The sequence below is a fragment of the Chenopodium quinoa genome, unplaced genomic scaffold (genome assembly GCF_001683475.1).
Source record: "Chenopodium quinoa cultivar QQ74 unplaced genomic scaffold, ASM168347v1, whole genome shotgun sequence".
Lineage (NCBI taxonomy): Eukaryota > Viridiplantae > Streptophyta > Magnoliopsida > Caryophyllales > Amaranthaceae > Chenopodium > Chenopodium quinoa.
This window is the reverse complement of record NW_018745080.1, coordinates 979,482-1,122,147: the sequence shown is the minus strand read 5'-3', so window position 1 is coordinate 1,122,147 and position 142,666 is coordinate 979,482. Positions and strand designations below refer to the sequence as shown.

General features: G+C 35.6%; 15 protein-coding genes across 17 annotated transcripts; 5 read left to right on the top strand and 10 right to left on the bottom strand.

Moving 5' to 3' along the window:
• Positions 1–21,913: 21,913 nt before the first annotated feature.
• On the bottom strand, positions 21,914–23,130 carry LOC110709569. The gene is made up of 2 exons (XM_021887785.1): positions 22,615–23,130; positions 21,914–22,564 (listed from the first exon to the last, which is right to left on the bottom strand). The coding sequence occupies exons 1-2, from the start codon at positions 23,128–23,130 to the stop codon at positions 21,914–21,916; spliced, it is 1,167 nt and encodes a 388-aa protein (XP_021743477.1).
• Positions 23,131–28,895: 5,765 nt separating this feature from the next.
• Positions 28,896–34,747, top strand: LOC110709677 (uncharacterized protein At1g04910-like). The gene is made up of 12 exons (XM_021887895.1): positions 28,896–29,762; positions 30,209–30,307; positions 30,610–30,709; positions 30,802–30,869; positions 31,681–31,769; positions 31,878–32,058; positions 32,167–32,295; positions 32,385–32,518; positions 32,642–32,855; positions 33,461–33,645; positions 33,726–33,821; positions 34,052–34,747. The coding sequence occupies exons 1-12, from the start codon at positions 29,619–29,621 to the stop codon at positions 34,206–34,208; spliced, it is 1,596 nt and encodes a 531-aa protein (XP_021743587.1). The 5' UTR covers positions 28,896–29,618; the 3' UTR covers positions 34,209–34,747.
• Positions 34,748–38,840: 4,093 nt separating this feature from the next.
• On the top strand, positions 38,841–45,137 carry LOC110709676 (thylakoid lumenal 29 kDa protein, chloroplastic-like). Of its 2 annotated transcripts, XR_002509003.1 has the most exons (12): positions 38,841–39,062; positions 39,142–39,237; positions 40,546–40,630; positions 40,710–40,744; positions 40,880–40,945; positions 41,059–41,099; positions 41,329–41,459; positions 42,028–42,134; positions 42,277–42,414; positions 43,023–43,157; positions 43,348–43,564; positions 45,049–45,137. XR_002509003.1 is itself a non-coding variant. In XM_021887894.1 (11 exons), exons 1-11 carry the CDS (start codon positions 38,961–38,963, stop codon positions 43,456–43,458), a joined length of 1,047 nt encoding a protein of 348 aa, XP_021743586.1. In that variant the 5' UTR covers positions 38,841–38,960; the 3' UTR covers positions 43,459–43,875. The 2 variants fall into 2 exon arrangements, 1 of the variants encoding a protein (XP_021743586.1); XM_021887894.1 differs by lacking the exon at positions 45,049–45,137 and having other exon boundaries at positions 43,348–43,875.
• Positions 43,960–47,297, bottom strand: LOC110709568 (exopolygalacturonase-like). The gene is made up of 6 exons (XM_021887784.1): positions 47,204–47,297; positions 46,158–46,243; positions 45,711–46,035; positions 45,632–45,639; positions 45,036–45,503; positions 43,960–44,804 (listed from the first exon to the last, which is right to left on the bottom strand). Exons 1-6 carry the CDS (start codon positions 47,295–47,297, stop codon positions 44,550–44,552), a joined length of 1,236 nt encoding a protein of 411 aa, XP_021743476.1. The 3' UTR covers positions 43,960–44,549.
• LOC110709675 (exopolygalacturonase-like) lies at positions 45,581–50,116 on the bottom strand. The gene is made up of 4 exons (XM_021887893.1): positions 49,921–50,116; positions 49,475–49,798; positions 48,591–49,106; positions 45,581–48,363 (listed from the first exon to the last, which is right to left on the bottom strand). Exons 1-4 carry the CDS (start codon positions 50,065–50,067, stop codon positions 48,109–48,111), a joined length of 1,242 nt encoding a protein of 413 aa, XP_021743585.1. The 5' UTR covers positions 50,068–50,116; the 3' UTR covers positions 45,581–48,108.
• A 16,044-nt stretch (positions 50,117–66,160) lies between these two features.
• LOC110709816 (exopolygalacturonase-like) lies at positions 66,161–68,342 on the bottom strand. Its single transcript, XM_021888072.1, has 4 exons — positions 68,147–68,342; positions 67,701–68,024; positions 66,817–67,332; positions 66,161–66,589 (listed from the first exon to the last, which is right to left on the bottom strand). Exons 1-4 carry the CDS (start codon positions 68,291–68,293, stop codon positions 66,335–66,337), a joined length of 1,242 nt encoding a protein of 413 aa, XP_021743764.1. The 5' UTR covers positions 68,294–68,342; the 3' UTR covers positions 66,161–66,334.
• A 5,979-nt stretch (positions 68,343–74,321) lies between these two features.
• Positions 74,322–76,662, bottom strand: LOC110709842 (exopolygalacturonase-like). Its single transcript, XM_021888103.1, has 4 exons — positions 76,471–76,662; positions 75,861–76,184; positions 74,978–75,493; positions 74,322–74,750 (listed from the first exon to the last, which is right to left on the bottom strand). Exons 1-4 carry the CDS (start codon positions 76,615–76,617, stop codon positions 74,496–74,498), a joined length of 1,242 nt encoding a protein of 413 aa, XP_021743795.1. The 5' UTR covers positions 76,618–76,662; the 3' UTR covers positions 74,322–74,495.
• Positions 76,663–79,565: 2,903 nt separating this feature from the next.
• On the bottom strand, positions 79,566–82,710 carry LOC110709615 (exopolygalacturonase-like). Its single transcript, XM_021887824.1, has 4 exons — positions 82,388–82,710; positions 81,101–81,424; positions 80,204–80,719; positions 79,566–79,883 (listed from the first exon to the last, which is right to left on the bottom strand). Exons 1-4 carry the CDS (start codon positions 82,532–82,534, stop codon positions 79,629–79,631), a joined length of 1,242 nt encoding a protein of 413 aa, XP_021743516.1. The 5' UTR covers positions 82,535–82,710; the 3' UTR covers positions 79,566–79,628.
• Positions 82,711–90,012: 7,302 nt separating this feature from the next.
• Positions 90,013–91,898, bottom strand: LOC110709611 (exopolygalacturonase-like). The gene is made up of 4 exons (XM_021887822.1): positions 91,723–91,898; positions 91,252–91,572; positions 90,537–91,052; positions 90,013–90,468 (listed from the first exon to the last, which is right to left on the bottom strand). The coding sequence occupies exons 1-4, from the start codon at positions 91,843–91,845 to the stop codon at positions 90,205–90,207; spliced, it is 1,224 nt and encodes a 407-aa protein (XP_021743514.1). The 5' UTR covers positions 91,846–91,898; the 3' UTR covers positions 90,013–90,204.
• Positions 91,899–93,367: 1,469 nt separating this feature from the next.
• On the bottom strand, positions 93,368–99,523 carry LOC110709672 (serine--tRNA ligase, chloroplastic/mitochondrial-like). Of its 2 annotated transcripts, XM_021887889.1 has the most exons (10): positions 98,878–99,523; positions 98,630–98,778; positions 96,853–96,946; positions 96,628–96,776; positions 96,406–96,498; positions 95,757–95,936; positions 95,319–95,485; positions 94,837–94,971; positions 94,653–94,746; positions 93,368–93,836 (listed from the first exon to the last, which is right to left on the bottom strand). In XM_021887889.1, the coding sequence occupies exons 1-10, from the start codon at positions 99,119–99,121 to the stop codon at positions 93,570–93,572; spliced, it is 1,572 nt and encodes a 523-aa protein (XP_021743581.1). In that variant the 5' UTR covers positions 99,122–99,523; the 3' UTR covers positions 93,368–93,569. The 2 variants fall into 2 exon arrangements, with proteins under 2 accessions (XP_021743581.1, XP_021743582.1); XM_021887890.1 differs by lacking the exon at positions 98,878–99,523 and having other exon boundaries at positions 96,853–96,953; positions 98,630–98,758.
• Positions 99,524–100,535: 1,012 nt separating this feature from the next.
• LOC110709567 (glutathione S-transferase T3-like) lies at positions 100,536–101,213 on the top strand. Its single transcript, XM_021887782.1, has one exon. The coding sequence runs from the start codon at positions 100,536–100,538 to the stop codon at positions 101,211–101,213; it is 678 nt and encodes a 225-aa protein (XP_021743474.1).
• A 550-nt stretch (positions 101,214–101,763) lies between these two features.
• Positions 101,764–103,321, top strand: LOC110709566 (putative nuclease HARBI1). The gene has a single exon (XM_021887781.1). It carries the CDS (start codon positions 101,764–101,766, stop codon positions 103,126–103,128), a length of 1,365 nt encoding a protein of 454 aa, XP_021743473.1. The 3' UTR covers positions 103,129–103,321.
• Positions 103,322–105,370: 2,049 nt separating this feature from the next.
• Positions 105,371–108,927, bottom strand: LOC110709670 (cytochrome c oxidase subunit 6b-1-like). Its single transcript, XM_021887888.1, has 5 exons — positions 108,769–108,927; positions 106,890–107,192; positions 106,686–106,768; positions 106,521–106,602; positions 105,371–105,762 (listed from the first exon to the last, which is right to left on the bottom strand). Exons 1-5 carry the CDS (start codon positions 108,793–108,795, stop codon positions 105,709–105,711), a joined length of 549 nt encoding a protein of 182 aa, XP_021743580.1. The 5' UTR covers positions 108,796–108,927; the 3' UTR covers positions 105,371–105,708.
• An 8,366-nt stretch (positions 108,928–117,293) lies between these two features.
• Positions 117,294–120,699, bottom strand: LOC110709669 (alcohol dehydrogenase-like 2). The gene is made up of 9 exons (XM_021887887.1): positions 120,258–120,699; positions 120,014–120,153; positions 119,858–119,904; positions 119,039–119,361; positions 118,819–118,901; positions 118,352–118,427; positions 117,970–118,130; positions 117,724–117,885; positions 117,294–117,548 (listed from the first exon to the last, which is right to left on the bottom strand). The coding sequence occupies exons 1-9, from the start codon at positions 120,316–120,318 to the stop codon at positions 117,417–117,419; spliced, it is 1,185 nt and encodes a 394-aa protein (XP_021743579.1). The 5' UTR covers positions 120,319–120,699; the 3' UTR covers positions 117,294–117,416.
• Positions 120,700–136,707: 16,008 nt separating this feature from the next.
• On the top strand, positions 136,708–138,055 carry LOC110709668 (VQ motif-containing protein 9-like). The gene has a single exon (XM_021887886.1). It carries the CDS (start codon positions 136,940–136,942, stop codon positions 137,780–137,782), a length of 843 nt encoding a protein of 280 aa, XP_021743578.1. The 5' UTR covers positions 136,708–136,939; the 3' UTR covers positions 137,783–138,055.
• The last annotated feature ends 4,611 nt before the right edge of the window (positions 138,056–142,666 follow it).

Genomic DNA, 142,666 nt, shown 5'->3' with positions numbered 1-142,666 from the left:
AATGTGAAATGATAAATTTTTAATAATTTAAATCCTAAATCATTATTCATTGTTTTACCATATCTTTTATATCATCAACCTCGTCCACAACCAACCTACTACATCAATGGATAAAAATGTTAGCCAAACTGAAATTGATATAAATTAAATCTTTACATTTATATAAAATAAATCAATATATTTACCAATAAATGAAAAATTGTTGCGATATAAAATCAAATCTATGCATTGGAAATTTTTTATCATCTCTAAAAATAACCAAAGCCATCCATATATTAAGTATATTACATCTAGTCGTATGTCATTACATAAACAAATAATTGTTAAGTATCCTAAATAAATACAATGTAACTAATAATAACAAATATAAATTTAAACATAAGATTTTAAAAATTACCCAGACATTGATGACCTAAAATTCGCTTGATGGGGTATTGTATTGATATGAAATTTTATTTGTGTCGTATGATATGTTAGATCTGCATGTAAAAAAACATTTAGTAAATAAAACATAAACATATAATCGTTGAGTATCCCAAATTAGTACAATGTAAGTAATAATTAGAAATACTAATTTAAACATAGGATTTTAAAAATTAAGCTAAAAATTACATGACCATTGATGACCAAAAATTAACACAAGATTACTAACACAAAATTTGCTTGATGGGGTTTTTTATTGATACGAAATTTTGTTCAGATTATGAATAATTGTTGTGAAATTAATCTTAAAATTGTAATTATACAAAATTAAATCTACGCATTGGAATTTTTTCATCGTCCCAAATCGCCCAAACAATAGTATTTTGGAAAATTGAATCATTATTTTGTTGTCGCTGACAATGCGTGCGATATTGCTTCTTATTTTGTAACGACTGAAAAATATCTAACGGAGTAAACTTTTCCTTTAATCAATTTGGAACAAAATTGTAGAATAAAGTTGAGCGCCACGTAAGAAATATACTTATTTCGACCAATAAGAAAAAAGATTTGTATTTTATTTTTGAATTAAAAAATTATGTTGTCACCTAGATAAAGGTAACGAATTAGATTTGATATATCTAAAATTTCAATGCCACGTAGATTATAATCCAAGAATTAAATTATTTCAATGAAAAAAAATAAAGTAAAAATATAGAAAAAGTTAAATTTATTAATTCAATACTATGAGTATAAGAAATCCAAAAAAAAAATATACTAAGAAATATTTAAATGATAAACGCTTATAATATAGTTTGATACCTATCATTATAAGATAAATTTTGATAGTATTTATGATAAGAAATACAAATTGTTCGTTAATTATAATTAAATTAAAATTTGTGATACCTACCATTATAAATTGACACATCATACGACACAAACAAAATTTCGTATCAATAAAAAACCCCATCAAGCGAATTTTGTATAAAATTAATTAAGTATTTTTTTCTTAGTTTAATTACAAATTTTTAAATTTGTGATCTTTACCATTATAAATTGACGCATCATATGACACCAACAAAATTTTGTATCAATACAAAACCCCATCAAGCGAATTTTGTATAAAATTAATTAAGTATTTTTTTCTTAGTTTAATTACAAATTTTTAAATTTGTGATCTTTACCATTATAAATTGACGCATCATATGACACCAACAAAATTTTGTATCAATACAAAACCAAACCAAGAAAATTTTGTGTCAGTTTTATTAGGTCATCAATGGCTGAGTAATTCTTAGCCTAATTTTTAATACCCATGTTTAAATGTATATTTGTGATTATTTCTTAAATTGTGTTTATTTGGGATACTTAATGATTATATGTTTATGTTTTGTTTACTGAATTTTGTTTTTACATGCAGATCTAATTTAATAAATATTAATTTTATACAAAGTTACTGACATTATCTTGGTTAACATTATCTATTAACTATTATTTATTTTGATTTAAAAATAAATATTAATAGTATAAAAATGCGATGCACGATTTTTCATACATATATCTCAAGAAAAAATATTTTTCTATATACTCTAAGTTTTTTTTTATAGTTATTTGATTTATTTTACAATTTAATAATTTCAGACAAAAAACAATAAAAAATAATAATTTAATTAAAATGATATTGCCAATTACAAAAGTATAATTTTTTTAATGTAATTTATAATGCGACTTAATTTATTGTTGTTTTGTATTTTATTCGTTGTTGTTAGTTATATGACAATAATATGATATCTTTCAAAAAAATAAAATTGTAAATATGATATTACATTGATTACATATTAGGATAAAATCTTTAATGTGAAAAGATAATAATTTTTTGATTTTTAAAAAAATTTAAATCCTAAATCAATATTCGTTGCTATTTACACTTGAAATTAAACTCTCATATCTATATATCATTTTGTATATTTCTTGTGATCTCTACCAAATTATCTGTTTTTTCAAATTTTTATACATAAAATGTTTAAAGAAGGTAAAGTTTTGTATTGTGTTATAAGTTTTAAATTTTTTTCATGAAAAAAACATCTTATTAATCGGGTATGTTGATAAAACCATTAATTTCATAAGATAACTTTTATTTTTTTAATAATTTAAATCCTAATATCCCACGATTTTTTATACATAGAATCTCATAAAAATAATTTTTGTAATTAGATCATACTCATAATATTTTTGATTACTTTGCTATTGATAATTTTTTTATTAATTTTATGTAATTCATTCCCCTAATATATATTTTGATAAGAACATTAAAAATAATAGTTATTAGATGTATTATTTCAATGTAAACAAATTTGTATTAAAAAAAAATTTCGATACGATCACCAACTTTGTTCACATATCTCTTCCATCTAATAAAAGTGGATAAATAGAACATGTTAGCAAAAATAAAATTTATATAAAATTAATCTTTATAGTCTTATAAAATAAATTAAAATATTTACCAGAAAGTGAATAATTGTTGTGAAATTAATCTAAAATATTGTAATTATACAAAATTAAATCTATGCATTGGAATTATTTCATCGTCCCCAATCGCCCAAAGAATAGTATTTTGGGAAATTGAATCATTATTTTGTTGTAGCTGACAATGCGTGCGATATTGCTTCTTATTTGTAACGACTGAAAAGTATCTAATGGAGTAAACTTTTCCTTCAATCAATTTTGAACAAAATTGTAGAACAAAGTTGACTTTAATTGAGCAATAAACGTAATCACCCTGTAATTAAAAATAAAAAATTAAGTTAATTTTATGACTTAATTAAGCTAACTAAATCACAAAAAATTTGTTTTAATCATAAAATTAATTGATAAAAACTAAAAGGTTCATTAAAAGGTTTAATAAATGTAAACGATTTATAAAGATATATTACCTCCTCATCCAATAGGATCATTAGGCGAGAAACTCGTACTTTGATATTCCAAAGATTTTTGCTCGAATATAATTATCTGATTAAATTAGATCTGCAAGTAAAAACAAAATTCAGTAAACAAAACATAAACATATAATCATTAAGTATCCCAAATAAACACAATTTAAGCAAAAATCACAAATATACATTTAAACATGGGTTTTAAAAATTAGGCTAAGAATTACCCAGCCATTGATGACCTAATAAAACTAACACAAAACAATGACACAAAATTTTCTTGGTTTAGTTTTGTATTGATACAAAATTTTGTTCTTGTCATATGATACGTCAATTTATATTGGTAAAGATCACAAATTTTAATTTAATTATAATTAAGGAATAATTTTTATTTCTTATCACAAACACTATCAAAATTTATCTTATAATAGTAGGTGATTAGGGGATTTTGCTCCCACCAATCGGAATGCGCCACGTGGGCCAATCAGGTCCTGCCAAGTGTCCCCCAATTGGACCCCTCAGGGCTTGCCACGTGGCACACGCTTGTTCGTCCACCCTGGACTTATTATGTCATGACACGTGGCATACTCCATGCCTAATGGAGAAGCCGGTCACCTAGGCCCAACTTCCGAGGGAAGCCCAATCATCCCAAGATTAACCTAAACCTAGATTGGCACGTTTCCCGAGGTTATAAGTACCTCCCTTAATCCTCATTAAGGGAGAGGACGCAGATTACACACATTAAACACTCTCACCTAGAGAGACCCAATCACTTTAATTTTCGCATTAATTACTCCTTAATCAAGTACTAACTTGACCGTCGGAGGCGGATCTCCAATCATCCGGAGCATCCGTTTGTTTTGCAGGTACAGGCGTCCGGTTCCAGTCTCGGAATTGTAACTCTCCCGCAGGACATCAGAAAACCCCGAAACATTTTGGCGCCGTCTGTGGGGAGAGTACTTCTGAGATGGCACCCACATTTGTATCGGCTCCTGAAGAGAGACGTCCCCTGGACGATCCTCTAGTTCAGTCAGACCACGATACTGAGAATGAATTTGAAGTTGAAGCTCACACAGCTTCAGACGGGACCCTAAGGGCCCGACGTACCCGTCATACCGAAAGGAGGGAACGGGAACATCTTCAAACTAGAAGCGAGCCAGCAGGCGCACCGCCTGTTCGGCAGCAGCCGACTGATGGGTCTGCTCCCATCACAAGGAACGAACTCATGACCTTCATGAGGGACTTCAAGGGAGAAATTCAAGAGTTGATCAACAAGAAGCCGCCTGCTCTGGACAAGGAGCAGTCGGCTAAGAAACCCTCCACTTCACGGAACAGGAAGCCAGTTCAAGGGCGAGAGGCAACCCCTCATCCTAAATCTAGGAAGTGGGAGCCACCTGCCCTTGATTTCACAAAATACCATTTTCCTACTCCAGGAAATAGGAAACCTGTTCGTCATATTCAGGCGGACGGGTCGAGGAAAACATACACAGACGCTTGGCTACTGCTAGAGCAGAAGAAGAGTGACCGATTGTCAGAGTCAGCCTCTACTTCAAACTTCCAAGACAGTCTGCGAAAAACCTCGATGAGGCATACTCAGACGTATCATGAGAGTCAGTCAGGCGGCACCTCCCGTCAGTCCGACTTTCATAGCGACCAGGCGGTACCAAACTTACCGTTTGTACCGCAACACCAGTATTTTTTACAGCCACCTCCGTTTGGTGGACATGCAGCAAAAATGTCCAACCTATGGACTGGCAGCTACGGTTGCTTAGACTTGGGGAACAGCCGTCGGCCTTCTCCAAGGAAATTACTGAAGCCGCTCAGCCGGCCAAAGTGAAAAATGTATTAGTAGGCGCATATGACGGCACTACTAACCCAGAAGACCATCTGATGGCATTCACCAACCTGATGTACCTTCAAGGGTTGGATGATCCCACTTGGTGCAAGTGTTTCCCAGCGACTCTCAAAGGAATCGCACAACAATGGTTCGGCAACCTGCCGACTGGTTGTGTAAATAACTTCAAGACGCTTGCTTACTTATTCACCTCCAACTTCGCCATGAACATCCCTGCGAAGAAGACGACCCTTGATTTAGGAACAATTCAGCAGGGCGAGAAAGAGGGTCTTCGTTCTTACATCAGGCGATTTAACCTGATGAGAATACAGATTCAAGGGTTACCGGATGAAGTAGCCTATACTGACTTTTTCAGAGGTCTCAAAGACGGGTCGACCTTCAAATTTGATTTGGTCCGAAAGAGGGTGGCGACTCTTCAAGAGGCCTTGATTGAAGCGGAAGCCTATATACAGACGACTGACCTTTGTAGTACGGTAAAACAGTCAGACGGGAAAAGGTCCGACAAAAGAGAAGGACGACAGAAGCAGTCGTCAAACAAAGACGAGAAGAGAAAAGAGGTTTGGGCAACTGATTCCTCTAAACAGCCGTCCCAGAAGAAGAAAAAAGAATTCAAACCATACTCCCAAAAGTATGTGTTTAACAAGGATAGCCAATTTATCCTAAAGGAAATCAAGGGACGGATCTCAATTGAGAAGCCGGTCCCCATGAAGGGTTCTGCAAACAATCGGAACCAAGAAAAATTATGTGATTATCATGAAGATGTTGGTCATCACACCAATGAATGCATTAGTCTCATGCGGTATCTGGACCGCCTGGCTGAGCAAGGTGACCTTGACACTTATGTCAAGAAATCTACGGGGAACACTTCCTCGAAAAAGCAGTCGACCAAAAAGAATCAACAGGCCGACAGCTCCGATACAGATGGTGCAGTCGTCTTCACCATTGCAAGCGGCTTCTCAGGAGGCGGCCCCACTATTAGGGGCAACAAAGACAATATCAGACGATTAGATGTAAATTCCGTTCACCAAGAACGGCCCTCCAAATATTCATTTCCTGAGATTGTCATCACTGAAGAAGATCTAGGAGGGGTAAGAGGGCCGCATGACGACCCTATCGTTATTGAATGTAAAGTGGCCAACCAGAGAGTTGGCCGAATCCTCATAGATACCGGAAGCTCCTCAGATCTCATCAGTAGCAAATGTCTGTCGAAACTAAAATATCAAAGTGATTGCATACATCCGGCATCCCACCCTTTAGTAGGGTTTGGAGGAGGAGGAGTCCACCTAGTGGGACGAGTGGATTTACCCATCCGCCTGGGCGAAAAAGGGGAAGGACGACACATGGTAGTCCGGTTCCTGGTAGTAGAAGAACTCTCGGCCTACAACATGATTCTGGGACGACCAACCCTGAATAATTCCAAGGCTGTTATAATCCCATCTCTTATGTTGCTCAAGTTTGAGAGGGATAATGGAACAGTCGGGTCCCTAAGGGGAGATCAGAGGATGGCCCGAGAGTGCTATCTCTCGGATGTCAAGCCCACTGTTATGGCCACTGGGTCGAGCGGTGGAAAAATAGACCTTGACAATGTCAAGGAGAGTGCGCCTGTTCAAGAAGCAGGCGGCAAGAAGAGAAAGGCATCCCAGACAGGGGCCGCAAGAAAAGACAGAAAATAGCAATCATTGGCAGAGGAGCGGTCGGATGAATTCCGCCTCAGCCGGCTGGTGAGCATACGGACCTGATCTTAGATAACTCGCGTCCTGACAGAGAAATCAAGGTTGGGACGACTGCTCTAAGGGACCTGGGTGACGACTTTCACCAACTATTGAAAGAATACAAGGACATCTTTGCATTCGAAGTCCATGAAATGCCAGGCATTAGTCCTGATCTGGCGGTACATAAACTGGCCGTGGATCCGAAAAAGAAGCCGGTACGACAGAAGAAGCGGAACCATGGCGAAGAAAGAAGTCAGGCGGCAGCCGCCGAAGTTAAAAAATTACTTGATGCAGGGTTCATTCGGCAATGTTACTTCCCAGACTGGGTTGCAAATGTGGTGCTTGTTAAAAAGCCGAATGGCACCTGACGAATGTGTGTAGACTACACAGACTTAAACAAGGCGTGCCCCAAAGACAGTTACCCTCTGCCTAAAATTGATAACCCGGTCGACTCAACAGCCGGCCATGCTTTGATGAGCTTTATGGACGCCTACTCTGGTTTCCATCAAATTCATTTATGGAAGAAAGATCAGGAGAAGACGACCTTCGTCACTGATCAGGGGTTATACTGTTACACGGTCATGCCGTTTGGTCTTAAGAATGCCCCGGCCACTTTCTAGCGAATGATAAACACTGTGTTCTTTGATCAGATTGGGAGAAATGTCGAGGCATATATTGATGATATGATTGTCAAGTCTAAACTTCAGAAAGATCATCTGTCGGACCTCCGAGAAACTTTCGCCACACTCAGGCGGCATCATGTCATGCTCAATCCCAGGAAATGTTTCTTTGGAGTTGAGTCTGGGAAATTTCTCGGATTCCTTATCAATCAGAGAGGAATAAAGGCGAACCCTGAGAAGGTGCAGGCGGTCATCGACATGCAGTCGCCTCGTACCATCCGAGAGGTTCAGAAGTTAACAGGTTGTCTGGCGGCCTTGGGAAGATTTCTAAGCCGATCAGGGGACAAATGCCTATACTTTTTCCAGGCAATTAAGAAGAAGGCAAGGTTTGAATGGGGGCCGGATGCTGAGGCGGCCTTCAAGAAATTGAAGGTTCACTTGCATTCCTTGCCGAGGCTGGTCAGCCCTTTACCCAAAGAAGTTCTTTACATGTACGTGGCCGTCTCTAATCATGCGTTAAGCGTTGTTCTTCTTGCTGAAAGAGACGGCTGTCAGCTCCCGGTCTAATTTGTCAGTCATGTACTGAAAAATGCCGAGTTGAGGTATCCCTTAGTGGAGAAATTTGGTCTTGCACTCTTCATGGCTGTTAAAAAATTGAAGCCCTACTTTTTGGCACATGCAGTCGTCGTGTATATAGACCAACCTATCAAGCGGCCACTGACCATCATGGAGTCGTCAGGCCGAATGATCAAATGGGCCATAGAAATACAGAGCCTCGAAGTTACCTTCGAGCCTAGAAAAGCAGTGAAGGGGCAAGCCTTTGCTGACTTTATTGTTGAGATGACTCGTCCTCCTGACTCTCAAGTTCCAGACCAAGTCTGGAAGGTATATGTGGATGGAAGCTCTACTTCAAATGGTTGTGGAGCAGGCGTCATATGTCATTCGCCAGAGGGCAACAGGTACGAGTATGCTCTACGCTTCAGTTTTCAGGCCTCAAACAATGAGGCAGAATATGAAGCTTTACTAGCCGGAATCCGCGTGTGCAAGGCGGCAGAGGCAAGAAAAATAGACGCCTGTTCCGATTCACAATTGATAGTGAGTCAGTACAATGGCGAATACGAAGCAACCCATCCGACCATGATCAAGTATTTACAGGCGGTCCGACAAGCAGTCGGCTCCCTTGAGGATTTCCATCTTACCCAAGTGCCGAGATCAGAAAACAACCAGGCGGATGCACTTTCAAAATTAGCATCATCCGCCTCCTGTGATACTCCTCGAACTGTTTTTTGGGAAGTAATGGAGAGGAGAAGCATTGATGAAGACCCTATTGGAATCTTAGACAGAAGCTCAATCTGGATGGATCCAATCAGGGCATATCTGACAAATGGTACCCTGCCGGATGATCATCAACAGGCGGCAGCACTGAAAAAACAAGCAACCAGTTTTGAAATAATAAAGGGAGAACTTCACAAAAGGGGGTACCTTCAACCCTTCTTAAAGTGTGTTACTCCAGAAAAGGGGCGAGAGATACTAGATGATCTTCACTCTGGTTACTGTGCTTCCCATATAGGCGGTAGGACGCTTGCTCAACGGGCAAGGCGGCAGGGCTACTTTTGGCCTACTTTAGAAGAAGATGCGATGGAGATGGTGAAAAAATGTGACAAGTGCCAAAGGTTTGGCAAACTAATTCACCGTCCGGCTACTGACCTCACTACCATTCATAGCCCACTACCGTTTGCTAAGTGGGGCATGGATATTCTGGGTCCCTATACGCCTGCTACAGGCGGAAGGAGGTACATACTTGTTGTCGTCAACTACTTCACTAAATGGGTAGAGGCGGAGGCTGTAAAGGGAATCAAGACAAAGGATGTAATTTCATTCATTTGGAAAAATTTCATCACTCGGTTCGGGGTTCCCATGTCTATGGTTTTTGATAATGGTCCCCAATTTGAGACGCCTGTTCTCAAAAGCTGGTTGGGTGACCAAGGAATTGCACACTACTTTGCATCTGTCGGCCGTCCACAAGCAAACGGCCAGGTAGAAGCCTTTAATAAAATCATCTCAGACGGTCTCAAGAAAAAGATTGAACGAGCAGGCGGCCTATGGGCGGATGAATTGCCACATGTTCTCTAGGCCATTAGGACGACTGAAAAAGGGGCGACTGGAGAAACTCCATTCCTCCTAACTTATGGTGCGGAAGCTGTTCTTCCAATAAAACACTACGAGCCGACTCTTCGAGTAATGCTATATGACGAAGAGGCAAACTGGGAAGCCATGCGCCTGGCATTAGACTCACTTCCTGAAAGGAGGGGCAATGTTGTCTTGCGCCATGAAATTTACCGCCTGAGAATGACTAGATCATACAACAAAAAAGTACACTGGCGTCCACTCAAAGTGGGGGACTTTGTACTTAGAAAAATGGAAGCAGTTGGAAGGGCTAATGAGTCTGGCAAACTAACTCCCAACTGGGAAGGACCCTACCGAATCTGTGAAGAGGTCAGGGACGGTACCTACCGTCTGGAAACACCAGACGGCCAACCGTTGCCTCGAACTTGGAATGTAGATAATCTTAAGAAATATTTCTTTTGAATGATATAAATAGTCAAGGGCTACTTAATAAAAGTTTGCATACTTAATATTCAATTTTGTACTAAGAGGGGCACGCCTACTAACAAACCGTCGGCTACTCTCCATACTCAGTTTTCATTTTTACTTAAGAGGGACATGCCTACTGACAAACAATCGGCTACTCTCCATGTTTAATTTTTATTCTTACTTAAGAGGGGCACGTCGCTTGTTTCACTCAACCGGCTACACTCCCATGATACAGTTCACCAAGAACTATCAAAGGCTCATAGCTAAAATGATCAGACCAGGCGCCAAGCCAACTGATCAAAATATAAAAATTCAATTCGACCTGTCCCAACGTTATAGCAGGCGTCCGACGGCATCCATCCGGATGAAATTCGTCGCAGAGAGCAGCTCCCTTTTTGGGTGGAACATTGTTCTATAAAATCATTACACGGAACCTATACGACTGTCTAACCAAGACAACCACGTGGCCGTTTCCCGGACAAGGATATCTCTCACTTAACTGACTAATCACGTCAAGCAAGTGTTCGCAGTAACCATCCGGGTCAACCGACCGACTGAACTACTTGGGATAAGAACAGTTGGTATTTTACGAGTTAAAAGCCAACAAACATTGGCGAATAAAGGGGAACAACCGGTACCCACCGCTTGATACCTCTACTACTCAGTTACTTGGCGACTAGGTAACAATCATGTTTACTTGGTCACTCCTTAAAAATTTAGTATGAAACTAAAAAGGTGTTCATACAACACCTGTTCACACTAGATTAAATATGGCAAGGAACAGTCGGCCTAGACGGCCTAAAGTCTCTAGCCTAAAAACATGACAAGTAAGAAACCACTTTCCTACTTGGTTAATTTTACAAATGACAGGACCGCCTGCCTTTAAAATGGTTCGAATACCGATTGGATAAATGGCCGACTGATCGTCTAGCCTGGAAACAGACAACCAGTCGTCCAGGGGCATAGGCGGCGTGACTAACTATCCGTACCTGTCTGCAACTATCGGCCATGTAAAACAGTCGGTATAGTATACAATTGGATATCAGAATATTCGATACTTGAACAAATTTGAAGCAAAACAAAAATATTCATTAAAAGGAAGCCGGTCATTAAAGACCGGCAAAATATTCAGAGCCCCGGCCCCCTGGCCGGGTAAATACAAACAAACGGCACGCAGGCCGGGGAAAGAAGACATAAAGCTTATGAAGGGGGCAGATCTTCAATATTAGCAGCTGCCGCCTGGTCAGCACTCTTTTTGCTGGACTCGGCTTCAGCTGCATCCTTCTTCGATGCATTACCCCCAAGCGGCACAAGCGCCACTACCGGCTGCTCCTCCTCCTCCAACGCCTCTTCCTCAGCAGCCGCCAGGATCTCTTGATTATATCTATCAGAACACTGGCGGTACGTTTTTTCCCAGGAGGCAAAGTCGGCATTGGGGAAGAGGCGGCCCCAAGTCATGCGCTGGATTTGAGCAGAGTCTTCCATCATCTCCCGGACCAGCTCTTTCTTTTCTTGCTCGGCCTTTTCCGAGAGCTCCTGAGTAAGACTCTACTCCTGGGTCACCAGGCGTTCCTTTACGCTCGCCAAGGATTTCTCAAGGTTTCGTATGAGGACATCTTTTGGCGAAGAGGTCTCAGCTCGGTCTTGAGGTTGTTGATGGTCGCCTCCAGCTCGCTATTCCTCTTCAGGGCCGCCTCTAACAGAGCCCGGATAGCGGCGGTAGCCTGCGCCTGATAATAAAGAATATCAATTGTCAGAACTTCATTTTGGGCAATTTGAAACATTGCCTTATCACAGTCAAAGGCGGCCATAGCTTTTGCGGCCTTTACCTCTTTGTTCTTCCGGTCAAGCGGCTTGCGAAGGCCGTTCACTCGGAGCAGGGCCTAAGTAAAAAGGGGAACAAGCGTCAGTTTCCAAACAAAAAAGAAAACAGGCGTCCTGGAATTCAAATACTAAAAAATATGCTAAGTATACCTCAGCAAGGACCCCTGCAATCCCGTCTAAGTCAAGGGTGCCGACACCCCTAACCGCCTCCCTTTCAGCTGGAGGTAAGGCCTTGATCATAGACTTGGCCACTTCGACCAAGTCAGGCTCCTGAAGGCCGGCTGCATCAAGCATAAACAAACGGATTAGACCTAGTAAAGGAGGGAGCAAGTCTAAAATTTACAAGGACAATTTCATACTTCTAGGTGGCCCAGCTGAAGTTTTAGAAGAAGTGGTCGGCTGTTTCTCAGCCGCCGCATGTTTCCTGGCAGAACCAGGAGAGCTCGCAACAGTCGTCCTCCGAGCCTTAGGGTCCGGCTGTTGGGAAGAAGAAGCTCTTGGAGCGCCCGAATAAAAAAGAAGAAAAGAGTCAGTATATGCATAAACACAACTCCAAAAAGAGGGTGAAAGGTTTGAAGCCCACCAAGGGTGCCCCCTTGTTGGGGGAGTCGGTTGAAGACTGTTGCATGATGGAGGCCCGCAACATGGCCGCCGCAGTCTTGGAGGCGGTAATTTTGCTCATGGCGTCCGTTGCAAAAACAAATAGCAAAGTTAATAAAAGTCATAACAAGAAATGCACGGAACAACAGAGTATTCGACAGGCCGGCTACCTCTTGAGCACCGACTGCTGAGGCCACAGGCGGCCAAAAAGTACTCGTCGTAGAGCCATTTGAAGCTCGGGACGCAGTGCAGGGGTACTTGCTCTCGTACCCCTGAAGAAGAGTTCACCTTCGACTCTACTTTGAAGAGTCCTTTATCTAGGATCTTTTTCTTAGCCTTGGGGGGAACAGGCGGCATGCTGCGGCCGCCTGCAAGAAGGGGCGGATTCCTGTTCCACCTGTTGAAGCGCTTGTTCAGCTCTGTGTCTGAACTCTCAATGATAAGGAAGGTGCTCCGCCAGTCCTTCCATTTGTTTGCTTTACCTCTCGTCATGAGGTAGCCCCTGTGGCTCGTCAATTGATACCAACCGGTACCGCCTGCCTTAGGGGTCCGGCTGAGGTAGTTCATGTGGGCGAAAGCCTCGAAGTTTGGCTCTACCCCGTGCAGTTCGCACCCGGCCGCATAGCCGAGCACGTTGACCCAGGAGTTCGGGGCTAACTGCCATAACCCCAACTCATACCCATCCAAGATCCGTTGAACAGCCGGATGTAGTGGGAAGCGCAACCCAGCCTTGATGGTCGCCTCGTAGCAGCCAAAGCAGGCGCCATCATAACTGGTACCAGCCGGCCAGACGACTGTGTCTTCTGGATCCGGCACGAACACTAAAAAGTCGGGGCCCATTGTGTGGTTTGCGATAAAGCTCTCCACTTTCTCTTGCATGGCCGTGATCCGGCCCCGAGGTACCGTGCAGTAGTAGGGGGTATTTTGCTCTCGGTGAGAGGCGGATGGCTCCGCCCAATCGTCCCCCTTCTCAACTGCGTGAGAAAGCCTCGCCTCTTGTAGGCGACTGTTTTTCTCTTCTGTGTCCAGAGAAGCATGGCCAGAAGAGCTAGACTCGGATTCGTCCTCTGACGAGTCCGAAGAGGACGACTCCTCCCCTCTCCCGGAGGGGCCCGCCTCCTCCCCTTTAAAAGGAGCAGGAGAGAATGTAGAATTGTCAACTGTAAAATGGGAAGGGGTCACTTTGACTCCTCCCTCAGAACTGCCGGCTTTCAAGCCGCTTTGTTTCACTTCCACATCTGGCGCCTGGTCAGATGTTTCACTAATCGGCACCCTGTGGGAGGAGCCGTCTGAGTTTGAGATCCTGGCATTCTTTTTTGTTCTGGCCATCATGCTCTGCATAGACACAGATACAGTCGGACTTTGTATAAAGGGCAAAGATGGGTCCAGAAAAGGGCAGGCGGCACTCCTAGTCCTAGATTCAGCCGTCCCCGGTGACCGGCTGATCACTAACCTAGGTCGTGTCGTGTGCTTCCGTGGTGCCATTTCAAAAAAGAATAAAGTAAAGAGAAAATTAAGAGTAAGAGAACCGACGGTTACCTGAACGAGTGACGATTGATGAAGTTCTGAAAATCCTTTGCAGTCGGCTTGTCAGAGCAGGCGGTAGGCAGAAAGGGTCCAAAATGTCAGAGCAAGTTCAGGGGTCCGAATGTTCTCTCACAAAGTTTTCAAGTGTGAAAATGACCGAAGTTAACACTCCTTTATATAGGCGAAGTGAGAAGGCGAAGGGTCACTTCCAGAATTCAAAATTTTGGCGGGAGAATCTCTCGGCATCTCGCCGAGTGACACCTGTAGGAGGCCGTCGCCTGTTACAAGGCGACACCTGTCACAGGTAACACGTGACCAGTCACGTGCCACCTGTGAAGGGCAAATGATTAGGGGATTTTGCTCCCACCAATCGGAATGCGCCACGTGGGCCAATCAGGTCCTGCCAAGTTTCCCCAGTTAGACCCCTCAGGGCTTGCCACGTGGCACACGCTTGTTCGTCCACCCTGGACTTATTATGTCATGACACGTGGAATACTCCATGCCTAATGGAGAAGCCGGTCACCTAGGCCCAACTTCCGAGGGAAGCCCAATCAGCCCAAGGTTAACCTAAACCTAGATTGGCACGTTTCCCGAGGTTATAAATACCTCCCTTAATCCTCATTAAGGGAGAGAACGCAGATTACACACATTAAACACTCTCACCTAGAGAGACCCAATCACTTTAATTTCCGCATTAATTACTCCTTAATCAAGTACTAACTTGACCGTCGGAGGCGATCTTCAATCATCCGGAGCATCCGTTTGTTTTGCAGGTACAGGCGTCCGGTTCCAGTCTCGAAATTGTAACTCTCCCGCAGGACATCAGAAAACCCCGAAACAGTAGGTATATAAATCCTATATCTAAAGATGATTATTTTAAGAGATAATTTTTAGTTTTTTTTAAAAATTTAAATCCTAATAAATCAATATTCGTTATTTTTACTTACGTGGCAAAATTCTTAAATCTCATTCGTCACTTTTGTTTAGGTGGCAAAGGATTTTTTTAATTCCAAAATAAAATAGAAATCTAATTTTTAATTGGTCGAAAATATACCTTTGCTTATGTGGCGCAGTGCATGCTCTCGAAAAATGCCTACTTTATTTATATGTAATAGAAATCTAATTTTTAATTGGTCGAAAATATACCTTTGTTTATGTGGCGCGCCGCATGCTCTCGAAAAATGCCTACTTTATTTATATATATTAGATTGTTTGGATATATCTTGAAAGCCTTTTTTTCACTAATTAGATCGTCTACTAAAAATAATTATAATTTCCTTTAATTTCAACTAAAATTATATAACTATATATTACTTCATTGGATCGGAGTATTGAGTATTACAATGATGTATCTCTTGAATAACTGAATAAGTGTACGTAAACCTTGTGGATTTTGTTAGGTTGCAGTCTTGCAGATGACTTGCAGCCTCGTTGGTAGAGCAGCCATTGACAATATAGAGCAGAAGCAACATGCATTGGAGATAAGGCAAAATATATATTCTAAATTGGAAATTTTGTCAAGAACTACCAATTAAAGCACGTGTTTTAGAAACAATTACCTATAAATTATTTTTTAAAAAAGAACTATTACAAAATTCTAAAAAGGTTAACTAGCACTACCACTCTAACAATTCCGGTTAGAATATTCGGTAAGTAGGTTCCACTTTTTACCTTTACCTCATAAAATCACCATCTAAATTGACTAAATTACCCTTCATAAAGGTAAAAAGTGGCAAAATGTGAGACCCAAATGCTGGAGATTCCAACCGAAATTGTTAGAGTGGTAGTGCTTGTTAAAAATTTTACAACTTTGTGGTAATTCTTTTTTAAAAAAAATTAATAGGTATTTGTTTTCAAAACACGTGCTTTAATTGATAGTTGTTGACAAAATTTTCTTTCAAATTCGAGTTTTTAATTTTTATTAACGCAATTAAATGTAATATGGAGTAATACTGTAATATGTACTATAGCAATAATTATGTTTCAGTACTCCGTATTTTTTTTTGAAAACCAGTACTCCGTATTTATTTACTCTTTTTAATACTTGTATGTGATATACTCCGTATCATATGCAAAATATTTCCTCAATTCTCGAAAGGTTGAACTCAAAATATATGCTGTAAACTTTTGTTTATTGGAAAACTAGATTAAGTCCCGTGCCATGCACGGTTTTTACAAAATTTTATAACGAATTATAATGTTAATTCAAAATCTACCAAAAAATAATCCTCATATTTTTAAATGAAATTGAAAAAGTTTAAATCTTAATTACACCCAGAATTGAGCCCCGAATTCGAATTAGACCAAACGGTGTAGATTTTCAAAAAAAAATAAAAAAAATAGAATAATACTAGATGGAAGCCCGTGCGATGCACGGTTTTTTCATCTATTTTTAATTATTTGATTTATTGTATTTAATAATTTCAGACAACAAAAGTTTAATATTTTTTTTATTATAATTTATAATGAATTTATTAAAATATAATAAATTGTAAATATGATATTTTTTCCATTATATAAAATCTTTAATGTGAAATGATAAATTTTTAATAATTTAAATCCTAAACCATTATTCATTGTTTTACCATATCTTTTATTTCGATAGAATCACCAACCTCGTCCACAACCAACCTACTACATCAATGGATAAATTGAATCTTGAAATGTTAGCCAAACTGAAATTGATATAAATTAAATCTTTACATTTATATAAAATAAAACAATATATTTACCAATAATTACATGAAAAATTGTTGTGATATAAAATCAAATCTATGCATTGGAATTTTTTCATCATCTCTAAAAATAACCAAAGCCATCCATATATTAAGTATACAACATCTAATCGTATGTCATTACATAAACAAATAATTGTTAAGTATCCTAAATAAATACAATGTAACTAATAATAACAAATATAAATTTAAACACAAGATTTTAAAAATTACCCGAACATTGGTGACCTAAATCTAACACAAAATTCACTTGATGGGGTATTGTATTAATATGAAATTTTATTTGTGTCGTATGATGTGTTAAGACATTAATTCATTGTTCAAAATTTTGATAAATAAAACATGTTAGAAAAAAAAAAAATTATATAAAATTAACCGTGATAGTCTTTAAAATAAATCAATATATTTATCGAGAAGTGAAAAATTGTTGTAAACTTGATCTAAAAATTGTAATTGTACAAAATCAAATCTATGAATTGGAATTTTTTCATTGTTCCTAATCGCCCGAACAATAGTATTTTGGAAAATTGAATCATTATTTTGTCGTCATTGACAATGCGTGCAATATTGCTTCTTATTTATAACGAATGAAAAGTGTTTAATTGAGTAAACTTTTCTTTCAATTAATTTTGGACGAATTGTACAAAGTTGGCTAATTGAGGTATGAACGTAATCAAAATTAGTTAATTTGATGACTTGATTAAGCTACCTAAATCACAAAAAATTTGTTCTAATCATAAAATTAATTAATATAAACTACAAAGGTTTATACAAAAATTTAATAAATGTAAACAATTTATAAAGATATAATACCTTCTCATCCAATAGGACCATCAGGCGAGAAACTTGTACTGTGATTTTCCAATCATTTTTGCTCGAATCTAATTCTCTGATTAAATCAGATCTGTGTGTAAAAACAAAATTTAGTAAACAAAACATAAACATATATCGTTAAGTATTCCAATTAAACACAATGTAAGCAATAATCACAAATATACATGTAAACATGGATTTTAAAAATTAAACTAAGAGTTACTCAGCCATTGATGACTAAAACTGACACAAAATTCGCTTGATTTGGTTTGTATTGATACGAAATTTTGTTGGTGTTGTAAGATGCGTCAATTTATAATGCTATGCATCACAAATTTCAATTTATTTTTTATTAAGGAATAATTTTTATTTCTTATCATAAACACTATCAAGAGTTATCTTAGATATATAAATCCTATATCTAAAGATGATTTTTTAAAAATAATTTTTAATTTTTAAAATAAATTAAATCCTAATAAATCACTATTCGTTGTTTTAATTACGTGGCAAAATTCTTAAATCTCCTTCGTCACTTTTTCTTAGGTGGCGAGTGAATTTATTAATTCTAAAATAAAATACAAATCTAACTTTTGATTGGTCAAAATAATACCTTTGCTTATGTGGCGCGCCGAATGCTCTCGAAAAATGCCTACTTTATTTATATATATTAGATTTTATGCAATAAAAATATGAAAAATAGGTGAATATTTTTATAGGAAGTGAATCACAATTATATGATTTGGTGAATATTTATTTTAAGAAAGTGAATTACAACTAGGTAAAGAAGTGAAATTTTTTCTTAGGAAGTGAATAAAAAAATAAAGAAAAAAAGTTTTGGATGGGAAAAAAACAGCACCAAGAAGTGACACGTGTCATTCTTGGTGTCTGTATTATGTTATTGATTGATTGATTTATAACAAGTGAGTGAATATAATACAGAGTAAAAAGGTAACAATTATTTCGATATGCATAATTACGCTGAGAAAATATGGGTGGGTTCCATTCACCTAGTTTTTAGGTATCTAAACTTATTTTATACTGCCTTTCAAAAAAAAAAGACTTATTTTATACTACTCTGTATTATCCGAATTTACCATAATCTATCTGAACTTTTATCAACTTAACTCATTTGAAATAATTAGACCTTATTATGATCTATTTTAGTAGTAAACTAGGTTAGACTCTTGCGATGCACGATTTTAACAATAATATTTTGGCTTATTTGTGTGTAATATGTAGTATAAATATTTTAAGCAAAATCTAATAAATTGATAAGTTAATAAAGAGTGGAAACCCCATTTCATATAATCTGTATAAAGTATACGAAGTAGGAGAAAAGATAATGTTTATAGGAAATGAAATAGTCCAACTACTCTTTTATTTTTATTTTTTTATTTTTTTGAAAAGAAGTTTTGAGTTCTTCATTAAATAATGTCCATTTCCGCAAGCCGTAAGATGCCTTCCGGGAATGGCTCAAAACATACACGTTCCATATCATTATCCACATCTAATGTAGCCACTAGATGAGCAACGGTATTACCACACTGTTTTACATGACTACAAACAAATGAATCGAACTGAGAACTCAAAACAATAATTTGATCAATAAAAAGGAAGAGATAATTAAAACCCTGTTGCCCTTGTTTCAGACGTTGAATCAATCCGAGGGAGTCACTTTCAACCCAAACATTTCTAAAGCCGAACCGAGCTGCAAGCTCCAACCCATATTTCAGTGCTGCTGCTTCTGCTATAATCACCTCCCAACTACCATTGTGTTTTCGCGTACCAGTGAACCTTATGCTGCCATTACAGTCTCGTCCCACTACTCCAAGCCTCACCTCCCCACCATTCAATATCGCGGCATCTACATTTAGTTTTAGTACACCTTCTCTTGGCTTCTTCCATGAGTTACTACTTCTTACGCATCTTTGACCTACAGTCCCAACAAGTTTCGAAGAGTATTGTTGATAGTCCTGCATATATGTCACGAACTGGATGGCTAAGTGTTGGGGGTCATGCGTGGAACTATCAAACATGGTCTTGTTACGGCTCGTCCATGCAGCCCATGTAAGGGTCGAAAATAAGCACAGCTCACTATTGGATAGTACCTCCATCAATCTAGCAAAAGTTGTAGAGAAATTGTCATCAATTCTGTCTTTTATATCATCCCAGAAAACATATTTTGCCCATATTTTCTTTGCATTTCCACACATGAACAGTGCATGTTTGCTAGTTTCTACAGAGGAGTTGCACCTTTTACACAAACTCGATTCCTGAATATGCCTCCTGTGCATCTCAGCCCCTACTGCCAGAGTGTTTGTACAAGCTCGCCAGAGGAAGTGTCTCAGTTTTGGAGGACCATTCATTCGCCAAATCCCTCGCCATACATTTTCATCTATTGTGCTGTTTACATAATGATTCCCAAGAACGCCTAACCAGTATGCGGACTTCACCGAGTATCTTCCAGTTGGTGTTAACCTCCAATACAATGTGTCTGGCCCATTATTATCAATTAATGGTATCGACTTTATGGAAGCTCTGTCCTCTTCTCTCAAGTGCAATGCAAGGGATGCATCATTCCATTCTCTCCCGTTTTCTGCAATGAGGTCAGCCACGAGTAAATCATCATCATAAAGACCATTCGGTGGAGGTACAGGAGTATTATTTCCTCTGTTATGCATCAGCCAATGATCCTCCCACACACTAATACTGCTGCCATTTCTCACTCTCCACCCCAATCCTTCTTTTAGCAGAGCTTTTGTCCCCCAAATGCTCCTCCAAGTGTAGCTAGGGCAATATCCTCTCCGGGCATCCAAAAAATCAGAGTGTTTGAAGTATCGGGCTTTTAAGACCTTATAGAGAAGGGTGTCTTTTCCAGTGATAAGTCTCCACCCTTGTTTTGCCAACAAGGCTTGATTGAACACCTTAAGATCCCTAAAGCCCATTCCACCCTTAGCTTTAGGAAGGCAAAGATCATCCCATTTCTTCCAATGCATTTTCTTCTCCGTACCATTGCCCCACCAAAAACGAGCCATTATGTTTTGAATTTCCTCCAAGAGACTCTCCGGGATATTGAAGATACTCATTAAGTAGGTCGGGATAGCTTGTGCCACTACTTTGATGAGAATTTCTTTCCCGGCTTTTGACAGTAGTTTCTCCTTCCACCCTTGCACTTTTTTCCATATGCGGTCTTTCAAGCTTGCAAAAATCACTTTCTTTGATTTCCCTATTTGTTGGGATGCCAAGGTACTTTTCGTGTTTATCCACTTGTTTTACTCCCAAAAGATCACAAATATCCTGTCTTCTGCTATCGGAGACATTCCTACTAAACACAGCTTCTGATTTATGAAAGTTAATTTTTTGCCCCGACGCCCTTTCATAAACCTGCAGGATTTGAGTCACTTTTGCACACTCCGCCATATTAGCCCGAGTGAACAGTATACTATCATCCGCAAAGAGTAGATGAGAGATGTGCGGTGCACCATTGCATATTTTGGCCCCATGAATAACACCTTCTGAAACAGCTTTAGATAGCAGACAAGAGAAAGCATCAGCAACAAGTAAAAATAAATATGGAGAGATAGGATCACCTTGTCTGAAACCCCGTTCAGGTTTGACATTCCCGATCAGCTCGCCATTCAGCTTAAATTGGAAGGAGTAACAGGATAAGCAGTTCATGATTTTGTGAATCCAAGTATCTCGAAAACCTAACTTTGCCATAACTTTCTCAACAAAACCCCATTCCACTCGGTCGTAGGCTTTCATCATATCCAGTTTCAAGGCTACCGTACCATGTCTTCTATCCCCTTTCTTCTTCATTGCATGAAAAACTTCAAAGGCCAACAAAGCATTGTCTGTAATCTGTCTGCCAGGGACAAAGGCACTTTGTTGGGGAGATATAAGATGTGGTAGCACAGGCTTCAGACGATTTGCAAGGAAATTTGAGATAATTTTGTAAATAACATTACAGAGGCTAATTGGTCTGTACTCTGAGATTTTGTGTGGATCATGACATTTAGGAATAAGTACAATGCAAGTTTTACTAATTTCCGAAATGTCCATGTGATCGTACCACCAATTAATAATGAAATTTACAATATCATTTTTAATAATATGCCAAAACTTTTGATAAAAAAGAGCATGCATACTATCAACTCCGGGAGCTTTATTTGGATTCATTTCGAAGATAGCCCTTTCTATTTCCTCCCCTGTTGGTTCCTTGCACAGGTCATTGTTCATGTTTTCTGTAACACCAAAAGAAATGCCCTCTAGAGCCTTATCAAGATCCACTATTCCTTCTGTGGTGAATAGCCGATTGAAATAACCAGTAACAATCTCCTCCAATTTCTTTATCCTCAGTCCATGAACCATTCTCATCTTCTAACCCCATTATCCAATTTTTTGCTCTCCTCGCGCTCGCTTTGTGATGGAAATAAGAGGTATTTTTATCTCTATCACGAAGCTCATTCTTTCTAGACCGAATGTGCCAGTATGATTCTTCAAGAAGCCGTAAATGCTCAATTTCCTCAGACAGCTCCCTACATCTCGCTAGTTTAGCATTATCCATCCTCCCCAATTGAATAATACGCATTTGTTCCTCTGCTTTTTTAATTTTCTTTGGAATGCTGCCATATATGTTTCCTGCCCATTTCCTTAGAGCATTAGCGAGATGTTCCACCCTCTCCGGAACTGTAAACATACCATTGTCGCGCCAGGTTTCTGCCACCACTTTCTCGCACTCCGAATTCGATAGCCAAAAAGACTCAAACCTGAATAACTTTGTATGCCTCCTATTTTCTTCTCGAATTCCAGCCTTCAAGAGGATTGGGCAATGGTCTGAGCTCTTCAGGTTAATCGGCAAATGATGAACTTCATAGTTTGGAAACATGTGGCACCAAGCATCACTAGCTAGAAATCTGTCTAATCTTTCCTGCACCAGAGTTTCGGTAGTCAAACCACGCTGCCAAGTAAAGATATTGCCTTTGTAATGCAGATCACGAACTCGAACATAATCAATAACTTCCCGGAACCCGTCAATACATCTCTCTCTCCTCGACACTCCTCCTCCCTCAATATTTCATTAAAATCACCAAAATAAATCAAAGGGCCAGGAGCACCCTGCATTAGTGTTATCATTAGGAGCCACGTTTTGTGCTTATTGTTATTCTCCGGCCAACCATACACCCCTACCGCTCTCCATGTAATGTCATCATTATCATCTAATATGTCAACTGCAATGTGGTTACGGGAAAAAGAAACCACACTCACTTTTATATTTCTCCACCAAAGCCCCAACCCACCTGCCAAACCTACGCTGCTCACCGCTATCCCCTCTGTAAAGCCACAATTCCTCTTAATTCCATCCAGTCTCCTTTCATCAATTTTGGTTTCCATGATAAAAACCAGATTCGGCATCTCTCTCCAACACCAGTCTCGGAGAGAGCTTACTGTCCGAGGGTTGCCAATTCCTCGGCAGTTCCAGCTAAGTATTTTCATTGATGTTCGCGGGGTGGGTTTTTGACCACCTCCGCTACTTTCGCTTGTAATTCGATTGAATCCGCCTCTTGCTGGAATTTACCTCTCTTCCTACTAGCATCCAGTCCCACTCCTTCCCCCCCATCCACCTCCATCTCATCCTCCACTTTCCGTTTGCCACTTCTGTCTCCAAACCTGTCCTCCTTCTCCTCTAAATTTCCTGGGTCCCATAAAGTATCATACTCTGTAGTCTGCGTACTTCCTCTTTGCTTTATGATAACTCTATTAAGTTTTTTATGCTCCCTCCCCTTGTATGGGTTATATGCCAAGGGTTTGTCCTGGGTATCCTCAACATTGGTGGTCAGTGCTGCATCCTGTTCCCCATGTAGACCCACATCAGATCTCCCTCCATCCTTTGTAATATTTCTCATATGATCCTGCCTAACCCCCTCATTCAATCCTTCAACAGTGTCCACTCGCTCGGGCCTCAACATTGTTTCCTCAGCCACAGCGTCGGTTTTTTTATGCACACCATACTCCCATTCTTTATTCTGGACGCAATTACTGGCGGATTCATCACTTTCCTCAGGCATTCCACCACCCCCAGGAGAAATTATAATCGGACGCAGAACAGCCTTGTTTGGAATGGTTATCAAACACCGGCATTAATTGAACTTCCTTTCTCTTGTTCGCCTTATGGTTATTGGATGTTTCATTTTTGCTACTCCCCTCTGAAGCCCTAGGTTCAGGTTTGTGTGTGAAAATCATCGTTCTTGCTGCACGCAATCGCAAATTTTCTTCTTGCTTCAGAGCAGTGCCCTTTCTTGGTGATGTCCGCAACCATAGTCCCCATTGTTTATCTGTTTTCTCCACATCTTCATCTGAAATCATGCAGTCACGTTCAGCATGCCCTATGATTCCACAAGAGAAACAGAAAGTTGGTAACCGTTCATACTTTAGCTGCACCACCGAAATCGTCCCCTCTTTATTCTTGATCTTCTGGATTCTTCTCAGTGGTTTTGTTGTATCTAACAACACTCTCACCCTTCGAGATTTATCCCATCCTAATATGTCGTCCTCAACTTCCAAAACCTCACCAAACTTGCTAGCAATCGTCCTTATATCCTCGTTTGATCTGCTATCAAAAGGGAGGTTATAAAGACGAATCCAAAACGGGCACAATTTCATCTCCACCGATTCTGGTTGTTCCCCTCCCTTAACCGCCTTCAACAAAATCAGATGGTTATCAAAGCTCCAAGGTGCCCCATCTAACACCTTCTCCCTATCCCTCCAATGAAAGAATTGTATTATGAATAGATTGTTCTCGATTTTCCTGAATATCACTTCCTTCGAAAGGGCCCATATTTGGGTTAGGGTTTTTTGTAGGGCTTCGAAATTGTATGCCCTAGACGTCAAGATTTTGCCTACGAGTGATAATTCAAGATTGCTTCGGTACTTATCATCGGTATCCTTATTCAATACTGCTACATCATTCTCTTCATCCATGATACTCAACTTTGCCCAACGAGCACTAAGATCATCTGCCATTCTTTCCCGCACAAACACCTTTTACGCCACCCCTACTAGATGAGGACAGCCGCTTGAACACCGCAAGAAAGCCACTCCGCCAGCCAAAACTAGGAACCCTAATTTTAGAGAGAGACTCTATACAAAAGTTTTAGTACCTGTATAGGACTAACTACTCTTTTATTTTACTCCATTGAAAATTGTGTAATTAGCCAATTTAAATATAAAATCTGTTAGAAAAATGTATAATTAATTTACCATTTTTTAAACTATTATTTATGTGAAAAAAAAAATAATGATATTATTAGTTTTGACGGGAATTTTTTTTATGAGAGATTGACATGTGGATATAATGATGCCATCATTAATTATTTTAGTTATAGTTATAAATTAGTAATCTGAACTTAGGTAATCTTTATCAGACCTTTTCTAAACGAATTTTTCTTGAACTTATCTAATTTGAAATTTGTTGAACCTAATTTTCTTATAAAAAAATGAAAATAAGGTAAACATAACAGGCTTTAAGTGTAACTCCTTTAATTGATTTGAATTAATTTTAAAAAGTAATATTAGTAAGTTAATAATTCTAGCTATACTACTTCTACAACATTACTACTCCGTAACAAACACTCTGTACTCTGTACTCTGTAGTACTACGAGTCTACAAGTAACATTCTATTACGAGTATATGTGATGCATCAAAACCGTGAATTATTGGTAGAGAAAGTACAAATTAACTCGAAAGTCCCAAACCATGTTTAAGCAAGTTGACAAAAAAGACAGACATTGATTGCCAAAATGCAAACTGAATATGTCACGAGAACTCTTCTGTTGTATATAATGTAAGTAGTACTGCTTGTAGAAATTTAAAGTATTAGAAAATAATAAAAGAAAATATTCTGTCATTATTAAAGTTCTATTTGGACTTAGGAATAAGACAAGTGCTACACATTTTTATCTATGTAACGAATATTATTTCTGCAAGTATTATCCACTTTCATTTTTGGATTAAGTGAATCATACAAGTTATTTCTAGCCTAAAGAACTATGAGTTTTGAAAAACCTTGAGAGAAAAGACGACAAGGAGGAGTGGCTTGGGTTTTTGGTTCTTAATTAAGGATTTGATTACACCCATCTTTTATACCACCTTAGTTTCACTTGCACGCTATGTGTAACAATTAAATTTTTTATGTCTCATAAAAAATATCCAATTATTACACATAATGTAAAACGGAGATAGTAGCACTATAAGAAAATTAAGCAAAGAGGGCGAGTTTCATTAAACAAGGAGGGTGACTTGTATTTTATCTTTTATTATTTAGACTACCAACGAGGATGAATTTAAATTGCCTTTTAATTTCATATCAAAAAGGGCGAGTTAGATTTCACTCTATCTCTGACTAGCTACTATCTCCGTTCCACTTCCACATTATGTGAAACTGTAGTTAAATTGTTAATTAGTACGTAATATTAACTAACTTACTTTTATATCTCATAAAAAATACCCAATTGTTACACATAATTATAGTTAAATATATAATTGTAAAAAGTAAGTTAATTAATGTTCTCGATTAGAATCCAACTACACACTTTGTATAAAATAACATACTTAACTGACATTATAATTCCTAATTACCGTCCTAATGCTAGAATATCCGATCCACATAATTTATAAATTATGCACGGGGTACGAATGTATACGCGATTCTTGTACTAGGATACTTGAATTTGTAGGTGCACATGCATGCAGAGTCATGGTAAAAGAGTGTATTCTTGAGATCTACAAATTAAAAATGGTAAATGGAACTTAGCTTCTTTGTGTATTTAATCTTCATTCCATTCATTCCACATCACTGCTTATATCTGTTCACAACTTTGTCAACGATGGACAGACTCTAGTACAAATCGTCATTAATTCAAAGATTTCTTTAGTTGTACTACTTTTATACTATTGTTTCAAGATCATATCCTATACACGTCACTGTTTTGGTGCTGAAGCAACATATTATGCTCCTAGATTATTCACTACAATGGATTATCAAATACTTAGTATGGGCTACGGTAGAATAAGTACTCTATGCATTTTTTTTTATTACAGCCATTAAGCAAAGCTTAATCTATGGGTAAAGATTATCGAGCCTTCCAACCTTAAAATGGCACTTTGAACTGTGGCTAATGATTTTTCTTACCCTTCCCTCTACTCTCAAAGCTAGTGTCTAGCTAGCCTGCAAAGTCTATCGGATTGTCATGTAAAAAGTTTTGATCTGATATGACAGTTTATCTTACCTGACCTTTCTAAAAAATATTCTACTTTATTATTAACTGCCTTTTAAATTATATTCAGATCATACCTATGTACATCATCATCTTCTATAACCTCTAGCTAGTCTCTATACATAAAAATTCATTGCTTTGCGTCGTTTGTGAAGTTAAACTTTTCGAGATTTGAGGTAGCTAATTAAATTAAACATTAATATTAAATACAATAACCATGATAAACAATTTTTTTCTATTTGGTGGCCATTTACTCCAATTGACTTTCCTTGGAGTTTAGGTAAGCCATTTACAATCACGTACTCTAGATTTTGACATAAGAACATCCCATTGGACGTCCTTGCAATTTATGAGCAACAAAGCCATTTTTAAATTGATTTTTGGCTAGACAAAATAATGTCTATTCATTGGTCTAGAAATAATTATTTATATGAATTAATAATGTTAAGTTGAATAACTACAAATATAATTTCAATTAATTAGTTTGTAACGTGAAAATTATCAAATTGTGAGCAAGAATAATTGAGAATCTTGAAGGTAGTTAGGTGAATAGTCTAAGTACAGCAATACAGTTGGTGTATGCTTAAATGATTAGTGGATTTTAAGTAGCAGCCTCTAATGATGGAGCATATCGAACGAATATAATTAAACAAGTGACAATACCACCCAAAAATATATAGTCTTATTGGCCATTTATAAAATTATAATGGCATTTATTAACATTGACTTTAAGTTCACAAGGTAGGTAATATACCCTCCCTTATTTTACTTTCCATCGTAATATCCTTCAGAGGATATTTCGACCTCCTATTACTTTATATGCAACTTTGAAGTATTATTTAAGAGATATAAAATATTCTAAAATTGTATATAAAAGTAATCGGAGGTAGTATATAGTACTTCCTCCGTTTTTTAATACTCGCAAATTGCAATACATACTTTTCACAGTTTTTAAGAAAAGTGCCCCTCACATGATATGATACATTTAAAATAGGGGTGAGAGATTGTTAAGAGTATAATTTACTGGGCCATGAGCTTAAATAAGGGTAATAGTACAACTTTCAATTAAAAAAAAAATAATAAAAAAAAATTCCAATTATACTGTGTTGCAAGTACTTTGACATTTCTATTTTAGAAAAGTGCTGCAAATATTAAAAAACGGAGGAAGTAAATATATAATTATGTAAAGTTTATTATTACTTTAAAAATATAGTTACCATATGGTTATTAATCTTAATATGCATAATGAAATAACTAATCCATTCATATAAAAATATGGTAATGATTGAAACAAAAAAAAAATAAAATAAAATTGATATATGTAACCTTAGGGTTACAAATAAGCATTGTAATCCATTTAACTAGCTAAAATTCAGAGAGTGAGGGATAACTCAAGTGGTTAGAATCCCTCTCTATTACAGAAGATATTGGGATCAATTCTCATCTTCTTTAAGTCATGATAAAAATTGTATATAGGTGAAAAAATATCATAAATTGACAAAATTTACAGTAATAAAAAAATAAATATAAATCATTCATAATGCATAAAAAGATAACTATATTACCTTACATAAATCCCTTCAATTTTTTTATTGTAAAATAAAAATCATAGGCGGATGCCAATTGCAAATTTGCAACTAACAAGCATAGTATGTTAACGTATGACTTTATGAGTGTGATATATAAACATTGTTCACTTAACTTGAATCAATTCCGGTCTATGTTATTATCTTTGCAACTCTCTTTAACCAGTAAACATTGTCCATTTGATTTGAATCAAATCTGGTTTACATTATTATCCTTACGACTCTCTTTACACGGTAAGCATTGTTCACTCGTATTAAACAAGTGTATATACAAAACTTAATCTATACATTTTCAACCACATTAATACAATAATAGCCATCACAAAACAAGGCCAAAAACCGAGGTATAATCATCTAATCCATCTAAACATCTGCCATTAAAAAAAAAAACTAATCACAAAAAAGATAAAAAAAAAAAACGAAATCCTAAAAGTAATGGATCATTCAAGTAAGAGCAAAGTTCGTAAAAGATTGTGAAAGAAAATGACAAAAACAGGGCTTATATTACGCCTTAAACTCCTATGTTATCGAGTATTTAACAAACTTCCTCTTTTTCCCTTAATCAAATCTTAATCTCCTAATTATCAAATTAAAAACATAATTATTAATTATAAATCAAAATTTCAATTTCTCTTTTTCAAAATTCCTCAAACTTCCCCCACCTCCACCTCTCTTCTCCTTCTCCCTCTCTCCCACGTTTACCCAGAATCTCCCTTCCTTCTCTTTCTCTCTCTAAAGCCTCTCCACTTTCTCTCTCTAAAACTCTCCTTGTATTTTATACTCTAACCGTTAACCCCTCAAAAATCGGCATTAAACGCAAACACAGCTCAAAGCGTCGAAAACACCGAAACAAAAAAAACCAACACCAATACCAGCTTCTTTCAATCAACCGACAATTTTCGATTCTTTCAAAAAAATTTAATTAGAAACCCAATAAGATTACATTAATTTATCCGAAAAAACATAAACCCAGTTTATAGTTTTTGTTAGTTGTTGTCCTGTTTGATCATAGGATGTGTTTGGTTGGAAAATACTCCCTCTAATTTCCCCAGTTTTTTTTTTTCTTTTTTAAAACATTTTCTAGAGAGAGAAAGTAAATTATAGAGAGAGAAAGGAAAGAGAATGACGCAAAAACGAAGATTATTAACGTTAGCAGTTCTTCGAAAGTTTCTAACATGCTCCATTTGTACAATTGGATTATTGGCCCTCTTCTCTGTTCATGTCCCCCGTATTCCTAAGCTTCCTGATCCCTACAAACTTCCCACGGTTTTTTTTCTCTCTCCTCTTTTTTCTTTTTTTTCTTTTTATTTTTTTTTTTATTTTTTTTTAAATAATGGGTGCAATTAAAATTTATATATTATTGTTAGTTAATTTCCACTAATGAGTGATTTGTTTCATTTGAAGAAGCATGACATTAAATTTTTAATGGGGTGATAATATTTTATATTATGTATAATGATGGGTAACTTCTAAAAGTGCATATTTTTTGTTTGTTTGGTAATTTTGTTATAACAATCTTATAAGTAGTTTTTATTAGTGTTATTAGTGATTATGGTATATGATGAATGATAAAATCAGGGGTCGAATCGTGTAATTAGTGTTTGAATTAAGCTTAATATTTCCACTTTAGAAGGTGTGGAGTGTATGTGTTGTTTTTCCACTTTACAATCTTATTTCCATTAACTAATTGGTTGTAGTTTTCGTATTTGCAGCCACATGAAACTAATTTTCCGAAATTAAAGGCTGAGCAAGAGCTTGTGCTTGAAAATGCACCTCCAAATATAGCTAAACCCTCACTTTCTTCACAGAAGGTATGTGATTCCTCACCCCTTGTCTTTTTCTAGTTATTACATCTGTCTTGAATTAGTAGTTGTCTTGAATTAGTAGTCGCGTTGATAGTGTGATTTAAACCAGTAACGTGACAACTACATGATGAATGGAATCACATATGGTTTGGCAATATTTTTATAATTGATAACTGATAATGATATTGGTAAAGTGAAATTTTATCTGTTATTGGCTGAATGTGGAGAGCTGAAAGTTCTGAACCATCTGTTTGATGCAAAGAATTTATGCTCGGTTTTTCATTTTTTCACTCATTTAGAATTGACAGTTCATTGGTGCCAGTGGGTTATTGGACTACGACAAATTATGGAAGAAGCCTCCTAATCGCGATTTTATACACTGTGTTGAGCCTAGCAATGTGTATACACGTAAGGAATTGTTCTTTTGGTTTTCCTTGATTTGTATGAATAATGTGAAATTATTAATTCATATGTTTGCTATTGTTTTTCACACTTTTCAGCTCCTGCAGAGTCACAGAATTACCTGCTTGTTCATACTAATGGTGGTCTTAATCAGATGCGAGCCGGGGTTTGTCCTACCTCTTCACTCTCTTCCTCCTCGGAAACACTACTTAATTATATTGTTTATTTTGCCTGAGTTTATCCGTGATAAAGAATTACATTGAGATTCTGTTTTTGTTTTTGTATTTGTATGATGGTATGCCAAAGTTTGTACTATTAGTTTGCACTAGTATAATTTGTAGGCAACTTTGAGGTTTGATTTATATCATCAGGCACTATTTAATTTCAGTAGCTTATTCATATTTCATTCAATTCTTGAGATGTTCTGTTTTGGTGGACACTTTGATTGAACGACTAGCATATGTCTGGTCCAGGTCTGGTACTGATAAGCTCATATGGTTGATTAATTAGGATTTTACAGTTTATCTGCTATATGTCTTTGTTTTATATACCAGTCGATTTGTTTTTAACAAATGAATCACGAGCAGAGTGTTAGTCGTCATCACTCATCATTCCCATCATACATTTACAGGAATTTACACCACAGTTTTTTTATGCAGGCTTCAAATTAGTTAGTTTGTAAATGACGTTGGAAAGATATGTTGCAACTTCACACTTAAACTGTCTTTTATATTTTAATCCAGGATATTAGAACATTGTCTTATATTGTTTTACATTATATCTGTGCTTTTTTTACTCTTGAGATTTTACTGTATATTTTGTGTAATGCTGCACCCTTTTTTTTTTTTTCCCCACCTAATTAATTATCTGGATAAATTTATACTCCGTATGAATTTGTGTTAAGAAAATGTCATTATCTCTTTTTGGGTTGGGTAAATGAGGGGTTGACACCCATCACTTTCATGTTTGAATTTCAGATATGTGATATGGTGGCTGTGGCCCGGATCATTAATGCGACTCTTGTAATCCCGGAACTTGATAAGAGGTCATTTTGGCAAGACTCTAGGTATTCATTCATTGTCTTTTGTTTTCAACTGATATGACATCAACTGACCTGGTGCTTGAGATTGGAAATTCTGTCTCTTATGTTAATCTAACCAAAATTTGATTGCAGCAACTTTGCAGATATTTTTGATCAAGATTATTTCATTAAAGCTCTGGTTAATGATATTAAAGTAGTTCAAAATCTACCTAAGGAACTTATGACTGCTCCTAGAGCAGTGAAGCATTTTCGAAGTTGGTCTGGATTAGACTACTACCGGAATGACATAGCAAGCATGTGGAACAACTTTCAGGTACATTTCTAGTTCTTGTTCTGATTAACCCTGTTTGGTGGTTTGCAAGACTGAAGAAATTGCATTGTCATGTGTAAATTTTAACATCTTTTTAACTTTTTGGGGCAGGTGATCCGAGCTGCCAAATCTGACTCTCGCTTAGCAAATAATAATCTCCCCCTTGACATTCAGAAGTTACGCTGTCGTGCCTGTTATGAAGCACTCCGCTTTTCCCCAAAGATTGAAGCAATGGGAAAAGTAAATTTCTCCCTGAATAAGTTTATGAATGCATAGCTTATAACCAATGAAATGCAGTATGAATTTTAACTTTTCTTTCTTTTGTATAGTTACTGGTGGAGAGAATGAGGAATTATGGCCGTTATATTGCTCTGCACTTACGGTATGAAAAAGACATGCTTGCATTTAGTGGATGCTCCCATGGATTATCTCATGAGGAAACTGATGAGCTCACCACGATTAGGTAAAGCTAAATTTCCGCTGCAATTTTAGAGGAATAATTTACCATTGCTGTACTGGTGCTTTAGACTGATTTTTAAGCCTAGCTTACAAAATTGATGTTCTGCATGTTCTTGTGAACTCGAAGGCATAATACAACACATTGGAAAGTGAAGGATATTAATGCGACAGAACAAAGGATTAAAGGGTTTTGTCCCTTGACTCCAAAGGAGGTTGGCTTATTTTTGTCTGGTCTTGGATTTCCATCTGACACTCCCATATATGTTGCTGCCGGAGAGATATATGGTGGTGAATCTCGGATAGCTGAATTACGATCTCGTTATCCCATTTTGATGAACAAGGTATTTCCTATCTTTGTGCTCCTAATTATTACTTTTGTCTTCTAGTCTAGATATCTGGCTGTACATATTTAATTTCAGAATGAGATATGAGTTAGGGAGAAAGAGGTATGGATGAGAAGAAACAAGTTAAGGGGGATTCTGAATGTCTGGGTACAATGCATGTATACAGATAAGCCAGCTATTATGAAACTTGAAACTTTTATAAAAAATAAAACAATTTAAATTTGTTGCTTTATCTATTTTATTATTCTGTCAAGACTGTCATGTTACGATTGTGCTTATGGGTTAAGTGCCTGCTAATCCATGTAAACTGCGGAATGTGGATAGAAGAAATATGAAATCTTCTTTTGTTAAATGAAAACTATTAAATATCAAGGAATTCAGAGTATTTGTGAGCAAATGTTATTTACAGTGTTAAACTTGAATTACTACGGGTTTATGTTGATGTTATAAGTTCATATTTATTAAGTTCTTGAGGATAGGATATATGCTTTCAGATTTGTTAATGGCTTACTCACAGTGTGAATCATCCAAATTGTAGCTGGTAGGAAGTTGAAAACTTGGACTTGTAATTTGTCGTTGACTGTTCTCTTGGTCATTTTCAGGAGAAACTAGCATCTGTAGAAGAACTGGAGCCTTTTATGAATCATGCATCTCAAATGGCTGCACTGGATTATATTGTTTCTGTTGAAAGCGATGTGTTCATTCCTACATACTCGGGTAATATGGCAAGGGCTGTTGAAGGTCATCGCCGATACTTGGGTCATAGAAAAACAATTATTCCTGACCGGTAAATTTCTTTCTAAGCCCTATTCCTGTGGATATTTGTTACAATATGTGAAATTCATTTGTTATCATGTTTCTTCACAGGAAATCTCTTGTTCGTTTGTTTGACAAAGTTGAGCAAGGATCTTTGAAAGAAGGGAAGAACTTATCATATCGAATAATTGAAATCCACCGAAGAAGGTAATAGATCACAACATCTTTGAACTTTAGCTATTCTTTGTCTTGTCATTCATAACTTTCCTCTGACAGTCAGTTAGTTGCTTTATGGGTCTATGGAGGCATTGATAAAGTGGTACATAGATGAAGTATATTACATAGTACATACATGGATTGATGAATACATATGGACTAGATATTTTGTGGAATTCTAGTCTCATCTGCAATTACTGATGTTTGGTGTCCTTGAATAGGCAAGGGTCGCCGAGAAGAAGAAAAGGTCCAATTTCAGGAACAAAGGGCATGGACAGATTTCGCTCTGAAGAAGCATTTTATGAAAATCCTCTACCAGAATGTTTGTGTCAGAGTCAAGGAGCATCCTTACATACAAATACTTCTGCTGTCAAATAGTGACCTGCAGAACTGATCTCAGAGCTATACACACAGACACATTTGCTTTAAACTGCACAACTCACTGTAGTTGCAATATCTGACGACAGCAATCTGATTCTGACTGCAGTTCCAAGTGCAAATTCATATGAAGCTTGGTATAAATATGACGTGAACATTCTCTGTTCATTTTTTCTGAGATGACAAGGCTAAGCGAAAGGAGAAACGGGTGCATTGTTAGGATATTACGGCCTCCAGTTTTATTAGGGAGGCAAAATGTGTACATTTACTTCACCAAGGTAAAATTAAAGGAGGAAACAAAGTTTTACTTATTTCGAAAGGGGGGAAATCCCCCCAATAGGGATACTTAGCTGCATCTGTGCAGTTTTTCATGGGTAGGACATATGCAGGAATTTACATGTATAGTTTCTTATTACATTAATTATTCATATTTACATCAAATGAAATAAAAGTTTATACTTTCTTATCTTGTACTTCGTAGTTCGTATATCGAATATTTAGGCAGTAAGTTTGTACAAATGTATGTAATACTCAACATTGTTTTTTTTTTTTCCTACTTACATACTTTGATTCAGAAATCTAAAATGGATTAACTTACGGAGAGGTGGGGTAAAGAAAATTTGGGTGGTTGTAAGAATAAAAAGGAAGATAAGTAGGAGATAGGGAGCAGATTGATGGAATAAATGAAGGGTAAGTCTCTAAAGGTGGGTTAAATGGTGAAATGGAATTTTTTTTCCAAAGTAAGCTTTATTATAAAACTATTTTGTAAAGTAGATTCGTGATCAAACTATTTACCAAATTATTTAAAAAAAATTCAATGTGTAAAACGCTGTGTAATACAGTGTTTAAAAAAAAATTACACTAAAAAGCTGACTTAGTCAGCATTTTTAGTGTAATTTTTTTTTAAATTCTTATTTTCTAATTTAAAATAAAAATCAGAAATTAAGAATTTAAAAAAAAAAATTACATAGTGTAAATTTTTTTTTTTAAAATCAAAAATTTTGAATTTTTTTTAAAAAAAGTCAACATGTAAAAAGACAGCGTTTTACGCGTTGAATTTTGTTTTAAAAAAAAACCAGGGCGATTTATCCCACAAGCTTAGTTTGGTAAATAATTTGACCACGAGTCTACTTTACAAAATAATTTTGTAATAAAACTTACTTTGAAAAAAATTCCGATGAAATGTGCATGTGTGCCAAAAGTGAAATAAGTGTGGTTATAATTTTTTTTACAAAATATTAAAATTGAGAGATTATTTCACAATTATTTTGATACAGAAAAATTGGCAATAAGAAAAAGTCACATTGTTTACAATAGAAAAAGTCATTCTAGTGTCATGAAAATTTTATGGATATCAAATCCCTTTACTTCACTCACACATGTGACAAGTGGTTCCTATGGAGTGAGTTTTTTTTTTTTTTTTTTTTTTTTTTTTTTTTTTGACTTGAGCTTAAACAAACAGACTAAACAACATTATTAAAGGAAGATAAACTACTATCAGCTGTGGTAGCAAGGATATGCGCCTTGTGAACTCGTTCCCTTTGAACATTGTGGATGCTACACCATGTAAAGGCGTTACAAATTCGGCGAATTTCATCCATCGTCCATCTAAGACTGACATTAGTTATAGTTTCCTCCCTAAGCATCTTTACGAGAGAAACAGAGTCCGTGTAAATTGTGATAGCCTGCAATAAATGTTTTGCTCCCCACCGAAGACCTTCAAGATAAGCTTTCATCTGCGCATGTAAGGCCGATTGAGCCAAACCGTGAGTCGTGCCCCCCAACATTTCCTGAATACCAAACTCTTCTTTTTCTGGACACCATTCCCATCTCGAACCATGAGTACGTTTATTCAACGAGCCATCTACCAATATAGTCGTGGAAATATCACTCGTGCCAGCATTCTGTAAAATAGGTCGCAGGAACCCTGGTGGATGATCCAATCCTCGCTCTGGAGGGTGTAAACACCGTAGATTGTCCCCTGTATCTTTTGAAAATAGACTCTGCTGCCTTAACCCTTCCGAGTTAATAGCTGGTGTAGACAACTGATTGCTATTTGCTCCTCAAAAAATTCTGTTGTTTCTTGCAACCCACAACCCTCAAAGTGTGGCTATAAAGAAAGTAGTCCTATGACCACTAATTCCATCCTGGCCTATAAAAAGGCGGATATAGTACATAATCCAGTCAACAATTGGCTGGTTTGCGTTTTGCTTCTGAGTGGATCTGTAGGATTCCACCCCTCCATGCATCTGTTGCAGATGTGCAAAATCTAAAAAGATGTTGTAAATCTGCCTTTTGGAACCGACACAAATCACAAAAGGTATGAATATCCATGCCCCGCCATCCCAAATTAGTCTTCGTTGCAATCCCGTTTGATAACACTCTCCACATGAACATCTTCCATTTAGGTAAAATGTTGAGAGACCACAAGACCTTAAAAAAGTCATTCACACCCTCCAACGGAATACAACCCTCTAAATGGTTAAAAAAAGTGTAGCCTGTTTTCACCGTAAAACTTCCTGATCTATGATGCTGCCAGTACATATAGTCCTCTGACTCCTAATCTGGTAATTCCAAGCACGCAATGTTGCTGCATCATCCCTTTCTAAGCAGGAAAGTAGCTTCGCCTGACGATTCCACCCACACCCAAGGTGTGCCATAAAGTCACTTGCTTTCCATCTCGTCGCTTGCGATAAAGTCACATGAGTCTTGAATTCTGGGACCTTACCGACCATCCATCTATCCTTTCATGCCACAATAGACTTCTCATTCCCTATCTTCCAACTATAGCCCTTGACAAGTATGTTTGCCACTCTGGCAAGACCCCTCATGCCCCATGAATAATTCTTGTGCTGAAGAGTAATCGGACACCCCTTATGAAGCGGAGACTGGAACCTAGCTGTGCACGCTTTTGAGAGAAGCAATTGAGGATTATGGCTAATTCTCCATGCTTGCTTCATAAGTAGAGCTTTGTTAAAGGAGGCCAAACTGCGAATTTCAAGTCCTCCCATTCCTTTCGGAAGATGCGTAGTCTCCTTGTTCACCCAATGCATACCCTTGTACTCCTTATTAGCCCAGAAGAACCTAGCTAAAAGAGAGTCAACCTTATCTGCGATAGATGCAGGAATTTCGAAACAAGTCAGAATTTGTGAGGCTATCGTCACTAGAACAGAGTTTATCTATATAAGTTTTTGTGGTTGTGAAAGAAGCACCGCATTCCAAGATGAGATTCTTTTCCCAATGTTGTCAACGATAAAGTGAAAGGATGTGACTTTTCGTCCTACTATATCGATCGGTACCCCTAAGTGCGGCCCAAATTGATTAACCTGCTCCATACCCAAAAGTCCCTTACAATCTTGTTGGGCTTCAAATGGAGTGTTAGGGCTAACCTTAAAATGTGACTAAATTTTAAGGTTCTTATGGAGTTGTTACATAATTTTAATTTCATTAGTTAATAGTTACTTCCTCTGTTCCACAAATATTGCAACAAGAATGAAATTACGCATCTCAAAGTACATTTTATATGCTAAATATCTATAATTATATAAGAGTGAAAATTATAAATTTTTGATATTGTGAAAGTATTTTACGAGACGAATCTAACAAAACCCCACATGACTATATTTTGCTTTACGTATAAATCATAATGTGTGGTCAAACAAGCATAATGAATAGTGTAAAAGTTCAGTTATTGCAATATTACTAGAACGGAGGAAGTATTAGGTATTTACTCTACAATTGAAAGCTGAAGGTAATTGTTTGATTGTTTCTTTTAAATTTCATTCAGTTCACCACATTGACACACAATCTAAGAAAAACAAATTAGAGGAGTAAAGGATAAATTACTTATAGTATACTCCGTATTTAGTATTGATTAGAGGAAATGGTCATGAGGGTCTGTTAGGCATGACATAAAAGATAAAAATGATCTTACCCAACACAATCCACTATACAAGCTCAACATGACATGAGAGGTATGTTAATGGATCATGGACTGTACATGAAATTATAAGCTCAACATGACACGAGAGACATGCCAGAGGGCCATGGATTGTACATGAAATTATGTATAAAATTTGCTTGAGAATGACAAGTTGATCTGCATCATTAAATCGGCATAAAAAAAAAGGTATAGCAAATTAGCGAGTAAAAATTACGAGGGTTTTCATTGTTATGGGCTAATGGCACAACATGACACAAATACAACATGACTCGACTTTCTCTCTTAGCTAGAGGTGTCAAAACCACACCCGACTCGACCCAATCTAAAATCGACCCGAAAAATATCCGATTTAAATTTCGACTCGTGTGGACATAATTTAACACGACTCAACTTTAAAGAACGACCCGATCTGAAATCGACCAAAAAAAATATCAGATTCAATTTTCGACTCGCGTGGATATAATAATTTAATATAACTCAACTTTAAAAATTAACTCGATCTGACCTCATCAAACCCGATCCGAACATCCGAATTGACACTTCTACTCTTAGTCCGTTTTTGGCATGATAGGACCGTGCCGAACTCTAACAGGATCTTTTACACATTTTCTGAAATCAGATGAATAGACTGATTAGGATAACAGATGATATATTGATATCCAATTAAAAAACCCCACTCCCGCTTTCCACTCTCCACACATATCAGCAAAACACATCCCACCTCATAATACTCCTTCATTCTTCGATTTTTCACCAATTTTTTTGGCTCCAAAATTCCATCTCTTTCACTTTCTCTCTCCTCCTCAATAATGGTGTCACTCTCCCTCCTTTCAACACTCCCTTCTCTCTCTCCTCTTTCTCTCTCTTCTCCCGCCATTTTTACTACTACTACCAGATATTCTCCTCTTCCTGTATGATTCCCAATTTCTCACATTTTCATTCAATTTTACTCCAAATTATATGATTAACTCAATTTTAGCACAATTTCAGGGTACAATTCGCTGTAGTAGTATCAATTTGGTGGTAGATGATGATCGATTTCGACGAAGGGATTTTCTCAACTGCCTTGCATTGTCTGCTGGAATTGTGAGCTGTTTCTCATCATTTTTCTTATGTATTTCTTCTCATTTTATAAGTTTAGGGTTTTGGAGAATTCTGCAGATTTTCTGAATTGTTTCCAATTTATATTAAGTTGAATTGTGTACAATTATGGTCTAATTTTGATACATTTTGTTTTGTATTTTTGGTTGATTTTGACATTATATGCCTTTCTTTACCATGTTAAATGTTATGGAGTTATTTTATTTTATTTTTTATATATATATATTTTTTGTTTTGAATGCAATTTGGTGTTTTCTGTTCAACCAATTGTGACTTAACATCAATTGAAGTATTGAACTTATTGGAACTTATCATAGTTGCGAATTGAACTCATTGTAGTTGTGTATTGAACCGTATTAGAAGTTATTTGAGTTTATTGGAACTTATTTGAACTTTTAAATCTGCAGTAAGTTAGAATTAGTTGAACAAAACACACCTTAATCGGTGTTTAGACTTTAGACCCTTAAAACATGATTACGTCTTCCCTAAGCCAAAGGCCACTCTATGAAGCAGATGTTTTTTATTTTTTTTCGAATGATTATTGAGGTTAGTCATTGTAGATGCTGCAGTTGAGAACAATAAAATCGGCTAGGTGATACTTGATTAAGAGGAGAGTTTGCAGTTTAAGGAACGGATGGTGGTTATGCCATGTACTCATGTTTTGGTTGTTTGGCTTAGAGCTCTATACTCCTGGCCTCCTTGGCAAAAGCCTTGTACTTCTTCTTTTGCTTGCCAAAATTTTAAATTACGTTACGAAAATGCGCATGTTAAGGTGGATGTGCGAGAACACTCTAAGAGATAGAATCAGAAATGAGGTTATTCGCAAAAAAGTAGGTGTGGCAGGCATTGCAGACAAACTAAGGGAAAATCGCCTGTGTTGGTTTGGGCATGTAAGATGGAGACCCGAGGGTGCACCGGTTCGAAGAGTGGTTACATGGCGGGGTTAAACGAGGGAGAGGGAGACCGAAAATGACTTGGTTGGAAGGAGTTAGGAAGGATATGAAGTATATGGATATGTATGAGGATGAAGCATTGGATCGTAAGAAGTGGAAGAGGAAGATTTATGTCAATGACTACACGAAATAATCAAATTTGGTTAATGTAGCTGACCCCACTTATGGGATTAAGGCTTTGATTGATTGTTACATTTGAAGAACTTTACTTCTGAACACAAGTGTCTGCTTTTCAATTACTGACTGAGTGATTTTATGTTGTGGTAAAACATATAGTACCCAAATTATGCCTTTTTGTAATTTGATAATTATTTTATTACCCGTCTTAATGCCTTCTCAGGAAGTAATATCAAGTTCAGGAACCTTTTCTGGAGATGCCTATGCTGCTGATTTAATTCAGAGAAGGCAGCGCTCCGAGTTTCAATGTAAGTCTCTCAGATGCTTGGCAATTTTTGTTTTAAGTAGTTTACTTAAGCTTAATGTCCTTACTTTATTACATTGCAGCTGATATTAAAGGGACACTTTATACAGCTATAAAGGTATGCTACTAATATATACTATATACATGTGTTGTATTTATAATATATGGACTATTAGCTATTAGCTTAGTAGTTTTGAATATTTTGATAGTATTTCTTTGTTAGGCTGATACATCCTGCTTGTTATTTTTTCAGAAAAATCCAGACCTTATTCCGTCTATCCTAACTCTAGCTCTAAATGATGTGATGACTTATGACAAGGTGACATCGTTGATACTTTATATTAAGTTTCTTTATACGAATCTTCTTTATACATTACTTGTGGCAAAGTAATAGATTAATGAGACACTGATTCCTTATGGTTAACTTTGTAGGCCTCAAAATCTGGAGGTCCAAATGGTTCAATACGATTCAGGTATTTTCTGGAAAAAATGATTACCTCAGTGAAATGGTGTGAATTGTTTAGTGAGGCTAGAATAATGTCAACCCAGTTCTCTTTGCATCAATATTTTGTATCTGCCTCTTGCCTGTCTCAGAAGCTTGATATATGGTGTTAGCCCATCAATGTTATGGCTGTAGCGGTCTGTTTTCCCACAGACTCTTGAGACTAGGGTTGATTTCTTGTTTGAACTTCTTGCTTGAAGCTCAGAGATAAGCAGACCTGAAAACAAAGGCCTTTCTTCTGCCTTAAATCTGTTGGAGGATGCAAAAAAAGAAATTGATTCATACTCTAAGGGGGGACCTATCGCCTATGCGGACCTTATCCAATGTGCAGGTTAGACAACTAGTGACTATTTCTACTACCTCCGTTTCATATTTTTTGCAACTTTGGGGTATTATTTGTGAGATATAAAATACTCCATCGCATAAATGCATGTTCTTCCAAAGTTGCAAAAAATATGAAAAGGTAGTATATTCTTTTCTAACATGTGACGTTTCTTCATTAAATTCCATCGCATAAATGCATGTTCTTCCTTGAATTTGGTTTCTAGCTGGCACTCTAGGAGTTGTAAGCAACATACTGTGTCTTTGTGGATTATTCTAATTAAGTAATCTTAGTAAGCAGTAGGCACTAGTTTTTGAGAAAATATTCTTGAACAGAGATGTAGTGGAGGCGTGGAATTCAGTGTAGCGTTCCACTATACTAATAGAGGTAGAAAATTATTGTGGTTGCATAACTTATACAAATGTTTATATCATTAATTTAGGTGCGAGGAGTAAATGCAGAACTAGAATGAATTAAGTTTATCAGTCTCCAATCCTAGCCAATGGAAACAATAGTGTAACACTGTAATGGACTTGAACTTATGGATACCATGAGCATGTTCTTTTCATCAATGCAGCACAATCAGCTTTAAAGAATACTTTCCTGGCTTCTGCTATCCGTAAATGTGGTGGGAATGAAGAGAAGGGATCTTTATTATATACAGCGTATGGCTCTAATGGACAGGTCTGTTTCCTATACTTTGGACATTCTGGACAACCTTAACAGACGGGCTTTTTCTAGATATTTAAATAAAAAAATCCATGTGATGTCCACTGATGACTTTTTACTTGTGCTTTTGCATGTAATGCTCAAATTGATGCAATAGTGGGGCCTGTTTGATAAGACATTTGGGAGGACAGATGCCCAAGAACCAGACCCAGAAGGCAGAGTTCCCCAATGGGATAAAGCAAGTGTCCAGGAAATGAAGGATAAATTCAAAGCCGTGGGATTTGGCCCACGTCAGGTAATTCCACCCCCACCCCCAGGTTCTTAATGCTTTTCTTTAATCCTTGAAAGATCTTTTAGTGCACTTCAGTAATTGTTGCGTTCGGGACTTGGGGTAGTTGCCGCAACATTTCCTTGTGCCATTTAACCCTTGGAATTTCTTTGTACAAATCTCTTTGTTTGTGATTTGGACTGATACTTGAGCACCAAATAATGCTGTCGTGCTAGTTTTGTGGGTCTCTTAGAGATTTAAGAGAAGCTATTTTCACACATTTGTTTGAAGATTTGTGGATGGGTAGTAAAAGAAGCAACTCTTATGCTAGCTGTAACAAAGATTATATTTTGAACTCTCATAAACAGGTTAAACTTACTGCTCTTTTTGGTTTGTGTGAGAAATGATGATATTGATTACCGTTACTTGTTATGTTAGCAATCCGAGACTGCATCTCTGTTGCTATGTTAGAATTTCTACTTGCAGTATGTAGTGGTCTTTTCATCTTGATTTATTTAATCACATCTTCATAAAAAATGTAAATAATCCAATTTTCATTATTATGTATCATCAAAATGACAATGATTAACTGGGTAAACCCTAATCAATCCACTTTACCTTATTTTGCTCAACAGCTGGCTGTTATGTCTGCATTTCTTGGTCCTGATCAAAAAGCAACTGAGGACTTATTGGCTACAGATCCTGAAGTTGCTCCATGGGTTCAGAAATACCAGCGCAGTCGAGAAACAGTTTCTCAGACAGACTATGAGGTGAGTGAAAGGTCTTCAAGTTAGATTAAATATGACCCCCCCAACACACACACACACACACACACACACACACACACACACACACACACACACACACACACACACACACCCTTCATTTTGCTTCCTCTTTTAAAATTGGAACTAGTTTCTTCCAATTTCATATGAATTCTGGTCCTTGATCTTTTATTAGGTTGACCTGATAACTACTCTTACGAAGTTAAGCTGCCTGGGACAGCAAATTAATTATGAAGCATATACATATCCTGTGAAAAAGATTGAGTTAAGCAAACTGAAGCTATAATAACAATGCACCATGAAGAAGTGCCATTGCGAGATGTTTAACTGATCTGAGTCTCATTAAGGGGAGAGATGAAGTCCAATGTGATGAAATCACCGACAAACTATCTGTAAGTTCTTGTTGAAAGATCCTTGGCAAAGTTTGTATATCTGTGCCAAACCATCCAAGCTTGCAAATAACTTTGTTTTCTCCCCAATTCTCTTGAAAAAGTCATCTGATTTTCATCTTTTGACAGCTACTACTTTCTCCTGTACACATAAATGATATTCATTTGTGATTAATAATTAAACATAATTTTAGAAGGTTCTAATATACAGTATATATCAATGCACAATTGCACAGTCCAAACAAGATTTTGACTTGTAAAATGTCAAATTACTGCTTCTTAATAAAGTCACTAAAGTTGCCTTTTTTCACAAATGTTGTATCCAATTACATTTTGAGATGCACAAATTATTGCATGAAGCTAAAAGAGAGGAAGCAGGTTAATTTTTTTTTTTTTTTCTTTTTTAATAAGTCCTCTATGGAGCAGGTAAGCAACCCAAGAGCACTTGTTGAAAGATTTGGATCTTTCTAAATTTTTTTGAGGGAACTACAAAACATAAAACTACCTTTTAAGTCATATAAATCTGGAATCCATGGCAGGGTTTGCTGTAATGTTAGCAATGCACAAGAGGAGATAAGAAAAGAACAAACTGACTAAAGTCCATATTTTTTTTACTAGGAAAATTTCCCTGACAGTCAGTATTTGTATGTCATTATAGTGTACTACTTCTATTACACCAAAATCTGGGATTATATTTGTATGTGTTTGGTGGAGTCCCAACCTTTTCTTAGCTCTAGCAATTCTTAGCATTGTCAAGGCATATATTCAAGAATGATATTGGAGGTACTAAAATGAATTTTCATTGCAAAACAGTCGCAAGTTTTGTACTTGTGGTAATTGTTATATGAATTATAACACATGTACCTCTAAAAGCATATGTACCTCCATTGAATTTGTATATCAGATCACTGTGAGATTACAAGTGATAACTCAACACACTAGCTAAGAAACAGGGGAAAATTTTACAAAGCTTAAAACTTAAATGTCTTCATAGATCTTTACCAGGGGTAGCAGGTGCAGTGCAAGCGGGTGGGATCTGCTTTCCTGTTGCAACAGGCCTGACATTTTTACACATAGAGACTGCAGGACCATCTTCGCCTGTGTATGTCAGGTTGATGTCAGTGAGCTGTATCTTCTCACATGGCACGCCGCTGCTGCAAACCACCTTCACTGCTTCCTTGCTACCTGATGTGCCCCTCACATTCTTGAATCTAATGTCACTAAGCTTCACTTTGGATGGTGTCTGTAACAAAAGCATGAAAAGAATAATCAGTACATCATAGTTGATTCACTAAGCTGGTTTTGCTTCTTTTATTCGGGAAGAGTGTGTATGTGTGTGTGTTGGGGGGGGGGGGGGGTTGCAGGGGATATATTTTATACAGGGGTGTCTTTGGACTACACATAATTATGGGGTGTCTTAGATATTATAACAGCTAAATTATTCGGAGCTTAATAGTAGCAGATGATTTCTTACCTTTTGTACGCAGTGATTATATGGGCAATATTCTTGATCAACAATAATAGGATTCAAGACGTTTTCAACAGTGATGTCCTCAAAATGCAAGCCAGTGACCACACCTTGGTAAGAGTTGTGCCATGTTTTAACCCTAACACCGTTATCTGTGTTCTTGATTGTGCATCCCTTCACGGTGATATCTTGCACCGGTTCCTCATTAGGGTACCTACCTAGACTTCCTACACTAATACCATGGCCAGGTCCACAAGTGACCTGCTCGATATGAACATTTTTAGCACCATCCCCAATGGAAACACAGTCATCTCCTGTTCCAATTTGTGCAAGTGTTATATTTACTCCATCTGAACGTCCTACGTGAATTCCATCAGTGTTTAAACTAGTTTTTGGGGCAGAAATAGTAATGTCATGCATTATTAGTCTAGCGAAGTTATGCCATGAATCACTGAATTCGTCAAGGAGTTGAACCTAAAATTCTGCAATTGAAGAAAAAAGAAAAAAAAAATTACCATTAAACTAAGCATCCTTTCCCTGCTGGTTCTCAAAAAAAAAAAAAAAAAAAAAAAAAAAAAAAAAAAAAAAAAAAAAAAAAAAACTAAGCATCCTTACATTTTGATAGGGATGAAACTAGACCGACTTGGTTGGTGACTTGGTGTAATATTAAGGATGCTTAACTTACATAAGGTAGGCTATTGCATTTGCCAGTTTTAGAGCAGTTATTCATTGTCCAGGCCATATATCCTTGACCATCGAACACGCCTGCTCCTTTAGGAGCCGTGATAGTCAAACCATCAACGTTTTGAATCTTAACCCATGTATCTTCACCCTTAAATAGAACCGGGTCAGCAGGAGCCCTGAAGTTCCCTAAAATTTCTAATGTGACTCTAGACTTGCATGGACCTTGAAGCTTGATTGCGTTTAGCACATATGATCCTTTCGGGACCAAAACTGTGGTAGGAGTAGTCGCTGCACAAGCTGCTTTCCAAGCACTCAAAAAGGCCTAAACAGCAAGAAATTTGTTAAAAAAAAAAGAAAACAGATCTTTGTACTCTAAAAAAAACTGACATTAAAGAAGTTTATTATGCTTTTTTATGTATGTTTCGAGCATGCGTAATCACTCACCTGTGTAGCATCGCGATCAGGTTTCGCTCCATGATTCCATATGTCAAATACAACACCATCACTAGCGGCCGTATGTCCCTTAATCGCTACGATGCACCATTGAAATAGAATAAAGAACAATGGAAGTTTTGTTATGGGTGCCATTTTTTTTTCTTTCTATTTGGTATATAACTGTTTGAAATATTTTTACTCTTTGTGCCCGCTTGCTTATGTCTTTATATACTATTTTTCTAGGCATAAAAATACTTATATTTCTATTATTAGCACCCTTTCTAATTGAAACGACAAACGAGCTATAATTTTTAAAGGTTTTGTTCATACCTTTGTTACCTTCAGTTGAATCATGTTCTTTTCACTCTCTACCATTAGTCTTTTAGGAATCTAATTTTTTTTTCCCGCGTAATTAACTAAGATAAAACAAGAAACCAACTATCCCATAAAAAAAAAATAAAAATAAAATAAAAATAAAAACTGCAAATTTTATTTAGTACCGTAGCTATTAAAAATGCTGTAAACAGATTGCTCCTCTGTTTACTATCTACAGGCAGGTTCTATCTACCTCCCTTTTGTGCTTGTATTTTTTTTGCCCTCTTTTTACACATTGCTTTTGAACTTCTTTATGAGTAGAGTTGAATGAAACTGTTGGTGCTCTTGGACTTGGGTAAACGGATCATATTTGTGTTTGTTAACGGTCGATTCGGGTTATTTCATTATGTTTATCTCTCTCATAATAAACTTAATACATATTAATTATTATGGGATGTCTGAAAATATATTCACTGTAACTTTTATAATAAAATCAATTACCACCCATAACTCCATAAGGCTATAACTACCCTTTATTAGGAAATGTAAATAGCATTCCGTCTATTCAAAGTTTCAAACCCACTACTCCTTAATAATAGTAGTAGTGGTGTAAACAATTGGTTTATTTTAATAAACCAACCGTAAAATCCATAATTATTGATAACCTATGGTTTACATACATCATATTCTTTGGCTTTGTATAGCTAAATGGTGTATATGAGAACAATTAAGTGACTTGCCTCGATTCGGAATAAAATGAATGTCCCAACTCCCAACTCCTTTATCTGATGTATAGTTTTCTATCATATTCTGAGTAACTCTGACAGTTCCCATTAGTCTAATTTGGGTCGATCTATCTGCGTTCACATCGTGTTAAGTTTTGTTTCTTCGTTAAGTTCATGTAGATTTGATAGAGTTATGTATGACATTTTTTAAACTCTACTGTGTCTACTGTGAGTCTCCTCTTAAGGTGTATTACTGAGGTACTATTATCTTCTTAAACTACAGGAAAAATTATATTGTAGAATGATCACTTTCTCCTCAATTAACCATCTGACCTATTATATCCAAACTTATAAGACCGTGTATATGAAATGGCCGATATGATGTCCACTTTACTACTTGAGCATAGCGCTTGTATGGATTGACGTAAAACTGATCTTGAGTTGCTTCAGTGCTTCTGATATGGGTGCTGTGGGATTAGATAATTTTGATCTAGCTGAAGAACATTTCATAGTGAATTCATTGATAACATATAAAAGGATCATCGTCAATGGAAGTCAAGTGAGTGTCAAGTGCTAAGAAAATATAAATGCGTTCAAGGAGGAGCTACTTTTGATGCTTGTTTACACTTGATGAAAGCAAGATACTTGCTCTAGTTTTTGTGTTATTAGGCCTGTTTTCGGTAAAATTCTTGGCTTGGCTATTGCATCTCCAAAACACAATACTGGACGAAACAGATGTCAGAGAAAAGGAACATGATTTTCATTTACATAAAGTAGACGAATAATTGTAAAATCATACAAATTATTCGACAGTCTATGCGCTAGAGTGCTAGACTATTTATTAAAATACTGAGGGGTAAGAAAAACTGAAGACTACAAAACTTTGGTATGTAACAATAGAAGCCCTGATGTCCTTGCACTTAAAGTTCAACAACAGGGGTAGCAGGGGCATCACAAGCAGGTGGATTCTGCTTTCCAACAAGAGTAGGCTTTACGAATTTACACATCGAAACTGCTGGACCATCGCTGCCAGTGTACTTAAGGTCTATGTCTGCGAGCTCCACCTTGTCACATGGAAATCCGCTGCTACAAATCAACTTCACGGCTTCCTTGCCACTTGAAGCTCCCTTCACGTTCGTAAACTTAATATCGGAAAGCTTAACTTTTGATGGTGTCTACGAAAATGAAATGATGTACATTGTTAGGAGGTCAGAAAGAAAGAAAAGTACGATACCGCATTGTTGCAAAGTACAGAGAAACAAATACAAGTATATATACTACTTTTGTTAATTATTATGTCCAACTTTTGGTATTATTTGTAAGATATAAAAAATTCCAAAGTTAAACATAATAATTAATGAATGTAGTATGTAAGTGAATCTATTATAAATTATAGATTTACCTTTTCTATGCAGTTAGCGTAGGGGCAGTACTCTTGATCAACAATGATAGGGTTTCTAACATTTTCAACAGTGATATCCTCAAAATGCAAGTTATCAACAGTGGATGGGTAAGAGTTGTGCCAAGTTTTAACACGGACACCATTGTCGGTATCCTTGATGGTACAATGCCTTACAGTGATGTTTGAGACTGGCTCCTCATTAGGGTATCTGCCAATACTACCAACACTAATACCGTGGCCAGGTCCACAGGTGACATTTTCTACAAGGATGCTCTTAGCACCATCACCGAAGGACACACAGTCATCTCCGGTACCAATGGTGAATCCTCTTATGGTAACAAATTCTGATCGCCCGATGTGAATGCCATCTGTGTTAGGGCTGTCTGCTGGGGCCGTTATAGTTATGTCAGTCATCTCCAGGTGCTTACACCCTAGGAGTGCTATGTGAAATATCTTGCTGTCTTTTGAAGTTAAGCCGATAACCTTTGAATTTGTCACGAAATTGAACCTAAAGTTCTGCAATGCACAACATAAGTCATTAGGAATTGTATCATTTGTAAACATTCTTGGTATGAAAAATCGTAGAGACTTGATCTATAGAGGAGTTGACAGTTGACTTTTTTTAGGGTTACTTTTAGCAAATAGTCCATCTTGGTGTGACCAATGTTATACAATGTATGATGAGACAAACGGCAAATCATCCCTTAACAATATAACAAGTCATCCTAGGACTAACCAAATGACTGTAACAAAGATATATCAATGTGAACTGTTGCATCAAATTAAATTTCATTACGAATAAATGACAGACTCACATTTAGAATGTGTGACATTCTTATGACCCAAGACTTCTCAAAGTATTAATAGGGATTTAAAGATCTTACATAAGGAAGGGTGAAGCAGTTGACGTAGCTCTTAACGCACTCATTCTGTTTCCAACCTTCTTGTCCTTGGCCATCAAATACACCTGCCCCTTTAGGAGCTGTGATTGTCAAACTATCGACATTTTCTACCTTAAACCATGTATCTTCGTTCTTAAACGAAGCCAAACTTGAAGGGGCCTTGAAGTTCCCTAGAATTTCTATTGTAGTTGGTGTTTGGCATGGACCTTTTAGTTTAATAGGGCCTAGCAAGTAATCTCCTTCAGGAATTAATACCTTGCTTCGTTTTTTTGATTCACATGCGTCACTCCATGCGTCTAAAAATGCCTGAAAATTATTCAACAAACAAATGTTCAATTTATTTCGACCATATACATTCACAAATCGATATTATATTTTAACAAAATTTTGTATGAGACAGTAACAATCACGTAAAAACTATTCTTTACCTGTGTAACATCAGCATTAGGCTTTGCACCGTTTTTGGTTATGTCAAATACAATGGTATCACCCTCAGCCGGTTCCTGACCATTAATTTGTAAGACGACCAAACAAAATGCAAGAAAAAGCAATGTGTAATGTAATTTAGTAGCCATAATTTTTTTCTCACAGCTTTTAATTATGAAACTAGTTGAAATAATATTGCTCAATGATTTTTTTTGTTAAACCTGTTATATATATACTAATAGTTTTATGGTAAAAATAGATTTAAACTATCAATAATTTAAATTTGCTTTGTTCCCTGCCATGAGTTATTTACTAAATATGTAACTAATTCTAATTTATTTGATGTAAAATAGAGGTTAACCATTTTATTTTAATAAACCTATTTATTATAGGTGTAGCTATTAATATATTAACTATACTAATATCATCCATAGAAGTTTGGGTATCGAAGGGCGGAAGGGGTCAAGCAGACAAAAGGCGTTGAAGGAGAAGAAACTTCTGATGTTTGTTTACACTTAATTAAAGCACAATACTTGCTCTAGCTACTGTGATATTTTGTCTTGTTTTCGTAAAAATGAGTTGAGTTGAATGACTTTGTTAAGGGTTTTAAGGATATCAAATCAAAGATAATATCAAGACCTTGACTTGTCTCTTTTACTCTTTACTAGTTGTTCCCCCCAACGCTATGATTATTGCTCATTTTATCATCAAATGAACAAACAAATATCCTTGGGTGTACCGTACACCCGGGTGTATATAACAATCTCCAAGGAAGTACAGAGCATGCATCAAAGGTATAATCAAATCAGACCCTGCCGCCCACACCATCACTTGTCACGCTTGCTAAATAATTTCAATTCCTTACAAAGCCTTTAACATGACCACCACATGATATTTTACTCAACAAAATCGGACTTTCGAAAGACCGTCCATCTTACTAGGACATGATAAGGATATCAAAGATAATATCAAGAATTTGATTGAAAAAGGAAATTATTCAGGGATACATGCCTGGTATAATTGTATAGTATATACTAGTACTCTGTATATAATCGATCATGCAGTGAGGTATCACACGATAAAAGTGAGAATCTCCAAAATTAAAAGTTTGAAGATAAAAAAAAGAACCCGTCAAATGCATAGTAGAATGTAGGGATATACTACATAAATGGAGGAAATATCCATTATCGTGTTGTGATCATTTATATCTTTGAAAATTATCCAAGCTTGATTTTATTTGGCAATTTCTGTATTCCAATAATTGTTTTGTATACCCGGGTGTACCATGCTCATGGTACACCCGGAAGAACATCACCCTATAAATAAAAGAACATGGTTTATAAAAGAACATCTTATACGTTTTAGAGTGCGCGCATTTAATTGAGGATGGACAGTTAATGGGCTTTTAAAAATTTTAGGGTCCACTTTAGACGTAATTGAATAAACTTTTATTTTTTTTCTTTCTCCTAAAATTTACTCTGCAAAAAAAGTGAAAAGTAGTTCATCTTCCCCATCTCCCCCCTTTCAAAGAAACCCTATTTTACTCAAAAATTGAATCATCTTCAAAAATTAATCAAGTTTTTTTGCAATTATGAAGGCCAAAAACGATGCGTAAGTGCGAATTTCTCATTCAATTCTATAATTTGTACTTTTAATTGTGTTTTAAAAGATAATTATAAATCAGAAAGTTAAGAAGTTCTATGCATGTTTGTTTGATTTATTTTTTAATTTTTTTTTTTTAATTTAGTGCACAAAAAGTGGTAAATGAGGAAGATATTCCATTGAAAGCAGCTTTCAAAATATTAAAGGAAAAAAAAAAAGCAAAAAGAAAGAAGAAGGTGAAGATGTTGCTCTAATTGTGGACCCTCATATCTTGAAATTCATAGAGAGTTTGGTAAAAACAAAGTAATTGGGGTACAAAACATCCTTTTCTCATTTAATTTGGCATTTCAAGTTGTTAGTGTACTAAAAAAATTGTAAATCTGTTTGGTAGGGTCTTTATTACTGTTTATGAGTTAATTTGGAATTTTGAAGTTCTTAATGTAATTAAAAATGGTAGATCCGTTTAGTAGGAAATGATTCAATGATTAATTAATTGTTTATGATAATGTTCTTTTTGATGTAATACGACGTTTTTTTCCAAATTTGTATTATGTTCTTTTATTTAAAGTTAATGTTTCTGATAATGTTCTTTTTGATGTAATACGATGTTCTTCTATTGGATTATTGCTACTGGTTTATCTACTTGAAAAATTAGCTTACTATTGAATTGTGATATTGGCAATTTCAACGTGTCCGTTAATTATTTATTATTTACATCCTTCACTATCTTTAGCATAAAAATCTATACATTCATACATCCTCATATGTAGCACTAGAAATAATCCCTCACATTTGGAAATGGGAATGTGGGTTAAAGGCTGACAATGTAAGATATGTTCTTTTATACTTGCATAATGTTCTTTTAAATATGTTAAATGTTCTTTTAAATATGTATAATGTTCTTTTTATTAGATCTAATGTTCCTTTTTGGTGATGTGATTTTCATTTTTGCTTTATAGTTTGATACTCTGAAGAAGCTAAGGATATATTATAGCAATGAAATCCTTACAAGTGCAGTAAACAAGAACATATTTGAAGTGAATGACAATGCTGAAGTATGGTTTGATTACAAGTTTTGAACAATTTTTAGACAATGCTAATGTTTTATTTTGAAAATGTAACTTGTACTTTTTATTTTGAACAAACATGTACTTATTAGTTTGGAAGATATGTAGATTTTGAATAATATGACCTTTCAACATATATATAGATGTAATTTAGTTTTGTTATTAAATTTATGTTATTGAAATAAAAAAAAATAAAAAAAAGCTATCAAGTATTCAATGTAATGATATAAATTCCAAAAAATCTATTACACTTATAGTAATCCAAGTTTAGAAAAAATTAAATTCAATGAAAAAATTTAAAAAGGGGTGACATTTACTCCAAAATAATCATCAGGCTCGAAATACTCTATTGAACCACCATGTCGAATGTGCAATAATATTCCCCAAAAGTACAGTCAATGCTTCTTAAAAACAAAATAGGAATTAAAAGAACATCAGACATAGAGTAAAAGAACATTAAGTAATTAAAAGAACATTGATGTAACTAAAATGAACATCAAGAATTTATAAAAGAACATTAGGTACAATGCAATAGTGTAAATCTTTCTTGCATGCTCCAATAACCCAATAGCTGCCCAAACTAAATGACGATTACCAGTGATACTATTATAGTCATGATGTCTTCTTTACCCCTCCACTCATCAACAACATCAATGAAAGAGTGATAAAAATCACAAAGACCATGAGTAATATGAAGCCTACATGAAACGTACTTGTTTGTTGTTTCACTCCTTTGAGAAGACAAAATACCTCCACTAAAGTAGTCGTTAGAATACGCAGGGCACCACATCTCTCTAATATTATACAGATTCATAATCCATTTTTTGTCTTGGCATTGAAATTTGTCCAGCATGAAAATGAAAAAGTACATAATGTCAATAAAAAGAACATACAAAAAAAAAGAAATTATAAATTAAAACAATTGTTAAAATAAATGAAATATTAAAAAAAAAAAAAAAGAGTTTTACATATTTATAGAAAGAACATTAGTTCAAAATTATATAAACATTCAATTCATTAAAAAGAAACAAATTTAGAAATTAAGAGAACACTAGTACATTAAAAAAAGAACATAATGTAAAACGTAAAAGAACATCAATTTATTAAAAATAAAAAAGAACATGATATAGAAATATAATAATACCTTGACCAATAATGTTCAAACTCTGCAATTGTATCAGTATACTTTAGCACAATATCAAAAAGGACATACGATCAAATAAAAAGAACATGATCTGAAATAGAAAGAACATGATATGTAAAAAATCATAAGATTAATATAAAACAATAAAGAACATTAGTTTTAATTAAATGAACATACGACGTTAACAAAAGAACATATAGTACATACAATATATACATTAATTTCAGTGCAAATTAAAATTACAACAAGCATAACAATAAATCAATACGAAGTTCATCGTCAACATTAGACATAAATCAAACAATTAAAATATAAAAACCACAAATAAATAGAAAATTAATCTTCAATTAATTATAATTTATCAAAATAGAATGTAAAATAAAAATAAAATCAAACAATCAAAATATAAAAATCACAAATAATCAGCAGCATTACCTTCATCGCCGTTCACGAAGACTTCAGATTCTTCTCCATCATCGTTATTATCAATTCCATCATTCTCTTTAGTAATTTCATTGACAAATCTTGCATCAGAATCATGTCGAAATTCGGATTAATAAGACATGAAAATTGTTGAAAATCTCCCGAAAACGATCTCTGTAATCAATTTTTTTAATTGCTCTGTGTAATACCCCGTATTTTTGAAAGGCATTTTCTAAATTAAAGAGTATTTAGTCTCGTATTTTCGACGTATTTTCTAACTTAAGAGTATTTCAGTTTTGGAGCCAAAATGATATTTGAATTTTGGCGCCTAAATCATTTATTTTAATTAAATGGATAAACTAAAAATTTTATAAATAGTATTTTGATTAAATAAATAGTAAAACAAAACTATATTAATTAATAAAATTAGAGGCATTTTCGAATTTAAAAAATCTGATTTTTGTAAATATATTTTCTGATTTTCCCAATAAAATCCAATTTTACTTAATATCTTGCTAAACTAATTATTTTCATGAAATGAAATTAATTTCCTAAAACTAAATAAATATCATTTTCGTATTTTTACAATTAAAAATCTGATTTCACTCTAAGTAAAAGTATTTTCATAAAACAAAATTAATTCCTAAACTAAGGAAGCATATTTTCGGATTTTTATACATTAAAAATCTGATCTTTATTAATTATTTTTATAAAATTAAAAACCTGGCTCTGATACCACTTTGTAACACCCCCAAATCTCCCTCTACGTAGATTGTAGAAAAATATGTATAAATACCGTAGAGATAGACTTGGGCGTATTACCGTCGCGTTTAACGCAAGGCTTATACAAAAATACTTTTGCAGCGGAAAAATTTATTCTTTATTAAATAACCATAATAAAAATTGGTTCATAATTCAAGACACAAAAACGACTCGAACTTTTCCTAGCTAGGTGAAATTCCCGTGGACTCCCGTATGCATCAATCAATTTCCACCTGAAAAATTCACCTGTTTACCATAAATGATAAACAGGGCAAAGCCAAAACAAAAGCACGTATTAGCAAGTATGCTAAGTAAGTCATGTGTAAGATAAGTAAAACGTAATTTAAATCATTTACGTTTAATTAATAAAGAAGTACCAATGCCGTATTCAAATAGAACTTTTTCAATCCAATTCTTTTAATTCAAGAAAACTCAATCGATTCATACCAAACCAATTCCTCACTAAGTGTGCACACCCCCAAGTGGTTTACTTTATAATCAAAGGCCAAACTTGAGGAAAGACTAGGTCATGCAAAGTCCATAGTCTTCTCTAAACCATTCCCTAAGTGGGATTCAACATATCGATTGATTTATTTAAAAACTCGTCTTTAAAAATCCATCACACTTGCATAACAACAATCTTGCAAATCATTTCCAATAATTTCCAATCACAATTTAAGGCTCTTTTGATTTAAATCCAAATCATTTAATTCAATCCGACATAATTTTTTTTATAATTTAATACGGAACATAAAATTCATACGAAACATAAAACATGATTTCATACGGAATAAAATATGATTTGATACGGAACATATACGGAACATAAATTATAGTTTCACAATTAAAATTCCATATGGAATAAATTATAATTTCAAACGATCATAAAAATGTAGTTTCACAATCAACTTTCGAAGGTATCAAACCGCATAACGTACCTTGATCAATCACGAGCGATTTCACAACTACTTCTCTAAATCACGAACACCCTACACATAATTATAACCTTAATTAGTATAAGGCTATCAAATAAACGCAACAACTTAATTAAACTACCCTATTTGTGCATGAATTAATTATCATTAGATAAAATAATTTTCTGTTTATAATGTAAAGAATTTTCTGTTTTTATAAAATTAATTTGTGTAAGAATAATATTTAGGAAAATGATTAGTAATATAAATAAGATTAAGAGGAAGGAAGGATTAAAGGATGGTGGAGGAACCAATGCAAGGGAGGAGCAAGGGTGGCTGTGGCCGGCTGGAGTGGCGGCTGGTGGCTGCTGGCGGCAGCAGGTGGTCGCCGGTGAGGGTGGTCGCCGGTAAAATGGAAGGAGGGAGAGGAGGAAAACCGTGAGAAAGAGGGGGAAAGAAGAAGAGAATTCTTGAGGTTTTTGGTGTGATTTTTGGGGTGTATGAAAGGGGTATTTATAGGTGTTTAGGGGATGGGTTTATGGCATCTCAGGGTTTATAAATTTATGGAAGTTTTTGATCATGAAATTCCATTGGTAATTTTTAAGCTTGGAGTGCAAGGATCAAATATTCTTAGGTTTAAGAATGGAAGTAAAGGAATTTAAGAGATTTTATTTTTAATAAAATAATTTAAAATCTTTGTAGAAAAACCATGATTGGCCGAAAATATTGATCAAAATATCACTCAATATTTTCGGACCTATCATGTTAGTTTAGGGGTTTTATAAAATAATTTATTTGTCAAAAATTAATAAGTTTATAGGTATTTGAAAGAATAAAATCAATTTTTCTTGCTAGATTATTAGGGTGGCCGAATTTGGACTATATTAAGGTATAAAAATCAGATTTTTATTATATAAAGTTTAAAATATTAATTGATAAATTTTGGAAATCATTTTATTTCATAAAAATAATTAATTTAGCAAATAATTAATAAAAATCAGATTTTTAATGTATAAAAATCCGAAATATGCTTCCTTAGTTTAGGAATTAATTTTGTTTTATGAAAATACTTTTACTTAGAGTGAAATCAGATTTTTAATTGTAAAAATCCGAAAATGATATTTATTTAGTTTTAGGAAATTAATTTCATTTCATGAAAATAATTAGTTTAGCAAGATATTAAGTAAAATTGGATTTTATTGGGAAAATCAGAAAATATATTTACAAAAATCAGATTTTTTAAATTCGAAAATGCCTCTAATTTAAAAAGTTAATAAAGTATTTGCTTGATTTCCTCTATGTTTATGTATATGAATGATTTTTAATTTTTTTCTTTCTTTCTTCTTTCTCTCAAATGTGAACATCAGGAAAATATGTCTTTAAAGTTAAAGAATAAGAAAGCTGGTTCCAATATGGGCAAGGTCCTTAAGAAACTAACCGATCTTGCTGAAAACATTACCCAAGTAGCAAACCAAGGGAAGGGTTCAGGAAAGGGGGATACTTTTGGTGAAGTATTCAAAGGAGTAGCTACAGCCAAACCGCCCTTTTTCTTAGGAAAAGAGGACCCAGCTAGCCTTGAGAACTGGATCCGAGAATTTGATAAGTTGTTTGATGCAATCAACTGTCCAGACAATATGAAGGTTAATAATGTTGTATACTACTTAAAAGAGGAAGCTAACTTATGGTGGACCCAAAAGAAAGAAGAATTGATGGTAGACCCTAAATTTGGCTGGGAGGATTTCAAGGTAGCTTTGAGGAAAAAGTTCTATCCTGATCATTTGAGGAAACAGAAATGTTTGGAGTTCACTAAATTAAGGATGGGAACTATGAATGTGAGTGAGTACTATTCTAAGTTCTTAGAGTTGATGAGGTTTGCACCGGAAGTAGTACCAACAGAGGCTATCAAAGCACAGAGGTTCGAGCAGGGGTTAACTTGGAATCTGCAAGGAAAACTGGGTGGGGAAACCTTTGAGAGTCTAGATGAGGTGTATGGCCGAGCCGCCCATTTGTATGGGATCAAGGGAAGAGAGCTAGGGAGCATGTTTGGGGAGAAAAGGAAGTCCAATGATCAACCCCAAGGGAGCGATAAGAGGCCCAAGAACCATGCGAGTTTTGGGAATGGGAATCATGGGGATAAGAGGGACTTTAAGGGGAATTTTTGGAGAGTTTTCAACCATGGTGGTGACAATAGAGAGAACAAGGAGAGAAATAAGAGAAGTTACTTCTGTAAGAGATGTGAGAAGGACCACCCGGGGAAGGACTGTGCAGGCAATAAAGTGACACGCCGATACTGCCAGAAATTGGGACACCGAGAGTATGAGTGTTTCAATAAGGAAGAATATTTGAAGAATGGAAGGGTTCAGGATGGACGGAATCCCCCAAAACCCCCACAAACTAGCGGACCTGCCCAGAACACTGGAATCAGCAATGGTGGAAACACTTCTAAGGGACGGATTTTCGTAATGAATAGCCGTGAAGCTGAGACTTCCAATAATGTGGTAATTGGCACTTTTCTTATACGTTCTTTATCTGTGAAATTTTTATTTGATTCGGGTGCATCGCACTCTTTTATTTCTAAGACAGTAATAGAAAGTCTCCAGCTAGAAAGTCCAGAGTCAGTCTCCTTGGATGTAGCTATTCTAACGGGGGAAGTTAGGGAGTGTTCTAGACTTTTTAGGAATGTACCCCTAACTATTTCTGAAGTAGAGTTTCCATCGGACCTAATTGAGTTCGATCTCAAAGACCTCGATGTGATTGTGGGAATGGACTGGTTGGGGAGGTACAAGCCCAAATAGATTGTTCAGCACAAAAGGTCACGCTCTATGGCCCAGCAAAGACCAGAGTGACTTATAGGAAGGAAGGGAAAAGCCAAGGAATAAGGATTATTTCGGCTTTACAGCTTCAGAAGTGCCTCAAGAAAGGGTATCCGTTATTCATGTGTAGCCTCCAAGAGATAAGGGGTGAAGAAGGGAAGAATGATACAAAGTTACCTGTTGTGGAAGAATTTCCCGATGTATTTCCCGATGAAATACCAGGCATGCCACCAGAAAGAGATGTGGAATTCACGATTGACTTGGTTCCTGGAACTGGACCTATTTCCAAGGCCCCATACAGAATGGCCCCAGCTGAAATGAAAGAGTTAAAGGCCCAATTGGAAGATTTGCTTGAAAAGGGATACATTAGACCCAGTTCCTCACCCTAGGGAGCTCCAGTATTGTTTGTGAAGAAAAAGGATGGGAGTTTACGGTTATGTATTGATTACCGTGAGCTGAATAATGTCACCGTAAAGAATAAATACCCACTACCCCGGATCGATGATTTGTTTGACCAGTTAAAGGGAGCAGGAACATTCTCGAAAATAGATTTGAGGTCGGGTTATCACCAGTTAAGGATTGCAGAGCAAGATATTCCTAAGACGGCCTTCAGGACCCGTTATGGCCACTATGAGTTCACAGTAATGCCGTTTGGGTTGACAAATGCACCGGCAATGTTCATGGATCTGATGCATCGAATCTTCCGACCCTATTTGGACAAGTTTGTGGTGGTATTTATTGATGACATTCTAGTTTACTCGAGGAGTAAGGAGGACCATGAGGACCATTTGAGAAAAGTGTTACAATTGTTAAGGGAGCACCAGTACTATGCCAAACTCTCTAAGTGTGATTTCTGGTTAGAGGAAGTTGCCTTTTTGGGGCATGTAATCTCTAAGGAAGGAGTCTCGGTTGACCCAGTTAAGGTCCAAGCTGTACAGGAGTGGCCAACCCCAAAGAATGTGTCAGAGGTGAGGAGTTTCCTGGGATTGGTCGGGTATTATCGGAGGTTTATAAAGGACTTTTCGAAGATAGCAAGACCGATGACCAACTTGATGAAAAAGGAATGTAAGTTCATTTGGTCTCCTGAGTGTGAAGAGGCATTTCAAACCCTAAAAGAAAAATTGACAACAGCCCCTGTGTTAGCATTACCTGATGAAAGCAAGGAGTATGAAGTGTACAGCGATGCGTCGAAGTTTGGGTTAGGATGTGTTTTGATGCAAGCTAGAAGAGTTATTGCTTATGCCTCAAGACAGCTGAAGACATATGAGCAGAATTACCCAACGCATGACTTGGAACTTGCTGCCATAGTGTTTGCTTTGAAGATTTGGAGGCATTACTTGTATGGAGTGACTTGTAAAATTTTCACCGATCACAAGAGCCTAAAATATATCTTCACCCAAAAGGATTTGAACAATAGACAGAGAAGGTGGTTAGAATTCATCAAGGATTATGAACTGCTAATTCAGTACCATGAGGGTAAGGCTAATGTAGTGGCCGACGCTTTAAGTAGGAAGTCAAGACACTCGATATATACGATGATATTGCCGGACCAACTGTGTATCAAGTTCCAAAAGATGAGTTTGGAGGTGGTAGAGCAAGGAGAAGTCAGTCGAATGTTGAACGCTTTGACTATTCGAACGTCGATTTTCGAGGAAATTAAGAACAGTCAGTCGGAGGATGAAAAGTTGAAAAATATAAAAGAGAAACTGAGTGAAGGGCAGGTATCGGATTTCACCATTGATGAAGAAGGTGGACTTCGTTTTAAGGGAAGATGGTGCGTCCCACAGCACCGTGGAGACATCAAGCAAAGGTTGATGGAAGAAGCTCATAGTTCTCCTTATTCAATGCATCCCGGAGGGGACAAATTGTATAAGGACATGAAGAAAATGTTTTGGTGGCCCAATATGAAAAGAGAGGTTGCAGAATTTGTGGCTAAATGTCTGACATGTCAGAAAGTAAAGATTGAACATCGCAGACCACAAGGGAAGGTCCAATCATTAGAAGTGCCCAGTTGGAAGTGGGATTCCATCTCTATGGATTTTGTTGGGGCATTACCCAAAACTCGGGCAGGAAATGACACCATTTGGGTAATTGTGGATCGATTAACGAAGACAGCGGTCTTTATACCCATGAAAAATACTTGGTCCATGGAGCAATTGGGAAAAGCCTATGTTAAGTATGTAGTCAAGTACCATGGGGTGCCAAGTGACATTGTTTCAGACAGGGATTCGAGATTTCTATCCAACTTTTGGAAAAGTGTGCAAAAAGCAATGGGGACGAAACTACTAATGAGCACGGCTTTCCACCCTGCCACTGACGGACAGACCGAGAGGACCATCCAAACATTGGAAGATATGTTAAGGGCATGTGTAATGGAGTATCAAGGGTCGTGGGAAGACCACCTGGATTTGATTGAGTTCTCCTACAACAACAGTTACCATGCAAGTATTGGGATGGCACCATTTGAAGCCCTATACGGGAGGAAATGTAGAAGCCCAGTCTGTTGGAGTGATATCAGTGAAACGATGGTACTCGGACCAGATATGATTGAAGACATGGTTAAACAAGTCAAATTGATACAGGAGAAGATGAAAGCAGCCCAAGATAGGCAAAGAAGCTATGCTGATTCAAAGAGAAGAGAAGAAGAATATCAAGTGGGAGAGAAAGTGTTGTTGAAAGTGTCACCTATGAAAGGGGTTATGAGATTTGGAAAAAGAGGAAAATTGAGTCCAAAGTACATCAGACCATACGAAGTTACCCAACGGATTGGAAAGGTGGCATACAAGTTGAACTTACCCAGTGAGCTAGAAAAGGTTCATAACGTATTTCATGTGAGCCAACTCCGGAAGTATGTACCTGATGCGACTCATGTACTACAACCCGAGAACATAGAAATGGACGAAAATCTGACTTATGAAGAAAGACCTGCCAAAATCTTGGATACTAAAGTCAGGAGCACAAGAAACAAAGATGTGAGAGTTGTGAAAGTGTTATGGACCAATCACAGGGTTGAGGAAGCAACATGGGAAGCTGAAGCCGAAATGCGGAAACGCTACCCAGATCTGTTTCTGGAGGTTAGTAGTCGAGTTACGGGGGCGTAACTCTTTTAAGGGGGGTAGAATGCGATAGAGTTTCGCGCGCATCTTTTCCCAACCCTCTAAGTTAGCAATAGGCTATGTCTAATTAGAATGTTTAGCATGTGCATGAAATTAATTAACTAAAAGCTATCTTCAAAGAAGAAATTCTTTTACTTTCTTCATCACTCTGCATAGTTTCGGGTCGAAACTTCTTTTAAGGGGGGTAGACTGTAATACCCTGTATTTTTGAAAGGCATTTTATAAATTAAAGAGTATTTAGTCTCGTATTTTCGACGTATTTTCTAACTAAAGAGTATTTCAGTTTTGGAGCCAAAATGATATTTGAATTTTGGCGCCTAAATCATTTATTTTAATTAAATGGATAAACTAAAAATTTTATAAATAGTATTTTGATTAAATAAATAGTAAAACAAAACTATATTAATTTTTTAAATAAGAGGCATTTTCGAATTTAAAAAATCTGATTTTTGTAAATATATTTTCTGATTTTCCCAATAAAATCCAATTTTACTTAATATCTTGCTAAACTAATTATTTTCATGAAATGAAATTAATTTCCTAAAACTAAATAAATATCATTTTCGGATTTTTACAATTAAAAATCTGATTTCACTCTAAGTAAAAGTATTTTCATAAAACAAAATTAATTCCTAAACTAAGGAAGCATATTTTCGGATTTTTATACATTAAAAATCTGATTTTTATTAATTATTTGCTAAATTAATTATTTTTATGAAATAAAATGATTTCCAAAATTTATCAATTAATATTTTAAACTTTATATAATAAAAATCTGATTTTTATACCTTAATATAGTCCAAATTCGGCCACCCTAATAATCTAGCAAGAAAAATTGATTTTATTCTTTCAAATACCTATAAACTTATTAATTTTTGACAAATAAATTATTTTATAAAACCCCTAAACTAACATGATAGGTCCGAAAATATTGAGTGATATTTTGATCAATATTTTCGGCCAGCCATGGTTTTTCTACAAAGATTTTAAATTATTTTATTAAAAATAAAATCTCTTAAATTCCTTTACTTCCATTCTTAAACTTAAGAATATTTGATCCTTGCACTCCAAGCTTAAAAATTACCAATGGAATTTCATGATAAAAACTTCCATAAATTTATAAACCCTAAGATGCCATAAACCCATCCCCTAAACACCTATAAATACCCCTTTCATACACCCCAAAAATCACACCAAAAACCTCAAGAATTCTCTTCTTCTTTCCCCTTCTTTCTCACGGTTTTCCTCCTCTCCCTCCTTCCATTTTTCCGGCCACCGGCGACCACCCTCACCGGCGACCACCTGCTGCCGCCAGCAGCCACCAGCCGCCACTCCAGCCGGCCACAGCCACCCTTGCTCCTCCCTTGCATTGGTTCCTCCACCATCCTTTAATCCTTCCTTCCTCTTAATCTTATTTATATTACTAATCATTTTCCTAAATATTATTCTTACACAAATTAATTTTATAAAAACAGAAAATTCTTTACATTATAAACAGAAAATTATTTTATCTAATGATAATTAATTCATGCACAAATAGGGTAGTTTAATTAAGTTGTTGCGTTTATTTGATAGCCTTATACTAATTAAGGTTATAATTATGTGTAGGGTGTTCGTGATTTAGAGAAGTAGTTGTGAAATCGCTCGTGATTGATCAAGGTACGTTATGCGGTTTGATACCTTCGAAAGTTGATTGTGAAACTACATTTTTATGATCGTTTGAAATTATAATTTATTCCATATGGAATTTTAATTGTGAAACTATAATTTATGTTCCGTATATGTTCCGTATCAAATCATATTTTATTCCGTATGAAATCATGTTTTATGTTTCGTATGAATTTTATGTTCCGTATTAAATTATAAAAAAAAATTATGTCGGATTGAATTAAATGATTTGGATTTAAATCAAAAGAGCCTTAAATTGTGATTGGAAATTATTGGAAATGATTTGCAAGATTGTTGTTATGCAAGTGTGATGGATTTTTAAAGACGAGTTTTTAAATAAATCAATCGATATGTTGAATCCCACTTAGGGAATGGTTTAGAGAAGACTATGGACTTTGCATGACCTAGTCTTTCCTCAAATTTGGCCTTTGATTATAAAGTAAACCACTTGGGGGTGTGCACACTTAGTGAGGAATTGGTTTGGTATGAATCGATTGAGTTTTCTTGAATTAAAAGAATTGGATTGAAAAAGTTCTATTTGAATACGGCATTGGTACTTCTTTATTAATTAAACGTAAATGATTTAAATTATGTTTTACTTATCTTACACATGAATTACTTAGCATACTTGCTAATACGTGCTTTTATTTTGGCTTTGCCCTGTTTATCATTTATGGTAAACAGGTGAATTTTCAGGTGGAAATTGATTGATGCATACGGGAGTCCACGGGAATTTCACCTAGCTAGGAAAAGTTCGGGTCGTTTTTTTGTCTTGAATTATGAACGAATTTTTATTATGGTTATTTAATAAAGAATAAAGTTTTCCGCTGCAAAGTATTTTTGTATAAGCCTTGCGTTAAACGCGGAGGTAATACGCCCAAGTCTATCTCTACGGTATTTATACGTATTTTTCTACAATCTACGTAGAGGGAGATTTGGGGTGTTACACTCTGTTTTTTCTCTCTCTCTCTAAAAAATTGAGTAGAATATATATATCTCTCTCTAAAATTTGGGGAAGAATTTTGATCCTGGAAGTTTTATAAAAGAAGGATCAAATTGATTGCATATTTATAAGGATGGAAAGGTTTGAAAATTAGGAGGAAACATTTTCAATTAGTATATTTTTATTTATATCAAAAGGGGAAGATGGTGAGTTATATGAGGGCGGTGTACCATGCACATGGTCACATGGTACACCTCCTCCTACCATAATATTTTCATCTGTATTCTTGTAAAGTATACTTTGCAAAGGATATATTATTTTTTTTTCTTCTAGCTCAGAATATCACACACATAATTAGTCTTTCGATCTTTGGAAAATATATAAGCTCTTTCATTATCAACACAAATGTTATCATTCATCTAATCTTGATAAAGTAAGTCAGCAGCTTAGAGGTTGCTCTAGCTTGAAGAAGCTTGAGCTTCCATTAATGGCAGTCGAACTTTCCAGAAATGGTAAAGGGAAGAAGATGAAGAGAGAAAAAGATTGGGGAAGAAGAAAAGTAGGAGGAAGAATTATTATTCTCATTAATTCTGTCAGCAAAAATACAGAAATCTATATATAGGAAGTTATTACAAAAACAACTTCTAACAACCAAAGAGTTTGTTATAACAAATTAGCTAAATGACGTGACCTGCTAATTAGGATGAGAATCAAATATCTGTAATAAATATTTCAATGAGAAGAGGAACATGAATTGAATTATCCGCGACAGATTCATTGTTGGAAGATTTAGAGTGTTGATGGTTGCGTGCTCGCGAACCATGAGGAGCGCCCGCGCTGGGTAAGCGCGGCCGCGCTGAGGTTGCGCCTAAACCGCGGACCTCACTGGAATCTGAAGGTTTGGAAGGAGAAAGTTGGCGCGCCCGCGCGTCATTTGGCGCGCCCGCGCGTCCAAGTGGCGCGCCCGCGCTTGGGTCGCGCCTAAACCGCGCCCCCTTATGCCTCCCTTGGTGAATTTGGAAGTACAGGAGAGGAGCGCCCGCTCCTAATATAGGAGCGCCCGCTCCTCCTGGTTGGCGCGCCCGCGCTGCTGGTCGCGCTAAAACCGCGACCTCTTCTGCCTTCCTGTAAATTTCACATGTTTTGGGAGGAGCGCCCGCTCCACATGTTGGCGCGCCCGCGCCTCCTGGTGGAGCGCCCGCGCCTGTCAGTTTTTTGCGAAATTCTGACGTATAGTCTTTAATAAAAGGCTTGTTTTTTGTAGATTCTAAGAGATAGAAAAAACTCTGATCTTCTCACCAAAAGGATTCTCTACATTTTCTATCAAAAACTTTGCAAACTTTTGTTAGAAAAACTCTTGCAATCATTCCAAATTGTGTGAATTTATCATCTTTACTTCGATTCTAGTACTAAGAACGAAGTGGCTGTCAATTGTATCTCAAAGAAGATTTCCGGTTTAAACCCAAGTACCGTGTGGGGGAAATAAACTTCTTTAGGAAAGTATTCATACGCCTTTGACAGTGTATCAAGGTCATAGTCTCAAGGGGCATTGCAATTCTCATGTTCATGTGTGCTATGATTGGCTTGGAGTAGAGGCAAGTTACATATTCTTCACATTAGTGTTTTGTTTAGAAATTCTGTAATTTCTTAAACTTATTAATACTTGATTGTAACACCTTAGTTGTGTTTGTTGCAATTACTTTACTTTGTTATTGTAATCACATTATTTAGGTTTTGTCCCACACAAGTTTTAAGTGCATTTCTAGTTAGAATTCACTGAAAACCTAACATTCATAACTTTGCTTGCTTTTTATTCACATGAAATAGACAAATACTTGTAATTATACAAAGTATTCGAAAGTCATGCTAAAGTGTTAGACCGATAATACAAGATACTACTACAGGGTAAAACTGGAGATCGACTACAAAACTTTAAAAGGTAAAAAGCCTTGTTGACTCAGCCCTTAAAGTTCAACAACAGGGGTAGCAGGGGCATCACAAGCAGGTGGATTCTGCTTTCCAACAAGAGTAGGCTTTACGAATTTACACATCGAAACTGCTGGACCATCGCTGCCAGTGTACTTAAGGTCTATGTCTGCGAGCTCCACCTTGTCACATGGAAATCCGCTGCTACAAATCAACTTCACGGCTTCCTTGCCACTTGAAGCTCCCTTCACGTTCGTAAACTTAATATCGGAAAGCTTAACTTTTGATGGTGTCTACGAAAATGAAATGATGTACATTGTTAGGAGGTCAGAAAGAAAGAAAAGTACGATACCGCATTGTTGCAAAGTACAGAGAAACAAATACAAGTATATATACTACTTTTGTTAATTATTATGTCCAACTTTTGGTATTATTTGTAAGATATAAAAAATTCCAAAGTTAAACATAATAATTAATGAATGTAGTATGTAAGTGAATCTATTATAAATTATAGATTTACCTTTTCTATGCAGTTAGCGTATGGGCAGTACTCTTGATCAACAATGATAGGGTTTCTAACATTTTCAACAGTGATATCCTCAAAATGCAAGTTATCAACAGTGGATGGGTAAGAGTTGTGCCAAGTTTTAACACGGACACCATTGTCGGTATCCTTGATGGTACAATGCCTTACAGTGATGTTTGAGACTGGCTCCTCATTAGGGTATCTGCCAATACTACCAACACTAATACCGTGGCCAGGTCCACAGGTGACATTTTCTACAAGGATGCTCTTAGCACCATCACCGAAGGACACACAGTCATCTCCGGTACCAATGGTGAATCCTCTTATGGTAACAAATTCTGATCGCCCGATGTGAATGCCATCTGTGTTAGGGCTGTCTGCTGGGGCCGTTATAGTTATGTCAGTCATCTCCAGGTGCTTACACCCTAGGAGTGCTATGTGAAATATCTTGCTGTCTTTTGAAGTTAAGCCGATAACCTTTGAATTTGTCACGAAATTGAACCTAAAGTTCTGCAATGCACAACATAAGTCATTAGGAATTGTATCATTTGTAAACATTCTTGGTATGAAAAATCGTAGAGACTTGATCTATTGAGGAGTTGACAGTTGACTTTTTTTAGGGTTACTTTTAGCAAATAGTCCATCTTGGTGTGACCAATGTTATACAATGTATGATGAGACAAACGACAAATCATCCCTTAACAATATAACAAGTCATCCTAGGACTAACCAAATGACTGTAACAAAGATATATCAATGTGAACTGTTGCATCAAATTAAATTTCATTACGAATAAATGACAGACTCACATTTAGAATGTGTGACATTCTTATGACCCAAGACTTCTCAAAATATTAATAGGGATTTAAAGATCTTACATAAGGAAGGGTGAAGCAGTTGACGTAGCTCTTAACGCACTCATTTTGTTTCCAACCTTCTTGTCCTTGGCCATCAAATACACCTGCCCCTTTAGGAGCTGTGATTGTCAAACTATCGACATTTTCTACCTTAAACCATGTATCTTCGTTCTTAAACGAAGCCAAACTTGAAGGGGCCTTGAAGTTCCCTAGAATTTCTATTGTAGTTGGTGTTTGGCATGGACCTTTTAGTTTAATAGGGCCTAGCAAGTAATCTCCTTCAGGAATTAATACCTTGCTTCGTTTTTTTGATTCACATGCGTCACTCCATGCGTCTAAAAATGCCTGAAAATTATTCAACAAACAAATGTTCAATTTATTTCGACCATATACATTCACAAATCGATATTATATTTTAACAAAATTTTGTATGAGACAGTAACAATCACGTAAAAACTATTCTTTACCTGTGTAACATCAGCATTAGGCTTTGCACCGTTTTTGGTTATGTCAAATACAATGGTATCACCCTCAGCCGGTTCCTGACCATTAATTTGTAAGACGACCAAACAAAATGCAAGAAAAAGCAATGTGTAATGTAATTTAGTAGCCATAATTTTTTTCTCACAGCTTTTAATTATGAAACTAGTTGAAATAATATTGCTCAATGATTTTTTTTGTTAAACCTGTTATATATATACTAATAGTTTTATGGTAAAAATAGATTTAAACTATCAATAATTTAAATTTGCTTTGTTCCCTGCCATGAGTTATTTACTAAATATGTAACTAATTCTAATTTATTTGATGTAAAATAGAGGTTAACCATTTTATTTTAATAAACCTATTTATTATAGGTGTAGCTATTAATATATTAACTATACTAATATCATCCATAGAAGTTTGGGTATCGAAGGGCGGAAGGGGTCAAGCAGACAAAAGGCGTTGAAGGAGAAGAAACTTCTGATGTTTGTTTACACTTAATTAAAGCACAATACTTGCTCTAGCTACTGTGATATTTTGTCTTGTTTTCGTAAAAATGAGTTGAGTTGAATGACTTTGTTAAGGGTTTTAAGGATATCAAATCAAAGATAATATCAAGACCTTGACTTGTCTCTTTTACTCTTTACTAGTTGTTCCCCCCAACGCTATGATTATTGCTCATTTTATCATCAAATGAACAAACAAATATCCTTGGGTGTACCGTACACCCGGGTGTATATAACAATCTCCAAGGAAGTACAGAGCATGCATCAAAGGTATAATCAAATCAGACCCTGCCGCCCACACCATCACTTGTCACGCTTGCTAAATAATTTCAATTCCTTACAAAGCCTTTAACATGACCACCACATGATATTTTACTCAACAAAATCGGACTTTCGAAAGACCGTCCATCTTACTAGGACATGATAAGGATATCAAAGATAATATCAAGAATTTGATTGAAAAAGGAAATTATTCAGGGATACATGCCTGGTATAATTGTATAGTATATACTAGTACTCTGTATATAATCGATCATGCAGTGAGGTATCACACGATAAAAGTGAGAATCTCCAAAATTAAAAGTTTGAAGATAAAAAAAAGAACCCGTCAAATGCATAGTAGAATGTAGGGATATACTACATAAATGGAGGAAATATCCATTATCGTGTTGTGATCATTTAATCTTTGAAAATTATCCAAGCTTGATTTTATTTGGCAATTTCTGTATTCCAATAATTGTTTTGTATACCCGGGTGTACCATGCTCATGGTACACCCGGAAGAACATCACCCTATAAATAAAAGAACATGGTTTATAAAAGAACATCTTATACGTTTTAAGAGTGCGCGCATTTAATTGAGGATGGACAGTTAATGGGCTTTTGAAAATTTTAGGGTCCACTTTAGAAGTAATTGAATAAACTTTTTTTTTCTTTCTCCTAAAATTTACTCTGCAAAAAAAGTGAAAAGTAGTTCATCTTCCCCCTTTCAAAGAAACCCTATTTTACTCAAAAATTGAATCATCTTCAAAAATTAATCAAGTTTTTTTGCAATTATGAAGGCCAAAAACGATGCGTAAGTGCGAATTTCTCATTCAATTCTGTAATTTGTACTTTTAATTGTGTTTTAAAAGATAATTATAAATCAGAAAGTTAAGAAGTTCTATGCATGTTTGTTTGATTTATTTTTTAATTTTTTTTTTTAATTTAGTGCACAAAAAGTGGTAAATGAGGAAGATATTCCATTGAAAGTAGCTTTCAAAATATTAAAGGAAAAAAAAAAGCAAAAAGAAAGAAGAAGGTGAAGATGTTGCTCCAATTGTGGACCCTCATATCTTGAAATCCATAGAGAGTTTGGTAAAAACAAAGTAAGTGGGGTACAAAACATCCTTTTCTCATTTAATTTGGCATTTCAAGTTGTTAGTGTACTAAAAAAATTGTAAATCTGTTTGGTAGGGTCTTTATTACTGTTTATGAGTTAATTTGGAATTTTGAAGTTTTTAATGTAATTAAAAATGGTAGATCCGTTTAGTAGGAAATGATTCAATGATTAATTAATTGTTTATGATAATGTTCTTTTTGATGTAATACGACTTTTTTTTTAAATTTGTATTATGTTCTTTTATTTAAAGTTAATGTTTCTGATAATGTTCTTTTTGATGTAATACGATGTTCTTCTATTGGATTATTGCTACTGGTTTATCTACTTGAAAAATTAGCTTACTATTGAATTGTGATATTGGCAATTTCAACGTGTCCGTTAATTATTTATTATTTACATCCTTCACTATCTTTAGCATAAAAATCTATACGTTCATACATCCTCATATGTAGCACTAGAAATAATCCCTCACATTTGGAAATGGGAATGTGGGTTAAAGGCTGACAATGTAAGATATGTTCTTTTATACTTGCATAATGTTCTTTTAAATATGTTAAATGTTCTTTTAAATATGTATAATGTTCTTTTTATTAGATCTAATGTTCCTTTTTGGTGATGTGATTTTCATTTTTGCTTTATAGTTTGATACTCTGAAGAAGCTAAGGATATATTATAGCAATGAAATCCTTACAAGTGCAGTAAACAAGAACAGATTTGAAGTGAATGACAATGCTGAAGTATGGTTTGATTACAAGTTTTGAACAATTTTTAGACAATGCTAATGTTTTATTTTGAAAAAGTAACTTGTACTTTTTATTTTGAACAAACATGTACTTATTAGTTTGGAAGATATGTAGATTTTGAATAATATGACCTTTCAACATATATATAGATGTAATTTAGTTTTGTTATTAAATTTATGTTATTGAAATAAAAAAATAAATAAAAAAAAGCTATCAAATATTCAAAGTAATGATATAAATTCCAAAAAATCTATTACACTTAGAGTAATCCAAGTTTAGAAAAATTAAATTCAATGAAAAAATTTAAAAAGGGGTGACATTTACTCCAAAATAATCATCAGGCTCGAAATACTCTATTGAACCACCATGTCGAATGTGCAATAATATTCCCCAAAAGTACAGTCAATGCTTCTTAAAAACAAAATAGGAATTAAAAGAACATCAGACATAGAGTAAAAGAACATTAAGTAATTAAAAGAACATTGATGTAACTAAAATGAACATCAAGAATTTATAAAAGAACATTAGGTACAATGCAATAGTGTAAATCTTTCTTGCATGCTCCAATAACCCAATAGCTGCCCAAACTAAATGACGATTACCAGTGATACTATTATAGTCATGATGTCTTCTTTACCCCTCCACTCATCAACAACATCAATGAAAGAGTGATAAAAATCACAAAGACCATGAGTAATATGAAGCCTACATGAAACGTACTTGTTTGTTGTTTCACTCCTTTGAGAAGACAAAATACCTCCACTAAAGTAGTCGTTAGAATACGCAGGGCACCACATCTCTCTAATATTATACAGATTCATAATCCATTTTTTGTCTTGGCATTGAAATTTGTCCAGCATGAAAATGAAAAAGTACATAATGTCAATAAAAAGAACATACAAAAAAAAAGAAATTATAAATTAAAACAATTGTTAAAATAAATGAAATATTAAAAAAAAAAAAAAAAAGAGTTTTACATATTTATAGAAAGAACATTAGTTCAAAATTATATAAACATTCAATTCATTAAAAAGAAACAAATTTAGAAATTAAGAGAACACTAGTACATTAAAAAAAGAACATAATGTAAAACGTAAAAGAACATCAATTTATTAAAAATAAAAAAGAACATGATATAGAAATATAATAATACCTTGACCAATAATGTTCAAACTCTGCAATTGTATCAGTATACTTCAGCACAATATCAAAAAGGACATACGATCAAATAAAAAGAACATGATCTGAAATAGAAAGAACATGATATGTAAAAAATCATAAGATTAATATAAAACAATAAAGAACATTAGTTTTAATTAAATGAACATACGACGTTAACAAAAGAACATATAGTACATACAATATATACATTAATTTCAGTGCAAATAAAAATTACAACAATCATAACAATAAATCAATACGAAGTTCATCGTCAACAATAGACATAAATCAAACAATTAAAATATAAAAACCACAAATAAATAGAAAATTAATCTTCAATTAATTATAATTTATCAAAATAGAATGTAAAATAAAAATAAAATCAAACAATCAAAATATAAAAAATCACAAATAATCAGCAGCATTACCTTCATCGCCCTTCACGAAGACTTCAGATTCTTCTCCATCATCGTTATTATCAATGCCATCATTCTCTTTAGTAATTTCATTGACAAATCTTGCATCAGAATCATGTCGAAATTCAGATTAATAAGACATGAAAATTGTTGAAAATCTCCCGGAAACGATCTCTGTAATCAATTTTGTAATTGCTCTGTTTTTTCTCTCTCTAAAAAATATAGTAGAATATATATCTCTCTCTAAAATTTGGGGAAGAATTTTGATCCTGGAAGTTTTATAAAAGAAGGATCAAATTGATTGCATATTTATAAGGATGGAAAGGTTTGAAAATTAGGAGGAAAAGTTTTCAATTAGTATATTTTTATTTATATCAAAAGGGGAAGATGGTGAGTTATATGAGGGCGGTGTACCATGCACATGGTCACATGGTACACCTCCTCTTACCATAATATTTTCATCTGTATTCTTGTAAAGTATACTTTGCAAAGGATATTTTATTTTTTTTCTTCTAGCTCAGAATATCACACACATAATTAGTCTTTCGATCTTTGGAAAATATATAAGCTCTTTCATTATCAACACAAAGGTTATCATTCATCTAATCTTGATAAAGTAAGTCAGCAGCTTAGAGGTTGCTCCAGCTTGAAGAAGCTTGAGCTTCCATTAATGGCAGTCGAACTTTCCGGAAATGGTAAAGGGAAGAAGATGAAGAGAGAAAAAGATTGGGGAAGAAGAAAAGTAGGAGGAAGAATTATTATTCTCATTAATTCTGTCAGCAAAAATACAGAAATCTATATATAGGAAGTTATTACAAAAACAACTTCTAACAACCAAAGAGTTTGTTATAACAAATTAGCTAAATGACGTGGCCTGCTAATTAGGATGAGAATCAAATATCTGTAATAAATATTTCAATGAGAAGAGGAACATGAATTGAATTATCCACGGCAGATTCATTGTTGGAAGATTTAGAGTGTTGATGGTTGCGTGCTCGCGAACCATGAGGAGCGCCCGCGCTGGGTAAGCGCGGCCGCGCTGAGGTCGCGCCTAAACCGCGGACCTCACTGGAATCTGAAGGTTTGGAAGGAGAAAGTTGGCGCGCCCGCGCTTGGGTCGCGCCTAAACCGCGCCCCCTTCTGCCTCCCTTGGTGAATTTGGAAGTACAGGAGAGGAGCGCCCGCTCCTAATATAGGAGCGCCCGCTCCTCCTGGTTGGCGCGCCCGCGCTGCTGGTCGCGCTAAAACCGCGACCTCTTCTGCCTTCCTGTAAATTTCACATGTTTTGGGAGGAGCGCCCGCTCCACATGTTGGCGCGCCCACTCCACATGTTGGCGCGCCCGCGCCTCCTGGTGGAGCGCCCGCGCCTGTCAGTTTTTTGCGAAATTCTGACGTATAGTCTTTAATAAAAGGCTTGTTTTTTGTAGATTCTAAGAGATAGAAAAAACTCTGATCTTCTCACCAAAAGGATTCTCTACATTTTCTATCAAAAACTTTGCAAACTTTTGTTAGAAAAACTCTTGCAATCATTCCAAATTGTGTGAATTTATCATCTTTACTTCGATTCTAGTACTAAGAACGAAGTGGCTGTCAATTGTATCTCAAAGAAGATTTCCGGTTTAAACCCAAGTACCGTGTGGGGGAAATAAACTTCTTTAGGAAAGTATTCATACGCCTTTGACAGTGTATCAAGGTCATAGTCTCAAGGGGCATTGCAATTCTCATGTTCATGTGTGCTATGATTGGCTTGGAGTAGAGGCAAGTTACATATTCTTCACATTAGTGTTTTGTTTAGAAATTCTGTAATTTCTTAAACTTATTAATACTTGATTGTAACACCTTAGTTGTGTTTGTTGCAATTACTTTACTTTGTTATTGTAATCACATTATTTAGGTTTTGTCCCACACAAGTTTTAAGTGCATTTCTAGTTAGAATTCACTGAAAACCTAACATTCATAACTTTGCTTGCTTTTTATTCACATGAAATAGACAAATACTTGTAATTATACAAAGTATTCGAAAGTCATGCTAAAGTGTTAGACCGATAATACAAGATACTACTACAGGGTAAAACTGGAGATCGACTACAAAACTTTAAAAGGTAAAAAGCCTTGTTGACTCAGCCCTTAAAGTTCAACAACAGGGGTAGCAGGGGCATCACAAGCAGGTGGATTCTGCTTTCCAACAAGAGTAGGCTTTACGAATTTACACATCGAAACTGCTGGACCATCGCTGCCAGTGTACTTAAGGTCTATGTCTGCGAGCTCCACCTTGTCACATGGAAATCCGCTGCTGCAAATCAACTTCACGGCTTCCTTGCCACTTGAAGCTCCCTTCACGTTCGTAAACTTAATATCGGAAAGCTTAACTTTTGATGGTGTCTACGAAAATGAAATGATGTACATTGTTAGGAGGTCAGAAAGAAAGAAAAGTACGATACCGCATTGTTGCAAAGTACAGAGAAACAAATACAAGTATATATACTACTTTTGTTAATTATTATGTCCAACTTTTGGTATTATTTGTAAGATATAAAAAATTCCAAAGTTAAACATAATAATTAATGAATGTAGTATGTAAGTGAATCTATTATAAATTATAGATTTACCTTTTCTATGCAGTTAGCGTAGGGGCAGTACTCTTGATCAACAATGATAGGGTTTCTAACATTTTCAACAGTGATATCCTCAAAATGCAAGTTATCAACAGTGGATGGGTAAGAGTTGTGCCAAGTTTTAACACGGACACCATTGTCGGTATCCTTGATGGTACAATGCCTTACAGTGATGTTTGAGACTGGCTCCTCATTAGGGTATCTGCCAATACTACCAACACTAATACCGTGGCCAGGTCCACAGGTGACATTTTCTACAAGGATGCTCTTAGCACCATCACCGAAGGACACACAGTCATCTCCGGTACCAATGGTGAATCCTCTTATGGTAACAAATTCTGATCGCCCGATGTGAATGCCATCTGTGTTAGGGCTGTCTGCTGGGGCCGTTATAGTTATGTCAGTCATCTCCAGGTGCTTACACCCTAGGAGTGCTATGTGAAATATCTTGCTGTCTTTTGAAGTTAAGCCGATAACCTTTGAATTTGTCACGAAATTGAACCTAAAGTTCTGCAATGCACAACATAAGTCATTAGGAATTGTATCATTTGTAAACATTCTTGGTATGAAAAATCGTAGAGACTTGATCTATAGAGGAGTTGACAGTTGACTTTTTTAGGGTTACTTTTAGCAAATAGTCCATCTTGGTGTGACCAATGTTATACAATGTATGATGAGACAAACGGCAAATCATCCCTTAACAATATAACAAGTCATCCTAGGACTAACCAAATGACTGTAACAAAGATATATCAATGTGAACTGTTGCATCAAATTAAATTTCATTACGAATAAATGACAGACTCACATTTAGAATGTGTGACATTCTTATGACCCAAGACTTCTCAAAGTATTAATAGGGATTTAAAGATCTTACATAAGGAAGGGTGAAGCAGTTGACGTAGCTCTTAACGCACTCATTCTGTTTCCAACCTTCTTGTCCTTGGCCATCAAATACACCTGCCCCTTTAGGAGCTGTGATTGTCAAACTATCGACATTTTCTACCTTAAACCATGTATCTTCGTTCTTAAACGAAGCCAAACTTGAAGGGGCCTTGAAGTTCCCTAGAATTTCTATTGTAGTTGGTGTTTGGCATGGACCTTTTAGTTTAATAGGGCCTAGCAAGTAATCTCCTTCAGGAATTAATACCTTGCTTCGTTTTTTTGATTCACATGCGTCACTCCATGCGTCTAAAAATGCCTGAAAAGTAATCAACAAACAAACACTCAATTCATTTCAGATATACATGCATTCACAAATCTATATCACATTTTAAGATATTCTTGTTTAAGATGACTATGATCTCATGTTATTGGATTAAAAATAATATCGCCTCAATTAAAATCACTCTATACTCCCCGATGAACTAGTTATAAAATTCTATCACTACATCATCTTAAACATCTCTATCTTTTCACATGCATGTCTTAATCACGTATAAGCTACTTTAATGATTATAACGTCGATCTTTCACGTATTCCTTTACCTGTGTAACATCGGCATTAGGCTTTGCACCATTTTTGGTTATGTCAAATACAATGGTATCACCTTCAGCAGGTTCCTGACCATTTATTTGTAAGACGAGCAAACAAAATGCAAGAAAAAACAATGTGTAATTAAATTTAGTAGCCATTTTTTTCTTACAAGAATTGGCTATAAAACTAGTTAAAATATTTTGATCTATGATTTTCTTTGTAAAAACTGCGATATATATAGTCAACAGTTTATGTTAAACATAGGTTAAGACACTCAATTGTTTAAATTTGTTCTGTTCGCTGCCATGAGTTGTTTACTAAATATATCACTAATTCTTGTTTCGCTCCATTATGAAGAATAGAGGTTAACCATTTTATTAAACCTATTATAAGTGTTGCTAAAAATACATAATATATTAATATACCAACACTAATATAAACCATAGAAGTTTGAGTGTCGAAAGGGTCAAACGGACAAAAATGTGGAAGACATTCAAGGAAAAGAGACTTATGACGCTTGTTTACACTTGATTATAGCAAAATACTTCCTCCAATTACTGTCATATTTGTCTTGTTTCCTCCAAAATAATTTTATAAAGGTGTTGTTTAGGATATCTAAGATAGATAATATCAAGACCTTGACTCCAATAATTTGTTTCTCTGTGCTCCCTCGGTTTTTTTAAATATAAATTATATAATTAATTACTTTGTTATCAGCATAATTTTGTATATTGAATTGAATTGACTAAATATGAAAGTATATACATAGATTAAGAAAGAGATAGTGTATCAACATTGAATGTGAAAGGAGATAAGTGGAAGCAATGCTTTAAAAAAAAAAAAAAAAAAAACAGAGATAGTGTATCTCCAAGATGATTTTTTTGTATGGTGTTGTTATCGTTACTCTATAGTCTATACTCAATCGGCACCATCAATTAGTTTGTTTTCGGTACTCCGTAGTCTGTACTCAATCAAAGTACCATAATCAAATAGTACAAGTCTCTCGTGCCAAATCATCGAGAGACTTGTGATGTTCTAGCCCACACTTTTTTATATGCAAATGAGGGATGAACCCAAGAAATACATTATCCTCTTCAATTATGATTATTGTTGGTGATAGAAGATCATATCCAAGGACCCTCCATGTTTCCACAAATCGAGTCAATTAAAAAAAAACATTGATATTAATAGGAATACTAGAGTTTATGTTAATTAACTACCGCGGTTCTAGCCCAATCCTTTACTAGTCAATTAAGAGGACATGCTCTCAAACAATCTTCGAAACTGTGAATCCTATTAAGGTGTGTCTAATCTAGCTTTGCAAAACCCGTATTATGGAACGAAAGAATTGAAATTGGTAATGGTACGGGTTGCAAATTTGCAATAATGTCCTTCGATCAGGTTGCACTCCTCTTGATAAATAGTTTATTTGAAGGTTCAAATCTAGATAATTAGTTAATTCAATTATGTTGAGTAATAGGAATGTTTATTTGGAAATTGCTGATTTTAATTTCCTAAAACTAGATTTACGAGTTTATATAATCAATAATCCAAGGGTTAGGGCTTTATTATGACTTTATAAATAAGTGAGAAATATAATTATGAGTCAATTTTGTATCAAATTAAAGTAAGAACCCTAAACATAAGCACCTAGCTTAGCCATGAAAGCGAGAGGGAAATTGGATCATGCTTCTCGAACAGTAGTTCTAAGCTAGCAAACTCACTGGGAATTCGGTCTTTGTCGTATGGATTTCGATAGAGCTAAGACCACTCTCAATGGTGAGCAAAAAAAATGCCCACCCACTATCTCTCTACCCACTTTCTCTCTCAACAAATCTGTTTTGCCCATGGGCAATTTTTTTTTCACAACTTCTCTCCCAATGGTGAGCAAAAAAAATGCTTGCCCACTACTCTCTTTCTCTTACTTTTTCAATACCCCACCATTACTTTCTCTCTCCTACACAACACTTCTTTATTTATTAATTTCATTTATATTTTAACAATATTACTCCAAATAAATAAAAACTAGTCTAAATTTGTGTAACTTATTTTTTTTTATTTGTGTCGTTTTTATCGTTAAAATAAAGAATATGGAGGATTTATGGTATTTCTGAAATTGTACCAAAATACACCAAAATGCATGTCTATTTATAGAAAATTAAATTTTATGATCGTTGGTAATTTTATTTTATTTTTTTATAAATATTTATTTCAGAATTTGCATTACAAAAAATATAACCATTGCAAATTATGGGGCCCACCAGAGCACTATTCATCCTTTATTTTGCTCATCTCATGGGAAAAATAACAAATGCTCATGGGCATTTTCACTTTTGCTCACCATTGCAAGACTACTTCTACCAAAATGCCCACAAAAATGTCCATGAGCATTTTATTTTGCCCACCATTGTAAGTGCTCTAAGGGATAGCATTTGACGTCCTTACATTGTGATTGGTTGGATTGGTTAAGAGAACACGCATCAAAGGTATAATCAATTTAGCCCCTTAAACCAACAGTTGTCACACTTTGCTAATTTCCTTACAAAGTCTTTATTAATTATTACAAGTTCACAACCATCTTGCGAGGGTATGTTAAGGATGTCAAGGATAATATCAAAAGTGTGATGACTTTATATTAATTTGTACATCATCCGATCTTTTTCATCTTACTATAACCTTTTTTTTTTTTTTGACACATACTATAACAATTTAAACCATGGAAAGAACATACTAAAATGAAAAGTCAGAAGAGGAAAAAAAAAAAAAAAAAAAAAAAGAAAAAAGAAAAAAGAAAAAAGAGGGAGTATATATTATATTGTGATCATAATATAATCCTAGTTTGATTTAAATTAGCGATCTACATATGCATTGTTGTAAAGTATCCTTTACAAAGAGTATAAAATTCTTTTTTCTTAGCTTAGAATATCACAAACATAATAATAGCCATTAATTTGTAATTATATATTCTCTTTCATTATTAATACAAAGGCTACCATTCTTCTAATATTTCAACGAGAAGAGGAACATGAATTTCTGTGGCAAATTCACATTTTCTCTTGCTTTTTTTCACAAGCAATAGATGAATATTTGTAAAATCTTACAAAGCATTCGAAGTCTATGCTAAATTGCTAGACTGCTTATTAAAGATACTACAAGGTAAAGCTAGAGACTACAATTCAACAACAGGGGTAGCAGGAGCATCACAAGCAGGTGGATTCTGCTTTCCAACAAGAGTAGGCTTTACGAATTTACACATCGAAACCGCTGGACCATCGCTGCCAGTGTATTTAAGGTCTATGTTTGCGAGCTCCACCTTGTCACACGGATATCCGCTGCTACAAATCAACTTCACGGCCTCCTTTCCACTTGAAGCTCCCTTTATGTTCATAAACTTAATGTCGGAAATCTTAACTTTGGATGATGTCTGCGAAAATGAATTCATATATCAAATTGTTAAAAGGCCAAAGAAGGAAAAAAAAAAAAAAAAAAAAAAAACATACTTCCTTGGTTGCTACTCCCTCATCAGTCCCTTTTTTTTCACCATGGACCCACTTTTTGTGAGAGTTTTATGAGTTATATGGTACAAACAAATAGGGACAGAGGGAGTAATACTACTCATATCTTTGCACGTGAAAAAGTATTGCAAATATTTAAAAATGAATGGAAAATAAAAGTGTTGCAAGTATTCATCAATAGCGAAGGGGAGTATAGGAAATATATCTATCATTCGTGTTTTGGGCTTACCTTTTCTTTGCAGTGATCGTGGGGGCAGTACTCTTGATCAACAATGACGGGGTTTCTAACATTTTCAACAGTGATATCTTCAAAATGCAGCTTGGTAACAGTGGATGGATATGAGTCGTGCCATGTTTTAACACGGACACCATTGTCCGTGTTCTTAATGGTACAATGCCTTACAGTGATATTCGACACTGGATCCTCATTAGGATATAAGCCAAGACTCCCAACACTAATGCCGTGGCCAGGTCCACAGGTGACATGTTCCACCAGGACGTTCTTAGCACCATCACCGAAGGACACACAGTCATCTCCGGTACCAATGGTGAATCCTCTTATGGTAACAAATTCTGAACGCCCGATGTGGATGCCATCTGTGTTAGGGCTATCTGCTGGGGCTTTTATAGTTATGCCACTCATCTCCAAGTGCTTACACCCTAGGAGGGCTATGTGAAATAGCTTGCTGTCTTTTGAAGTTAAGCCGACAATCTTTGAATTCGTCACAAAATTGAACCTAAAATTCTGCAATGCATATCATACTATTAGTAATTTCATATTTTGCAGACAAACTTGGTATGTGAAATCGACAAAATCGTAGTTTTTTTTTTTTTTTTTTTTTTTTTTTTTTTTTGGAGCGGGGATAACATTAAGCAAAGTCTCGAGTATATATATGACCAATGTTTTGCAATGTGAGGTTAGGCATACAACAAGCCACCTCTCAACGATATAATTAATAAGTCACCCCAAGATTAACCAGCAGATGACAATGTCGAAAATGGTTAATGCAAACAATCACATAGATAATTTTTACAAGTATATGACGAGTCACATTAAGTTATTACAACTTGTGACATTCTTTGACCCAAGACCTCTCAAAAAGTTATAGGGATTCGAAGATCTTACGTAAGGTAGGGTGAAGCATCCGACGTAGCTCTTAATGCATCCATTCTGTTTCCAACCCTCTTTTCCTTGGCCATCAAATACACCTGCCCCTTTAGGAGCTGTGATTGTCAAACTATCAACATACTCTACCTTAAACCATGTATCTTCTTTCTTAAACGAAGCCAAACTTGAAGGGGCCTTGAAGTTTCCTAGAATTTCTATTATAGTTGGTGTTTGGCATGGACCTTTCAGTTTAATAGGACCTAGCAAGTAATCTCCTTTAGGAATTAGTACCTTGCTTCGTTTTTTTGATTCACATGCATCACTCCATGCGTCTAAAAATGCCTGAAAAGTAATCAACAAAAAAAAGTGTTCAATTTATTTCAACTGTACATTCACAAATTGATATTACAAGTTGTCAAATAGCTATAAAAATTCGTCTTTAGGTCATCTAACACATCCCTATATATCAATGTACACGCCGGTCTCAATCACATAGAAACTACTCTTTGTAATCATGACGTTGATCTTATAGGAGGAAATACAAGTTGATCTACTAGATCAACAAAAATTGTCAATCATAAGGGCGTTGTATGTTTTTCCTTAGTATTGGACAATTTGGTAAAAGCATAAGCATGATTAGGCAATATTGCCAAATCACCATCGCCATTTTCCAGTTGAACGGCAAACTTACCACCATAAACACCAAGCTTGATGCCTAACGTAGCGACCACAATCACCACCACTATGACACCCCTATTGTCGGCAACCACCAGCAAGAAGGCATCGGTGGTGAGCACGGTACGACATCCTTTTTTTAACTTTTTATTCTATTTTATAAATGGATGACGATTTTCGAAATTTTCCTACAGAAATTGAAGCTTCAAGGGTAGCATTAATGGATAGGATAGCACCCTTTCGTCCCTTTAGGTTTAACCATGCCCTTAATTTTACCTTTTTAACATTGGAATTTCGTTTAATTTGGCGGCGAAGCCGTCGTGATGTCGGCGGTAAAAAATGATGGTTTCGCTTAAAGGTGGAAATGATGAAGATGGTGTCAGTGGATCGGAACGAGGAGGTGATGCAGATGGTGTCTGCATGGTGGAATTGGTGGTGTCGGTGGAAGGAAGTGGGAGGTGTCAGTGGAAGGAAGGTTAGTTGAAGCTTCAATGGAATATTAAGGTCTAATTTGATGACTAAGCAGTGACTAAGCATTACTAAACAGTGACTAAGCATATATAGATTGACAAAATTTGTTGATCTAATAGATCAATCGGGGCTCCCTCGATCCTATAGTGTTCCTTTTACCTGTGTAACATCGGCTTTAGGCTTTGCACCATATTTGGTTATTTCAAATACAATGGTATCACCCGCAGCAGCTTCCCGACCATTAATTTGTAACACGAGCAAATTAAATGCAAGGAAAAGCAAAATGTAATTTAAATTCGCAGTCATTTTTTTAATTTTTTTTTCTCTTAGAATAATTAGTTTATGAAACTAGTAGTTGAAATATTATTGCTCTATGTTTTTTTTTTTGTTAATTCTACAATATATATACTAAACAGTTTCTGGTAAACATATAATTAGGCCAAGCAATTTCTTAATCTCTTTTGTTCTCTGCCATGAGTTATTTACTAAATATATCACTTATTATAACTTACTTGATGTAGAACAAGAGGTTAACCATTTTAAGAAACCTATTATAAGTGTTGCTAAAAATACATATTATAACTACACTTATAGCATCACTGTACAGTCGATATCTGCTTTTAGAAAATATATGTCACTCCTAGAAACAATGTAAGACGCTAGAATTATCAATCGACTTATCTGCTTTTAGAAAATATATGTCACTACATCCATTAATTTTTAGTTGTAATAAAGGGGTATTAATTATTTGTGAGATATAAAAAAATTCATTTGTTACAACCAGAAATTAACAGAGGTAGTAATTTATTTTCTGTAGTACCTACAAGCTAATTAAGGCTTCAAGGTGGTTATTTTTTCTAGACAATGGTACAAATGAATTTAATCTAACACAATAATGGAAGAGTTGTTTTCAAAGTTTTCACCACAGCTCTCTTAATCTTCAATTCTTTAAAATGGACAGATGAAATAAACATAAAGTATCACAAACTTTGTAAACATAAAATATACATATTCACGTATGTTACTTTGACTACTTTTGATGATTTTTGTACTTAAAAAATACGAAGTATATATATAGTTATGTGGATCTCTTTAAATTCGTCTTAATATATACTTTTAGTTATTGATAATAAGAGATATAGGCAATTAAAGGATGTATTGACAAGCGTGAAATGAGAAATGTTGCAAATAAGACAGATGAAGTATTTTACTACACAGAAACTCTTGTGTACACCAGGTGTATTTATAGTGATATTACTTTTTTTTTTGGTGGGAACGAGGGGCAAGCCCCAAAAAACAAGAGAAAGCTACGCAACTAGAAAGAGAAAAAAATACCAAAATAAAAAGAAAACACAGCCTACTATCCTACTCAACTATAGGCAATTTCCTCGAAAGGCCACTCCCTTAAGATCCTCCAATAAAACGACACGAAGATCCTCCGGGACCGCCTCAAAGATGATCATATTCTGCTCCATGTTGACTCCAAAGTTAACTAACCAATCAGTTACCCTATTGGCTTCCCTGTAGCAGTGCCCGATAGTGACTTTCCACCCTTGTCTTTTAATCAAAGATTTGCACTTTCGAATGATATGAATAAAAGGAGAGTTAGTAGGAATAGGATCTACTAACATACGAACTACCACCTCCGAATCCACTTTGACTTGAACTCTTCGGTGTCCACCATTCCAAGCAATAGCAAGGCCACGCAATACAGCTAATAACTCCACCCTTGTGCAAGTGCATGACCCACAATTGAGAGCAAACACCTCCCGGGCTTCCCTCATATGATTACACCTCCTGCACCAGCTGGCCCAGGATTCCCCTTTGACGCTGCTTCCGTTTGCAAACACTCCCAGCCCACTGGTGGAGCTTCCCATCTAACAAGAATATCCTCTCTTTTCCTCTTACCCCTCTTATCAGCATCCCTATCGTAGGCCTTACGAATATCTCTAACTCGAGCCAAAATGAAACAAGCTTGATCAATAAGAATATTCGCTTCTCTGTTGAAACTTCGAGCATTCCTCCAACACCAGAGCCACCAACAAGTCACCGCAAATATTAAATTCCAATCCTCTCTATCATAGTAGCCTCTAACTCGCAAATTCTTCATAATCCACTCCTTGAAAGGAACATTGAAATCCAAACTATTCACATTCACATCGAGCTTACGCCAAACTGCCGTAGCTGCTTGGCATCCCCACAGTATATGTTCTGCATTTTCCTCTACAAAACCACAAACCAAGCATCGAGGATCCATTGTCATGTGCCTAAAGAACCTTGCTGCGTTTGTCATTAGCCTCTCTCTGTATGCTAACCAAGAAAAAACGCATCCTTTGTGGTACTTGGAGTTTCCAAATAATGTGCCAAGGAGTATCATCTTCATCATTGCTATTTTCTTCTCGGATTAATTCCATTGTCGACTTCAGGGTAAAGCCTCCGGAAGGGGAACCATTCCAAAATATCGTATCAAACGCCTCCTCATCCTCTATAAGTTCAAAGGCTTGGATGGTCTTTAATATCTCACCTGGCATGTAATCAGCGAAAAGCTCAAATTTCTACCCTCTTTGTCTATCCCACATGTCGTAAACTTTAAATCCCGGTGTTTCAGCAGGCGGATCATGAATCACTTCAATGATTAGGGGACCTTTAATAGCCCAATTGTGTTGCCAAAAAGTCGTAGCTTTTCCATTCCCAACAGCAAAGCTTAATCCTTTCATTCTTCAGTACATCAATATTTTCAACAATTCCTTTCTAAGCATTAGAAGAGTCCACCTTAGGCTTGAACATGTCTATGTCGCACCTTCCTCCGCAATACTTATACCGAAGAAATCTCGACCAGAGGGAATTTTTTTCAGCTAACACCCTTCATCCCAGTTTTAACAGAAAGGTCGCATTTGATTGGCGCATAGAACGAAGCCCCAACCCACATTCACTCTTTGGCTTTGCCACTGTATCCCAAGCCACAAGATGAGTCCTTCTCTTTTCCTCGGTACTTCCCCATAGAAAAGCCCTAGTTTTCTTGTCAATTGCATTGCAAATACCTCTATGTACCCGAGCTGATTGCATAGTATAACCCGGGATTGAAGAAATTGAAGCCTGAGCTAACGTTATGCGCCCAGCCATCGAGAGAACTTTCGATTGCCAGTCACCCAATTTAGCATTAATCTTATCCACAAGGAATTGATACGTAGCCTTCGTGACCCTTCCATTTATCGTAGGCACCCCCAAATATTTGCCGAAATCTTCTATGTTCTCCATATTTTATTCTTGACAGACCGCATCTCGCACATCATAATTCGTATTTGGGGAGAAATAAATCCGGGACTTATCTAAGCTTAATTTGCTACCAGAGACTAGACAAAACGAATCCTAGCAACTCTTCATCAATCGTGCTTGCTCCACGTTTGCCTCACAAAACAAAATCAAATCATCCGCGAACGCAAGATTTGTGATTAGGGGACCTCCTGAACTTGCATAAGCCAGCTTCCAACAACCAAAACTAACCTCTCTATCAATTAGATGGGTCAATCTTTCCATACAGATAACATATATGTATGGGGCAAAGGATTGCCTTGCCGAATCCCTCTCGAAGGTGAGAAATAAGGAGTTGGTTCACCATTCCAAAGAACGCTTAACTTAGCCGAAGAGATGCACATCATAACAATGTCAGTCATTTGCTGGGGTAACCTAAGTTCCAAGAGAGAATCACGAATGAAAGACCATCAAAGCCTATCATAAGCCTTTTCGAAGTCGATTTTAACTGCCATATAACCCACCTTTCCTTGCATTCGGCGCATAGAATGGAGCATCTCTTGAACAATTACCACATTTTCAGTAATTTGCCGTTTTGGAACAAATGAACACTGAGTAGGAAAGATCAACTGAGGTAGCAACGGTTTAAGACAGTTCACAATAACCTTAGTCACAATCTTATATGTAATGTTACATAGTCCATCTTGGGAATTAAGACCTAGAATGCATCATTATATTAATGCCTTCTGGAAAACATCGACCTTCCAAAATATCAAGTACCACTTTGATCAAATTTTGTTTGACCACATCCCAAAACCTCTGGTAAAATAGTGGCTGGAAAGCTTTGTATGGGTTCATGCTATGAGGAGCCTTATAAATCTCGCAAATTTCAAACGGCCTAGTAAGAGTTTCCTAATCATCAGTTTCAACGCGAGGGAAATTGTCCCTTAACAGCTCCAGACTCGAGTTTTGTTGCCCTTCCTCCGCGAACAAACTTTTCCAATATTCCAGAATTTCACTTTGCACTTGATCAATTCACTCAGCCACACACCTTCAGCATTCATCAAGGTCTCTATTCGGTTTCTCTTTCTTCAAATAATGGTAGAAAGATGGAAATACTTGGTATTTTGATCGCCATCACAAATAGCATCAGCCCTAGATATTTGAAACCATAGAGTTTCTTCTTGGTCTAACACCTGATTCATCTCCACTCTTAGCTTCTCTTCCAAACAAGGCCCTCCATTCGACAAAGATTTTTTAATGCCCTCTAAATGAGCCATCAGCTCAGCCTTCTTTCTAAAAATATTATGGAATATCTCCTTATTCCATTCTGTCAATTTCCGAGCAAAAACCTTCAAGTAAGGCACTATCTCTTCTCGATTATTCCAATTAGAAACCACAAACTCTTCGAACTTCTCATGATGAAGCCAAGCAGCCTGAAAGCAAAATGGCTTAAACACCACAGGGATGGGGGTAAATCCGGTAGTGCTTATCAAGATTAGACAATGGTCCGAGGTGAATTTAGGCAAATTTCTAACTGCTCCTTCCGCAAACCTCAACCTCCAATCATCATTCAAAAGTCCTCGATCCAGTCTTGCTGATTTGAAGGTGGTGGGAGATAGCCCCCTAAACCATGTATGCGCAGGTCCGGAACACCCCAAATTTATCAAACCATTGGAATTAACCTAATCACAAAAATCTCGACACCTTTTTTAATTTACATCTCAGAACCTCCAACACCCGATCTCTCTGACATATACTTTGTGTCATTGAAATCTCGAGCAAGTAACTACAGACCATTATAATTGTTTTTGATATTTTCAAGTTCTTTCCAAAGATCTTTTCTCAAAGAGTTCTCCAAACTAGCATAAATTGCAGAGAATAGCCGAGGTTCCTCACCTCTTTTCTCAATCTCCACCGTTACATGTTGAGAGTTGTTGTCAAGAAATGTAGCAGACACCTCTTCGTTCTTCCAAAATACCCAAATATCGCCACTAAAGCCTTGATCCTCTACCCTTGTCTGCCCCAAAAATCCAACTCTGTCAATTCTCTTACCATGACCTTTTTATTTTTTTTCATTGTTACAATTCTTTTTTGTCGAACAACTACATTTTCCTGTCATAGTACTCATTCAAACTCACTAATTTTATTATTATTATTATTATTATTATTATTATTATTATTATTATTATAAAAAGGATTTTCAAAAGATTTACATAAAATTAGTGGGAAGCCGAGAAACAATTTGGACCCTCACTCCTTTTGCTATAGCAAAGCTAATCCTAACAAAGATGTGGGCAGCTGCTCTAGCCCCGATATTCTAAGTCTGAAAGAACTTCTGTACCCGCTTAAGCAAAGCAATAGCATCTGTCTCTAATTCTCCCAATGAAGTAAAGGAGAAAGGAATAAAATCATACCCAATTGTCTCACACTTAGCCTGATGCTTTGCACGTTTGCGATGAGCCGCATCTATCACCACACGACCAAGTACGAAATCAGACATCGCAGACTGTGACAAGGGCGATGACCCAGTCAGGCCAACACACATCTAGCCCCTATCCCATGAGTAGAGTAATATGTCCGCAGGACAGATAGGCTTATCTTGCCCACCACATAGCCCAATGTCTTTCCCTCTTATATTTCTAATTTTTCAATAAAATACTAACTTCACTATATTATATTATATGATTTTTTAAAACCAATTACCCTCACTTACCTTTTATTATATTAAAATCAATTACATTGCTTATAATTATATGTTGGTCAATATGTAACATCAAAATTAAAGTAGCGTAAACCAAACAATATTAATTATATGGTAACTTTTCAACATTTTTGAGTAAATTTTAACCCGTATTATATTAGAAGTAATTGGACAAGTTTATCTTCATACACTAGGAACGGATTTGATTTTTACTCTTTCAAAAGAGTACTCCATAAATTTATCAATAAAAAATAGCTAAGATAACTTTTACATATATTGGGATAACTTTTTATTATTCTAGAGTGACTTTACCACACCAATATAGACGTACAATTTTTTTTACATCCGATTTATTCAAATGTTTGTCATTACTATTATATACCATAATACTTCCTTTAGTACATAATATGTTAGGGTTGGTGAGTGCACAGCGGAAGCAAATTAAAGATGTAGAGATTGATAAAATAATTAGGAGAAAGATAAAGGCATAAGTTTTGAAGAAATTGACACGATATTTGACGTGGGAAAAAAAAAAAAAAAAAAAAAAAAAAAAATCACGACGACAAGCACCCAAAATACTCCACTATATGAAAAATAGAAGAGTACAAGAACCCTTGAAAGGGTGAGTATTACAAGAAAACTCAAGGGTGGGTATTACAAGAGAACTCACAAAGAAGTTGTATAAAAATAAGGATAGTGGATTAGGGAGATTATGTGTATGTAGAAACTCCGATCCGATCGTGATATGAATGGAGGGACACTCATAAAGTGTATAGTATTGGAGTATTGGAGGATATGTAGGTGGATACATGCTTGCAAATGATGCCCAACACTACTATTTGTAGGTGATATATGGAGGTGGAAGAAGTGTGTGGAAAATTCTACACACATGTTCTTTAAATTGCCACATAAATCTAGAATCTTCAGGACCATTCACTAAATTGTAAATTCTTTAATTCTCCATCAATTTCTCAATATACGAGAATTTTCTAGAAATTTTTGGATACCTGGAGACATAATTAATTGGGCTTGTGAAATTTGGGCCACATTAACCCAATATAATATTCTTTAATTTCTACTTATTACAGCTACTAAAGAAAGGAGAGAACAACTCAACAAAGTTAGTTGTTTCTGTTTTTTTTTTTTTTCATTTCTTGTTTCGTTTTTTTAATTGGGAGAGAGAATTATTGCTTATGGAAAATGATTTAGAATGATATGATCCCTAGCTATGTTGAGCCTCAACACCTTAATCAACTAAGCTAAATATAGAATTTTAAAAAATTTCTTGAAACTACACTTTGTTCAGAACATTTAAATTAGTTTTTAAGAAACTAAATTTGTTCGAGACACATTCAGGACACGTAGAGATCGAAATGCTGGCCTGGAGACAAATTAAATTGAATATCATACTCAAATATTCAAATTGATACTTCGTAAATTTCTACTCCCTTAATTTCTTATGAATCGCAACAATAACGATAAGCTTTTTTATTTTCTGAATGAAATTTATCCGGTAAGCTAGCCAAATATACTCAACTCATAAAATTGTGATTAACATGATGTAAACGGGAGTTATTGTACATTTGTTTTATTTTTATTTTGATCCTACTCCGTTATTCTATATTGTTTACTAATTTAAAATATGGACTTTTGCTTTTCATAAACTTGAGATTTATTCTTAGATTACCATAAGTTCGAGAATATAGTTTGATCCCACGTATAAGTATAAAAAGTTTTGTCAATTCCTTTTTTTAATAATGTGTGCGTAAAAAGATTAAAAATGTAAGACATACATCCTTCATTCACACAAACAATAGAATTGTTAGTGTATCAATCAAGTTATATTATTGCATAAATTCTCTTACAATCATATGTTATCAAGGCATCCACAAATTAGTCTTGAAAAGGTACTAAACCAAAGACATCCTAGTACACATCTATGCAGTTGACAAAATTATACGAGTACAGCTCAGCGGTCAAATACTTGATACGTACAAACGTAAAGTGCATAGTCAATTGATTACGAAGATTTTGACGCCCTAGAATCAGAATCCTGAGCGGGTGCACCACATGCAGCAGGGTTCTGCTTACCAGTAATGATTGGCTTAACATTTTTACACTCTGAGACGGCAGCCCCACCAGAGAAAGTCAAGTCGATGTCAGAAAGCTCGACCTTGTCACAAGGAACTCCACTGCTGCACAACAGCTTCACTGCCTCCTTTGAAGTTGCACTTCCTCTTACTCTTTTGAAACTGATGTTGCTGAGCTTAACCTTTGATGGTGTCTGAAAATAAAACATATATTAGTGTACAACTAAAGTGTGACATTATAAATAATTGTTCAATTGATAACCTTATCCTTGCAGTGTTCGTAGGGGCAGTACTCTTGATCGATAATAACAGGATTAAGCACATTTTTAACAGTGATGTCCTCAAAATGAAGATCAGTACCAGTTGCTGCATAAGAGCCTCTCCAACTCTTGATTCTAACACCGTTGTCGGTATTAGTAAAGGTGCAGTTCTTAACAATGATACCTTTGTTAGGAGCCTCATTCGGGTACCTACCCATGCTTCCAATACTGATACCATGACCAGGACCACATGTGATACCTTCAATGTGTACGTCGACAGCTCCATCGCCCATAGAGATACAATCATCTCCTGTACCGATCTTTGAATTGGTGACAAACACCCCGTTTGAACGTCCAATGTGCATACCATCTGTATTAAGACTGTCTTTTGGTGCTTCGATAGTTAACTCGTTTAGTGTTAAGTTTTTGCACCCCAAAACTCCCATGTGATATAGCTTGCTGTTCAACGATTTGATCCCGTTTATTTTACTGTTTGTTAGCATGTTGAACCTGAAATTCTGCACACATAGTTGTAATGACATGATTGATTAGGGCTCCTGAATAAAAATATCTAATTATTAATATCCTGTTTCATATTATTTGCAACAATTTAATATAAAGTATGAATAGAAAATGTCTAATTGTTGCAAATAATATGAAACGGAGGTAGTATATTACTATATTATAAATCTCCTAAATGTAACAAAGGTGACATACGTAAGGAAGATTGTTGCAAGAGCCGGTCTTAGCACAATCATTCTGCTTCCACGCCGATTGTCCTTGACCATCAAAAGTTCCACCACCGGATAGACCATTGACAGTAAGACCCTCAACGTTTTCAAACTTAACCCAAGTATCTTGGCCTTTAAACTGGGCTACTTGTGGTGGTGCTTTGAAGTTTCCTCTAACTTCGATAGTAATCGGACCCTTGCAAGGACCCATAAGCTTCACAGCATTCAACAAGAAGGTTCCTTTAGGTACTACAATCGTTGTAGGTGCTTTTGCTGCACATGCTTTTTTCCAGGCACCCAACAAGCCCTGAAACAATATCACATATACATCTTAGTAAGCAAAATTCACGACATTTCAAAAAAAAAACATCATCATCAAGGGGGACAAGAACTACGTTACTTGTCACATGTTGAAGAATAACACAAATCTGAATCAATCAAGAAAGGAAAAATGTACCTGTGTTGCATCTGCATTAGGCTTAGCACCAAATTTTGTTATGTCGACGGCCTTATGGGATCTTACGACTATAAAAAATGTAAAAAACAAGCTAATCAACAATGGGAGATTGGGAGTTTTCATTTTTTTTCTTTTTTTTGTTTTTTTTTTTTTTTTTTTGGGTTTTTTTAAAAAAAATTATTGTTTTTTTTTTTTTTTTGATTTTTTTTTTTTAATTATGATCATAGACATAAACAACTGCTGCTTATATAGTAACAGCTGAAATCCTCCACCACTCAAATGTTGATTCAGTTTCAAGCAAGTTGCTAAATTTAAGCTAAGTTTGTGGTTATTGCAAATTAAAATTAATTTCAGATACTTCCTTTCACCTTGATACACTCCTATCCATTGATAAACTAAACACGTGTTACATTAGTTTTTTTTTTCTGTTGGAACAACATTTGTGTAACAAATTTGCATGTATTTCATAAGGTTTTACGTCATTCCGAGTTGTGTAGTTTAACGACACGGTTATAAGTTGGAGGATTACTCTCTTCGTCCTACAAAAACCTTGTCATTTCTTTTGGACTGGCGTGCCAACACTCAACTTTAACCATTTAAGGAGTATATTTTTAATTATTTATTAGCAAAAATTAAATTACATTTTAACAATATACAATAAAACTGATGCAACAACATTTTCATAGTAGCAGTTGTTGATTATGTGTTATAAAAATAAATTGGTCAATCGTATAAGCCTATGAATAATGCAAAAGTTCAAAGTTAATTAATTTTTGTGAGGAAAGTGACTGTAGGCTTGTAGCACATCCGCACATACCTGTATAATTTTGTTCACGCTAAAGTACACGAGAAGTGCTTGAAAAAATTGAGAATAAATGATTAGTGTCTGCGAGTGATGAAGGCGGCACATTCGTGTGTCCTTTGGTTAGCTTGGTTCATCGCATTGTTTTGTTGTAGCACCATGTACATTTCTTTGTTGTACAACCGTGCATGTTTATGCTTTGTAATTATTGATTATTACGTATGTACTAGTGAACACACTTGCTTGAGAAGTTATAGCTAAATTATTGATGTTGATGTTTTTGATATCAAAACACAACCCTATTGAGAAACCATAAAAATTGGTCAAATTTGCTGCTCTCTTCTAAGTTTTTCTCAAGTATGAGAGAATTATGATAAACACATTCACAAGTCATTGTTAGACAAGCCTTATGTGAGTAATCGAGTCTTGTTAATTGTATCTCACCATACACCTCTAGTCGGTGCTTAATACTTCCTTCGTTTGTTTTAACTTGCAACAATTTCACTGTATAATTTGAGAACTTAACAAATTTTCATATACATTTCTTTAATGATAAATCATCAAAGTTAGTCAAAGTACAACCAGTGAGTATTGCATACATAAAAATTCACAATTTTCTTATAGGGAGTAATTCAGATGGAGCATTTCCTTCCAACATTGGTCCCCATCCAACAGTGCTAAAAAAATGCAAGCAATCAACGTTTCTGCCCTTCCTGGTTCTATGTTGCGCAGTAATACTTGTCAGTTGTCACCAATTTTTTTTAATGTTGTATTTTTAGAGATTATGGCAAAGTAGATTTGAGTTTAAATTCTAAGGAAATCAAAGCGTTAATAAGACTTTCCACAACAGTAAAACTTGGCCTTGTATTATAAAATGAGTAGTAAAATTTTATATCAAGTCTATGAAATCATTAGCAAACTGTTTCAACCTATTCTCAACTCTAATTTGCATTGAAGACTTTAGGATTTAGGAAGATGTAAAAATCGCCAAATATACATCTCGAATCCAAAAATGAAGGTAGAGCTTAGCTTATAAGAGCTACTCCTATCGGAATTTATAAGTTATCCGCTCAATCCCGCCCATAAAGGGCCTAAGTGGCTCGGGAATGATAACCGAGCCATCCTCTTGTTGGTAATTCTCCAGCAAACAAACAATCATACGTGGCACTGCACATGCTGTAGCATTTAGAGTGTGCACGAACTGTGTTGGGGTATTCTTAGCCTTCTTCTGATTCATAGACGGCAATTCTGGGCGGTATCGGATCCCTAACCGACGACTTTGATAGTCCGTACAATTTGAGGCGCTTGATATCTACACATGAAATTCAGGAATCCAAGCTTTACATAAAGAACCAAGATTCTAAGATGGTGAATCAACCAGCATCTTTATATTTTGGAGAGGTGCATATACACAACTACCCCCTATCTTAGAGATATTGCAGAACATGGAGGGGTGGTGAGAAACATAGAACCCGAGACTGGGTGTGTGGAAGAAAGGTCAGAGCGACATAGGTGCATAGCGAAGCTTTACCACAGGAACACAGTTCTCAAAAAAAAAAAAAAAAATGTAATGCAAAAGATAAGAGTGGTAGACATTTAGGATTTGTAGTTCATCCAAGAAACCAGGATTCCATTGATCAAGACTCAAGAGCATATTGTTCCCCAAATTGGTTGTGTTAGAATCTTATATGGTCTTTTACTAGAACCCAAAAGGAAACAAGGCACTATATTACGCTTGAGTACAGTTTTTTTATGGAAGATAACAATCTAGACTTCAGAGGTGGCAAATTGGTCCTTCTGATTGGGATCGGGCTAGGTCCATTCACTAGGCAACATATTCAGGCAGTGAATCGTTTGGTTCAGTTCAAGTCATATTCAGATCTATCATCAATTTGCTTCGCATAAAAATTCAAATCAATTTTGATCAATAAATTTGGTCAGGATGGGTAGATGTCAGGTTGCCTAATTTTGGGGTTCAGGTTTGGACCAGGCTAGTTTGCGTCAAGTCAGATCGTTCCAGTCAAGTCACTTTTGCTTGGTCTAGATAACACTAATGTACTGATTGTCCAAAGCTCAAAATTGCTACTCATTTAACCTATATTCACAAAGATAGAGAAAGTCAACATACCTCACCATAACGTTCCAATCCTGGCATCCATGCTTCCACATCAAACTTACGGAAAGCAGGAGCCCCTAGATCTGCAGATGACATATCCAGGGTTCTGCCACAACCAAAAGTAGATAACAACATTATTTAAGGAGAGAAGAGATAAAGCCACAACATAATTACACAAGAACAGGGTTCTTCCTACTTGAAGTGAAAACCCAAGGCTGTAAAGAGGTCTTCTTCAATTCCAATAAGCTCTTCAAGATATGTATCACTGTCCTCAGGTCTACACAGGACAAACATCTCAACCTTGCTAAACTGATGCACTCGGTAAAGCCCTCTGTATCGATTTACAACAAACTTGTCAGATGACACAAGAAATTCAAAAAGCCTATGTATAATGCATGGAAGAAACCAACCAGGAACATACAAGAAACAATTTATTTGTGAGATGACAATATAACAGGAAAAATTATATCCTTCAAGAATCTGAAAAAAAAAATTAGGAAAATGAACGGTGAAGTTTTGCGCAAACTATGGAGCAGAAAACCAGATGTCAACCAAACCAGAATCTCAAATTGCTGGATTTCAAAAATGAGATGTAGTCACAAGAAGGGATATAGATTTAAAAGTCAAAATAGACAGAAGCAGCAGAAAAGGAAGATATGACTTTTTCAGATTATTTACCTTGTTGCGGCGCCAGCAGCCCCTGCCTCAGTCCGGAAGCAATGTGAATAAGCAACATACTTCAAAGGTAATGATGATTCAGAAAGAATAGAATCCATATGAAGTCCTCCTAATGGTATTTCAGCGGTGCCTATGAGGCACTGATCAGAACCTGAAATAGTATAAACCTGTGGAGGTTTCAAACAAGCCAAACATCAGCTTCATCTTTCAAGTGAGATACTTAGCTCCAACAGGATACAACAACAGCTTTACAAATATGTGAGCAATCACTGGATATGCCTACAAGAAAAAAATTTGGAGCAATAAAGCACAATAAGGCTACTATATGACAAGCCTGACAGATTAGGCACTCCAGAAATCATGAATCAAAACATCATACTGTTGAGGAAATATATGCAAAACATAATCAACCATTACAAAAGAAAATCATTGACAAACCTGTGTATTCTCTGCCCGAGGTTGAAACCCACATTTTTCTACAACAGATGCCCTCACAATTTCTGGGGTTGTCAAAGGAGTAAAACCTCTTTTTGTGACCTCTGAAAGAGTCCAGTTAACAAGGGCCATTTCTAGCATGACTGCTTCATTTTTCAGGTAGTAAAATTTGGAGCCACTAACCTATAATGGGCAAACAGAAGAATTGAATGTAAATATATTGAGACATTATTAGGGATTTGTACACCAACAAATATCCATTGCCATTTATAAAAATTGTAACTGAGATTTTCAAACAGTAATTAAGCAACAATACTGATACCAAGTAAAAAATTCTCTTCAAGAGGATGAAACATAGAATAAAAGTCTAAGTGAATACGGTAAGGGAAACAGAAATCCATTAATATCCCTTACAATTAACATCCCAATTCCCAAATGCACCCACAATCCGAAAGGTACTTATTGCCACAGGAAGAAAAAAAAAAAAAAAAAAAAGGATACAGATAGTTTAGTATGTGTTGAGAAGAAAAATAAGTCAGAGTTATGCTACAACAACAGCTCTCAAGTCAAGGAGATCACATGACATTTAAAAAGGGCTATTCGACACAATAATGAAAAGATACTTCTAGACTCACTTAAAACAGGAAATTACCTCGGCTGCAGCATCGAAATCAAAAAGATCAAGCTCTTTGCCTAGTGCAAGGTGATCCTTGATAGGAAAGCCAAATTCACGTGGCCTACCAACCTACAGAGACAAAAATTAGATATATGTACAAAAAAGGATGGAAAACAACCTTCATTTTCTTAACATCCAACCTCAAGTTATTGTGAAAGAAAATAAGACATAAACTCAGAATCGTATGAACAAAGTTACCATTTTTCTCAACACTGAACAATTTTCATCTCCTATTGGCACATCCGGATGAGTCATATTTGGAATACATTGAGCTTCCTGCTGAAGCTCATCTGTTAGTCTGAGGAGATCTTCCTCCAGGCTAGCAAGTTTTTCCTTCAAGTTCTTACCTAAACGCAAAGCATTACAGATGTTTTCATCGAATCAAGCTACTTTTTACGAGCAACTGCGTAGAACCCTTATTACCTTCTTCTATCAGCTTCTGACGCTCAGATGGTTCCAGTTTTCCTTTCATTTTGTTTGCCACTGCATTTCTTTCCCCACGAAGCTGCTCAACCTCCTGCTCTCTGTGAGCGACAATTAGCTAAATTCAGAAGAAACCTACTCTAGTACAGTAATAAGAAGTCAAGAAATGATACACATACAGCATGATCACTTTAAAAGATTGTGCCAAGTTACACACACACACCATAATAATTAATTTTTTAAAAAGGATGGTGCAGCTTTGAAAGTGGGGTGGAGGGAGGGGGTAAATAAAGAAAATAATATATATTTATTACACTTGTTTACATTAAGTACTAGCAGTTAGCACTCTTAGGAAAAAGTAAGAGTCGAAATGTCAAAAACTCACCCAACCCAACCTAAAAGTAACCCGATTCAGATTTCAACTTGTATATGCATAATAATTTAGCATGACTCAACTTCTAACTAGACCCGGCCTGACCTGACGCTACCAAACCCAACCCAGACACCCAAATCGATACCTCTAGAAGGGGGGGGAACTAGAGAGATACTGAGATACACGCGGAGGGGGGGGGAGGAGGATATGAGGAAGAAAAGGCATGCGATGGAAAGCATAACATTCTTTTTAAGTGAAGAAATCTATTTCAACTTTATCACTTAACAAATTTGATCTCTCCCATTTAGAAACCAAATTGAAGGATTATTCGAGAACTAGTTTCCTTAAAAAGATACTTCCTCCGTTCCAATAATATTGCAACATTGGAACTTTGCATTATTTATCACTCTTGTTTGATCATATAATATGATTTATACATTAATCAAAATATAGTCATGTAGGATCTTGTTAGATTCGTCTCATAATATACTTTCACCATATCAACTTTTTATAATTTTTACTCTTATACAATTATAGATATTTAATATATATAAAATGTGTTTTGGGATGCGTAATTTCATCCTTGTTGCAATATTATTGGAACGGAGGACGTATAAAGGAAAGTCCCCCCAAAACAAACAAAACCTTTATCATATGATTCATATATATTAAAAGAAATTAAAATTATCCTACAAAAGCACAATTCCAAACTAACTTGCTAAAATCTATAGTTTATGACTAGTACCCAAGTCCTCAAATTTTTTTAATTTATTTGAAAGACAAATCCTCAACATGTTATTATAACACCAAAACAAACTTGATTGGGCATCCCAATGATTTCATATCATGTTGATATACTAGAGTTATGCTAAAGATCTACTCAACTTTAGCATCATACCAAAGTCCACACGACAGCATACTTGGATAGGCAGCAAACTCAGCAACCTTGGTATACTAAACTAAGAAGCATAATTTCATAGCTAAATCCCACACACTACTACACCATTTTCAGTTGTGCACTAGTGCCATGGTAAATTCAGCAACCTTACTAAACTACTAAGAAGCATGACCTCGCTAATTCCTACGCACTTCACCATTCTCACTTCTTTACAAGATGGTGCATAAATGCCATGGTAAATTCAGCAACCTTACTAAACGAAAAGGCAAATCTCACAGCTAATCCCTACGCACTCCACTATTTTCAGCAGTAATTAACACTCTCTAAGCATTCAAAGATTCGATATTTGATAAACTGAACACTTACCAAAGTTCTCATCTTACAACATTGCTAGAAACATCAACCGATTTCCAATTTATCATATTAGTCCTCTTTATCTAAACTAACCAATTAACTTAGCAAATGGAATGATAAATTAAAACCAACAATTAAGAAAGAGGCTTAACCTTCTGAAGAGTAAGCATCTTGTCATAAAGCTCAAGAACCAAATCCAAATTAGCAGTAGAATTCCTGTTCTTTATATTAGCAGCAACTGCATCTTTGTTATCCCTAATCCACTTGAAATCAACCGTTGCTTTCCACTGAGTCTTCAACCCTACAACCCCAATAAAAAAAAAGTCCAATAAAAAAACCCCAATTTCAAATTCATTAACTTCAATTAAGAAAACCCAGAAATTATAAGAGAAGGGGGTACCTGAATCAGATGAGGCAGTTGTGGGTGCGGCGGAGGGAGTTGCTTGGGCGGAGGCGACGGCAGAGGAGAGAGAAAATGGGCGAAGAAGTGAAGGAAATGGCAGATGGGGGAGTCTAATGGGGCGAGGTAGAAGAAGAAGGTTCAGAGATGGGGTGGTCAAAAGGGGTCTGAAAATGGGAGGAGGAATGCCCGCCATTTTTAAGGTGTGGAAGGTTGCTCCGCCTAGACATTGCGGTAACCCCATTGTTGATTGTGAAGCTTTGAGATGGAGATGAAGATGTTTGACGGAGTTTTAGGGTGGGGTTTTAGGCAACGGATAGGTAAGGGTTTGATTGCAATATTGTGATACTAAGGGCATCTTTAAGGGTGAACTATTTAATTGTTCACAATGAATAAACAAATAAAGTGGTGGCTTAATGGCAAACCTTTAATGGTTCATGTTGAGTGGTCATGGGTTCGATTGCAGGAGCAAGCATTTCCATGAAAACGACGTTGTTTTGCTGTTGAAGCTCCAGCCGCTGCTTGACACGTTTGCACTGTTTTAAATATATCCGTTGTAATTTTGCAACGGATATATTTTACAAAATACAAATCAAAAAAAAAAAAAAAAAATTACCAACGACTCTATTTTTTTCCCCTCTATAAATAGACACCCATATTGATATATTTTTTTCAACTTTCAAAATTCATTTTTTTCTACTATATTTTTCTCTTCAAAAATCCCCTCTATAATTACCAATATTATTATTATTATTTATACCAATATTAATATTATTATTGTTATTATTATTTTTAATTATTATCATTAATATTATTATTAATATTATTATTATTAATATTATTATTGTTATTATTGTTTTTATTATTATCGTTATTATTATTATTATTATTTTTATTATTATCGTTATTATTATTATTATTATCGTTATTATTATTATTGTTTTTATTATTATCGTTATTATTATTATTATTATTTTTATTATTATCGTTATTATTATTATTATTATCGTTATTATTATTATTATTATCGTTGTTATTATTATTATTATTATCATCGTTGTTATTATTATTATTATTATTATTATCGTTATTATTATTATTTCTATTATTATTATTGTTATTATTATTATTATTATTATTATTATTAAATTTTTATTTTTTCCAAATATAAATTATAATTATGGATGCTAATACCAACCCCAAAACAAATAGAAAGCAAAAAAAAAATTGGGTCAAAATATGATCCCGAATCAAGCTAATTTTCCTCCAATTCACCCAAATTTTTCACAAACATCCACAAATATTTGGGAATCGAGCAATGTCTTATCTGAAGAAGATGAGGCAAATGAAGAATGTGAGGATGATGGTGAGGGAAATGAAACTCCTTCTCCCCATCAAAACTTCAGTCAAATGTTACAGCAACCACTCCAATCAACTCCTGAATATCGTGTTGGTGGTTCAAACAATAGAGGTTGGTCGTGATCAGAAACTGCGGCTCTTATATCCGGCTACATGAACACCAGCACCGACATAATTATCGGCACAAATCAAAAGAAGGGTGTATTTTGGAAGAGAGTCTTGGACGCATACGATGCTGCCAGGGAATCGAATCCAGATGAATATCCCTACGAACTATTAGTAGTTTGAAGGGAAGGTGGATGCGAATCTCTGAAGCCGTGTTAAAGTGGTGCGGAAGCTATGATAAGGCCCGGAAGCGAAAGGGAAGTGGCTATAACGAAGATGATGTTATCCAAGAGGCCCACAAAATCCATGAGAACTCGTTCGGACAATTCACCTTCTATGAGGAATGGATCCAACTAAGGAAGTGTGACAAATTCCGGTCTTTCTTGGACCAACAAACATTCAAGCCATCGGTGGGACGTCCACATTCAACTCCACTAACGGATGAGTCTGTAGGGAGCGGAAGTAGTGGGAAGAGGACACGGGATGAGGGTGACAATTCCTCACCTACCACACCAACCAGCGTGGGTATCGGTGATGAGAGAGTAGCTCGTGCTGAAGGTATTAAAAAGGCTAAGTCGAGGTTGAAGGGTAAAGCTCCATCAAGTCAAGCATTTAAGGAATTAGAAACATTCAACACTCGATTGCAGCTTTTTGGGGAGTCGATGAATGTGTCAAACGAAGCAGAAATGAAGAGACTTGAAATACAAGAGCGCAAGGAGGCAAGGAAACAACGGAAAATTGAGCTAGAGCAATATAGGATCAACTGGGAGCAACTATCTCGTCTAGAACAGAAAGTAAACCGAGAACAATGGGAAGACGAAATGATAGTAATACTTCGGAACAATATTCAACGTTTCAATAATGATGCTTAGTGTCCTTTATTTTTATTGTAGTTAAGTGTGTTCAATTCCTTTGTTGTTCTTCATTTTCAGTAGTGATAAGTTTTCAATTCCAGTTCAACCTCTTGTACTCATTTCCTTATGTTTGTACTTTATCAATTAATCAATAAAATGTATCTTTTCCACTTTCCCATTTTCATAGCCCATGTGATCTTATTCTGTTTATTCAATTATATCAATTTGTCTCTTTATATATAATTGTGTCAGTATCTTAATTTCCCCTTTGTTAGCCCATGTGAAACCCTTCTTCTCCATTCAATTTATGTGTGGTTCTAATCCAGTGTTTGTCATAGCCCATGTGAAACCCTTCTTCTCCATTCAATTTCTGTGTGGTTGTAATTCATTGTTTGTCATAGCCCATGCGATCTTTGTTTCTTTATATTCAGCTATTTCTGAAGAAGAATTACAAATTAGTTCACTATAAATAAACACCATTCTTTCATTTTGTATACACACAAACACATAAATCGTTTGCAGTTACTATTAGCAAACCTCACTCTATCTTACATTTCTTACGTACAAAATGAATTCAAATAGTTTAAACGAAAGCTCAACCGATTCCCCTTCATCTTCATCTAACTCGGATGATGAGGGAAGGGAGCTTAGAGTTCAACAACGTAATGAAGTGTGTCTTATGATACAACACGTAATGCATGAGTACATTCCACCAATTATTCAGGCTGCCACTCAGCAACGCCGACGAAAATCTATTGAGCCCCGAAAGGATAGGGGACGCGAAGAAGGTCATGCACGGTTATACAATGACTATTTCGCGGAAGTCCCAGTTTATCCAAGTTCCTTGTTCCGGCGCCGATTTCGAATGCGTAAACATGTGTTTGAGCGCCTTCTCAACGTAGTGACCCAACATGACCCTTGGTTTCAACAAAGGCGAGATGTGGCAGGTCGTCTTGGTTTGTCTCCACTTCAAAAGTGCACTGCGGCCGTTAGACAACTAGCTTACGGGTGTGCTTCAGACGCTTGTGATGAGTATGTCCGTATAAGTGAGGCTACTTCACGATTGGCACTCCAAAAGTTTACAGAAGGTGTCATCAACCTGTTCGGTGATCAGTACCTACGCCGTCCAAACATCGCAGATATGGAAAGATTGCTACGTATTGGGGAAGAACGTGGATTTCCTGGCATGATAGGTAGCATTGATTGTATGCACTGGGAGTGGAAGAACTGTCCACACGCATGGAAGGGGCAGTATCAAGGAAGAGAAGGAGTTGCAACTCTCATACTGGAGGCAGTTGCGGACAGAGATCTATGGATATGGCATTCGTTTTTTGGGATGCCAGGTAGCTGCAACGATATTAATGTGCTTCATCGATCCCCTGTGTTCGAAGACGTCTTAGAGGGTCGGACACCTCCTGTCAACTTCGTAGTCAATGGTCATCATTATACGAATGGGTATTATCTTACTGATGGAATCTACCCTAGATGGGCTTCTTTTGTGAAATCCATTACGAGTCCACAAACTCATAAGGATCGTTTATTCGCAAAACACCAGGAAGCTGCAAGAAAAGACGTTGAACGTGCATTTGGGGTCCTTCAAGCTCGTTTTGCCATTATTAAAAAGCCGTCTTTGGCGTGGGATACCGACATACTCCACAATATCATGCTCGCCTGCATCATAATACATAATATGATCGTTGAAGATGAACGAGAGACGTATCAAAATAACGTTAATACCAATGAGTTTATGAATGCTGGAGGGAACGCTAATGAGGACACTACCGAGTACCGTACTGATCGTATTGTGGATATCGGCTTATACTTGTCTCGTAGAACAGAGATTGAGGATCAACAGACTCATTTGCAGCTAAAAAACGACTTGGTCGAACATATATGGAATAAATTTGGTAACAACGAAAACTTAGGCAACTAGGTTTACAACAAATGGTTATCCCTAAGGACATCTTACAAAACGATGTGTAGTTGTGTTTTTTTTTTTTAAATAAAATGTACTAGATTATAGTTGTAGAACTGTAATCACGATTTGTACCTCCTTTTTTTTATGTTAATTAAAATTAGCTGCGTTGTTGTTTAAAAAATATTAATCACAAGAATTAATTTTTTAAAAAGCTGATAAAAAACGCGATAATTTCTTAATTAGTAATCACGATTAAAATATTAAATACGTCAATTAATTACATTGACATCGGTTAATAAATTATAATTATGAAACAAAAAGATTATATTTACAAAAATAAAATAAGGTGGGGTAAGGAGTATTGATGATGAACCATTGTTTAGTGTTTATTGTTAAGAGTGAATATTGTAAATGGTTTGTTGGGTTGATGTGGATGAGAGAGAAATGGTGATAGTGACCCATGAACCATTTTTTTTTTGTTCACCAATAATGGTGCTCTTTAAGGCTACATATATAACTTAACGAGAGAGCGAACGATAATTAAAGTGGTTAGAGCTTCTTTTTTGGTGGCTCGTTTCTTAATCCTCAGTATTTAGAGAAAACTCAAATTAATATACTGTACTTAATATACATAAAAATATAATACTACATATGTAATAAATACAGTGAATAAGTATTTAAAAAAAAAAAAGGTTAGTAATTTGAAATTTAAAAGTCATTTTGCATAGCCACAGTCAACCATTAAGAGTACCATGCAATCAATAAATAGTCAATAATCAACAACCAAGTACCAAATAAGGCATACTCGGAAATTAACAGATACAAGTATTATCTCTTCAATCAGTGGCGGAACCAAGGGGGGTTGGCGTGGGCCATGGCCTCCCCCTTGGTTTTGGTTATATATTAAATATAGCAAAGAGTTTTGTTGAATCTATTATAGCTGAGTTGGCATTAGTGTAAAGTGATCTATTTGGAGGTAACAAGTTCGAAACTTCCTCGTCACATTATTTTTTTAAAAAAAAATATGAGTATTTTGTAGAGATTTTTTTAACGAGTATTACGTATAATGAGTTATAGCACAACTCTTGGCATTAAATTCCCTTTTCCATACATTTTCATTAATTTTTTTAATAAAACTTGGTTTCACTTCTATTCATGGCTAGGGGGTTTTCGGAGTGGTTTGTGGTGCTTTCGAGGGGGGTCTGTTAGGGTTTCGGAGTGGTTGTAAGGGTTTCGGGGGCTGGGTTGGGTTGCTGGGGAAGGAGAGGTGGGGATGGGGAGGGGAAGGGGGTGGGTTGTTTCGATCAGGACACGACGCAGGGGTGGTAATTTAGGCTATAAAAGGGGGGTTGGGGCCTTTGATTTTTTTTCTTTTAATAATTTTTTTTAAATATTAAAAAAATAATAAACCTATTAATAGCTGACACATGGCAAAAACTTCACCCACCCCGAAACCCGAACATCCACCCTCGAAAAATCCTCTAACCACATTGAAAAACCCCCTAGCCACCTCAAAAAACCCCCTAGCCATCCCAGAAATCGTGGATGGAGGGTTTTCGGAGTGGTTTGTGGTGCTTTGGGGGGGTCTATTGGGGTTTCGGAGTGGCTGTTAGGGTTTCGGGGGTTGGGTTAGGTTGCTAGGAAAGGAGAGGTGGGGATGGGGAGGGGATAGGGGTAGGCTGTTCCGAATTTTCGATCTAGACAGCGATGCAAGGGTGGTCGTTTAGGCAGTAAAAGGGGGGGCTAGGGGGCTTTGATTTTTTTTCTTTTAATAATTTTTGTTTATTTTTAAATATTAAGAAAATAATAAACCTATTAACAGCTGACACGTGGCAAAAACCTGAGAAAACCGTTCACCAACAGGTAATGGATCGTTAGAGGAAGATTGGGGATAAAGGTGGAATTTTTTAGGGAAAAACGATAGGTGGGATTATTTATTTCCATTTTTCCAAAGTTAAAATATACTTGTAGAAAAAAAAAATGGGGGTATTTCTTATTTTTCTTTCCCTAGATACAGTCATAGTATTGTAAGATTTGTAACTCCAAATAATACGAGTAATTCGCATTTGGTAAAACAACCAATGGTGCTATCAGATTCAAGCCAACTACAAAATAACCTTCTGCTACAAGTCATACTCGAGATCAATATCAAGAGGCCTCTACTCAGCTTCTTAACTAAGCAGATCACTAAGCATCCGCTTATTTGCTCCTTTTTTCGTTATGGGGTCATTTTAGGCCTACAACAAATATGCTATGTGAAGTGAATATGCAGAAGCTGCAAAATTATGAAAGTGCCGCAGAATTTTTCTCACAATTTCAGTGTGTAAAAAATGGAGACCATTGGACATTTCGACCTACAATAACTGAGTTCCAGTGCTCAGTTAACAGGATACGTAACCACAAAATTATTACATGAGCAAAAAGTACATCTTTCTGTATTTTGGGACTAAATTTAGTTCCAACGGACAAGCCTAAATTTATTAACTAGGCCTTCTATATGAAATTTGCTTTAGGCAGCAGGTATCCCTGGACACACAGTTGAATTAGACAAAATCAACATAACCACATGAATCCATCTGTTCAGGAAGACTCATCTTACAGAGGTCCAGGAAAGGTGCCGTTCTCCCTTTGCTCATTCCACCTGTCAATCTGCATTCCACAAACATAGCAAATTTGTAACCATATTAACCAACATGGAGAGCTGACATAAAAATAAAAAAAAATAAAAAAAAAAATGAATTATCTCAATGTTAAGGCAATGTAAGTAGGTAATTCTCACAAGCAATTTGCAATAATAGCAGACAACTTGACAAGAAAAATGGGAAGGTGAGTTTATCTCAGTTTGATTTCTACATATACCAAAATTCAGACAAGAAGCAACAAGCCGACAAAATACTACAAAATACACAGTTATTCCTCAGTGTTCTCAGCGATACCCCTCAAGTTCTAAACTACCAAACCTCAGCCCTCCAAGATTCCTTAAAAATTTGTTTGACTGAAAACAATAAGTGGGATAGAACGGATCATCCCTCTCCATCATAGGTTCAGAATTTCAGAAAAAAGGGTATCAAACTAAGATATTTTCTACAATTTTATGATTTGCACACAACAGAAGCTAACAACTTGAACTTCATATTTTGGCAAATTCTTTTCAAGTTCACTCACAAACCAAAGAATTCACTTAAATTCCAAGTTCTGACTTTAAAAGCATTGAAATGTATGTTCTTTGCTCTTCCATTCCTTTCCACTCATCATAGGGAACTAAACAGGCTACAAACAACTATCTATCCTAGACAGAAATTTTTGAATCTAAATTATTGTTTGTGTTGTATGAAGATATTTACTCATCAAAAAAGAAGGAAAGTCATAAGAGATCCTAAATTATTAACAAGAAACAATGTACTTACCCATTCACCAGGGCAGAGAGACCGGTAGAACTTAGCAAATTTATCACACTCTGGGGCATCTTCGCCCTTGGCAGCGGTGCACCTAAAAAAGGACAGAATATTTGCTAATCACAGGGAGCAAGTGTTGAAAAAAGAAATACCCATTCATTAAGTCAGATGTCTTACCGATGATACTCAATGTATCGGGTAAAGCAATGCCTTGTTTGGTTTGTGGTTGGGAAACGAAAATCTGCTGGTGCAGTCTCAAGCTGTAGCATATAAAAGATAGATAAGAAAGATGAATGAGGCTCCCAAGGAGGTTATGCTCAAGATGAACATAGAAAGCTAACACAGAAAGCCAATGTATCTCATTCAACTCTTAGTAAAGACCTTTATTTCTTCTGGAGTCTCTTCGCTGGCTTCTTCTTGCTCTGGAGCTTCGCTGCTTTCCTCAGCTGCTGGAGCAGCATCCTCATTGCTCGTTTGAGCATCATCAGCTGGAGCCTCACTGCTCTCAACTACTGGAGCCTCACTACTCTCAACAGCTGGAGCAGAGGGTGCTTCAATGCTCTCTTCTACAGCAGCAGGTGCTTCTTCAGTTTTCTCAGGAGCAGCTTCTGCTGCAGTCTCAACCTCTGCTACTTCAATAGGTTTTGATTCAGCAGGCTTCTCATCTTTTGGCAAAGAATATTGCTGAGTTCAACAGCATTAGGCAGAGCATTTTAGATTCAAACTAATATGTGATCAGTGCTTTCTCACAAAATTTATGTACAAGCATACAATATAATGACCAATACACTATACACACTCAAAAGAATAAGCAAGTGCTCCACAATATACAAGCATAACTAAGAAAAATAACAGTTAACATCAGCCATCTCGTAGAGATACGACATGACCAAACATTGTAAAAACAAGAGTTCAACTTGTACCACACAAAAAATTATAAGGAGAATTTGGGCTGGCAGAGGCAGGTTAATTGAAAAATCCATGGATTTGGAATTTATGAACTAAAAATTTCCTTTCCATTTTGTAAGTAAAAACAGGCAAACTTTGCAATCATTATAATGGTGATAGTCATGCGGCTGTAGGGTCTACAATCAGCAGCAAGACTCGGCAGGCATGCCACAAGCAAGGATAGTAAGCACATGTGTTTCACTATTGATCAAAGCAGTCTATGGAGTCCAACGGGTTAATGCTTAAGCTCAGCTCAGCTCAAAATGTATAGATACTTCAAGAAATCCGCATAGATTCTGTTGTAACAGAATAACAGTCTGTAACTACGTCTATTTGTACAAGCAGTAATATACGAAGTAAAAATAGAGCTGTAAAGCCTGTAATAAACAAAATGATAAACTTTCTCTCTTTCTCTCTCTAATTTCTGGTATTAGTTTTCATTAGAATACATAAGAACTGCTAGATTGTAGTTTTCATCACATTCAAATCCCAAACTCAATTCTGTAGCTAAAAACCACTCCGGTTTTTCCAACATGCACTACCAATCAAAATTCCTACAAGTGCAACATTCCCTTAACAATATGAAACTAAATATGAGGTTATACGGCCGTTTCATACATATTTCTCTTTTAGACAACTGTTTTATTGCACGACTGGGCGATTCTTAGGGCTCAACACTCAATAAGTCTATATCATCCAATCTTACTAAAACATAATAGTATATAAGTAGAATATAACCCTATCAACAGCTTGTAATCAAGGGCTATAAAAGGCACTCAATGGTCAAATTAGATTCAAAACCATGTAATTTAAATTCAATTGAATTGCATTATTTCTTGGTTCAGAAAGAGTGTAAATGGAATTCGATTCCAAGTCTTGGGTATCAATCCCCGAATTCAACCAACTAAACTAATTGACACCTACAAATCTACAATTCATTAAAGCTGTAGTATTGATATAAACAATACTCGGGAAGCACACTAATTTAGATCTTATTAAGCCCCTTGTATTATAAAAAATCAAAGGAAAAAAAAAAAACTTACAATCAACAGTATCAAAAGATATCAACTTTAGATGAAGCTATCAAACCAAAAATTGGTCCATTCAATTAAAAACAATCCAAGTTGACATCTCATAATCGCAAAAACAAATCGATTAAATATCCATCTAAAACCTCAATAAAAAAAAATGCAAATAAAAGGGAAAATCAGATCGAAATAAACACATAAAGTCAATTAAAATTCAGATTCAGCAATTAAAATGAAGTCAATAACAAGCATAATAAAGTAGGAGAGAGAAATATAGAGGATACCTCGGAGAGAGAAGGGGGAGCAGCCATTGAAGGAGTAATCGAAGGTTGGTGGGACGGCGTACGAACCTGGGTTGAATTGCGGTGAGAAAATGAAAAAAGGTTAAAGCTTTTTTAGGGTAGGTGTTGCTCACTGCTAGTGGAGAGAGAAAGGAGAAAGGATTGCTCCGTCAATGACATAGCTTGAAAAATTTCTGTCCAATTGTTATTTTACACGTGTATTGCTGACCTGGCCCAAGGAAACAAATTTTTGCAAAAAAAAAAAAAAAAATTTTGCTTCATTTATTTTTTATGACAATTTTTTTTTTTAATAGTCAAATCAATTTATTAAAAGTCATATGATATTTACAGAATTTTTAAAATATACAGCATAAAGAAATTCTTTATGTAAACTACAATCATCGAGTAAATCTTGCATTGTAGAACATCTTTTGCTTATTGTTGAAATGTAAAGATTTTTGGAGAGATAATCTACAATTTGTATACAAGAAATTGAAAATTTTTGCGATCACACATAATTCTTCATCAATGAAACAATTTCACACCAATTAATTAAAGCACAAAAGCAAAGCTTCCCTCAAAAGAGAAGAAGAAAAACTTTATTTTTCAAAGAGGAATAGATCCTCCTAAACAAGAATAAAAACCTTGTTTTCGAAGAAGAAAAGATTCTCCTAAAGATAAAGAAAAACTCTGTCATATGACTATATATCTCCTTCACATTTAAAAGAAAACGGAGGAAGTAAAAGTTTGATATTTTAAATGTTAATCTTAAGACATTTGAAATAACAATTTGTTTTGTTTAATTAATGTTTGCGTGCAAAGGCTACATAGTAGTGTTTAGGGTAAAAATACCCCGGTCCACGTGGACCAATAGCATGAAGACACGTGTTAGCCTTTCAGAACCTCTCCTCTAACGTCACATGGCAGTTCATATCATGAAAGGAGAGTTGATCCTCAAACCCTATAAATAGGGAAAGATCCCCATTTATTGCATTCATTCAGAAATACTCACAAACTAGAGCAATATTAATTGCAGATATTCTCTCTCGGAATCCGGGAGAAACTCTTTACATTCCGCACTTTAACTCCGTCCGTACTCATACTAACTTGATCGTCGGAGGCGGAACTCCACCCAACCGGAGTTTCCGTGGTTTTGCAGGTACATACGGTCAGCATCCATTCTTGGAATTGTAACTCTCCCGAGGGACTCCAAAAACCCCGAAACAAGTAGCATTGTATTTTTGAATAAAAATTGATTCGTAAATAAAAAGTCATACGACATCCACAAAGAGATTTAAATATAATAAATACATGACAATTAAATCCTTTCAACAGAGCTACGATCGTTGTTGCAAATAGTACATTCTTCATACCCTCTTTCATATCGTTGTGGTTTACAGCCTCCTTCGACGAGGGGGTCTATTGATCTATTGTAGTCGTGAAGAAATTTTTCGTTCTAATTCATCTAATTGTAAACGAAGGATTAACCTCTTTCTCGATCCCGCACAAATCTTTACCCATGAAACAACTTGTACCATACTAAACTCAAAAAACAAAAACAAAACTAGAACAAAGCACACCATAGGGGCACTTACTACACTCAACCCACTATAAGGGTACTTACTACCTTCAAAGAATATAAATTTATTGAATTCAATAACAAAATCATAAAGAAGCTAAAGGAAAAAGGTTAGAAAAATTAAAATTTCCTGAGAAATTTGACTATTTCCGGCCTATGAAACACTTTTTTTAAAATAACACTAGAGAGAAAAAAATAGAGAGGATACGACTAGGATTTTATATTTTTATACACATAGTAGCATTGCATTGTTGCACTTTAATTGAGTTTATACATTTCCATGCCATTTGTTGTACTTTTTTTTATTTTTTTAGTAAGTAGAAGAAAAGGCGTCTTATTGGAACAAAGTCTATTATTCCCTTCGTATTTTATTACTTCCTCCATTTTTCTTTAACGGTCGTATTTTATTACTTGCTCTATTTTCTTTTTCGGAAACTTTTAACAATATTTTGCTATTTTCCTCTCCACTAGTGATCTCTTCACATTATATTTTAATACTTTACATATTCTCTCTCCTCACTTATACTCACTTTTGGTTTTTTTAGATTTTTTTATTCTTCAACCAACCCTACTTCCATCATACTCCGTATTTTATTTACTTTATACTATTTCTCCTAAAACTCCGCGTATGAAGAAATGGAGCAAGTAATAAAATACGGAGGGAGTACAAGTCAACCCGATCCAAGTAGGCGAGGATGGCCCCTTAGGAGTGAGCTGAGGGGAAGGGTAAATGAATCCCTACCACCCCCGAGTTGTTGTAGTGGGGATTGATCCCACCACTAGCCAAGTACTAATTGACACTCCTTTCGTTTCAAAAAGATCTTCTCATTGAAATCTTGACATTATTCATAAGATGAAAAAAATCTTTTAAATCACTCTTCTATATATATGCTAAAATAGAGGATGCTGGTAATTCTAAAGTTTATTGCAATATATTTGTAACACCCACAAATCTCCCTCTACGAAAATACCAATATAATACGTATAATTATACCGTAGAGATAGACTTAGGCGTGTTACCGCCGAGTGACTACGCAAGGCTACTCAAAATACTTAACTTAATAACAAACTTAAAACGGAAAACTCAACTCTTCTTTTATTAATACTTATAAAATAGTAACATTATTCTGAGTACTCAAAATAAAGACAGACAAAACCAACATTCCTAAACTAAATCCCGGGATTCCCATATAATCATTCATGGCTCCATCTGAAAATAGTCAACAATGCTTACCAATAAGGTAAACAAGGCGAACCAAAACAAATAGGAAATACGGATTAGCAAAATATGCTAAGTACGATAAGTGTAAGATAAGTAAACTCAATTTATTAGCAAACATATTTTTAAAACCAGTTCCAATAATTCCAAAACTCGTGATTCAAAACCAATTTCAATAATTAATCTAATAATTCCAAAACTCATGGTTCAAAACTAATTCCAATAATTTAATAATTCAATAAAACGATTTATAAAACCAATTTCTCTTTTTAAAACCAATTCCACACCCAAGTGTGCACACCCCCCAAGTTAGTGTCTTTATATTGAAAGGCTATCCTTGAGGAAAGACTCGGTCATACAAAGTCCAAAGTCTTATCAACCAAATCCGCATAGTGGGATTACTATCATCATGCTTGTAAAGCTTAAATATTAATTCAACAAATCCTCTTTTAATCAATAATTCAATCTTTATAATAAACAACTCAAAACTCTTTTTATATTTAATTCAACAAGCTTTTAAAATCAAACCTTTTTAAAAACTCTTTAAATCAATCCAACATATTTTTAAAAACCAAATTCCTTTAAACATAATAAATAATTTCAAACCATTCAAAACAAGATAGAAATCCATTCTCAAACATATTTATTAAAACATGAATTCTCAAGGTTAATTTATAAATCACAATTCCAAACAATTTAATTAAAATCACACAAACATGCTTATTCATTTAACAATTTCAAAGGTATCTAGCCACCTAAACGTACCTTGATTCTGAATCTCAATCAACACTTCGCACTTTCAAAGTTCAATCACGAGTACACCTTGCAATTAACATAACTATAAGGTTATCACAACATCTTTAGACATAAACCAAATCTAATGTGCATGGACTATAAAACTCTTTTAAAAATAATAATTTAATATAAAATTATATTTTTGAAATAAGTATTTATATTTTAGAAAACTAACCATGAAGAAAATAAAGGAATAGGATTAAAGAGAATTGAATTTGCGTTGAACAGAATAGGCAGAACTTGCAAAGGCTATAACCTCTTCAATATAACTCTCAATTGGGTGATTCTTGAGCCTAACCTCAAGGATTTTTTGAGAGGAACAATTTTTTGTGAAACATAAAAACTCCAAAACTGACCAGAAGTGCCTGAAAATTGACTCAAAATATATACAGGCTGATTTTCTTTTAGAAAAGAGGAGAAAAAAAAGTTGGAAAAGGTTGAGGGAAAAGAAGGGTAAGAGAGAAGAAGAGAATTGAGTTTTTGGTGTGAAAAATATGAGAGGTATTAGGGGGTATTTATAGGCTCATGAATGAAAGAATTAAGGTAAGATTTTGTAGGAAGAATTATGGTAAATTTAGTTTAAGTAATTACTTGGAAAAGAGAGTTAAAGAATTTAGGAAAGTGTAGTTTATGGTGATTAAGAAATGAAGAAATAAGGTAAGTATGTTGTCATGAAATATTAAATGGTAAATGGTTTACTTGGGGAATAATCAAGAATGATTTAAGGCAAATAAATTGTATGATCAAATCTTTGTGAGATGGGGTATAGGAATTAAGGAAATAAGGAATTTAAGAACAAGTAAAATACAAAACTAACAAAATAATTAACCGAAAATTTGAGAATATCACTACTAGTTTTAGGAAAATATTTTCTAGATTTTAAGGATTAAAAATGATTGTGTAAATAATACATTTTGTAGAAAATAATTAATTAGAAATATTAACTTAAAACTAACTTAATTAACTAACAAAAATCACATTTTCTACACTTAGAAAATCCGAAAATCTCATTAATTAATTTAGGAAATTTTGGCCCTTTAATTTGTAAATATGAAATATAATTTTTGTTAATTAAAATATCCGAAAAATATATATATAATTCGGTTTTTATTAAAATAAATGGATAATAAATCTTATCCAAAATCCAAAATAATCATTGAGTTTTGATAATGTTGTTGGCGCCAAAATTTAAATAGTAAAATAAATTACTAAAATATCCTTTTTAGAAAATACTAATTAATTAATTAATTAATTGGAAAATACGTCTCAAAAATACGAGGTATTACAATATTAATATGCAATCTAAAGGAATCTTTTTAGTTACTAATAATCAATAATAAATATCATTAAAAATAGTAAATAAAATATAGGCTATCTTATATAACTAAATATGGTAGTATAAACAATACAAATATTTTATATCATATAAAATGATATTATAGATTTTAGTTAACAAATGAGTTGTGTATAAAGTGTAAAGCAAGATTCTGATAGTGATCTTATTAGATTAACTGTAAATAATGTATATGCTATAACACCAATAAAAAAAAATGTATATGCTATCATATGTAACTAAATGTATATAAGTATGTAGTATATATTATTGTTAATTGTCAAAAAAAAGCACAAGAAAGTAGAATGTCATAAAGAATAATAAACAAAAGATATTCTTCAAAAAAAGTAAAATAATAATAAACAAAAGATATATGGAAAGGAAATAAGTGAGTATTTAGGCATAGTATATGAATCTGTCAACATGATTTCCTTAATTCCAAAATATCTAATATATAAGATTAAAATAGTGTAGTATTGATAGGAATGGTGTCCTTCGAACAAGTGTATTATTTCGATAGAGGGTTCGGAATTAATTAGAAAGCTAATTATTCACTGAGGTCAAGTGATCGGAATGCCTAGCTGGAGGCCACTTCCAATCAGTAATATTAATGAATAATTAATATTACAGCTTAATTTTGACTGAATCCTTCGGGTCAAACCCAAGCGTGTAATCAAACCGAAGCGACGAATTAATCCAAAAGATTAAATATGTCGATAGAGATTTTATGAGCTCAGAGCGTCGAAAGTCGAGTCGAATTTATGAGTCGACGAGACGAACAAATCAGTCAAACAACAAGTCAAAGCGCGTGAAAATCCTAGCCTCGATATGGCTAGTCAATCGAGGGCTAGGTAGGCTAGCATCCTAGTCGGGCTCCTTGCCGCAAGCCCAGCATGCATCGCATGCACTTGCTGGGCGAGCTGGCCGAGCAACCATGGAGGTAAGGCTCGCCAGCATGGCCGAGCCAACCATGTGTGGCTGGGCTGGCAGGTCATGCCGCAATCAAGCAGTAGCCTATCAGCATGCGAGAGCTAGCAGCAAGGCGCGCCAGGCATAGGCTACTAGCACCAAGCTTGGTGCGTAGCAGCAGCAGCGTCCAACAACAAAGCAGCCCGCATTTGCGAGGCTTGCTGTTGCGGGCTGGTGCAAGAAAGCCTAACTGGCAAGCCCAGCCGAGAGACCAGGCGCCAGCATGGCTGCCTTGGTGTTCAAGGTGGGCTGCCACTTGGCGCCATCCTATTGCGCCCGTTTTGTGAAGGGGTGGCTTGGGGAGCAAGGGGGAGGTGGTCCTCCCCTCATGGGTCCTCACCTACTCCCTTGCTCTCCTTATGCCACTTGTCGTTTGATGATTATTTTGGCTTTTTAATTTAATTTAGAATCAAATTAAATCTTATTTTAGCTTTTTACCACCTATCCCACATTGAAAGATAATGGGAAGTTTTTGGGGGGAGATTTCCCTATAAATATCCATCATTGGGTATTGGGAACTTCACTTGAGTTGGTGAACTTTAAGGGATCTCCAAAAGCGAGAAAACCTTTGTTTGTAAACTCTAAGTTATTTTTCGTCTAGCCCCGACTAAGTTTCGGGGTAGGGACCGATTACGGTTCGGTAGCGAGGGTATGAGCCGTCAGAGGTTCTCGTACTTGCAGAACTTGAAGCTTTCAAGTCCAAGCTCATCGGTTGAGCGAAGCACGCTTCTAGGGTGAGTATTCTTTCTCTCTCTTCTCTCTCCTCTCTTATGCTTGTGTTTATTTGCATGCTTTAAATTATGTTGTAATTATTATGCACGCGATCCGATTATCGGGTTTTGTTTCCGCGCGGTGTAGGACACCACAAAACCCAACAAGTATTTCCTTACATTCATATTTTACGTCATTCTATAACGGTGAGCATAAATTGTGTTTTTATCAACAGTATATCATTATGCAATAAATTTACAAAATTCTAACTTAATAGCTTCTAAGTCTACAAATTTACCCCCTAATTCTTCTTCTCCAAACTTAATATCTAATTACAAAAAATACAAAACTTAGGTACCCCACTATAACATCAAAATCCAAATTGAACTGTAACAATCAATTCAGCAAAACTAGGAAAATGTGAATAAACTTGAAATTGCAAAGCAACATAGAAATCATCACTCACAATCAAAATGTGTAAATAAATATAGAAATCTTACATTTGAAAAAAATGGAATGTTTAAATTACTGACAATAATGAAAGTCAAGTGGATTTAATATAATCCAGAATTTAGTGGCCGATTATGCATGTCGTCGACCGCAATACTTGTGACAATGGTGATTCCTAGCTACTTCCATATGCATGATAGAATTGAGGAAGATAAATTTACTTGTGTGGTTCTCATAATTTTGGTGGAAGCTGACTATGTTTTTGCTTAAGGATTATCTTTGTCTTTAGACCAATGATTAATATTTATCTTGGACGTAACTTAGGTACCTGATTTAAAAATTTGTGACCACATTATAAGACGAAGAGTAAGTTTTGTTATGTTGATTAAAACAAAAGTACGGCAATATTAGGGATGAGACCCAGACCCAGACCCAGATTTTTGGAGGTGGATCCAAAATTCGACCCAGATCCACTGATCTAGCGGGTCTCAAGTCTAAAACGGGTCCAAAATGGGTCTTATTATGATTTTTTTAATTTTTTTTTTATAATCACTTATATTTTAAATAGATTATAGCTTGCCTATCACTTGTGTGACTATACATAGAATCATATAGATACATTAAACAATCTTGCTGCATATTGCATATTAAAATAACCTTTCATATAAAAAGATACATTAAAAAAAAAAAATACTAAACCTACAACAATCGGCTTGACGAGAGTAGGAGCTAGCCCTTGGAGGAGTGCCGACTATAGTTTGGAGTTAGGTTCTTTAGGTTTTCTTTTCATCTAATTCTTTCAATTACATAGCTCATGACTTGTCATTTATTTATGAAAAAATATCTACGGGTCCATAGGTCGAATTTGGGTCGGGTCTCGGTTTGAACTTTTTAGACCCAGACCCTGACCCATTGCACTGAGAACCAGATCCATTTAGGACGCTAGACCCTAAAATATTGGTTAGATCTAGGTCGGTTCCTGAACCCATTGTCATCCTTAGATAATATATGAGATATATGAACGGACATGACTCGCATGAGTCATTCTAATATAAAAGGTAAAATATGTAGTGATCATAAACCTTTTTATATCTCTAATTTTTTTTTTTTATTCAATACGCAATACTATCATGATACACATTATTGTGAACGAATAATCAAATAATGTAAAAAATATCACTATTATGCATTAGGCTAACTAAATTTGGTTTTGATTTTGTGAGATTTAATATTTGAACTATCAAAACCGTGCAATTGCACGAGTACTATACTAGTAATATATAAAATATAAGAGTCATGTTGAGTCTTGTTTGATTCGTTTCAATGATTAGTTTATTAAAAATTCAATTGTTATGTATTTTACTAATAAATTTAAAATATTTATGGTCAAAGTAAGGTATTATCAAAAGTGTACAGTCAAAGTGAGACGATCATTTTGAAACGGAGGGAGTACTTGATATCTAGATGCACCATATCATCTATGATTGCCTGATTGGTACTCCATATCAAACATACCTTATTGTGTATGGCTATTACTTAAAGTACAGATTAGATTTTGTAGGATTTGAATTTTACATAGACAAGAATAATTTCATTTACTGACGACCCATAAAATTGTCCATCCATATAATGCAGCGAAGACTCTGCCCATTGATGAGATATTCGAATGCTTTGTTGATATCACGAAAGCTAACTTCATGAGTAATAAATCCATCAAGCAAAAGCTCCTACAAATGAAGTCAATATTGTCTATATTATTATGATTATGAAAAGATACCATTGGAAGTAAATTATTGCAAAAGTATGTAACTTCTTAATGATTATCTTGTATTGACAAGCAACATTCAAAGATATAAGGTATTGATTAAACATGAAATGAAAACGATATCAATATCAACTTACCTCGCTCATATATTTTTTGATGAGTATAGGTATATCGACTTTGGGTTTAATCCCACCAAATAAAGATCCCGTAACACTTTTGCCTCTCATAATTTCTACGCAATCCAAACTCAAGGGAATACCTCGTACATCCACGCCAAGTATTATTGTCCTTCCCCAACCCTATCAAACTAACAAATTTAGTAATTGTGAAAATAAATACTCGTAATTCGTATTAGATAATTATAGTTGAAATTTAGTACAAACCTCTCTAGAGCTTTCAAAAGCATCTTGCATAACAGTAGCTGAGCCTATACACTCAAAACAATAATCTGCACCTCCGTCAGTAAGTTCCTTAATAACCTGGCTTACTTTCTTGTCTTCACAAGATTTTGGATTTATAAACTCAGTAACTCCAAATTTCTTCCCTGCCAAAACAATTAATCAAGTTACTTAACTAGCCCAACATATATGTGATCAAATGTTCGTACAAGTAATAATCAATCGAACTTTGTATGTCTTAGCTTTCTGGTAGTAAGTTAGCATGAAATCGTTTTGATCAAATGTGCGACAACTAAACATGGACGGAGAGAAATAGTATAAGCCAAACAAATTCAATTAGGTACGTAACAAATTTGAGAGACCAAACCTATATCCTCTTTTTCAGGGTTAAGGTCTATTCCAATGATCTTCGAAGCTCCTTGTTGTTTTGCTGCTTGAGCCACCTGTCTCAACCGCCAAAGCAATATTGCCAATAACTCAACATTTTTAATAAAATTATGGATGTATCAGTTTAAATATTATGTATGTGACTGTGACACCCTACACCTTCTCAATTGATTACAGATTGATTTAGAAGCTCGTGTCAAAAAAATGATTTAGAAAAATAATTTCTAATCGAACATTTATAGCCTTTCATAATTGCGTTTCTAATCATAATTGAATTGATTTGATTTATAGGACTCACATGTCAAGCATCTCTCCATATTGTAACATATACAATCTTCCGTTGATATGATTTTTAGATCATATTTTATTAAAGTTTACCGCGAGAATAATAATGTACTACGTGTTAAGAAAAGGAAAAAGCAAAGAAAGTACAGAGTAATAATTTACCGCGAGTCCTACAGTACCAAGTCCAAAAATAGCCACAGTAGATCCTTCCTCCACCCTAGCCACCTTCCACACAGCTCCAATCCCTGCTCCCTCACAAAGCAACAACTTATTTGCTATAATAGGACTAAAATAATGAATCAATCACTAATATAATTATTGTTTGTCATGTTACTTTCGAATCAACTCGAAATAATTCCAAGTTTGTGAGGCTAGGTCATACCTGTAGTAACACCACAACTAAGCAAACAAGCTTTGTCAACAGGCATTTGAGGGCTAATCTTAACCACAGATGTGATATCCACAACAGTATATTCGACGAAGCTCGAAACGTAGAGAAAGTGATGAATTGGCTCCCCTTTCATGTCCGTAAACCTACCAACCTCGTCCCTTGGCATGGCGCTAGAGTACTTGGCAAACTTGGTGCAAACATTGCTTTTAGTGGACTTACAGTCTCTGCACTCGCCGCATTCGCGGAAGAACACTGGTATCACAGTATCCCCTTCTCTTACTTCTTCAACATACTCTCCTACGCTCTCTACTATCCTATTATGTCAGAATGATTACAACAATAATTAGGCTACTGGAGTCCTGAGATCGTCTTATACAATACTTTGACAAAATGTTGAAACAACAATTAAAAACAAATACCAATAGTAGGAAAATAAAAAAATACAATTCTATATACCCGTAGTAAATCTAATACTTTTTCGATCTATTCTTCTTATTTGGTATCATGTCATTATACATAAAGTCTGGAAATCTTAACATTATTAACTGACAAACGTGTAAGTCAAAATGAAAAGAATACTTAGGATTGAATGGACTTTGTACAAAAATGTGAGAGGTCAGTTGGTTGATGTAACAACTAACAACTATGCACTCACTCTCTTAACAAAAAGTCAAACTTAGAAAACACAATAAAGATAAATGTTTGGATTGTTTAAACGCCAGGATTTCTAAAACTTTCAACAATTAAACAAGATCACACATGAAAGAGACGTATTTTGAGAGAAATTGAAGAGAGGGAGACTGAACTTACCCGACAGCTTCATGCCCAAAGATCCTTGGATGTACAGCAATTGGTCCCTAATGTTCAATAATGGTAAAATTAAGATTATGACTTTATATTATTACAATTTTATTAATTATATACTGTTTTATGAATTTCTTGAAATAGTAATAAATGAAAACTTACTGAATCCATCTTCCAGAAGGAAACATCAGTATGACAAAGAGAAGTACATAGTATTTTGATCCGAACTTCCCAAGCTTTAGGTGGTGCCACTACAACATCTTCTATTACTAAAGCTTCCCCTGCTTTTCTACATACTGCACCTGCAAGGTTTATCGATAAGTTAACGGTTAATAAGTTCAGATAAGATTGAGTTTTTCAGTAGATAGAAAGAACTAAACAAACATAAATCATTGATGTTACTAACCTTTGCATATGATTGGTTTGCCAGCCGTTTTCGATGAGCTGTTGCCATTAACATAGTCCATGCTCAAAATCAAAGAGAGCTCAAGATTTGGGAGGGTGGAACTGTGGAAGGCAGAAAAGTTTGTGTGGCTATTCAAAAAACATGATGATGGGTTGAAAGAGATATGCTTGTTTTAATACTACCTTTGTTTCTTATTATTTGCAACAAAAGAATTTTTTATATTTACAATTTAGAGGCTTCAAATTCTGATACGACCGACCTAGCTCGAAACCAATCCAAAAACAGCTGATTCAGATTTCGACTCGCATGGACACAATAATTTAGCATGTATGATTCAAGTTTAAAATAGACCCAACCCAACGCGAACACTCGAATTGATACCTACCCTTTGTTACCAGTAATAAGAACAGAGTCAGTAGCTAAAAAGTGACTCAATAATTTCTCCACCAGCTACATATTTTCTTGTTTGATTGTAAATATCGTAAATATTCAACTAGGTGTTTTTCATATAAATAATTGGTAGTGTAATTATATTGAGATTTGTTGACAAATTTTGTATTTTTGTACAAATTGAAGTTGTATTTTTGTTTAGACACATTAATTAAAATTTTAAAGAATTTTTATAGTTTACTTTAACTATCACAAAAAGTAACTGGATTGTGATTTGTGAGGTAAAGTTATTTTACAAATATTCGAAGCTCGCCAATTATATGCCTTACGAATTACTCGATAATTAATTAAAAGATTGATGAGATTTGACTTTGGGTTTCATAATCATCCGTTTGATTTATCTTGACTGTCTTTTATGATTAAAACTATACCAAACGTTGACCTATTACAAAAATTATACAGTAGAGTTGTGTTTAGGCTTGATCGGTTATTGTGTATTATCAAAACCAGAGGCGACGTTAGGCTCAGAGCACACATATTGAGGAGGATATATCATCCTCCACTCTCTCTCTTCCAAAGTAGTATCCTCTTTGATGTAAAAATGTAAAAGAGGATACTATTTTCAAGAGGAATGCAACATATCCTCTTTATGGAGAGGGTATTAAATATTTGGGAGAGGAATGTTAAGTAGGTCAAAACTCATCTTTTAATATTTTTTTTTGCCTTCCCTTTCAATGAAAGGGTGAGTTTCAATACACGAAAAAGAAAAAAAAATAGTAAAACCAACACACTTGCTTATTTCTGCTATGCGGGTCCCATGAAGAATTATTAAAAGTAACTGTGATTTTATTATTATTGTCAATGTTAGGGTTTATTACTATTAATTTTTTTTCACTTATTGTCATTGTTTTTTAATTACTCTCAGTGTATTGTATTAATGAACGATAGTAGATAACATCTGCTTTTATTATTGTCAATACTAGGGTTAATTACTATCATTTTTTTTCCATTTACCGTCATTGTATTTTTAATTATTGTCAATGCTAGGATTTGTTAGTTAATTACTGTCATTGTGTTATAACCTACGGTATAACCTGCGGTGGGGTATATAAAGTAGGAGAGAGGAAGGGAGAGAGGATCCTCATTGATGTGTGAAAACATATAAAAATAGAAAGAGGAAGAGGAAGGAGATAGTGGAAAATAATGTGGAAGAAAAAGAATATGATGTGTCGATAGGAGATTAGAGAAAGAGTAAAAGAGAGGATATAAGTTTCCTCTTCAATAACCTTGCTCTCAACGGGGATTGGCCCCTGAAAGATTTTTGGGGAAAAAATTGCAGTAGGTAAAGGCCCAATAAACATAAACTGATTGTTTTTTTTTTTTCTAGGATGGCTAAATACAGAGTATATATACTAATCTACTGCTATAACTTTCCAAATCCCAATAAAGCACTAATGACAACCCTTTTCCCTCTTTTACTAGGCTCATTCTTTCCTTATCAAACAGTAAATTGATAAAGTATTTGCACCTTGAACAATATCAGGTTTTGTTTTAATTCGTTTTACTTAAATCATTGATGGATGTTATTGTTATGAACTATTCCGTATTTTTCAATTTTTTGTTTTAATAATTTTTCGGTTTTCATTTTTTGATTTTTTTTTTTTTTTTTGGCAATTAAATTTCTTTGATATATTGATTAATTTGAGCACTCAAAAGCAAATTTATATTTTTAATAGACAAGATGTTATCGAGGTTACTAAATTGCTCACTTGAAAGTAAAGAGTACGTTTTTTGCCGTCGGTATCCTGTTCTTTATTTCTTCACTAATATCTATCAATTGACAACTTGTTTTTAATTTTTTCAATGCTTAAATTGGTGAATTGTGATGTATTGATGATAAATAAATTAAGTCACTTATGAACGTACAATTATCCTAGAAATTATTGGCCACTACTAGAAATGACCCATTTTCTAATGGACAAAATCCATCGGTAAAAGTATAAAAAACCATCGGTATCTCGTTTACCGATGGATGTCATCAGTATTTTGGCCATCTGATAATAATACGTCGGAAAAATCGAAAATATCGATGGAAAAGTCATCGGTAAACTTAATACCGATGGTTTTACCGATGGCTACAAACTATCGCTACCTTTTTAAATACTGATGGCAATAGCCATCGGTAATTTTTTAAAAAAAAAATTAAAAAATAAAATAAAATTAAAACCCCTACCCACTGCCCCCTACCCCGACCTATCCCCCAACCCAAAACCACCTTCCACCTAAAACCACCACCACCATAATCCACCTTCCACCCTAAATCACTTACAGCCACCACCTTAAAACAACTACGAGTACCCACAACACATACCACCAACCACCGCAACCCAAAAAAAAAAAAAGAAAAAAAAAATTAACAAAAATCAAACATATACCCAAGAATAAGATTTAACCAAACAACCACGAAAATTAAAGAAAAAAAACAAATATACCCGAAAAATTACTCCAAATCTAAAGCAAAAATTTGTCAAATTCGACTAAACTCCAAAAAATCAGCAAAACCTTCAACAAATTATACACAAAAATTAACCCACAAAACAACCCAACAAAAAAACCCACAATATTAAGCAACAATGAACGAAAATAACCAAAATAAACCCAAATTAAACAACGAAATCAAAATTTAACCACACAAAAACGAAATTAACCTACAATATGAAACAAAATCAACATACCTTTTGATATTTCACCTTTTTGGGGTTTAAATGGTCAAACTCGACCATGAAAATTCCAGATCTGAAATTTTCATGGTTGAGATTGACCAAAAAAAAACGTAGACTTCGATTTAAAAATGAATGCTTGTGATTGTGATGCTAGTAACCACATAACTTCAAATAAAAAAATCAGTAGATCGTTATGGTTAGAGGTGGGCATGGGCCGTGCCGGGCCGCCGCGGGCCGTGACTGGTGGTGGCTCGTGCCGGGCCTGCTTCTTGGCGAGTCGTGCCGGGGCGGGCCTCCATTTGGCACACCCCAGCCCACGGCATGACCCACGTACTTGGCGTGCCATGCCAGGCCGGGCAGCGGGCCGCCTACTTTTTTTTAAAAAAAAATCGATATATTTAAATATTTTATTAATTTATTTTTTTATTATTATATTATTATTGTTCTTTATATTTTTCTTATTTTTATTATTATAGTTCTTTTACTTATTTATTATTATTTATGTTATTTTTATTATTAATATATTATAATTTTTTTATTTTTTATTATTATACATCTTTTTTATTATTTAACAAAAAACAACAATGCATAAATTAAAAAATTGACTAGTGCGATAACACTAGAATTGATGAATAACTTATTTTATCATAGCCAGTACGATAAATCGATAATACAATAATTGATAATGATAAAAATCGTACAATAATTGATGAATAACTTAACTTTAATGCTTATTTTATTATACGGGGTTCGATAATACAAATAATAGCTATAATTAATAGTATGTAATCTAATTATTCTTCTTGTTCGTCTTCGTCTTCTTCTTCTTGTTCAAGTTCATCGACCAATTGAATTCATTGGGAACTGGTAGAACCCAACGTTCCTTCATCGTCGTCGTTTTGTGCATAAGTACGATCTTGGGAGCGAGTTTCGGCATCCAACCAATCCTTGAAACAAACACACATTTCAAGTGTTTCGGGTTTTAGACTTGTTCTTCTATCGTCTTAAACCCTTCCTGACGCACTAAAAGCTCTTTCGGAGGCAACGGAGGAGACTTGGATAGCAAAAATATCACGAGCCATTGCTGCCAAAATTGGATGTTTCGTGCCTTTTGATTTCCACCAATCAAGGATGTCGAGGCCGTACTTCTCTTCGTCGTCCATGCCTTTCATGAAGTCGTAACTTAAGTACATTTGCAACTCCGAAACATCACTTTGTGTTCTCCTAGGTGATGATTCACTACCTGAAAACTTAGCACTACAAGAAAACAGCTTGATTCGACGGAAAAAATCCGTCGAAAACATCGGAAATTCAGTCGGAAAATGGTCTTCCAACGGAAATCCATTGGAATCAGTCTATCGCAAAACCTTTTGTAGGAAATTTGACCTTTTCCACGGAATTCTGTCGGAAGGATAGTTTCCAACGGAATTTCCGACAAATTTATTTCTGTCGGCGCTTTTTTGACTTTAATTGAAATTCCGTCGCAATTTTCTGACGGAAATTTCCGTCGGAGTTGGAGAGGTTTCCGACGGAAATTTCCGTCGGAAGAGGTATAATCCAACGGAATTTTCCGTTGGAAAAGGTATATTCCGACGGAAATTTCCGTCAAAAAATGTTGGAAAAAAAATGAAAAAAAAAAACCCACCTCACCCTAACCCACAACCTTAACCCACCAGACCCAGACCCAGACCCTAACCCACCAGACACACCACCGTAACCCACCAAACCTATACCCACCAGACCTACTACCGTAACCCTTAACCCACCTAACTCTAACCCACAAGAAACCACCAACCGTAACCCTAACCGAAATTAAACCAAATCCACCAACCACCACTGACACCACCCATACCAACCCCTATCCCACCCTCACACACCACCACACCAAAATTTTACCCCAAAAAATCGAAAATTAACCCTAAAAAAACATAAATTAGGCCAAAAATACGAAAATTAACACAATAAAATCGAAAAATACCACACATTCATATCAAAATCAGTAGATCTACATATTTAATTAGAATTTCATTAAAAAAATTTAAAAAAAAAACGATAATTAAACAACAAAAATTAAAGGAAATACAATTATCTAATCAAATTTATAATTAACATTACAATTACATAAAAAACTAACTAGATCTACAATCTAACCTAAATTAAAACTAGATCTACAAAACAGAAACCTTGAGAGTGGGTGACGGTGGTTGTTACGCCGTTATTGTTGGTGTTGATGTTGGTTGTCGGTGGTTGTGGTTGTTGTTGTTGACGGTTGAAGCCTTGAAGGTAGTCGTTGTTGTTGTTGATGGAGATAGAAATGGAGGATGGAGGACAGAAGAGGAGGACGGAGAGAGAGAGAAGAGAAAGAAGAAGACAGAAGAGGTGGATGGAAAGATAGAAGAAAACAAAAGAGGAAAGAGGAGAGGAGAGAGAAAGAGAAGAGGAAAGAGGAGAGAGAAAGAGGAGAAGAGAGGACAGAGAAACGAGAAATGAGGAAAGAGAGGGGAAAGAGAGGCGGAGAGAAGAAGAGGAGAGGAGAGAGAAATGAGAAATGAAAGAGGGGAGGGGGGAAGTTCCGTGTTTATTAGGGTTTAGGTTTTTTTATTTTTTTTTAAAAAACCATAATTCCGTCGGAAATGGTTTAAATTCCATCGAAAATTGGATTTAAAATCCGTCGGAAATTAATTATTTTTCGACGGAAAATCCGTCGGAAACTAAGTATTTTCCGAGGGATTTAAATTTCGTCGGAAATTTCCGACGGAAAATCTAAATTCGTCGGAAATTTTTGACGGAATTTAAATCCATTGGAAATTTTGTTTTTTCCGACGGATTTTTGTGTCCGTCGGTACACATCCGTCAGAAATTGACCTTTTTCTAGTAGTGCAGACATCATGTTAGCAGCTTGTGCAAATAAACCTTTGGCCCTTTTTACTTACATTTTTGGATGATTGAGAAGGAGCAAATCGATACACGGTTCCATATTTAGATTCATAAACTCTATATAAGGCAAAAAATTGATTGGTCACATTAGTTTTATAAGATTCAACATCATCTTCAAATTTCATGCATTGAAAATAAATATCAATTAATAAAAATGTGCCATCATGCTTTTGCCTTGGATCTAATATAGAAGCAAAAATATAAATCATAGGAAGAGTAGTGTAATTTTTACACCATTTTTCCACCATTGATGGAAGATATCCATCACAATCGTGTTGTGATCAGTGTTCATCAAAAAGTTGTGCAAGTAAACATGCATTGCTAAGAAAAGAATGAGCACAAGGATTATAAACAGAAGAAAAACAATGTGTCATACAATATAATAATTGTAAAAACTGCATATATTTTTCACAGTTAGACCAATCATCATCTAATAAAGCAAATGGTGGAAATTTTTTATTATAAAAAATTGTTAATGGACCCTTGTACTCGATTGCCATACTCAACACACTACTAGAAAACAGCCAATCAACGACGGAAAAAATCCGTCGGAAAACCCTGAAATTCCGTCGAAAGGCGTCGTCGCATTACAGTTTGTAGGAATTTCGCGATATTCTGAGGGAAATTCTGTCGGAAAGGTCCATTCCGACGGATTTTGTTCTGTCGGAGTCAAGTTTGTCTTAATTGTGAAGTCTGTCGCAAATTCCGACGGACTGAATTCCGTCGGATCCTACAACCTTCCGACGGAATATTCCGTCGGAAACATCTACCCTTCTGTCGGAAAGTTTAATAAAAAAAAATTAAAAAAAAAACAGCCCCACCTACCCCTAACCCAGTGCCCACACCCACCACCCCTAACCCACTGCCCCACCTACCCCTAACCCACTGCCCACACCCACCACCCCTAACCCACTGCCCACACCCACCACCCCTAACCCACTGCCCACCCCTAACCAACCACCCACCACTGCCTACATTAACCAACCCCCACCACCCACTACTAGAAAACCCCTTATTTACGACGGAAAAATTCTGTCGGTACGCCCTATAAATCCGTCGGAAAAGGCTGTTTCCGACGGAATTTCGTCGGAATGCGTTGTCGGAGATCACTTCGTCGGAAAAACGGCCATTTTCGTCGTAAATTCCGTCGGAAACAGCCTTTTCTGACGGAATTCCGACGGAATTTTTTCGTCGGGAGAGGTTTTTCCGGTACCGGAATGTTCGTCGGAAATTTCCGACGGAATTTAAAATCCGCCTGAAAATTCCGACGGAAATTCCGTCGGAAAAGTTAATACAAAAAAATAAAAATAAAAAGCGAAACCCACCACCCCCACCACCAGCCCACCCCCAGCCCCCACAACCCAGATCCCCACCCACCAGCCCACCCTCTGACTTACCCCCCTACCCACCACCACCAGCCCACCACAACCCAGATCCCCACCCCACCACCGAAAATCCAGATCTACCCACCCACCTAAACCACATTCCAAAAATAAAACAAATTCTAAATCCAAAATCAAATACAAATTTAGAATCAAAAAAACTCAAAAAGAAGAAAGATCGGAGAAAAAAAAAAGCGAATAAATTCGAAAAAAAAATCGAGAACAGCAAATATCAGAAGAAAAAAACGAAACAAAATGAAATTTACTTCAAAAAAAAAAGTAAAAAACGAAAAAAGGCAAAAACAAAAAAACAACACGAAAATATACAAAAATCGGAAGGAAAAAAAACCCGAAAAAACCGAAAAATCAGGAAAAAAAAAAAAAGTTAAAATGCCGAAAAAAAAGAGAAAGTGAATAAGAAAACTTACCTTGAATTCCATCAAAACCCCTAATTTGGCTTGAATTTGGGTTTTAAAGGTCAAATTCAACCATGAAAACTCTAGATCTAGGGTTTTCATGGTTGAATTAAACATGAAAAACCTTAGAATCGGTGGTAGAGGCTTTGTTGAGCAGCGGCGGCGCTTGAGCAACGACGGTGATGGTGCTTTTTTTGAGCAACCACGGTGGTGGTGGTTTTGTTGAGCAACGGAATTAAGGAGACGGAGGAGGAGAAAGAAACGAGGGGGAAGGAGGGAGGAGGAGAAAAAGCAAAGGGGAAGGAGGGAGGAGGAGAAAGAAACGAAGGAAAGGAGGGAGGAGGAGAAAGAAACGAAGGGAAGGAGGGAGGAGGAGAGAGAAACGAAGGGGAAAAGGAGAGGGGAGGAGAAGAGACAGAAAAAGAAAAGGAGGAGGGAGAGAAGGAGAAGAAAGGGAATAAGGGGGGGTTATGTAAATCGTAACCGAAATTTAAGTTGCGTTTTTTTTTTTTTTAATTTTACTCAGATTCTGAGGGAAATTATTCCCTCGGAAATCTGAGATTCCGACGGATTTTTCCGTCGGAACCTCAGATTTCTGAGGGAATAATTTCCGTCGGAAGCCACTCCGAGGGAATATTCCGTCGTAACCAAAATAGTCCGAGGGAAATAAAGTTCGTCGGAACTTTTCCGAGGGAATATTCCGTCGGTAGGTAACGTTTCCGACGGATTATTCCTACAAAGTCAATTTCCCTCGGAATTTATGAATTTTACGAGGGAATTATATTCCGTCGGAACCATTCCCTCATAAATAAGCTTATTTTTAGTAGTGACAGTAACCTACCCACACCCTTAACCCTAACCCACTCCACCGCCACCCCTAACCCCACCACCGTAACCCCACCAAACACCCTTAACTCACCCCCTAACCCTTAACCTAGACTCACGCCACCCACAACCACGCCACCAAACCCATGAAACCACCCACAACCCTAACTAACCCTAACCTACTCCGCCAAACCCAACGAAACCACCCAAAAATTCCCACATCCCCACCCACCACTAGCCCAAACGTCATACACACACACTACAACTAATAGGCTCAAAAATTTCAAAAAAAAAAAGACAGAAAACCGAAAAAATAAAAAATAAACATACCTTGAATTGAAATGGGCTTCGAATTTCACCACGAAAACGGTTTAACATGGCCAAATTCGGCCACGAAAAGTCTAGATCTAGGCTTTTATTGGTCGAATTTGGCCTAATTAACCTTTAAAATAATCAAAATCGAAATTGTTTTTTTGGTAAGTAAATCGAACGGTTGAACAGTGAGACACCCAAAGAAATCGAAGCAAATCCCTAATTAAAATGCTCCATTGTTACCCAGAAAACGTGAAGAAGAAGCTGGATTTATACTTGGTGGTGGTTGTGTCGAAGAGAAGAAAAAGGAAGAGGAAGGACGGAAGAAAAGGAAGGACGAAGGAGAAGGAAGGAGAATGAGAAGGAAAAGGAAGGAGAAGAGGAAAAATGAGAGGAAAGAGGAGAGGAGAGAGAAAGAGAAGAGAATAGAAGAGAAGAGGGGCGGCAGACAGGAGAGAGAAAAGAGAAATGAAGAAGAGGGGTAAGGTTATGAAATTAAATGGGTTTTTTTTTCTTTTTGTTTTTTTTAAATACTCGAAATCCGTCGGAATGTCCATGAATTTCGTCGGAAAGAATAGGCTTTTCGACGGAGTAGTCCGTCGGAAGCTTCCGACGGATTTTATATCCGTTGGAAATTTAATTTTCCGTCGGAAAGCCTATAATTTCCTACAAATTTATATTCCGTCGGAATTTCTGATATTTCCGACGGAAATACATGTCCGTCGGAAATAGTCAGTCGGAATCGACCTATTTCTAGTAGTGAACATTTCATAGGTGGAGTTCCACCTAGTTGCACAATCCGTTTTGATTTTAATACCCTTTATCCTTTGTTGCCTGCAAAAAGCTTTCCATTCCTGAAATCTCATGTTAGAGTTGTATGTTAATAGACATAATAGCATTTCTAATTTTGTGATAAAATGGACCAATTGCTTGTGTTCCATCCTTCACACACAAGTTAAGAACATGATAAATGCATCTAATATGAAGTGCATCTCCATCTAATATTACATCGGTCAATTGTGCTTTAACTAAATTTGCACAAAATGTCATAGAAGTTGCATTATCAAAAGTCATAGACATGATTTTAGGCCTAAGATTATATGCATCAATAGCTTGCATTAAATGATGAGCAATATTAAGACCGGTGTGGGGGTATTCAAGCATTTTAAAATGGATAATGCGTTTTTGTAATAACCAATCAGTATCCAACCAATGACAAGTCACGCACAAATAGTGATATCCGTAACCACTATCCCATGCATTAGCAGTCAAAGAAACTCTACAAGTAAGATTACTTAATTCATCATATAACTTCAATTTGTACTCTAGAAAAGATTTCATGGCAGCCGAACGGACAGTTTCCTAGAGATTTTTTTGTGTTGGGGTTGCAGTTAATGTAATTGTTAAAGGGATCATTTTTGCCAAAAAGAAAAGGTTGTTTGGCATGTACTAAAATTTCCCAAGTTCATCTATATCTCTCTCATAATTGTAAGTGAAGCCATGTGGATGGAATTGAGAAATTTTGGGTTGAGTTGGATCACTAGATGGACCACCACATTTTTTTACATGTCTACTAAGGTGTCCCGTCCCTCCCTTGGTTTCGGTCGAGTAAATTTTGTTACATGTCTTACACTTGGCTTTGGTTCCATCTCTACTTAATTGAAAATATCCCCAAACATTACTCTTTCGATTGGTATTGACAAGTTCCTCTACAGTACACTAATCTAATGTGTTTGGAATTTGGGTGTTTGACATTTGGGTGGATTGTTCACTCGACCCGGCGGCATGTGTTTGGCTACCTTGACTAGTAGCATAAGAAAATTTATATTGTGAGCCGTATAAATGAGGTGAGAATTGGTTTTGTTGAAATCCCGAACTAGACATAGTCCAAGGAGACATATTGTCAAATTGTTCGAATCCTCCCATGGTTTGGGGATGAAAGAAGAGGGTGGAAGTGTTCGGAATGGGCATGTCAAGGGAGGGCATTGAAGTGTTTGAATTTGGTAATTCCCTACTAGTACTAGTACGTTTTGACTTGGCTTTCCTAGAGGAGGAGGAAGGGCTCGGGTTTGATGCCATGATTAACAATAATAATAACAACAACAATAATAATCACTACTAGAAAACTTCTCACTTTCGACGGAAAAATTCCGTCGGAAACACCCTGTTTTCCGTCGGAGAACTTGTTTCCGACGGAATTTCCGTCGGAACTGGTTGTCGGAAGACAATTTGTCGGAAAAACAACCTTTTTCGATGGAAATTCTGTCGGAAACACTTTTCCGACGGAATTTAGTCGTCAGAAGAGGTTTTCCGGCACCGGACAATTCCGTCAGAAGTTCAATTCCGCCGGAAATTTCCGACAAAAATTCCGTCGGAAAATGCTCAAAAAAAAAAAAACAAAAAACCACCTAACCCACCACCGTAACCCACCTAACCCACCACCGTAACCCACCACCTTAACCACCCACCAAAACCCCCACCTAAACCAAATCCCAACCCTTATCACCAAAACACTACCAACACCGCAATTCACCCACCACCAACAGACCCACCACCCCACCCATACCAAACCGAAACCACCCCAACCATTAACTTACCCAGCACCAAACTCACACCAGCCCCCACCACAGACACCACTACACACCACCACCATTCCAACCCTAAACCCTAAAAACAAAAATTAACCCAAAAACAAGGAAAATCAACCTAAAAAACGACAAGCCCCAAAAAACCGAAAATTAACACAACATAATAAAAAAATACCACACAAAAAAAATCAAAACCAGTAGATCTACATAATAATCAGAATTTCATTAAAAAAATTTTAAAAAAACGAAAATTAAAAGAAATATATAAATATACAATTGTCTAATAAAATTTATAAACTAACATTACAACTACATACAAAATTAACTAGATCTACACTCTAACCTAAATTACAAGATCTACAAAACAAAAACCTTTAGACTGGATGGCTCGCGACGGTGGTTGTTGGCTTTGTTGTTGTTGCGGTTGATGTTGGTTGTTGTTGTTGTGGTCTCCGTTGTTGTTGTTGTTGGTTGTTGCTGATGGTGTTGGTGATGGTCTCCGTTGTTGTTGGTGGTGGTGGTTGGTGATGGTGTAGGTGAATGATGGCAGACAGAGAAGAGAAGAAAGAAGGAAAAGAATATAGAGGAAAGAAGGAAAAGAAAGAAGCGGACAAGAAGAGAGTAAAGAAGGAGAAGAAAACAGAGGAAGAGAGGAAAGAAGGAGGGGCGCGGGTGAGAGAAAGAGAATAGAGGAGGGCCGTAGGAGAGGAAAGAAGGGCAGGAGAGAAAAAGGAGGGAAAAAAGAAAAGGGGCACGGGAGAGAGAAAAGGATTAGGGTTGGGGTTTGTTAAAGAAATTTCATTTTTTTTTTCTTTTTTTTTAAGTTATATTCCGACGGAATTTTCCGTCGAAAATGACCTTTTCCGACGAAATATAAATCCGTCGTAATATATGGGCTTTCCGACGGAATATTCCGTCGGAAAGTCCATATATTCCGACGGATTTATATTTCGTCAGAATTTTTGATTTTTCCGACGGAAATACGTGTCTGTAGGAAACTGTCCGTCGGAAATCGACCTATTTCTAGTAGTGAATAATACAAATAATAATAACAATAATAATAATACAAATAATAATAATAATAACAACAATAATAATAATAACAATAACAATAATAATAGTGACAAGAACAATAATTATAACAATAAAATAAATTAATATATAACAATAATAATAATAATAATAATAACAACAACAACAACAACAACAACAACAACAACAACAACAACAACAACAACAACAATAACAATAACAATAACGTTGAGTTAGATCTTACAACGACGCTTCGATTGCTTTCCGCTAATTAATTTCCTGAACTTATAATTTTTTTAAAATTTTTATAATTGAGAGAATTAGAGAACTAAAGATTATATGTGTTTTTTTTTTTTTTTGGAGAAGTAGAGAATAAGAGAATTAGAGAATAAGAGATTTGAGAATAGATGAGTTGATGAATTGTGGAAAAAATGGAGGAAGAAGTGAAGTATTTATAGGAAAAATGATGAATTAGCCGTTAGAGTGGTTGTTGGAATATAGCCGTTAATATGACTGTTACAATATAGTAATTTATGGTTGTTGGAAGCTTCAGAACCCCGGAAAGTAGCCGTTATGCACGGGCCGTGCCTGGCGGGCCGCGTGCCGTTCTAGGTCGTGCCAGGGCGTGCCGCGGGCCGGCCTGCGGGCCAGACGACTGTGCCGCCCATCGTGCTCGTGCCGATTTATCAAAATTTGGTTCACGACACGGCCCACTGCTGGGCCACCGTGCTGGGCCGTGCCACCACCGTGTCGTGCTCGTGACGCCCACGGGCCGGCACGGCCCATGCCCACCTCTAGTTATGGTGGTGTGGTGGTTTTGATGAGACAGAAGAGGGGTGAGAGAAAGAGTGCTAAAATAGGAGAGAGGAGATGGAGAGCAGTGAAAGGAGAAGAGAAGGAGGGAGGAGAGGAGAAACGTAGGAGGGGAGAATGAGAGAAGAGAGAGGAGAAGGGGAGGAGATAGGCGTGAGGAGGAGATAAGAGAGAGGAGAGAGAAGAGAGGCGGATGAGGGGGAATTAGGGCTGCTTCTTAGGTTTAGAATAAATAAAAAATCCGATTTTTCTTTTAATTTTTTTTAAAAAAAATACCAATGGCTTTTAACCATCGGTAAAAAAAAATTAAATTTTCTTTTTTTAAAAATAATTTTCCGATGGACAAAAGCTATCGGAAAAAATATACCGATAGCTAGGCCATCGGTATTTCTCAAAATACTGATGGCTTGAATAAACCATCGGTAAATTTCATTTTTACCGATGGATTTTATAGGCCATCGGTATTTTCCCATCGATAAATGAGCTTATTCAAGTAGTGGCCCCCTGAAAGAAAAGGTTTCAAGATCCGCCATTGATCAAAACTATACCAAAGTTAATGTTGCATTCTCTTTTGTTGTATTTGATACATCTAAACTTATGATTATGGCCTTATTTTCTTCACTTTATAATTGTAGTTTAAAAATTGTTATAAAGTGAGTATTAATGCAGTGTTTTCTTCAACTTAATTTCACCTATTTTATTTTATTAGTCTTAAAATTTATCTTATTTGAACTTATATATTAACCCTTATTTTATCATATTTGAATTCCTTATCCAGTTAGATCTTGTTAAACTTATATAAAGTTAAATCTTGTGGGGTGCTTAAATCTTTTAACTTTTATAAATAATGCTTCCTATATATTGTCGTGTACTCGTGTTTCACATTGTAGAGTGACAAATTTGATTCACTTTTTTCAGGATAGTGCAAAATATCATTTCTTCTGTCATGTCTTGTTCTCTTAGCTAGATTTCATAATGTATATCCTTGACTACTAAAGTATTTAAGGTAGAGCCGTAAAGGATAATTCTTGTAGCTGCACTACTGCATTCTCCAACAACAATGCAAGATGCTACATTTGGGGAAATAAAATTTATCCAATTGCCAAATATGTTATAGTTTTTGGCCCAATGTGAAGTCTATATATGGTAGTTTTCATGTTCTTTGATTTTATTTATTTATTTATTTATTATTATTATTATTACAAGTTCTTTGATGTTATATTAGTATTCATGTTTTTGAAGTTAAGCTTGATATTCAACTTATGATTAAAGAACCCCAAACCTTTAAGATATAAAGCAAAAGTCTAATCAAGTAAGCCAATACTTTATTAAGTATTGCTAATATGTTATAAGAAAGTAGGTCTATTTATAGAGTTTATTCCCGATTGACTCGATAATTAAATGACATAGAGCAAAATTGCATTGCACTCTTTTTTCTTATTAATTTGTAGTCATGAACCGTCTAGAAATTCATTTGAATAATACATGTAGCAGTTTAGATTTTTCAATCAGAGCTCTTTCCTTATTCCTATTAGTAGAAATAATATCGATTTTCCAATCAAAAAAAAAAACAAACGATTAAATCTACTTATCTAGTATATAGACTAGAGTAAAAAGTGTATAGAGCAGAGTACAAGTCAGGCTATTTCTTGTTGGGCTTTTCGCTTTTGCGAAGGGAATCTAAGTTCATGATGGTTTGGGCTTGGACACCTTGTTTTGGGATGCTGTTGTGAAAGGAAAGATATTGTGTAAGAAATGGGAGGGAATTGTAAGATTGTGAGCTTGCATTTTCCTTCAACATCTTTCAAATATTGAACGGTTTAATTTATACGACGGAGTAGTTTTTACATTTTACATTTTTCATTTTTTTTATTTGTTTTAAATTAGTTTATTTTACTCTTTCCTTTTTTTTTTTTCTTTCCTTTCGACTATGAAAAATTAAGGTTTCACACTATCTCTCAGACTCTCATAATCAATTAAAAATATTTTCACTATTTTCTTTTATATTTGCTTTTTCAATAAAATATTACTTCGTTAGTCATTATCTCCTTTCACATTTACTTTTTCAATAAATGAATAATTGATAATCAAACACAAACTTAACACCTAACGATGAATCATGATAAGCGTAAAAACTAATTTGTGAGAAATGGAGTAAAAGGGATGAAAATCAAAGGAATTTAGATTGTTCATCTTCCTTACCATCATTCTCCCTCATATCATAATTTTTGCATGGTTTCACATCTATGAATTTCGTAAGAACAATCGTATGTCATAACCAATTACCATATCATACAAAATCTATCTATAGATGAAATTTACAAATAAATACATATACACATTTATATAGTCTATGATGAAGCTATGACATCTGACACCTAATCAAATCTTAAGCGAGCATGATCAACTAAATTTATTAAGATAGAACAATTAATGAGGGAAACTCCATAAATCCAACGTCTAAATGCCCCAAATAAAATTCAATCCCAAAATAAAAAAAAATTACAAGAGAATAAATAAAAAATTCTATAACGTCTTGTAGACTAGTCACTAACGTGTAATAACCACATATGGCTAATACTGAATAATACAAGTAGCAGTGGTATCAGTAAGTGGTGGAGTATAAATTATAAACAGAGACCGAATGAGTAATCATCATACACATGTCAGAGTCCAATGAGTTCACGATAAAATTATGATATTTAACATATTACCAATCAAAATTGAGCACGATTAACTCAATTTAGTTAGACAAAAGAGTAAATGAAACTTCAAGGCTATAACACCTGAATACATAGACAAATTCAATCCCAAAATCAAAAGATAACAAAATACTACCTTCGTTTCAAATTATTTGCAATGTTTTGACATAAAATGTGAGTAAAAAATATATAATTGTTGCAAATAATTGAAACCAAGGTAATAGAAAAAATGAATTCAAATTTAAATTAACATACAAGTACATTCATGTTTTCTAAAAAAAATAACCTAATCTAGAGTAGAAGTGCGTAATAGACAATTAGGAGTAGTGTTAGTAAGTGGTAAAAGTATAAATTATAGAGAAATCGTTTGGCTATAAGAACGCTCTCATCTCATCTGCTATCCCTACGCCACCGACCTCTCAATCCCCAAAATCTTCTACAAATGATAACAACTCTTCCTCTTTCTCTCTCCTCCTCTTTCTCTCTCTAACACACTCACACATCCTTCCTTTTCCATACCCGTTTTCTTTTCTCATCAATCATTTTATTCATTCCTTCTTCCATGGATAACACTAACCATAATCACAATGATAAAAACAATAACACCAACAAGATTAACAATAATTACACCAACAATAGTACTAACAATAATCCCTCTCATTTCTCTTCCGATTCCTCCGCCGCAGAAACCACCGCAACCGCCGGAAACAACCCGAACAACAGAGATCAATTTCTAAGACATCTGAATAAACTATCACACAAGATCTCTAAACCCAGTACCCAAAACCTCCCACCTTCTAACCTAGCAAGTTCCGGTGCTTCCAATTCTTCAACGTTCAGAAAACCACCCCATGAACCGCCGCTACTACCCCCAGTTCACCCACCACAACAACAACAACCCCCAGTTTACAACATCAACAAAAGCGATTTCCGCGATGTTGTTCAAAAACTTACCGGCTCACCAGCTCATGCCGCGGCGGCTCCGGCGCCGCCGCCGATTCACGCGCCCAAGCCGGCTTCTTCCCGGCTTCAGAGAATCCGACCGCCGCCATTAGCGCAGCTTAGTCCTCGTCCTCCTTCGATGCTAAGTTGTGGGGTCAACCCTCATTCTCCTCTTCCACCACTCCCAACGTGCCACGCGGCAGCTGAGAGTCCGATCTCGGCGTACATGAGATTTCTTCATAGCTCCGTTGATTCCTCCTTTAATCGGACGGGTCAGATGTTGCCACCTCCTTCTCCGCCGCCGGCGGATTTTACGACGGTTCTTCCCCCTTTTGGGTTTTTGCCGTCGCCGAAGTCGCCGTGCCCTTTTGTTCCTCCGAATATGATATTTTCGCCGACGGGAAATAGTCCGTTAGGGTTTCCGTTTTCGCCGACTGTTCCTGGTGTTCCTAGCCCTAAATGAGAGGAATTTTGAGGTGCTGAAGGTAAATTTTCTAGGAAATTTTTTATTTCATTATAAAATTTATATATAAATTTATAGATTTCATGTGATCATTGCCCAGAAATGTATGAAGAAGGAATTGATAGAATTTAGTTTTGTGGTTTTTGTTGGTTAAAGTTAGGGATGTGCAATTGTGCATATGTTGGATGATGATGTAAATGGAGTAGTGAAGAGGAGACTTTGATATTTAGATGTTAATGGAAAGAAAATTTGACTACAGTTTTTTTGGTGAAATGTGATGAATTCTTGGATAATGAATTTACAATTCAGTTTTCGAATTAGCAGTCATATCTCTCATATGTTTACTTATGGTAATTGGTAATCACTAATCAGAGCTTTTTCTTGGGTGAAATTTTTGAAATTGCATGTGTTAATATGGTGGTAGTCATCAATAATTGTTGTTAACTTAGACTTTCATGTATTCTATGGTGTTAGACTTAGAATTAAGTCAATGGTTGAAGAATTAATCTGGTGAAACAGCGTTTGTTTTTCTTATCTGGTAGTGTTGAAAATTTGAGTCTATGGGTTAATCTTTTGATGTGCTGTTCATCAGTGTTCATGACTATACATTACAAGTTCTAACCTGTTATTTAAAGAAGTTATTGTTAGTGAAATATCTGATCTGGCCGTTGTGGTGTAATTTTAATGTTGACTTGATCTACTGTAAGGGGTACTTGGAACTTTTGTGGGTGCTTAATCAGCTTACGTCGAACTCTTCTTTTACATGGTATTAGTTGCATGTCTACTTGCAATATTGCTTATGGGGTGGTAACTAAATTCCCTACTAGATTTTCTTGTTCCCTTACCTTTTGAGGGATAGTTTCGCTTATGATTGGTTGCTTTGGTGCATATTTAATGGCTAGGAGCCTATGAGGTATTTTTTAAAAGCAACAATCTCTTGGCCGGTTTAGGCAGAGATTCCGTGGCTGCCTCACTTTGATACAATGGAACCTTTAGGCAGAGCAGGTGGTGGTAGTCTTCCATTATGATGCAGGACATATTAATGAAACACAGCTGAACATGATGTTTAGTTATAAATTATGACTGCATGATGCATTTTCTTCTCAATCATACATCTGTAAGTTAGCTTCTTCAAAGCAAATATATCATTACCAGTATTTTAGGTCCTGTGCTGGAGATTACGTTCAATCTGCCCACGTTTGAGGTTTAAGTTTGTCATCAAGAGATTTAATGTTACTTTCTCCTTTGCTCAATATTCCTGTCTGCCAATGTTGTGTGAGCTGCAGGATAAAAAAAACTTCTTACAATTATGAATCTGTTGGACATGTGTGTAGTTCTCTCTTATTCATTACTTGGGTTGCCTCCCTTGCTAATTATTTTTGTGTTTGGTAGCGTGAGAAGTTGCTTGACACTGCTGAAGTTAACAACACATTAAATTTTGGCTGTGCTAAGTTGCCTTCAGCTATGTTTCATTTTCATGTCTGATATACATGTCAATTTGCTGGTTCTTGATCTCTTCAATGAGTGTTCATTACTCTCTATGATCCTGCTAGTGTCTGTTGTTCTGCATCATTTGTTGCATCCTGGTAGAAGGTAAGTAGTGACCTCATTGCATTCTGTAGAACTTAGAAGCCCTTGATGACGTGCTCTTATTCTTTGACCTTTTGATATGTTGGTTTACATTCTGGATGTCACCCATTTTCTGAAATTAAAGTGTTTTCTTGTTTTTGTTGTCAACTCTTAACTATGGGTTTACATCCTTCATCCAGACCTCATTTTCACGTAATTTTGGTTTCTCTTTAGGCAAAGGACATGGTTTCACGCTTCAGTAGACAATGAACATGTAGGTCTAGGAGTCATATTGCATTACTGCATTATAGTATTGTTTTAAGGTAGGTTGTTTATGGTAAAAAAAATAAAAACTCATGGGTAACAGGTTTCAGCCCTTTCTGGGGCATGTGCAATCTTAATTGTAACTAGAAACAAAGTCAGCAATCAGTGATGATATACTTGTATAATGCCACTATCTTATATGTTTTGATAGATTCATATCCATGTGTTAAATTGTTTTTTATTTCCGTATTTCGCTGTATGGTTATTTAAATTTATTATTGGAAGATTGATTGGCATTGCTCGTGCATACAACGTATCTTGTTGAAGTTTTCTTCTCACCATCATCTATTTTTCCCCCTTTGCACGTATTCTTCCATGATCCTAGATGGCAACTCATATGATCCAGATATTTGTTTATGTGAATTGTTTGTAGTATTGGATTGACTAGGTAATACTATCATATTTGTGTGAAATTGGAGTTATTATATTCAAAGTTTTTTGCTTCTTATTGCAAGGAATGAGTTGCATGTAAACTCCATGTTGTATCTTGTTGAAACATTTGTTATTTGATCTTCTGGGTTCAAATGAGGCAATCACAGAGGGATGACAGAAGTCGGAGCAGTTGCAACCCATGTAGTGTCAATCATTACATAGTACAGTAGTAGTTTCTGGACGTTACAAAGATGTTCTTGATAATGCACTGTGGTAAAATAAAAATAATTGGCTTAAAAAGTTTCTCCTGTTTTGGTCTATGCTATAATTACTAGATTTGGAAATCAGTCAAAGAACACTTTGTAAAGAGGAAAAAGGTGGGATTAGAAAAGAAATAAAGGAAAGAAATCAACTGTGCTTCTTTGGTGCTTTGTGAGCTAATTCATACCAATTTGCTCCGTAAAAGTGTTGGTTTTCATGGTTTTTGGTGATGTTTTTTATGGTTTTTGGTGAAGTGGGAATCCTTGCTTTGGCCCCCTTTGTTTTGCTTTCTGGAGGCCAATCTTTTGGGAAATGAGCTTAATAACGCTCTACTTTGCTCACCCATCATAGGCCAATACTCACTATACCCACCATCAAAAGAAAAGACAATGAAATGATGAAAGAAAATTTATATTGACAAAACTGACTTGTATTTGATTATCGGACTTAAATTACAACTATATTCAAAACTAACTCCTGTTTAGTCTACTTAACATTATTCGAAGGATATTTATTTGTGTGGTATAACTGTATAAGCATTAAGTTGAATTTAACGAGAATTTATTTGATACTCCCTTAAGAATAACATGCATGATAAGAAAACTATATCCAATTTGATATTCGAACTAAATTATTTTATGGCCTTGTTTGGTAAAGAACTTTTTTAAAAGCTTTTAGCTTATTGAACATTATTAGAGGTTTGACCATTTTAAAAGCTAATTTGGTGTTTGGTAAATAGCTTATTAAAAAGAGCTTTTTGGGATCAAAAAGCTCTTTTATAAGAGCTTTTTGGGATCAAAAAGCTCTTTTATAAGAGCTTTTTGAAATTAGATTATTGAACAATTAGTTTTTATTTAGTATTAAATACACTAAAACGGCTAATAATAAACAGTTATTTACCAAACATTTTTACACAATCAACTATTTACAACCAGCTAGTCAAATTATGTAATATAATTAGCTAGTCAAACCAGTTAACATAATCAGTTTTATCAACTAGCTAACAGCTAATTACCAAACAGGGCGAATTGATTGGATTCCAATCCAATTCAAATGGTCTATGGAAAACATATTTTGTTTGTTATTGTAATTTATTTTTATTAAGTACCATTAGGTCTATCTCTGTTATTGACTCAATATTTCCTTTCACCTTTATTTGTTAATATAAGAAATAGTAGTACTTGTATTTCCTTTCACATGAGTGGGTGAGTGTTGTTATTGTTGCTTTAAAATGTCGTTATCCTAGTGTTGAGGACTCCAAGACTTGTTCCATGTTAAAGTGATGTTTTGAATTTTAAGCTTGCTTTCATCACTCCGTTAACCTTCTAATTAATATGCTGTTTGCATATGGTACTCTGTGATAGCATGGGAGAAATGAGAACCTACTTTTGATGCGGCTCAATTAAGAGCAAAGTTAGATATCAATTTTATTGGAAATTGGTTTAAAGAGATCTTTTTACATGTGGTGTTATGTGTCACAAACGGAGCTTGAAGTTTAGCTTAGGCCTTAGTTGGAGCAAGCTTTGATTCCGTGGCGTTGTCCTGAGTTCGATGCTTATTACCCCCTTCTCATGACTCCATGAGTATTAACACCCTTGTTATTCCTGTGATAGGAGGTCAAGGTGGGACTTATTTCTAACTCTTATAAAAATTAAATGACACACAAATGAGTGAAAAGATCGTTAATAATTCTTAATTTTAAATAATTGATTAATAAACAAAAATCTTTTAACTTTGTAAACCCAACTGCATAGACAGAAAATAACAATGTCACCATGGATAATAAAAGTCACTCCATATGACATTATTCGTGTGTTTGAATAGAATGACAATATGACATTATTCAGGTGTTTTGAGGAGTTATGTTTACCCTCTTTTTCTTATATTACATAAATGCAATAATTATTTAACTTATATGAAGTACTTTACATATAACATATACTGTCTATTTGTCTAACAAACTCTCATTGACAAAAAATAAATATAAATAAACAAATAGCTGGTCTTCTCCTCTTAAGCTCAAGCAAAATTGTAGGCTATCCACTCCTTGCAATAACTTATGTTTTACTTAATGATGGAACTTTTTCTTATTGTTGAGATTGTTGATACCATATTTTATTAGCTAACTACGAAGTAAGTACTACGACTTCTACGAGACACAGAGAACTTGAGATTTTTTTTTTTTTTTTTTTTTGTTTATTTATTTTTCTTTTAACACTGGAATTGGACCGATTGCCATGCTTGGATAAGGGAAATTTAGGATTGACCGAATTTCATCCTATTCTATGGACAAATGGACAATGATAAACTATAGAAAGTCCATTATAATTATAACCCGTTCGACTCAATTCTATAAAA

Excerpts from the sequence above, each read along its gene's own strand:
- LOC110709670 (XM_021887888.1), bottom strand. The coding sequence starts at position 108,795 with ATGGCTGCTCCCCCTTCTCTCTCCGAG. Across the intron at positions 106,603-106,685 it reads CGATACATTGAGTATCATCG|GTGCACCGCTGCCAAGGGCG; the intron begins GTAAGACATCTG and ends GTCCTTTTTTAG. Across the intron at positions 105,763-106,520 it reads CTCTCTGCCCTGGTGAATGG|ATTGACAGGTGGAATGAGCA; the intron begins GTAAGTACATTG and ends TGTGGAATGCAG.
- LOC110709669 (XM_021887887.1), bottom strand. The coding sequence starts at position 120,318 with ATGGACTATGTTAATGGCAACAGCTCATCGAAAACGGCTGGCAAACCA. Across the intron at positions 119,905-120,013 it reads CCTTCTGGAAGATGGATTCA|GGACCAATTGCTGTACATCC; the intron begins GTAAGTTTTCAT and ends ATTGAACATTAG. Across the intron at positions 118,428-118,818 it reads TTGGTACTGTAGGACTCGCG|GTGGCTCAAGCAGCAAAACA; the intron begins GTAAATTATTAC and ends CGGTTGAGACAG.
- LOC110709615 (XM_021887824.1), bottom strand. The coding sequence starts at position 82,534 with ATGACTGCGAATTTAAATTACATTTTGCTTTTCCTTGCATTTAATTTG. Across the intron at positions 81,425-82,387 it reads CTAAAGCCGATGTTACACAG|GCATTTTTAGACGCATGGAG; the intron begins GTAAAAGGAACA and ends ATTACTTTTCAG. Across the intron at positions 80,720-81,100 it reads GATGCTTCACCCTACCTTAC|AATTTTAGGTTCAATTTTGT; the intron begins GTAAGATCTTCG and ends TATGCATTGCAG.
- LOC110709816 (XM_021888072.1), bottom strand. The coding sequence starts at position 68,293 with ATGGCTACTAAATTACATTACACATTGCTTTTTCTTGCATTTTGTTTG. Across the intron at positions 67,333-67,700 it reads ACTGCTTCACCCTTCCTTAT|AACTTTAGGTTCAATTTCGT; the intron begins GTAAGATCTTTA and ends TGTGCATTGCAG. Across the intron at positions 66,590-66,816 it reads ACGCTAACTGCATAGAAAAG|ACACCATCAAAAGTTAAGCT; the intron begins GTAAATCTATAA and ends TCATTTTCGTAG.
- LOC110709842 (XM_021888103.1), bottom strand. The coding sequence starts at position 76,617 with ATGGCTACTAAATTTAATTACACATTGTTTTTTCTTGCATTTTGTTTG. Across the intron at positions 76,185-76,470 it reads CTAATGCCGATGTTACACAG|GCATTTTTAGACGCATGGAG; the intron begins GTAAAGGAATAC and ends ATTACTTTTCAG. Across the intron at positions 74,751-74,977 it reads ACGCTAACTGCATAGAAAAG|ACACCATCAAAAGTTAAGCT; the intron begins GTAAATCTATAA and ends TCATTTTCGTAG.
- LOC110709568 (XM_021887784.1), bottom strand. The coding sequence starts at position 47,297 with ATGGGAACTGTCAGAGTTACTCAGAATATGATAGAAAACTATACATCA. Across the intron at positions 46,244-47,203 it reads TCATTTTATTCCGAATCGAG|CGATTAAGGGACATACGGCC; the intron begins GCAAGTCACTTA and ends GGTGCATCGTAG. Across the intron at positions 46,036-46,157 it reads CTGATCGCGATGCTACACAG|GCCTTTTTGAGTGCTTGGAA; the intron begins GTGAGTGATTAC and ends CTTGCTGTTTAG.
- LOC110709676 (XM_021887894.1), top strand. The coding sequence starts at position 38,961 with ATGGTGTCACTCTCCCTCCTTTCAACACTCCCTTCTCTCTCTCCTCTT. Across the intron at positions 39,238-40,545 it reads TTGCATTGTCTGCTGGAATT|GAAGTAATATCAAGTTCAGG; the intron begins GTGAGCTGTTTC and ends ATGCCTTCTCAG. Across the intron at positions 40,631-40,709 it reads GCAGCGCTCCGAGTTTCAAT|CTGATATTAAAGGGACACTT; the intron begins GTAAGTCTCTCA and ends ATTACATTGCAG.
- LOC110709611 (XM_021887822.1), bottom strand. The coding sequence starts at position 91,845 with ATGAAAACTCCCAATCTCCCATTGTTGATTAGCTTGTTTTTTACATTT. Across the intron at positions 91,053-91,251 it reads CTTGCAACAATCTTCCTTAC|AATTTCAGGTTCAACATGCT; the intron begins GTATGTCACCTT and ends CTATGTGTGCAG. Across the intron at positions 90,469-90,536 it reads ACGAACACTGCAAGGATAAG|ACACCATCAAAGGTTAAGCT; the intron begins GTTATCAATTGA and ends TTTTATTTTCAG.
- LOC110709672 (XM_021887889.1), bottom strand. The coding sequence starts at position 99,121 with ATGGGGTTACCGCAATGTCTAGGCGGAGCAACCTTCCACACCTTAAAA. Across the intron at positions 98,779-98,877 it reads AACTGCCTCATCTGATTCAG|GGTTGAAGACTCAGTGGAAA; the intron begins GTACCCCCTTCT and ends TTGGGGTTGTAG. Across the intron at positions 95,937-96,405 it reads ATTTCGATGCTGCAGCCGAG|GTTAGTGGCTCCAAATTTTA; the intron begins GTAATTTCCTGT and ends TGCCCATTATAG.
- LOC110709569 (XM_021887785.1), bottom strand. The coding sequence starts at position 23,130 with ATGAAAATACTTAGCTGGAACTGCCGAGGAATTGGCAACCCTCGGACA. Across the intron at positions 22,565-22,614 it reads TCGTGATCTGCATTACAAAG|GAAAGATTAGACAGATTTCT; the intron begins GCAATATCTTTA and ends ACTCTGGTGCAG.
- LOC110709566 (XM_021887781.1), top strand. The coding sequence starts at position 101,764 with ATGAATTCAAATAGTTTAAACGAAAGCTCAACCGATTCCCCTTCATCT.
- LOC110709668 (XM_021887886.1), top strand. The coding sequence starts at position 136,940 with ATGGATAACACTAACCATAATCACAATGATAAAAACAATAACACCAAC.
- LOC110709567 (XM_021887782.1), top strand. The coding sequence starts at position 100,536 with ATGCGAATCTCTGAAGCCGTGTTAAAGTGGTGCGGAAGCTATGATAAG.
- LOC110709677 (XM_021887895.1), top strand. The coding sequence starts at position 29,619 with ATGACGCAAAAACGAAGATTATTAACGTTAGCAGTTCTTCGAAAGTTT. Across the intron at positions 30,870-31,680 it reads TTAATCAGATGCGAGCCGGG|ATATGTGATATGGTGGCTGT; the intron begins GTTTGTCCTACC and ends TTTGAATTTCAG. Across the intron at positions 32,059-32,166 it reads GCATGTGGAACAACTTTCAG|GTGATCCGAGCTGCCAAATC; the intron begins GTACATTTCTAG and ends TTTTTGGGGCAG.
- LOC110709675 (XM_021887893.1), bottom strand. The coding sequence starts at position 50,067 with ATGGCTACTAAATTACATTACACATTGCTTTTTCTTGCATTTTGTTTG. Across the intron at positions 49,799-49,920 it reads CTAATGCTGATGTTACACAG|GCATTTTTAGACGCATGGAG; the intron begins GTAAAGAATAGT and ends AATAATTTTCAG. Across the intron at positions 49,107-49,474 it reads ACTGCTTCACCCTTCCTTAT|AACTTTAGGTTCAATTTCGT; the intron begins GTAAGATCTTTA and ends TGTGCATTGCAG.